We start from the raw sequence: 144,179 nt of genomic DNA on the forward strand, positions 1-144,179 counted from the left end.
CCACCAGACCTCTGTGGGTCCATCCTAAGGATGAATGGGTCATTTTATGAAGTAATTTCATATACATAATCTGTCTTGATATGCTTGTCATTGAATTGCTGTGTAAACAAGATGTGATGTGGGGAAAATGGAAGGATATGTATGATGGATTGATTAATAACTGCAGAAAGAGAAAATGAGAACTAAGAGTATGTTGCATGGTGTACTGTATTTTAATATTATATGATAGATATTAAAACATTAAAACCTTTGCCTTTTGTTTTGCTCATTAGGGGCTTTAAAGATGAGGTGTGTAATTTCTTCACCACTAGTGTCACCAAAGGAAATTCTAAACCTAATAACCGATTTGCTTTCATCTACTATTGGTCAAAAAACAAATAGTCCCGCCCCAAACCCATGCCACTGGTTGAGTCAATATTATGCCGGGATGCTCTAACAAACAGACCAAAGTTTTGATTGCACCAAAAAGCCACTCTGTTTAAACTTTTCAATCTAATGAATGTATTCATGGCTTAATTAGTTGTCTCTGCATGTCAAGCTGATATACAAGATAGTACTTTAACATCAGAAAATGTACACACATCACCAATAAGTCACTATTTTTGGAAAAGCTTCTTTGAAACAACATGTATTATGAAAAGCACTATACAAATAAAACTGACTTGACTTATGATAGGATAGAATGACTCATGGAGCACAACAAGAGGAATAGATAGAAAGATGGAGCCAGCAATTCTAGAGACTTACTTTGGGTTCATGGTATGTTTGTGTGTGTGTGACTGGCAAACTATTCCTGCATGCATGGCTGCTTGGACACCCTGTTTGCCATCCAGATTTATCAATATAAGCGCTCTAATTGCTCAGAAAATTACATCCAGTGCTGATTGCGCCTGACATGGCCTGGCAGTACAGTGACATTGTGATGCCTTATATCTTCTCTCCCTCACTTGCTCCTCTCCTTCTCACCCCCTGCTCCACCCTCCTTCTCCAGGCCCTCCCCTATACTGTGTCATCCCCTGGTGACCGCAGCGATGCCCCTGGTGACCGCCTGCTGCCCTCTTCTTGTTGAAGCTGTCGAGTGCAGAGATGTCGCAAAGTTCAATCTTGTCATGCTCAGGCATCGCTTTCTGCCACCCCATATCCATCAACCGAACTGTTTGTGAACCATAATGATACTTGTGCATGTGTGTGTGTATCTGCGTACGCTCCTTTATCCCAGCTGTTTCTCGCACCTGCCTATTGCAAAACAGACCAGTGTTTTTTGCCTGCATTTGAATGAATTTTCGACCGTGTCGTGTCATGATACTTGTCAGTTTAAAGGTGCAATGTGAAATTGCACTACTAGTGTCACCAAATGGAATTGCAAAAATAATGAGGGGGGAATTCACTAAGAATGAATGAGCCCGTAAAGGCGCAATTTATTTGCACACACTGTCCGTGTTGGTTTTGCACCCGTTTCAGTAAAGGAATTATGCGGGCGCAAACACACCTACAAAATCAGTGCCGAACCCAATTTTGCATGGCACAACTCCAAACTTGCGGGCTGGTTCTGAGTGCTGTATATTGGAGAATGCATCAAAATCACCACGATTTGGCACACTCTACCAAGAATGTACAGCATCACTCCACTACCGTGATTCAAACACCTGAATCATCTTTTTAACATGGAACAATGAAAGTAATGATATAGGAAAAAACAGAGTAAATACTCTAGACACAGTGCTATTTCATGCTTAAACTAGATTGTGGTGGTTAGTGTATAAGACTAGTGATAAAGGTTTTTGCACTAAAATATCACATGCAAAAGTGGCACAGCTCTTTAGTGAATTCATCCCTGACTGTTTTTAAACAGGTTTCCCAACCTTTCCCAGTCTTTATTTCAGCTACAGTAGGCTATACCCCTATATAGTTCAATTAGGTGCTGTTTCAAATATTTATTGAGGATATTTTAAATATGTTTACATTTCTTCAATTTTATTCAGGAAAATCCAGTTCAGTTCAAATTCAAATGTAAGAAATGTGAGAATAAATTGGAACAGTATCGCAGTGCTGCATTTCCTCAACCGACTGAAATGAACTAAAACTGACCCTCCCAACCCCGGAGGGCATATAGGATATTTGTGTGCATTTGTACGTATGTGCATGTGAATTGTGTGTATGCATACACACATGAGTGTGTTGGTATGTGTTGTGTGTCTCGTGTGTGTATGTGTCTGCACCAGCCCCTGCAGGCCGGGACGTGTCACCCTTTCGTCTCGTCACTATTAATGCAAACTTGAGCAGCCAAGCGTGGAGCTGTGACAGACTGGTAGACCACCCAGCCCCCCACACTTCTGCTCCCAGCATAACTCCGTTTCTGCTACCACTGGGCTCGCTTAATCCTAAATTAATTTTAGGTCAAAAACCAACCAATCCCTGGCACCAGGCTATGATACCTCATCAATCGCACACATGCCCACTGGGCAGCACTGAAGATCACTATAAGGAAGATGTGATGTCAGATTAACAAGATAGCACATTGTAGACAAGCGTGGGGATTTTTTACAGCCACAAGCCATGTTATCACCACTTCTGTCTCTATTTTTCGATCTTTTAAAGAGTCTCTTTGTTCCACGACATGATTAATAAACAAACCTGTGAACTGTGTGTTTGACTTTGTCAACAAATACAAAATATTTGTGGCCTTTAAAAGTGACTCCCAATGTGTTGGGTCAGCTTGTGTTGGAAGAAGATGTCATTTGACGTTTTTTCACTCTTGACCTTTCTGCTAATGTTGCATGAGTTCTGTGAGTGTTTTTTTTTTTTTGTGAGGATCAGGCCTCAGCATGCTGAGATCAAGGTTAGTGACCTCACTGGCAGGTACTTAACATTTTCACACCACCATCTCAAACATGATGAACTCTGATTAAGACTACACAGACCTTTAAAGCTGTATGCAGTGTATGCCATCCACTTTATGATTATTATTTATAGTAATTTATCAGTAATGTTTTGTTGAATTATTTACAATTCAAATATACATTAATCCAAGTACTCAAACCAAAGTTGTCAAATACTACTAATAACCTAATGTATTCATATACATGTAATTTAGTTTATTTTAATAGGATAGTTCACTGCAAAATTATATTTGAAAATCAAAATGACATTCTGTCATCATTACTTATCCTCATGTTGTTCCAAACTGGTATGGCTTTATTCTTGCATGGAACGTAAAGTTTTCTACTGTAGCTGAATTTTCATGCTTCTCCTTTTCATACAATGTAAGTGAATGGTGACCACAGTTTGCCTTATTCCAATCCACTTGCATAGTACAGAATGTAAAATAACATTTTTGACATTATATTAACTGTCTTTTTTTTGTTCCACAGAAGAAAGAAAAAGTCACGTGCTTCCAATTCCTTTAACCATCTTTTCTTCTTCTCAGTTTTGTCATTGACAAAACTAAGCCTACACTGAAAAAATGTTAACCTAAGGAATTGGCTTTATGTGGTAACATTTAAATTAACTGATTTTAATTTAAGACAAATTATAATTTAATAATTCATTAACCGGAATTCATTAGGTTACACCAACCAAACAAATGTTAAGGGTTAGATCAGGTAGAAATAGCTCCTTATGGTAACAACTGCAGATTACCACTTTTACAGACATTAAATAAAATGTTTATCAAGTGTTGGTTCAAGCCACTAATATAATTTTGTTAATTGACGGTACACCTAAAAGTCCTGGGGCCCTATTTTAAGAGCGCTAGTGCTAAGTGCCTAAGGGTGGGGGGGTTCAAAATCAAAAGTAACAGTCAGAATCTGGTGTGGCCACCAGCTACATTAAGTACTGCAGTGCATCTCCTCCTCATGGACTGCACCAGATTTGCCAGTTCTTGCTGTGAGATGTTACCCCACTCTTCCACCAAGGCACTTGCAAGTTCCTGGACATTTCTGGGGGGAATGGCCCTAGCCCTCACCCTCCGATCCAACAGGTCCCAGACGTGCTCAATGGGATTGAGATCCGGGCTCTTCGCTGGCCGTGGCAGAACACTGACATTCCTGTCTTGCAGGAAATCACGCACAGAATGAGCAGTATGGCTGGTGGCATTGTCATGCTGGAGGATCATTTCAGGATGAGCCTGCAGGAAGGGTACCATATAAGGGAGGAGGATGTCTTCCCTGTAATGCACAGCGTTGAGATTGCCTGCAATGACAACAAGCTCAGTCCGATGATGCTGTGACACACCGCCCCAGACCATGACAGACTCTGCACCTCCAAATCGATCCCACTCCAGAGTACAGGCCTCGGTGTAATGCTCATTCCTTTGATGATAAGCGTGAGTCCAACCATCACCCCTGGTGAGACAAAACCACGACTCATCAGTGAAGAGCACTTTTTGCCAGTCCTGCCTGGTCCAGTGAAGGTGGGTTTGTGCCCATAGGCGACGTTGTTGCTGGTGATGTCTGGTAAGGACCTGCCTTACAACAGGCCTACAAGCCCTCAGTCCAGCCTCTCTCATCCTATTGCAGACAGTCTGAGCACTGATGGAGGGATTGTGCATTCCTGGTGTAAGTCAGGCAGTTGTTGTTGCCATCCTGTACCTGTCCCACAGGTGTGATATTCGGATGTACCGATCCTGTGCAGGTGTTTTTACACATGGTCTGCCACTGCGAGGACGATCAGCTGTCCTTCCTGTCTCCCTGTAGCGCTGTCTTAGGTGTCTCACAGTACGGACATTGCAATTTATTGCCCTGGCCACATCTGCAGTCCTCATGCCTCCATGCAGCATGCCTAAGGCACGTTCACACAGATGAACAGGGACCCTGGGCATCTTTCTTTTGGTGTTTTTCTACTGGTGAGTCAGTAGAAAGGTCTCTTTAATGTCCTAAGTTTTTATAACTGACGTTAATTGCCTACCGTCTGTAAGCTGTTAGTGTCTTAACGACCGTTCCACAGGTGCATGTTCATTAATTGTTTATGGTTCATTGAACAAGCATGGAAAACATTGTTTAAGCCCTTTACAATAAAGATCTGTAAAGTTAATTGGATTTTTACAAAATTATCTTCAAAATACAGTGTCCTGAAAAAGGGATGTTTCTTTTTTGCTGAGTTTAGGTCTGGCTATACGAGACTGTAGTTTGAAGTAATCACTTTTCTTTGCATGATAAACTGACTGCATTTATACGATAGCCTATGTCGGCGTTAGCTAGCTAGCCATTTTGTTAGCTAAATTTGGTGGATGATGACAGTAGCTGTTTATAAAATAGACTGTACATTATAAATATGCTGACACAGTTCAGTATTGATGTGATTCCATCACAACTGTCATTTATATATTTCGATGCACTACTGTTATATAATAATAGAATGAATATATTTTCTGTATAACCAAGTTACGTTACACTAATGAATGGGTCTTTTTGCATTATCTTGAACATTGTCTAGCATTCATGTTATTGTAGTTTATCTTGCTGAATAATTACAGATTAACATTTTTATGACAGTTACTGTGCATGCAAGATCAAGTGAGCTAAAATTACACAGATCAATCCTTATGGCGCTATATTTCACATGCTTTGCAGGTATGTAAGCTTACCTGCCCAATAGGAAGAATGCAAATTCAAGGTTGGGTTTGATCCCCAAAACCAAACGAAGGTCCCTCCAGGAATCAAATGCCCTGCCGATGTTCACTCTAGTTTTCGCTAAACCACGATCACGTTCCCGCTTAGACAGACGGAATTCAGTAGATTCATTTTTTTTTTCTTTTTTTTTTCCGGCTTACTCTGAGTTTGTGTAGGAGTCGGTGTTGTACTGGGAACTGGACATTTGCTAGTGTTGCAGACTGTCTGTTGATGTGGAAAAGAAGCTATTACTGAGGCAAGGTTCTCGGGAGCACGCATAAACGTCACATCCTTTGGATTTTCCCGGCAAAGGCAACCCGCTCCCTTCGCATGAAAATCAGTCTACAGGCTTTAAAAGGCAACGTAGGAAGTCCGGGAAGGGCTCATATTTTAAGTTGCATTACAAGCTTACAAGTTACAAGTTACAAGTTGCGTTGCATTACATGAAAATTGTTACATATTGCACCTTTAAACAAATAAATTCATTAACTGAAACACGAAAAAAATAAATAAAGCAAAAATAGTTCTAAATTGAAGTTACATTTTGAAACAAAACAAAAATATAATCAAAATAATGAAATGGTCAAAAAAAATAATTTACCAAATCCAAACATTTTATCCTCTCCAACTTCTTTCACCGGCACCTTTTACAGTGACTTAAAAATCACAATTTGACAACAGGTGGAAAAATCCCAATACAAATCAGTTCATAAATACAATCGTATATATCAACATAATAATAACAATCGAAAAATAAACCATGACCTATAGATAGTTTAACACAAATCTCATAATTTTTTGTTTCAGAAGACGTCTACAGCTATGATTGTCGGGGACATAATTTGATGTTCCACTATATTTTCAGAGTTTGGACATTAACTTTATAACCGCCTGCTCGTGGAATCTCCACACAGCAAATGTCGGAACTGATTGTAGACTTTGCGCTGAAACAGACCTGCTTTTGAAACGTCTTAGCGCAATGAGCTATTTCTCAGGAAAATAGCAAATTGGGAAAATTTTGCACGCATACACCAACAGTTAGCGCAAACACTCCCACCCGAGCCCATTTGTGCTGGCACGAAAATTGCACTTAGAATTAGAACTCTCACGGAAATTGGATAAGATGTTGTACACGATCATAGCGTTGCACTTTGCGCACTCATGAAAATAATGAAAATCTCATGAACTCATGAAAGTTTTTACATATGAGAACATTTTTAGCATTTATATTCATATCTCTGTATATTGCCATACAGAAATTAATCATGTTTTGATTTGTGTGTGTGTGTGTGTGTGTGTGTGTGTGTGTATCCCTGCCTGACTGGGCAGTTGATGTCGAGATGATGCAGAGTGACAGTGGGCGCCCTGTCTGGCAGGCCCAGAGTGCAGGCCACCATATTGCCTTACTCCCCGGGGAGGACAGATCAGCATGCCAGCCTTGCCAGAAAGTGCTAATAGGCGCAACACGTCTTACTTTCACACATTAAGGCGAGCAAAGGGTGACAGATCGGAGCTGTGATACTGCCGCATGGAAAAAAATGGCTGCACCACCCTTTCGCCATGCGACAACAGCTAATGATGAGCGCTGCTAAATTGCGCTACATGTCCGCCAAACGCAGAGCTGAAATGCAACCTGACAGATGAACATTGCTGTAGTACCAGTCACAAGAGCAAATTAATTTGAACTTGAAATTAAATGAAAAAGTTTTTAAAAAGAGAGAAAAAGAAGATGAAAATGTTTATTTATTCATTCGCTGTTTAGAATATTTACAAATATTGATCATGATGCTGTTTTTAACACTCATGACTGGGGAGTGTGAGTCACTCTTCCTGTTAAACTAATCTCCTCTCTTAAGAATACTATGTGTGTGCCACTAACAAGGAAAAGGGGTTTGTGTTAAACCACAAAACTTGCTATGTGCTACCACAAAGCTTAATGAAAAGGTGTTGTTTCGACAGACATTGATTTTATCTATGGACCCAACTTTTGACATAAACAGCAGTAACAATGAGTGGTGGTGGTGTAGTGGGCTAAAGCACATAACTGGTTATCAGAAGGTTGGTGGTTCAATCTCCACACTCATCACCATTGTGTCCTTGAGCAAGGCACTTAACTCTAGATTGCTCTAGGGGGATTATGCCTGTAATAAGTGCACTGCAAGTTGCTTTGGATGAAAGCATCTACCAAATGCATAAATATGAACAATGTGTTTTTCCAATATTGTTACAAATCAGAGAAACATGCACTGAAATGTAAACCCTCAAATCTCTTTGATGAGGTCATATTCATGAAATTGGGTCAGCTGGGCAAAGGTTTGAGCATGAAGAGGTTTCACACCAGGCTTTGCAACAGCATAATTTCAAGTTGGTATGCAGTGCAATAACTGCAGTATGTAATATTTACAATATAAAATGGATAGATTCAGTCTTGAATGCTGATTGGTCAATACAGTGCTCCAGCAGTGCTAAAATCAACAATATAGTAACAGCATTACACAAGAGACATGTTCACCATATCATTGCATGGCAACCCCCACCCCAGTATAGCTGTTTGTTATTTTTGTTTCATTGCAACATTATCTTATATCAGATAAAAGGCAATATCTTCAACCTGGTCCCATAGAAACACATTATTATACCTACATTAATTTGTGTCCTTTAAATTATTCATACACTTGAAGTCAGAAGTTTACATACACTTAGGTATAAGTCATTAAAACTCATTTTTTAACCACTCCACAGATTTCATTTTATCAAACTATAGTTTTGGCAAGTTGTCTACTTTGTGTATGACACGAGTAATTTTTCCAACAATTGTTTACAGACAGATTGTTTCACTTTAAATTGACTATATCACAATTCCAGTTGGTCAGAAGTTTACATTCACTAAGTAAACTGTGCCTTTAAGCAGCTTGGAAAATTCCAGAAAATGATGTCAAGCCTTTAGGCAATTAGCCAATTAGCTTCTGACAGGCTAATTGGCTAATTGGAGTCAATTGGAGGTGTACCTGTGGATGTATTTTAAGGCCTACCTTCAAACTCAGTGCCTCTTTGCTTGACATTATGGGAAAATCAAAAGAAATCAGCCAAGACCTCAGAAAAAAAATTGTGGACCTCCACAAGTCTGGTTCATCCTTGGGAGCAATTTCCAAATGCCTTAAGGTACCACGTTCATCTGTACAAACAATAGTATGCTAGTATAAACCACGCAGCCATCATACCGCTCAGGAAGGGGACGCATTCTGTCTCCTAGAGATAAACGTAGTTTGGTGCAAAAAGTGCAAATCAATCTCAGAACAAGAGCAAAGGACCTTGTGAAGATGTTGGAGGAAACAGGTAGACATGTATCTATATCCACAGTAAAACGAGTCCTATATCGACATAATCTTCTCAGCAAGGAAGCAGCCAATGCTCCAAAACCACCATAAAAAAGCCAGACTACAATTTGCAAGTGCACATGGGGACAAAGATCTTATTTTCTGGAGGAATTTCCTCTGGTCTGATGAAACAAAAATTTAACGTTTTGGCCATAATGACCATCATTATGTTTGGAGGAAAAAGGGTGAGGCTTGCAAGCCGAAGAACAAATCCCAACCATGAAGCATGGGGGTGGCAGCATCATGTTGTGGGGATGCTTTGCTGCAGGAGGGAATGGTGAACTTCACAAAATAGATGGCATCATGAGGAAGGAAAATGATGTGGATATATTGAAGCAAACTCTCAAGATATCAGCCAGGAAGTTAAAGCTAGGTCGCAATTGGGTCTTCCAAATTGACAATGACCCCAAGAATACCTCCAAAGTTGTGGAAAAATGGCTTAAGGACAACAACGTCAAGGTATTGGAATGGCCATCACAAAGCCCTGACCTCAATCCAATTGAAAATTTGTGGGCAGAACTGAAAAAGCATGTGCGAACAAGGAGGCCTACAAACCTGACTCCGTTACACCAGTTCTGTCTGGAGGAATGGACCAGAATTCCAGCAACTTCTTGTGAGAAGCTTGTGGAAGGCTACCCAAAAAGTTTGGCCCAAGTTAAACAATTTAAAGGCAATGCTACCAAATACTAACAAAGTGTATGTAAACTTCTTACCCACTGGGTATGTGATGAAAGAAATAAAAGCTGAAATAAATCATTCTCTCTACTATTATCCTGATATTTCACATTCTTAAAGTAGTGATCCTAACTGACCTAAGACAGGCAATGTTTTTTACGATTAAATGTCAGGAATTGTGAAAAACTGAGTTTAAATGTATTTGGCTAAGGTGTATGTAAACTTCTGACTTCAACTGTATGTAGTAACTGCTTTATCAATGCAAAAAGGCTGTGCTGTATTGTGAAAATAAACCATATTCACAATATACCACAGCCTCTTGTACCATATTAATGAAATAAATGAAAATACAGTAATACATGGGTTTTAAAAGAAGGTGTACACTGTGGATAAAGTGTTATTTTTGCTAACACCAGGAGAGCAAACCAGGAACGGGCCAACAACAAATTAATCTTTAAACGCCACTCTTATTTTGCTACTGAATGTTGTGTTTAGTTGTGTAACTGAGGTCAAGGGAACATCAGTCATGGATGAATAAGTGATCCTGAAAATAACTGACACACAGCACGCTGAGTTGATTATCAATAACATACTACTGGATGTCATAAACTCTACACACTACTGTCTGTTCCTTGATACTTTTGCTGATATTTTGTCCTCATGGGTCTGTTCTTGGTTTTTCTGTTGGGGCCAGCGATGCAGGGAAAAGGCACAACAGGGCATCAGTTTATACTCTGAGCACAGCCTAATGTTTCCTTTCCTTTGTTCCCTATTGTTTGGTGCTGTAGCTCAACTGGTAGAGTACAGCACTAACAACACCAAGGTCAGGGGTTTGAATCCCATGGAACATAAACTGTATAAAATACCTTAAATACACTTACAAACTCACTTTGGATAAAAAGTGTAGTGTCCCTAAAATGCATAAATGTAATACTTATTCCATTGTAAAGTCCCACTAAATTAACTGTCCCAACTCTACACACTTAACTCCCTTTGATTGCTCTCTCCATTTCCCCTACTCAGTCGCTCTTCCCCAGGGCCATGTTGTGCTTGTTGAAGCGTTATGTTGTGAGTATGGTAGTGCATGTCCTGTTATCAATAGGGGTGAGTTTCACAGGTCAGTGGTTCAAATACAGGTCATAGCTTCATGCTCCATGTCGATGCCTCACCCTGCCCTGATTGGCTCACTGTGACGACTTGCCCGTTTACAGAGCAGATTCACTCATGTGCTGTACTGTTTGATTCCTGCCCTGTGTAATCCTCTTGTGTACTATCAGCCTCATTCTGTTTTACATGCAAGAGATAACGGTATTAACAGGGCAGATCTGATGCTCTGTCACTAAAGGCAGACACTTTTTGGTGGGCCACATTTGATTGTTATGGTAGCGATATAACCAGCAGATGCACAGTTAAAAATTCCCCCCACCCACTTTTGCTGCTGAATGTTCTGTGTATGGAACACAATGGCCAGTGAAAGAGCTCGTTCTTGTGATCTTCCTGGCCATCTAGTGGAATATGTAGGATACACAGGGATACTGACTTAGGCAAGAGAGATTAAATGTAAGATACAGTATGATGTTGCTAACTTACTGTAACATTCAGGGCTAATGCTAATTATGCTGAACCAAAATGTGACTGCACTGGTATATAACATCAAATCTTCAGATATTATCTTCAAGTCTTTGTGGTACAGTCTCAAGGAAACTGATAGTTGTTGGTTTGCAAAAACAAAAATATAAGGGCAGATAGCTTTTAGAGCAAAACATGCTCATTGTTTTAGCATAATTTAAGTATCATAATGTTACCCTCAATATTTCTTGGAAAAAGCTTCCAACATTTGTAAGATATTTTGTTTTTGTAGTATTAAATAACCCTGTTGTAATAATTCTGTCTTTACTCTAAGACAATCTTTGAGGTTCTGATAGTAGAATTAGCTTATCAAACAAGTAAATCAAGGTCAAGCTAAGTCTAAAACTTCAAGGATTTAATTCAAGGAAGCAATAATGGCTTCATTTTCTGATGTGACATTTACACTTATTTTTTGTCTCTCCAATTCAAGAATTACCCAGTTGGGATAAAATGCTATGAAAGAGTAACAAAGGCCCTTTATTCAGACATTAAGATATTATTAAGAGCCTCATTAAAGACATTTCTTACCGAATTTAGTCCTTTATGACTGAACTTAAATCATAAGCAAACTAACCATTGTAAGGCATTAATAGATTGGGTAATTAGCCAAAATCCACCATTGTGCATGACCCTTTGAACCTAAGGACATCGGTACTGAGAATAATGAGGCAAACACATATTATAACAAACACAAATAGTTCACTCAATAATGGGTCATCATTTACTCATCCTCATGCCATTCCAGATGTGTATGACTTTCATTCTCCTGCAGAACACAAACAACGATTTTTATAAGAATATGTCAGCTCTGTAGGTCAGTGCAAGTGAATGTTGACCAAAATTTTGAAGCTCCAAAAATCACATAAAAGCCACATAACAGTAATCCATAAGACTCTAGTGGTTTAATCCATGTCTTCTTAAGCGATCCATTTGGTTTTGGGTGAGAAGTTAACAGACCAAAATTGATGACTGTGTCATGAATTCTGATCAGACACATTTTGGAATGCAGCTACTCACGAAATTGAGCTTGTGTAGCTAGAAGCGTCTGCATTCCCATACTTGCATATAGTGTATTTCGGTCTTCTTTTCCATGTGTTTTTCATTAAGGCTTTTGCCTTATATGTTGATCAAGATGAAGGTGACGTAAAGTCAGGCATGCTTGCTTTCGTTACCACACCTGCTAGCCATGTGCTTGTGTTCGGTACAGGGCAACACTAATGCATGCTCTTACAGATCGGCCCTCATTATACAGTTCTGGATGAATCAATTTGTCCTCCATGCATTTATGAGACTTGTAGTCATTTTGACTAAGGCCTTAACTAAAGTGTGAAGATGGCATCTGCAAAACTTCAGGGAAGAGAAAATGGTGTCAACCGCTAACACCTTGCTCTTATTATGCTCTATCAAGTTGTTTCAATTGTATTTTCTCATGAATGTCAGACAAAGAAAAAATGTCATAGCTACAGACTTCGGAAAGCCACTTCTTTGGAAGGTCTTAACCCATATATTTCTTCCACTGTTTCTAACATATCTCTGATTAAATATTTTGTCACAGTTCAGGTCATAAATCCATGAAATTTTTAAAGTGAAAATAATATAAGGGGTATCATTATGAACTTACCACAAAGCACTCGAAGAATTACAAGATATTTTTACTTTGATATCTTTATATGTATATACTATATGCACATGTAGGAAATCAGATATGCTATGTAAAAATATATAATTTATATGATATAAAATATTATATTTGTAAATTTTTATTTAAATATTAAGTTTGCTGTTTGTTCGGTCATTTGTTGGTCTGATGCTGATGCATCAATGTTCAGTGTTGTCTTAGTTTAGCAAACAATAAAAGGACGAAACAGTTTCATTTGACTTGGTACACTGTAATCTGTAACTTAACGTATTCAGGTCGATTTATTCATGTTAGATAATATTTTTCACTTAGACCAGTTAATTTAGATGTTACTATACTAAAGCTTGGCTGACATTTTTTTTTTACAGTGTATACCAAAAAAGCTTTGACATTCAATTAATACAAAGCAAAGTCCAAAGTGTCTGCAAAAAATAAAATAAAAAACCCCAGCCTCATTAATCTTAAATTAAGTGAATGTCAGTTTGTGCAAATAAGTTAACAAACGCATGCTGAAATAAGGACTTTGTTTTGTTAACTTGGCTTTGATTTTTACTATAGCGATTTAGCTTTAAATGATTTCACTAAAACTTGTTTACTACATATTGAAATGTTTAAGCATGTGTATGTTTTTTTGTTTGCATATGTGTTTGTGTGATGGTGTAAAGAAAGAAAAGGATAAAGAGAAGACAGATAAAACAGAGAAAGAGATAAAGAGATAGAGAGAATATGAGAAAGAAGAGAAAGAAAGAAAGAAAGAAAGAAAGAGAGAGAAGTGTTAAGCTCTTGATGGAGAGCATGTGGTTTTGAACGGATGGGCGGGTCATCCTGTGAGCTTAAGAGAAAAGCATCTCTCACTGAGTGTATGTATGCATGCATGCATGTGGCAGAGAAATGACAAAGGGTCGGAAGTGGGGTGGGGGAATTAAAGGAAAACATATAAGATGTATTTTAAACAGTACTCGAACAAAACATTCTCTATGATTACCAATTCAATGAATGAATACAGCATGATGGATTTTTAAGAAAAAAAAAATGTCTGACATTTTTCTCATGTCTTTGACATTGCAGACACTAAAACATAATTTTGGTCATTAATTGACCTCAGAAAAAGCATCCTGTTTTCATATAATCTTGCATTTGGATAATTTAATACATTTAAATGCAGGGATTTGGATTTTAAATATGACATTTCACTTTTACTGCCATCTTGTTTAGCAATGCAATATCAACCATGTAAGTAGTAATAGGAATACCAGTAGTAGTACAATACTTCAGTTATGTAATAATTGTGATAATTCTTAAAAAGAACAAACAGGTAGACATGAAGAATAAAGGAAATCATTTGACACTAAATCAGTGCATGTTCCAGTTTATTTCACATAGTATTTACAGATGAAAAATTTTGACACAATATGCATTCATTTTCAATTTTCAATGTTCATTCTTCCCATTTCCTTTTAAGTACCTTGTTGCTATCACAAAATATTTCAGCCCCTCATGAGTGTCCTCTTACCTCTTTAATAGATTTGGCAAGTTATCACTTTGTCCCCATGGAGGTCAGTCGTGTATGGTCAAGAAGCCATATTCACAAAGTTTTATCCCCTGAGTTATTTAAGAATATCACAAAAAAGTCACACACCAAACAACAGGGCAAGAGAGAGACCATATATTTTGAGCATCAGAAAAGCATTCAGTTTGCTATTTTGACTTTGTATGAGAAAAACATTGTCTTGAGGAACAAGAAAACAGCAGTAGCTCTTTAAATAACTCCTGAGTGAATGCTTTGTGAATAGTGGCTAAAGTTTTTCTTCACTTCTACTCTGCAAGTTTGTGAACAAGGGTGCTAGACAAGTTAGATATGGAAAGATGTTGTGCTCACTGTTGTGACATTTTGCAGAAATGGATTGACTTTACACTTCCGCAACAACTTTCCACGTCGACACTCTACGGCCAAAGGTTTTGCAAGTTTTCCAATTGCACCATATTTCAATATAATATGCTTATGTGGTGCTTGGTCATCATCTGAAAGATATAAATAAAACAAGCAAGCTGTCTTTGGTTGATTTGATGGTATTTCATTTTATCCACATATCCACAATTGTTTTTAGTCTTTCATAGATGATTCATATTTACAACAACTGGCCGGTCTATTTATCGACTCCAGTATTTTCCATTAGAATATTAGCAGTTACCACATATTATTAGACAACCAATTGGATGAAAGCTCTTCCTAGTTATTTGATAGACAGCATAGCTTCTCATTTTGCGCTTTGCCATTTATGGCATTGTAGTTTCGCACATGTGGACCAGTGGTGACTTTTTCGTGCTACTTTCCCGTTTTAGTTCCTCTGTATTTGGGTTAGTAGCATACCCAGTGCCCTCGCTGTCATAAAGTCTGCAGAATCAGGGAATGTTGCAAATAAGAAGACTTTTTAACACATAGGGTACACCTAAAAGGGAATAGAAGGATTTTCAATTAAACACCCAACTGTTTTTTGTTGGATGGCTTTCTCGTTTGGATCACAGCAATGGAAAATAATTTTAATAAATGGTTTTCTTTTGATCTTCAGCAATTCATTTGCTCTTATCCGAGCTCGCAAAATGCTTATTTATATTTTATATTATATATACAGGTTAATACATATAATTGACATTAAATACAGGTATACATTTACAATAAATACATTAAAAAAGTTTTAACTGATAAAATTGATTGAGCTCCGTGACGTAATTAAAAGAACAAATATATTAGTTTGTCAAAAATTTTTTTCCAGATATAGGCTAAGTACATAAACTGTCTGATCAAACACGGAATTTAACCTGATAATTGGAAATGGTGTACCGATTACAAACCTCATACTGAGAGCACTGCGCATAGAAAGCATGAAGTTCTATGCTCAGTAAACAGACTGTCCAAGTTTACTACTATCACAGTTGTACTGTCTTGATACAACAGAGTAACTGGTGTTCTGTCAATGGTTGGCTAAAATCATCTGCACAGAGCTGCAATCAAATGTACATTAAGACAGGAAATGCTTTAAGAATATTTAAGAAAAATCTTCCCTTTTTGTACAGCCAAACATCCCAGAAAACAAACAAAATAGAAGTGAGCATGAATTTACACTTAATAATAAATAATCGTTTTTTTTTTTTTTTTTTAAGGGAAGTCCTACCAAACTAAAATACAGTATATTTAAGGGCAAGACCATGGAGTATTAAAAAATAAATTATATTTTTAAGGTTTTTCTTTTTTGCGTCAGTGTTAGTAATATTGGTAAAGGTAAACTGGATATTAAGCTTATATAAAGTGCTGAAATTCAAATGAAATGTACCTAAATATGCAATCATTGGCCATGTGTCTCATTATTTCACTCATATCTCATCCTGCATAGCATCCTCATAAATACTGTCAGCTAGAACAGTTGCTCATTTCTACTAATGGTTACAAAGCACACTGTGTGGTGGTGCCATAGTGTAAATAAAGCAAAGGATCACGGGAACTGTAGCTAAAAGTACAAATGAGAACCTTAATATTGCAATATGCATTGCCCTTTGCCTCACTTAGAGAGTCAGTTTGGTTTAGTGTGAGTAATTGCCAAAATATATATGTAAGTACATTTACTTAAAGGAAACCTAATGGAGATATTTAATGGATGCCATATGCCTATTTCATGGCCTCTCTTTGGGATTCATGACATGTCTGTTTTTTTAGTTGTGTATATTATCATTGATTTCCGTTTCACTTTTATTGACTCGGCCACAGGTGGATCACCTACATTCTCTCTAAAGGCACCCAGCTATAAATAGCAGGAGCTGTGAACGAATGTTACTGCGGAACAACAGAAGGTCATGGCGTTGCTGTGGGTGTCAGATCTTGCTGTTCTCCAGGTGCGAGTCAATATGCTTTATCAAGGCATCGTCCGGGTAACCAACAGGGAAGATTAGCTGGCACAGTGGGCAGCTCCTGACGTCACCCTCCTCTTCTGTCTCCATCCACAGCTGCAAAGGGCACACGGTTACTCCTGACAGCCATTACATTTAAAATCCACAGCTAAACTGATCTTTACAGTCAATGTGAGTCCTCATTCACAACCTCATTTTACTCATATAAAGTGACGTATTTTTGTAGCGAAACAGGGTGTGACAAAAAGCTACTTCTGTTTTTTTATATTTATGTGTTAGTGGGAATTTCATAAACTTATACTCACTGCAGTTTGGCCTCTGAGTGAAACAAATTTACTCATTGCATTCTACTAATTGAGACCTTTCCAACAATATATGGCTATCTCATTTTTTAAATGGTTTTACCAAACAAAGATGTGAACGAAACAGTTCTTATTTGTCAGCAAATTAAAAAGCATTATTTAATAATTGGTAGGACAGGTACTCTATATGCATTGTAAAGTTCAGATTCTAAGCTATAAAATGACACCTATTTTGTTCAGATCAAACAAGTGGTTATTCATTTATTATGTAATTATTATTATTATTATTATTATTATTATTATTATTTTTATTTTTGTTCCACAGGGAGCGCCCCCCACTGGCCTGGTATAAGCACAGTTCAATTAATCCTATCAATAAAAATAAAACAAGGAATAAAAAAACCTGTCATAATTACTAAAACAGAAGTTGATAAAAAGACCTAATGCAATATCTTGTGATAATATATGCAAAATGAGATATTTATAAACAATCTTAGTGGGCCGGTCATTTTTGACCAGGAACACAAAATGTGTTGGCACAAAATGAACACAGCACAACGGTTAAGTGAGAGAAAATGTAGGGAGGCACTTGATTTTATCCTTTGGGAATGGATTAGATTGTGAAATTGGGTGTTCCAGACCAGAAGGGAGCCAGACCTGAATGAGAGTTTGCTAAAACAATGCCTAAATAGCTGTCCGGCTATTATTCAATAGCCTACATGGCCTACGTGACATCAATGGAAAGGAACAATATTTCAGTGGAAGAATAAGTTATTTAATTTTGATTAAAGATTACAAAGACAATTTTTATTTTTATATGAAATAACATGTACTGATGAATGATTCACAATGGGACAAGGAACATTCATTAAGAAAGTCCAAAAAATTACATTACTTTAACAATGCCTAAACACTTATTCAATCACTTAAAAATCACTGTACAAGGCATAGTTCATCCAAAAATGTAAATTGTCATGTTGTTTCAAATCCGTATGACTTTCTTTCTTCCATGAAAAACAAAAAGAGATGTTAGACAGAATGTTTGTCTCAGGGTCTGTTCCAAAACTTAGTGAACTGCCTCCGGAGGCAGCACTTTAAGACATCATAGGTGCACTCCCGCCGCGAAGGCTGTTCCAAAATGTAGGCATCTTAATTGCTGCCTCCTAAGATATCTAGTTTTGGCCAAACTCTAAGGTATAATTGTATGTATCCTTCCCCAGGTAGGTGATCCCAGAATGCAAAGTGATGAGCTTGTTGGAAAAAATAAATCCAAGATGGCAGACGAAGCAAGAATGAGTTTACCCAAAATGTGTGTGAGTTCTGCATATTTATGCTCATTAGAGAATTGCATCGTTCCTCTCATGTCACCTGTATTGAAGGTTTACATTTTTAGAAATATTGGCTGCACAGATCCATAAATTCTTTGTATTTTTGGATATGTTTATTTAAAATGTTGTTTTATCCTTGTGCCTCTTGGATAATCAGTCATACGAATATTTTTTATATGATTCGGATGAATCCATTATTCATTCTGAAGTCATTATTTGTACTATTCCGAATAAGGTATTCGGCTTCGGGCGCATCCCTAGTAAACAATGACAGAATTATATTTTTGGGTGAACTGTCCCTTTAATAAATATCTAAATGTGATTTGCTACTCACATTGATTGATGGCCAAGACTGGGCATGCTCTGCGTGCAGGTATCCAGGTGACTGGCAGCTTAGGGTGTTGGGGCGGGACGGAATGGGGAAGGCAGAACAAGATGCGGGGCCTCTGCTGCTTGATGAGGGGCTCGATGCCCCCAGTGTTCGCGGAGGACTGATGGGATGAGGGCAGGACCACTCCTCTTCATCCTCTGAGGACTGTGGAGGCTGAGGGGATGGATGCAGTGGTGCTGGGCTGGGCTGAGGCTCAAAATGCAGGTGGGATATATCAGAGTGGTGGAACGACAGCTCCCTGGTCAGCCGTGGAGATTCAGCCAAACCCCCGTCTCCTCCCACCCCTTGCATCCCTGCCTGAGAGCCCTGTCTTTGAACTATCATGTGCTGGCTGCCCCCGTGCTGCTGTTGTTGCTGCTGCTGCTGTTGTTGCTGTTGTTTGTGGTAGCTGTCCACATATGGACGAGGTTTTGGCAGGGTGGACACGGGGTCTAGTGTGAACCGAGGTGGACGCTGGTAAGCTGACGGATCAGCTACTTCTGAGTAACTACGCCTGCCCTGGAAACTGGCCCTCAGGTGGTGGGATGTGGGCCTGCAGGAATAGGATGCGGGGCCATCGCTTAGCTCAGGCAAAGGTGAGCGCCGGTGCATGTCAGGGGAGAGACGCTGCAGTACAGGGGAACGGCGCTGGGGCACAGGGGAGTGACGCTGTTGTATTGGTGAATGACGCTGTTGGATTGGGGAGTGGCGCTGGGGAACAGGAGAATGCCTCTGGTGAGGGATAGGAGAGTGACGCTGAACTACAAGATGGACACAAGAAATAGAAGAAAAGTCAAAGATTGACAGTGAAATATGTGGCATAAACATTTGTGTAAATAGCTAAATATAAAGTCATTATTTCTACTTGTATTTTATTCTATAATTATGCACATATTTATTTATCTTAATATGTTGCTATTTTAATATGTACATATTTTTATTTAATTTAATGATTTCCATTTTTATTTTATTATTATTTATATACTGTACTTATTTATGTGATGGTTTATTTTATTATTATTTATTTTAATATTCTATATTTCTAAATAATGTATTATTTTAAATTGCATGTATGTATTCTATATTATATATAGAATAAAAAAATATTATAAAATATGTCAATGTTTTCAGGTTTCACCAAAGTCGTCAATTTTAAGGATCAGATCAGGTAGTGGAGGACTGGGTAGCTCAGTGGTAAAATACGCTGGCTACCATCCCAGGGTGTGCTGACTCCAGCTAGGTCTCCTAAGCAACCAAATTGACCCAGCTGCTAGGGAGGGTAGAGTCACATGGGGTAAACTCCTCGTGGTCGCTATAATGTGGGGCATTCTCGGTGGGGCACGTGGTGAGTTGAGTGTGGTTGCCGCAGTGGATGCCGTGAAGCCTCCACACGCGCTATGTCTCCTTGGCAACGCGCTCAACAAGCCATGTGATAAGATGCGCGGGTTGACGGTCTCAGACGTGGAGGCAACCGGGATTCGTCCTCCACCACCCGGACTGAGGCGAATCACTACACGACCACGAGGACTTAAAAGCACATTGGGAATTGGGCATTCCAAATTGAAAAAAAAAAAAAAAAAAAAAGGATCAGACCAGGTAGAAATTGTTACTTGAAGCAAAGCTGCACATTTTTCATTTTTAGTGTATATGTTTTTAAATTTGTGTCTACGCATACAGTATACCGTATAATGTTACCAATGATTTAATATAATGCTTTTTTCACCGTGCCAATAAAGCTAATTTAGCCTGAAATCTGAATCTAAAAGAAGCTCAATATAATAAGTATTAACACTAAGCCTGTTTTAAGTGATATTTTTAAATATATAGATGTATAGATAGCTTTGTGAAAAATGGTATAGTTTTTTTTTTTACTAATGGAAAAATCTCTCGAAAGGCAGGGTAAATAAAAATAACCAAGCAATAAATAAAACCCATTGTTACTTGTATTTACAATGACAGTCCCTAATGAACAGATAGATGTCTGTAATGACTTCCCCTTTCTCCCCATGTTTCCTCTTTAAGATATTTTTATTCATTGATTTCTTGTGCATTCAACCCCACCACCTGTGGCACTGCTACTAAAACTATGCCCCCCCCCCACAAAAGACCTTGTACAGAAAATACATCTGCCTCTCTCTAACAAGACTATCGTGCATATACTGAACTTCCTGCAATCATGAGATTGCAATCAGCTATTTAGAGAAATCAGTCCCTCTATGAATCAGTTAGGTTTTTTTTCTCCATCTCCGCTTCTGCTTTTGGTCTAGTTTCCTATATATAATGGCTTGTGTGGTTGAGTGCAGAGGTGCAATAAGATAAGCAGAGAGTTGTTTATGTTTTTAAACTCTGAAGAAGAGACTTTCCACGTGAGAGGCGATCAGAACATGTCAGCAAAAATAATCCTTGTAGAATTTAACAAGAGCAAACGAAGCACGTTTACACAGCCACTGTGCTGAATGTTGATGAATCTGACAAAGTGCTTCTATTATAAAAGAGGTTCATTACAGTGTAAAAAATATGATAAATTCATTATTACCTACTATATATTATAATGCTCACAAGGCAAGAACTGTATTGATATTCCTCTTAATTATTTTTCTTCTCCACAAATTTCTGTTTAATGTGTAGACTGCTAACGTATAGACTTCTTAACATAGCGCATGAACATATAAACGTTATTTTGTAGATAATTTCAGCTTTAGGTGTCTATATCTATTTTATCTATTTGTATTTATTTTGAACTTAGCACTTTGGAATACTATTGTGTACATTAGATTAGTATTTAAAAATCTTCCTTTGACTTACATTAATTAAATGTTCAGCATTCATAATGTAACCAACAACAATGTCACTGTAATGTGTGCATAATAATTCTGATTATTGTTCTTTCTTACATCTATCTGCATACTGAACTGTTTCAATAATGTATAATAGGCCTTTACATACAGATGACTGGTGAAACTTGTCCTTGTACCTGGACTTGCAGGCTCCTCTGAGGCTTTTCGCAATATCTCGGTCTGTTTGGAGGTCAGAGCATGCAACTTGCCCAACTCCTCTGTTAGTTCAGTATAGGCCAAAGCCAAATTTACTCTGAGGTAGAGAGAGCAAGAGAAAAAGGGAGGGAGAGAGCAAGAGAAAAAGGGAGGGAGAGAGAGAATAACTGTTGGCAGTCAAAGATGGAACTGCACTGCATGTACACTCTAGTAACATTTAGCATGTCAACACTATGACTCACAATGACAAAAAAATAAATAAAAATATAAATAAATATCAGCATCATATCCTCTATTCGCTTCAGCTCGTAGCTGTATGACAAACAAAAGCAAAAGAAGAAAAAGGGTGACACTCTTATGCATGTAAAAATGTTTTTGTGACGGTTAGTAACACTATTTCAGCGATATGTGCCACTCCACCAGCATGAAGCTGATGCATGATAGGTCCAGAGAACACAATGCCGTAGTTTCAAATCATACGACTCAGCAGTCACTTACCAAAGCAACCAAGCAGTTGGAAAAAAAAACCCAGACATTTTCACATTTTTAAAAGCCTCAGTCATCAAAAACATTGGTAACCAATTTTCCACAGAGCTTTGGTAGTTTCATGTCTTTCATTTCAATTGGTGATCACATTCTTCTCACATAATAAAATAAATTCAGTTCAAATCAATATTTTTATGTTCATTTATTTACTCATTTGGGTAAGTAGAAGTAATAGGCTACACGTGATAATGTACAATCCTTGAAAATTTTTATAAATATCTAAATATAACAGTACAAACACACCAGCTTACACTGATGGAATCAAACAGAAACTCTGTAATCAGATGCACTTTATCTGATTATACACACACCAAATTCGCAAAAACCTCCAGTGCTTTATTATAAAAAGACTCATAGCTCTGAAGATGGTGTCAGATATGTCAGGACAGACATTTCAGTTTTACTTGGAATGTGGGCATGTGTGACCACTCACCTTTATTTTAACTTGCGTACGTTGTCATGAGTTTCAGAACCACAGTGGGGCCACCCGTTAATATACATTAAGCAGTGTTACTGTCAATCTGTCTCTTAAATTAATTTGTACTTGTCAAGTAAATGCCAAGAACACCATATTCTAATGATATAAAATAAAGTAAAAAATGTAAAATGATAGCTTTGCTGCAGAACGTACTTTAAGGTGTCTGTGGAACTATCATTTTTTATGCATTATAAATTCTGATTCATTCATTCAAGACAATAAATACTGAATATGAGTAAGAAGAGGGACATGAAAACATGAAAAGGGGACAAAACTACCCATAAAGTTCACTGCGTTTAAATAAGTATTATATGAGTCAGGCACCACCAAAAAGGTCTGGTACAAGATAACATCACATCAGCTTTCTCCTTTCTCAGTGCCAAACACGCATTAAAATTAACACATGGCCCTACAAATTGGCATACAAGACAGTTCAGCTGAATAAGAGAAAACAGCAGCACAGTTGCATAATCATACCTGGTATCTGTTTTTATTGAGACACAAATTGACCTCAATCTAGGCAATGTACCGGCCTTGATTTTAGCCTTGATTTGTATTCATAGTCCTTGACTATAGGTCAAACGAAACTACTGTCCAATCAGTTTTAACCTCTGTTGCTGGCCACCCTGCTTAAAATAATAATAATAATTAAAAAAAGCCAAAGCTGGTTTGCAGGTCAAAGCTGGTCACCCTGCCTGGTCAGACTGGTCTGTTGGCTGGTTTCTAGAGGTGTTTAGGGAATTTTTCAGATGGTCAGGCAGTAAGGCCAGCCAATCCAGCTGAAGACCAGCTTGGTCATGATGGGAAACCATCTTAAACCAGCTTGTTTCAACCGACCAATGAGCCATAGCATCAGGTATTCTTACCGTTCTGCTCATTGTGTCCCTCGTTTGGCCCTCTGGGCTTGTGAGCCTCCACAGACATGCTTAAGCAGCCGTGGCACTCAGCAAGAATCAGCGATAATGAGCTGCCTTTCTCCTCCATCATTACTGATGCCTGAGCAATAACTCAGCTGTCCAACTCTCACCCCTCATTTGATTGATACTCTCTATCAAACAGTATTTACAGCAGATTTGGATGATGTGTGACACTTTTTTTTCTCACCTCCACAGATTTACACACATACACACTAAACACACACACACACACACACACACACACACACACACACACACACACACACACACACACACACACACACACACACACACAATCTATGAACTTGTAAAGCACCACCATGCATCACCTTTTGTGCTGAGCAGAGATGTTCTCTGAAGTGTGAACACCTTCCGATAAATATGTATCAAACAGGTTAGCTGTCAACTAGAGTGTAAGACTGGCAAAAAGTGGGTGTCTATTTGTGATTTGACATTTTTGGTGTGTCGTTTCCTTAAATGTATTTCATTTTTTATATAAAGGAAAAATACAAAGCCCCTGAAGTATGAGCAAGTGCTTTTGTCAAGCATGCACAGTTAAGTAGAAAAAGAACAAAAGTATGAGTGGGAGGATGTGTGTATTTGTGTGCTTTTATATGAATATTGATGATCAAGTAGTGTGTGTGTGTGTAAGTGTGGGTGGATAGGTATGTGGGTTGGTTTAGCGATGTCTGACCTTTGCTCTGAAACGATAATGTATTTTTGTCTTCTTCATGCTAACAAATGTTGGCTATAAGGCTCTGTGGATTTATTCTTGATTTTTAATCAAAACTGAAATAAAACCCTCAAACAACTTAATCAGCACAGGCCATACTGCACACTAGAAATTCAGCATAATCAGAAACAAATAAGTACTACACCACAGGGAGCATTATTACAAAATAATGCGAAACATCTTTCTCATCCCTTTGAATCAATAGGCTTGAGAAATAATGTAATTTAAAAGTGAAGTGTGTAATTTCTGGAGCACTAGCTTCACCAAACAGACTTGCAAAAAGTCTGATTTTTTTCAAATTGCCAAAATTGAGTCAAATTGCAGGTTTGATTAGTTTCTATTTTATTTTATTTTAATTTTTTTGTCTGAAAATGAAAATGAAAACAAAAACAAATAGATTTATTTTTCTAATAAACCCCTCATAATAATAATTAAAAAAAAAAGACATCTGAGTAAATGCATGTAAGTTTTGGGCCGTTTTCTGTTAAATCACGACTTTTACAAGAATCAGCCATTCAAAGAGAGAGGGGGAGTAGAGTGTGAAACCTGACGTGCAAAGAGATGTAGGCATTACTGTGACCTTCCTTTCCAAGACTCCTCATTTCACTTAAACAAAGGCAACTTTCAGTTCACCTGTATTCTCTTCATCCTTAGTTACATCTCAGACCACTTCTGTGAGATTGTGGAAATAGTTTGGAGGCTTGCCAATAGTTATACTGCCCTCTACTGGCTACCATTATGCCCTTATCAGTGACCAAGGGAAATTAACAAAGCTCTTGCTGTGAACATGCATATATCCAGGGTTGGGAGGGTTACTTTTGAAATGTATTCCACTACATATTACAGAATACATGCTGTAAAATGTAATTTGTAATGTATTCGTTAGATTACTCTAGGTCAGTAACATATTCTAAATACTTTGGATTACTTCTTCAGCACTGGTAGATTTTGTCACTTGTTTTGACTATAAAAACTCACGTTACACAATACACGTTAAAAATACATTCTCTGATAAACCTAAATATCTTATGCAGTGTTGTTTCTAAAACAAGATAAATCAAATTGATCTTGTTTTAAGGATTTTTATATATTTTTACAGGAAAACAATACAAAAATTATTATCAAGAATATGATTTTTGCCCTAATATCAAAGGTCTTACTAGAAAAAAGAAATTATGATCTAACATGAATTTTCTTGATAAGAAAAAATATGATCGTGCCTGGTAACATGTGCATGTAAAATGGCTAGAAATAGCATTTTAGCTTAGCGTAAAGCTGACAATTTACACAAGGTTTATTTCTATTTCTTCTGCTCCAAACTTACTTCAAACTTACTTCTCTGTCTGCTCGTATGAATGTAACACATCATAAGAAAGTGTTTCACCGCTGTTCAAATGCACTTTGGATCGCATCATTTATATGTATAAATGTTTTCCATCTGAAAGGACTAAATATTAAATGAAACAAATGACAATGAAATGCAAAGTAATCTCTTCAGTAATCAAAGTACTTTTTGAATGTAACTTTATTCTAATTACCAATTATTTAAATTGTAACTGTAATGGAATACAGTTACTTATATTTTGTATTTTAAATACGTTATCCCGTTACATGTATTCCGTTACTCCCCAACCCTGCAAATATCAAATAATATTTCAAATGATGGTCAGAATGAAAAAATCTAATCTAATCTAATCTAATCTAGCAGTCTAGTCTAATGCAGTCTAGTCTAATATAATCTGGAAATATTATGATCAGTATTTACAAAGGCATTACCTTAATGGCGGGCATACACGGTGCGATTTTCGGCTGTCGTGCGAGCTCCCGACCAATTTTTTCCAGTCGGGAGAGATCAAGTGGAAATCGTTGGTGCTCATGTGGTCGTGGTTCACATTGAGTGAGAGGAATTATAAGCTGAGCCGAGTGGCTTACGAGAAGCTCACGACCTCCCGATAATTTTTAAAACTGTCTAAAATATTTGGGCGTGGTTGGCTTGAATTCGTGAGGTGTGTGCAGTTCAACCAATCAGGAGAAGGTATTACAACTCAACGGTCAACGTAAACTGAGTGTTCATGAAGCTTTTACACATTTGGAGAAAATGGCTGTTAAAACTGTGTTTTTCACATATTATTCACGACCACATCACTGAAGGATTCTAAAGAAATGCCATGCTGTTCTCTGCTTTTCAAACAAATCATTTGCCATACAGGTTGCGCTAGAAAATAATCTTTACTCTGACAGAAAAAGTTGTAAAATTTCCGTCATGGTCTATTTTTATTCGTCATGCATGCATTCGATTCAGTTCAAGGGGGGACATTTAGGGGGTTATAGCGCCTGTTATAATTGTATACACACGTTAGTGGTTATGTGAGATATACTTTTTCCTCCAGCATCTTCGCAAGGCCCTTTGATGTTGTTCTGGGATTGATTTGCACTTTTTGCATCAAACTACATTCATCTCTAGGAGACAGAAAGCGTCTCCTTCCTGAGAGGTATGATAGCTGCGTGGTCCCATGGTGTTTAAACTTGCGTACTATTGTTTGTACCAATGAACGTGTTACCTTCAGGCATTTGTAAATTGTTCCCAAGGATGAACCAGACTTGTGGAGGTCCACAATTTTTTTTCTGAGGTCTTAGCTGATTTTCTAATGATCAAGCAAAGAGGCACTGAGTTTGAAGGTAGGCCTTAAAATACATCCACAGGTACACCTCCAATTCAGTACACCTCCTATCAGAAGCTAATTGGCTAATTGCCTAAAGGCTTGACATCATTTTCTGGAATTTTCCAAGCTGCTAAAAAGTACAGTTAAATTAGTGTATGTAAACTTCTGACCCACTGGAATTGTGATATAGTCAATTAAAAGTGAAACAATCTGTCTGTAAACAATCTACTTTGTCATGCACAAAGTAGATGTCCTAAACGACTTGCTAAAACTATAGTTTGCTAATATGAAATCTGTGGAGTGGTTAAAAAATGAGTTCGAATGACTGTAAACTTCTGACTTCAACTGTGTATTTATATATATATATATAAATAAAAAATTTAATCAGCAGATGAGTTTTTAGATAATGTAGCCCCTGGCCATGCCAGTCTTCTTTTTTATTTATAAATCGCAAGCTACAAGGAATGAAAGCAATGTCCTCCTCTGGCTTTATGTCTTATAATGATAAATAGCGCAAACATTTGTGCGATTGCTTCGGAATTTGCCAGTTCGTTAAGTCGTGTCATGTACCACTGTATCTGTATGATTATCAGATAAACGGACTCATAATGTGTGCTGGGGCTCACGACCTCCTGAGTGTCAGAACTAGCACCGTGTACGCTCAGCTTTTTAAAGAGTCTGCACAGCTACTGTTGTGAAGTTGTGGTCTTTGAACTACGGATGTAGACACTTACTGTTCATCTCCAACTTTCTTTATCCACTCCACATCACACTGTCCACACGTGGAACTCACCTCCTGTGCAAAAGAGAAACATGTCAAGCTTTTAACCTGCTGTATATTATCCAGGCCCATAACAACAATACATTAATAGACATTAAAGGGGAAGGATATGCAACCCCCCCACCCAAATACACACACACACACACGCACACATATTCAGATTACTGGTCAACCAGTTTTTCAAATGGCAGATCCTTATACTTTTACATTTGATCACTCTGAGCCACATGCAGTTTGAATAGTGGAGAAAAGAACCAGTATTTGGCTGCTGCCATTACAAATACTTAATCATTGGTTGGTCGCATGGATGTGAGAATGAAGTCAGATTTTGTGAAAGCATGGAAGCTCTGATCTACGATCTTAGGGACATTCTCTGGAAAATGTTTCTAACTGAAACATGTAAATGTGGTATGCATGTGTGTGTCACTGACCCGTTTTCTATGGTTGCTTTGCAGCTCTCTGAGCTCTACCCGTAACCTCTCGCATTCAGCCTTTAGATCCTCCTCTCTCTGGCATGCCCCCTGAGCCTCGTGCCGTGCCCCCTCTAGCTCTGCCTCTAGACGCTGCAATTTGAGGTCAGACAGGGTGTCCAGACTTCGGGAGCTCTGTAGGGTCATGGGGCAGTCTAGCACCAGAGATGGACAGATGAAGTTACTATTATTAGACTAGCAAAACAGACACAGAAGAGTGCGTGTCATCAAAGAAATATTTTCAGCAATATATATATATATATATATATATATATATATATATATATATATATATATATATATATATATATATATATTTATTTATTTATTTATTTATTTTTTAACAATATGGTCTAAACAGTCTATGCAATATACTGTAATATCTGTTTAGGAGGTTTGAATTTCCCAAAGGCAGCAAAACAATTGTGTTAAAGTTTCAGGTAAGGTAAGGTTATAGACTTTGTTTCTGTGTAAATTAAATTAAATTAAATTAAATTAAATTAAATGTTGTTGCTGTGTAAAGGCAGCTATAGAAACTTAAAAAGATGAAAGAAACAAAGAACCAATCACAATTCAGTATACAAATAATGCAAGAACGCAAGGATAAATCAGAATGCAGTATGCACAAAATACAAGAAAAAGATTATAATAATGTAATCTAAAAATGTCTTTAGTATAAATTTGATAAAAACTAAAAATAGATAACAGTAGCACACCAAAGGTTGACATGAACTTTTTGATCTTACTTATTTAGTGGTTTGAACTAAATACATTAAAGAAGGAAAATACTTATAAATACTTATACTACTGTAATATCAATACAGTGCATTGCAAGCAGAGAAAAAAAATAATAATACAAAAAACATTGATATAGAGCTTTAGGCCTAGAGCTGTCAGAAAGAAGACATCTTAATTTCAGCCTACAGCACTTGCACCTGGCAGACAGCTGCCCTTTTTCACTCTTTCAACATAAAAATACACAGGTGTTTCTCAAAAGGGCCACTGCATGTCATCTCAAAATGTCCGTCTGATCTGAGACCGAGGACAAATTGTCCAGCAACATGTCTTTGAAATAACAGACTTTGATCTTCCTCTGACCTCATCAGCCACTCAAAACAGGCTTTAGCTTGCCAATAAGAAAAACAAACAAACACCTATTTTTTTTTTCTTTCTGTGCAATGTACTCCATCAGTCAATACCTTAGTCAATGTATTTTCAATGTTGCGATTGACACCAAGGTATATGATAGGGATAGGTTATGATGGTCGACTATACCAACAACTGGCTAGCTGATCAGTGAGGTAATGATGTTTACATCTTTTACCTATACTTTTGAAACAATGTGTATTTGAAAGTTTATGGACTGGCCCTATTCAAGCCCATTGTGAGTGGCTTACTATAACCAGAATTGTTTTATTTATTTATATATATTTTTTAAATAAATGAGCTTAACTTTTATTGAACTCTGAACATTCCTTTAAATATGCCGCCTTCCCTGACTGTTCATGGACCTAAACAAATGCCAAGTTAGAGGTCTGGGTGAGAGTAGAGGCTCCAGGGCCAACAGGTTTAAGATCCAGCTGAAGTCCCCCTACACGCCTCCATTATTCGATGCACATCTGAAACCATGAAAATGGAGAATGCATGACTATTTCCTGTCAGAGCATCCTACTCTTCACCCCCAGTGTGGGCACTATGATTCAGCAGCTCATAGAAAAGCAGTCCTTGAGCCAGCAGCTATTGTGGCGGTTAAGCAATAAGCAAGCAGAATGTAACACACACCCCTGTATGCCTACATCTCACACCAAGCCACAGTGAAATGGATTTGTACACTCTTTCCTACATTTGCATGTAATATGTGTATTTATGAGCTTGCAGACAAATCTGACATCATTCCTGTATTAGTATTTTACAGAGTAACAGATCATCTTGTGTATAATTTACATAAATACATAATTTGCTTAAATTTTCAGCAATTATCAGATTTCGTTGCATGCCTTGGACCAAAACATCTCAGCATGACTTAGGTTTGACTGAACTGTTTTGGATCCCAGAAGTGGTCACAGGTGAAAATTACAACCTTGTCACAAACATACTTTCCACTCAGTTTGTTTCTTTGAGGTGAGCCTCACCTCATACATAGAAAGTTGGTAGGAGGAAAGAAAGTGAAGCGAGTGAAGGGAAAAAGAAGCTGAAACAATGCTCAACGTGAGTCTGCTGTTAAAGCCACAGCTGCGCATCTCGATATAAAACATTTGCTTACCTGAGGGAGAAATGGCTATCTCTGCATGTGAAATTAAGTTCCCTATCTGTCACTCACTCGACGTTGTGTCGATGTAGTGACACTAGGAGTCACTCTTGGGAGCATGAAACACCTCTGGTCTTTGAAAAAAGGCCAATGGGAATTGGCGAGTGGTATTTGCATACCACTCCCCTGAACACACGGGTATAAAAGGAGCTGGTATGCAACCACTCATTCAGATTTTCTCTTCGGAGCCGAACGGTTGATGCTCACTGAGCTGAATTCCCACAGCTGTCCATTCACCTCTGCTGGATCTGACGGCGCATTTCAGGCCTCTGCGCTGGTGCACTGCAGAGAACGCCCCTGGGCGCTTCAGCAGAAATAAAAGAGTATATTCTAAAAAAGAGTATATTTCTCTAAAAGAGCGGCACACACGGAATGTCTTTTTAAAGATGCTCTCCCGTTTGTGTGTTATTCCTGGTTGCGGTCGTTATCTCTCGCCTTCTGACGGTCACGATCACTGTCTTTCATGTCTGGGCGCTACCCACGTGGAGACATCGTTCGTGGATGGGTCATGTCCTCATTGCGAGAACATGACCATGGCAATGTTGCAGTTGCGGCTTGCCTTCGTAAGAAAGCAAGCCACCCCAGCGGCTCCCCGCCTCGGTCCTTCTACCTACGGGTATGACACCAGTGCGGCTAGCACTGGGGGCGATTTGGGGACCTCAATGAGACCACCTCCGCCGGGTATCCCCCCACGGACCTCCCATTCCCCAGCATGCTCGTCTGCCCCGATCGGGCTTCCGGATGAGTCCGCCGGCTCGTCTCAGGGCAAGTTCGACCTCTTGTTCGAAGCCCGCAAAGGTGATGAGCTCTCGAGCGCAGCATCGGAGAGCGGGCTCATCCAGTCGGACGCGGAAGCCTCAGCTGGGCTTCCCCCCTCGGGTACGGTCGCCCAGTCACAGGCTGACGCGGAGATGACGGACATGCTTTCCCGGGTAGCAGCGAGCGTCGGGCTAGAGTGGAACCCTCCGCTCTCCCCTGAACCCTCACGGCTTGATGATTAGTTCCTGGGCCCGCGGCGCCGCTCACAGCCATGCCCCGCCCCAGTTTCTTTCTTCCCGGAAGTGCACGGGGAGCTGACAAGATCATGGGATGCACCTTTTACTGCCCGGCCCCGATCTTTCAGCTACCCTGCCTTCACTACCCTCGATGGTGGGGCGGCCAAGGGGTATTCGGTGATCCCCCAGTGGATAAGGTGCTTGCAGTGCACCTATGACCGCAGAGTGCCGCCACCTGGCACGGGCGCCCGAAGCTCCCGTCCAGGGCCTGTAGGTTTACATCGTCCCTTAACGGCCAAGGCCTACGGTGCCTCTGGACAAGCCACCTCCGCCCTGCACGCCATGGCTCTCCTACAAGTCCACCAAGCCAGGGTGCTAAAGGAACTGCACGAAGGTAGTTCCGCCCCGGGATTGATGCAGGAACTGCGCTCGGCAACCGTCCTCGCCCTCCGTCTCTCCACCTTGGTGATCCAGGAGCGCCACCTTTGGCTCAACCTGGTCGAGATGTGAGAGGCCGACAAGGCACGGTTCCTTGACGCCCCATTTCCCAGGTTGGCCTGTTCGGCGACACCGCCGAGGACTTTGCCCAGCAGTTCTCGGTGGTAAAGCAGCAGAAGGAAGCTATCCAACGCATCCTGCCCCAGTGCGGCTCAAGTTCCCGCACCCCGTCTGCTTGTCGCCAAGGGCGTCCTCCTATAGTGACTGCAACGGCTCCGCCGCAGCCTGCCCCCGTGGCCCGGCCCCGGCGTGGAGCCCACCGCAGGAAGCAGACGTCACCTGTCTCATGGCCGGCCGCCAAGAAACCAAGAAAGGCTTCGAAGCGCCCCTGAGACAGGCGACCCAAGGGCGAGGAAACCCGCTGCTCTGGAGCTTGTAAGCAGACCACTCCATCCCCTGGTGGAGGGCCGGGAGGAGAATCTTTTGTTACCTTTTCATTTAATTTCGCCACATGCCCAAGTGGCTGCGGTACCCAAAAGTTCAGCAAAAGAGAGGTTTACTTGTTCCCTGGGTCAAATACCCGGTGTGCACGGCCGTCATCACGACCACCGTCCACCATTCCATTTTGGCAGGTTTGGCGCTCAAGCGGCGGCCTCCCCGCCCCTGCGCACCCAGCTGTGGCACAAATCCGCCCCCGATGTGACGTCTCCACGGGTCACGAGGACAAACCTCTTCCTCCCCCATCTCAGGCTGTTCCAGGGGTGGTCACAAGGAGCCAGGTAAGTGCTCCGATGTCCCTGAACTCAGCACGGCCACGGCACAACGTGGAACCACAAGCTCCGCCCCGCCACGAGGCCCCAACCGCCGGTATGTCCGACGAGATTGTCCCCTTGGTCCCCCTCGCCCAGAGCTCGGAACAGCCTGGGACTTGCGCTTTCCAATCCGTCGCGATGGCTGCTCCGGACCGTCCGACTCGGCTACGCAATTCAGTTCCTATGGAAGGATGTGATAGAGCCTGTCCCTCCGGCCGAGATGAAGAAGGGGTTTTACAGCCCCTACTTCATTGTACCGAAGAAAGGCAGTGGGTTGCGGCCAATCTTGGACCTGCGAGTACTGAACCGGGCTTTACACAGACTCCCATTCAAGATGCTGATGCAAAAATGCATCGTAGCGAGCGTCCAGTATCAAGATTGGTTCGCGTACTTCCCCGTCTCGATTCTACCTTGACACAGACCCTTCCTGCGGTTTGCATTCGAGGGTCAGGCGGATCAGTACAAGGTCCTCCCTTTCGGCCTGTCCTTGTCCCCTCACGTCTTCACGAAGGTCGCAGAGGCAGCCCTTGCCCCGTTAAGGGAAGTGGGCATTCGCATCCTCAACTATCTCGACGACTGGCTAATCCTAGCTCACTCTCGGGATGTGTTGTGTACACACAGGGACCTGGTGCTCTCGCACCTCAGCCGCCAGGGCTTCAGGTCAACTGGGAAAAGAGCAAGCTCCTCCCGGTTCAGAGCATCTTTTCTCTTGGCTTGGAGCTGGACTCAGTCTCGATGAAGGCGCGCCTCACGAACGAGCGCGCACAGTCGGTGCTGACTTGTTTGAAGGCATTCAGACAGAAGACAGCGGTTCCACTGAAACTGTTTCAGAGGCTCCTGGGGCATATGGCATCCTCAGCGGTGGCCACACCTCTCGGGTTGATGCATATGAGACCGCTTCAGCACTGGCTCCAGACTTGAGTCCCAAAATGGGCATGGCACCGTGGGACACATCGCGTGGCCATCACGCCGGTCTGTCGCCGCCTCTTCAGCCCTTGGACCGACCTCACATTTCTATGGGTAGGCGTTCCCCTAGAGCAGGTCTCCAGGCCTCCAAAATGGGCTGGGGCACTGTATGCAACGGGCACGCAGCCGCCGGCTCCTGGACGGGCCCGCAGCTACGTTGGCACATCAACTGCCTCGAGTTGTTGGCAATTCTGCTCACCCTGCGGAGGTTTCAGCCGTTGATCCAGGGCAAGCATGTGTTAGTTCGGACAGACAACACGGCAACGGTGGCATACATCAACCGTCAAGGTGGTTTACGCTCCCATTGTATGTCACAACTCGTCCGCCGTCTCCTGCTCTAGGGGAACACCTACCTTCCTCTGGAGTCAGCTGCACCTCAAGTCGCTGCGAGCCACTCACATCCCGGGTGACCTCAACACTGCAGCGGACGCGCTGTCACGACAGGTTACCCTCAGGGGAGGGTGGAGACTCCACCCTCAGGTGGTCCAGCTGATTTGGAGTCGATTCGAGCAGGCACAGGTAGACCTGTTCGCTTCCCGAGAATCCTCCCGCTGCCCGCTCTGGTACGCCCTGACCGAGGCACCTCTCGGTATAGATGCGCTGGAACACAGATGGCCCCCTGGACTACGCAAATATGCATTTCCCCCAGTAAGCCTACTTGCACAGACCCTGTGCAAGGTCAGGGAGGACGAGGAGCCCAGACGTGGTTCTCGGACCTCACGCTCCTCGTGACAGCCCCCCCCCGGCGAATTCCCCTGAGGAAGGACCTTCTTTCTCAGGGACAGGGCACCATCTGGCACCTGTCGACCAGACCTCTGGAATCTCCATGTCTGGCCCCTGGATGGGACGTGGAAGACTTAAGTGGCCTACCTCCCGCAGTGGTAGACACGATCACTCAGGCTAGGGCTCCCTCTACGAGGTGTCTGTTTGCCTTGATGTGGCATCTGTTCGCTAAGTGGTGTTCTTCCCGATGCGAAGACCCCCAGAGATGTGCAGTCGGATCAGTGCTTTCCTTCCTGCAGGAGAGGTTGGAGGGGCAGCTGTCCCCCTCCACCTTGAAGGTGTATGTAGCCGCTATAGCAACACACCACGACACAGTGGACGGTAAGTCCTTAGGGAAGCATGACCTGATCATCAGGTTCCTGAGAGGCACCAGGAGGTTGAATCCCTCCAGACCGCGCCTCATTCCCTCATTGGACCTCTCTGTAGTTCTTCAGGGTCTACAGGGAGCCCCCTTTGAGCCCCTGGAGTCAGCTGAGCTTAAGGCACTCTCTTTAAAGACTGCCCTCCTGACTGCGCTCACTTCCATCAAGAGGGTAGGAGACCTGCAAGCGTTGTCAGTGAAACGTGCCTGGAGTTCGATCCGGGCTACTCTCACATGATCCTGAGACCCCAACCGGACTATGTGCCCAAGGTTCCCACGACCCCATTTAGGGATCAGGTGGTGAACCTGCAAGCGCTGCCCCAGGAGGAGGCAGACCCAGCCCTGATGTTGCTGTGTCCGGTGCGCACTTTACGCATCTATTTGGATCGCACACAGAGCTTTAGAGTCTCTGAGCAGCTCTTTGTCTGCTTTGGTGGACAGCGGAAAGGAAGCGCCATCTCCAAGCAGAGGATCGCCCACTGGGTCATTGACGCCATAGCAATGGCATATCACGCTCAGGACATCCCGCCCCCTGCAGGGCTACGAGCCCATTCTACCAGGAATGTGGCGGCCTCCTGGGCCTTGACCAGTGGTGCCTCTCTAACAGACATTTGCAGAGCAGCGGGCTGGGCAACACCCAACACCTTTGCTAGGTTCTACAATATCCGGGTGGAGCCGGTTTCGTCCCATGTCTTACTAGGTACGAACAGGTAAGTCCGGGACAGCTGGCTGGGTGTATCACTTGCGCATAGCGCCTTTCACCTCCCCTGAGCTGAAGATGTGCGCTGTTGACTCCCAGTAGTGTTCACAAAGCGTGTTCCCTGGATGACTTCCTCCGAGCCCTGTGGCAGACGAGTTTGCGCAGAAACTCGCTGCCGGCTCAGTACATGTGCTAACTAAGCCCTGTACTGGGGTAGGTGCCCCGCATGTGTTGGTTCCCCATAGGTGACCCCATGCGACATATATCTTCCGCTAAATCGTTTCCCTGTTGGTAAACTGTGTCTTCCTTGGGCAGAGGCCCCTCTGCCCCAGTCACCATGTTTGTAGAAACTCCTCCCCCTTTGGGTAGGACCTACCATGGGACTTCTCCACATGACATACTTCCGACAAGGCTCGGCAAGACCATGAGATGTATTTCCACTCAAAATACCTCTCTCTGGGTGGGGTGTGGTCTCTGCGGTATCTTCCCCCTGGGAGTGACACCCCCCCGACGTAGACACTGGTGGCCCCAGTCGGTTAACAAATTTCACTCTTTTTTGGGAGAGAAAAAAAGAGGGTAAGAGGCCACAACTGGGCTAGCCTGTCCCTATCTTTTGGGCAGTTGACTTGTCCCCGAAGGGCTGCTCATAACAACATTGGGGGAGGTTACATGTCGGTCTGGTGCGCTGGCTACGAGGAACACAGTGGTCTGCCCGTCTCGCACTTCCAGTTCAGCTAGTTCATGTAACACAGTTCAGCTAGTTGTGGCATTTCGTATAGGGACCCCTAGTGTCACTACATCGACACAATGTTGAGTGAGTGACAGACAGGGAATGTCCTGGTTACTTTCGTAACCTCCGTTCCCTGATGGACACAACGCTGGACTACCTGCTGAAATGGCCGGGACCTTGTCTCGGCTCCTCAGCACAAAACCTGAATGAGTGGTTGCATACCAGCTCCTTTTATACCCGTATGTTCAGGGGAGTGGAATGCAAATATTTCCCATTGGCCTTTTTTCAAAGACCAGAGGTGTTTCGGGCTCCCAAGAGTGACCCCTAGTGTCACTACATCAACACAACATCTCATTCCCCCCATCAGCGAACGGAGGTTACGAAAGTATCCAGGACGTTTTTACTCATTAATCCCAGGGCATGCTGAGTGACTCCAGCCAGGTCTCCTAAGCAACCAAATTGGCCCGGTTGCTGGGGAGGGTAGAGTCACATGGGGTAACCTCCTCATGGTCGCTATAATGTGGTTCGTTCTCAGTGGGGCACGTGGTGAGTTGAGCGTGGTTGCCGCGGTGGACGGCGTGAAGCCTCCACACGCGCTATGTCTCCGTGGCAACGCACTCAACAAGCCACGTGATAAGATGCGCGGGTTGACGGTCTCAGACATGGAGGCAACTGGGATTTGTCCTCCGCCACCCAGACTGAGACGAATCACTACGTGACCACGAGGACTTAAAAGCACATTGGGAATTGAGTATTCCAAATTGGGAGGAAAAGGGGAAAAATGCACAAAATATTTTTACTCATTAAGGAAATTAATGTCAATACTTGAACAACAAACAAATAAAATAGTTTATCCACATATATAACTTTTCCTCAATAAACAAGACTGGTCGGCAGACATTGTTTCTGAAAAGATAAATATTTTGTATCCATGGCCTATTTTCTCATATTTGAGTTCTAAAATAAAATGGTCAGATCATGTTGAACTACTTAAAGAAAAAAGTAGGTCTTGCATTTAAAAAAAAAGTTGGCAACATCTGGAGAAGCCAATCTCTATCAGCCTATACATCTTTTTATATTATAGATCTGCTTTGGGTGTTTGTTGGCTTTAGATATTATTTGAATAATTGTTTTGTTGTTGTTATTCAATCATACAATACATAAAAACTTTGCTAATGAATGCATCTTAGCCAAACGTGACTTCACCTCGACAACTTTGTGCAATCTGAGTTATTAAATAATTTTTCTGATCACTCGATTAATCGTCAGAAAAATTGTTAGATTACTTGATTTCCAAAAGAATCGATAGGTGACAGCCCTAGAAGAGATATCTTTTTATTACTTGTGGCTGGTTAGGACACATGTTAGGGGCCTTTCAGACCGAACACATTCTTGTGCTACAAAAAGGTAGAGCGCAGAGAATAGAACAGAATGCATAAATCTTGACATGTGTTTTTAAAAGTTGAAGTTCTTGACTCAGCGCCTAATAAATGTGGTGCTTCTGTGAGAGATGTGGCACAACAGTCAAAGACGTTTGTCTAGTTCAAGTATAGCATGTTCACATACTATTGTACTATAGAAAAACAATTGAAAAAACGCTTTCGGTGTGAACGGCCCCTTAGCCTGATGAACTTCCCTAACTAGAGTCAAAAGTGTTATCCTCAATAAATGTATATAATATCATGAAATTTCTGATATTATTAACATAATTTATAGACTACAACAGAAAGAACACCTGCATGCACACACACACAACACAAGACTTACTATGTGATTCAGGACTGTGTAGTTGCAAATACTGCATGTCTTTGTTGTGTAGCTGTGTGTTGAGTTTGTGTAGAGAGCTCTCCCTCTGTCTCAGAGCTGACTCTAAACTATGGATCCGCTCAACATGTTTCTCCACCAAAGACGTCTGATAGAGAGAAAGAGTGAAGAAAAGAGAAAAGAAGAGAAGGAAAAGAACACAGAGTGAGAAAGGCACAAAGAGAAAGAGATTATAAAAGGTTAAAAATGAAACACCACGAGAGAACTGTACAGAGTTAGATAGACTGATCAAAAGATAGGCAAGGGCAGAGAGACCTTTACTTTCACCATGCAGATTCCTCTGACATTCATATCCACAAGATTTTTTTTTTTTTTTTTTACAGCAATAAAAGATGAGAATGTGTAGATGTAACAGCTGATAGCAGGCTGAGTATTTCAGAGAGGCAGAAGGCACAGATGCTCAAATTCTTGCATCATGAAATTTTCATAACCATTTGAGACCTGCTAAAAGCTGATGTGTGTAAATTTTTCAATGTTACTTTCTCACTTCCCAACTTAATATGCAGAGACAAGGAGAGGTAACAATTCGTAGGTTAATTTCCCCAAAAAGTGTAAACTCTCAGAACTTTATTCTGTTTGTTTGTGTATCAAGACCAGTTGACTCAATCAATGGCATGAGTTTGGGGCATGACTATCAGTGTGTTTGGCCAATGGCAGATGGGAAAGTATTCAGGAAAGCTATTTGATAACGATGCTTATTTATGCTATTCCAAAACTGGTGATGCAGAAATTACACACTTCAGTCATAAAACTGAGGATACCAAATGTTGTTTTGTATATCAAGTAGGGTTGCGCAGTATACTGGTAAAAATGATATATTGCGATACCAAAAAAATTTAAACGGTACGATATCTTGTTGTTAATTTCAGTACCATATTAAAGTATGCTGCCATTAGCAAAATGTAATGTAATGTGAGTTTTGAATTAAATCAAAGACCATTTTAAAATAATAATAAAAAAGCCTCTATATGGCCAAGTGTGATCATTAAACAGCAGAAGGAGGTCATTTAATGAAATAATATAGTCAAATGCGCTTCACGCCACAGTATGAATAAGAGGCGCCTCTCTGCCCTGTCATCTCCTTAATACACACACAGGCACGCACATGAACACACACAGTCACACATACGAACACACAAACAAACGCAACACACACTACTAATGCTTGATTTTCATACAGTGTGTCCACTAGTATCCATCTGCAGAGCCACAGATCAGTGTTTTGAGTGTATTAATGGCTGTGAACTCTATAATGAACTCTTTCTCCATTGCAGCTCAGAGATTTCAGCTTGTGAATCACGGGAAGCTTGATATAACGAACGCTTCACAAACAAGAACTTCAAAGATCTTTCAAAATAAAAGTCCAGCTGAAATGAGAGCTCTATTCAAAATTGAAGACATTACGACAAAATTGAATATTACTACTGTATAAAAGTGTAATATTCAAAGCAGTCGCAATAATACTCATTGTAACAATAATATAATATTAAATGGTTATATCATTAGTATTATTATCTGTAAGCAGTATCACATAAGCAAGTGTACTGAATATCAGCATGTTGTGATTCAGCCATGGCAGCCTTTTGCCTCAGGTAATCAGATTGTTTTCATTTAATGTTTTCATTAATACTGTTAAGCTCTGTTGTGCATCTTTTTTTTTTTTGTTCTTTACCAAAATAATATATATATTAGTTGAAGTCAGTTTATATACACTTAAGTTGTATGTCATTAAAGTCATTAAAACTCTTTTTTTTTTTAACCACTCCACAGATTTCATATTAGCAAACTATAGTTTTAGCAACTCGTTTAGGACATCTACTTTGTGCATGACATGAGTAATTTTTCCAACAATTGTTTACAGACAAACTGTTTCACTTTTAATTGATTATACCACAATTCCAGTGGGTCAGAAGTTTACATAAACTAAGTTAACTGAGCCTTTAAGCAGCTTGGAATATTCCAGAAAATGATGTAAAGCCTTTAGACAATTAGCCAATTAGGTTCTGATAGGAGGTGTACTGAACTGGAGGTGTACCTGTGGATGTATTTTAAGGCCTACCTTCAAACTCAGTGCCTCTTTGCTTGACATCATGGGAAAATCACAAGAAATCAGCCAAGACCTCAGAAAAACATTGTGGACCTCCACAAGTATGGTTAATTCTTGGGAGCAATTTCCAAACGCCTGAAGGTAACACGTTCATCTGTACAAACAATAGTACGCAAGTATTTACACCATGGGACCATGCGGCCATCATACAGCTCAGGAAGAAGACGTATTCTGTTTCCTAGAGATGAATGTAGTTTGGTGCGAAAAGTGCAAATCAATCCCAGAACAACATCAAAAGGACCTTGTGAAGATGCTGGAGGAAACAGGTAGACAAGTATCTATATCAACAGTAAAACAAGTCCTATATTGACATAACCTGGAAGGCTGCTCAGCAAGGAAGAAGCCACTACTCCAAAACCGCCATAAAAAAGCAAGACTACAGTTTGCAAGTGCACATGGGGACAAAGATCTTACTTTTTGGAGAAATGTCCTCTGGTCTAATGAAGCAAAAATGTTACTGTTTTACCATCATTATGTTTGGAGGAAAAAGGGTGAGGCTTGCAAGCCAAAGAACACCATCCCAACCGTGAAGCATGGGGGTGGCAGTGTCATGTTGTGGGGGTGCTTTGCTGTAGGAGGGACTGGTGCACTTCACAAAATAGATGGCATCATGAGGAGGGAAAATTATGTAGGTATATTGAAGCAAAATCTCAAGACATCAGCCAGGAAGTTAAAGCTCTGTTGCAAATGGGTCTTCCAAATGGACCATGACCCCAAGCATACCTCCATAGTTGTTGCAAAATGGCTTAAGGACAACAAAGTCAAGGTATTGGAGTGGCCATCACAAAGCCCTGACCTCAATCCGATAGAAAATTTGTGGGCAGAACTGAAAAAGCATGTGCGAGCAAGGAGGCCTACAAACCTGACTCAGTTACACCAGTTCTGACAGGAGGAATGGGCCAAACTTCCAGCAACTTATTGTGAGAAGCTTGTGGAAGGCTACCCAAAATGTTTGATCCAAGTTAAACAATTTAAAGGCAATACTACCAAATACTAACAAAGTGTATGTAAACTTCTAACCCACTGGGAATGTGATGAAAGATATAAAAGCTGAAATAAATCATTCTCTTTATTATTCTAATTATTCTGACATTTCATATTCTTTTTTTTTTTTTCTCCCCTTTTCTCTCCAATTTGGAATGCCCAATTCCCAGTGTGCTCTAAGTCTTCGTGGTGGCATAGTGACTCACCTCAATCCGGGTGGCGGAGGACGAATCTCAGTTGCCTCCGCATTTGAGACAGTTAATCCGTGCATCTTATCACATGGCTTGTTGAGTGCATTACCAAGGAGACCTAGCGCATGTGGAGACTCGTGCTATTCACCGCGGTATCCATGCACAACATATATATATATATATATGCACACATATACACACCAATCAGCCACAACATTAAAACCACCTGCCTAATATTGTGTAGGTCACCCTCGTGCCACCAAATCAGTGCCAACCCGCATCTCAGAATAGCATTCTGAGATGCTATTCTTCTCACCACAATTGGACAGAGCGGTTAGCAGAGTTACTGTAGACTTTGTCACTTCGAACCATTCTGCCCATTCTCGGTTGTCCTCTCTCATCAACAAGGCATTTCCGTCCACAAAACTGCCGCTCACTGGATGTTTTTTGTTTTTGGCACCATTCTAAGTCAATTCTAGAGACTGTTTTGCGTGAAAATCCCAGGAGATCAGCAGTTACAAAAATACTCAAACCAGCTCATCTGGCACCAACAATCATCCATGTGATTATCTAATCAGCCAACTGTGTGGCAGCAATGCAGTGCATAAAATCATGCAGGTACGGGTCAGGAGCTTCAGTTAATGATCACATCAACCATCAGAATGGGAAAAAAAATGTGATCTCAGTGATTTGGACCGTGGCATGATTGTTGGTGCCAGATAGGCTGGTTTGAGTATTTCTGTAACTGCTGATCTCCTGGGATTTTCACACACAACAGTCTCTAGAATTTATTCTGAATGGTGCCAAAAACAAAAAACGTCCAGTGAGTGGCAGTTCTGCAGATGGAAACGCCTTGTTGATGAGAGAGGTCAGCAGAGGATGGCCAGACTGGTTCTAACTGACAAAGTCTACGGTAACTCAGATAACCAGTCTGCACAATTGAGGTGAGAAAAATAGCATCTTAGAATGCTATTCTGAGATGTGGGTTGGCACAGTTTTGGCGGCACGAGGGGGACCACAATATTAGGCAGGTGGTTTTAATGTTGTGGCTGACCGGTGTATATAAAATCTGAGTTTTTTTTATTTGTTGCCTAAGTATCGAGTTAGTATCGATACCGAGGTACCAGGGCTGGTATCGCACCAAAGCCCAAATTTTGGTATCGGAACAACCCTAATATCAAGCATCATCCACTAATATGAGGGTCTGGCTGGGTAACATTAGAGCCAAATTAAATTAACACAGCCTTGCAGCCAGTTAGGCTGTATGCATAGTACAAGATTAATCAAGTGGACACCTGGTTGGATTAAAGCCTGTAGCACATGGGGAGGCTAATTATCACAACTGCCCATCCGCCTGTACCCAAACTTAGCACAGATGACAGAGGTGGGTCTGAAGCATGGAATGAATGTTTTAGGAGGCTGTTTTGGAAAACGTCTCACCATCTTGTCCAGGTCTCGCTGAAGGCTGGTCTTCTCCATGTGGATCTTCTCATAAGCCTGAATTACATCTTCCAGCTGTTCCTCACGTTCTTTGCTCTTCTGAAGCTGGAGAACACACATATATGCACACACAAACAGACATTGTAAATACACTGCTGTCTCGCCACACATTGGTGTTCCACCAATCTGATGGGTTGAGGCCCCACCCACACTTAATGATCATGTATTAAAGTTTGTAATGACAGTGAAATAGTGGCACTAATGGAAATGGGGATGTAGTTTTGCCCATCCTTCTATAGCATTCGCGCTATGGCCATTCCTGAGTTCGCCGAGTTGTTTATTTATCTTTTTGGATTTCTGTCATTTAGAAAGTTTAATTATGGTAGCAGGTCTGCAGAATGCTAGCCTTATACAAATCTATAAGTAAATATTTGACAGTGACATAAATGACAGGGAAGCGACAGTCAAGCAGTTGACCTAGCAAAGGCTATTCCTAGGTGCTCTTAGATAGGCTATTGTAACCAGAATTGAGCCAGATCTCATTAGAATTACCGGAATGTGGTGATATTTTTGCAAAATGATAGTGTGTTATTTCTTAAACGTATTGTGTTAGTTTAGAGTTGCAGTGTCACCTGAGTGGCGCTAAAAGAGAGTTAAATTTTTTCCTAAACAGATGAGGTTTTTAAGGTTAAAGCTCTATTGAGTTTTAAATGAACAATACCTACCTCCCTACCCTAAACATTAATCCTAACTGATAGTGTCATAAAAAGAAAATGGGACAAGAAAAATGCAATAGGTGACATGACCACATCATTTTGTGGAGCTTCTATAAAACTTTTGGCTGTGTACCGAAAGTGCAACGCTCTATCAGTTGAGCTACCATGCAATTTGGACGCACTTGAACAAGCTTGCAAATGTAGTTGATTATGTGATGCAGACGTTAAAATGTATTGCATGACAAGTCATGTACTATAGTCAAAGAGTTTAGATGTCATGTGATAGCATTGTGAGAAACAGTGAGGAACAAAAAGTTTGTGTTTATGAACTGATAATCTGCAGTTTTACTCGTTGTTGTAGTTGCTCTAGTGTTAATTTCACATGGAAAGTGTTGTGATAAGTAGAACAAGTAAAAATCATCCTGCACAAATGTAGGTATAATAACGTGATTCTAAGAGACTGAGAATTTCATTGTGCCAGTGCTACAGGATCACTCACAGACTTTTTTAATCTAAAATTGAAACTGGCTACAAAAGTAGCAGAATGTATTAGAGAAACTGTAAACAAGCGTACACACTGATGCTTTTTATCATATTGCTGCTGCTGCCTTTTTTTAAGAGCACTATGCTACCTGAGATTTCACAGTGATTTTGTCTCGCATTTGATAGGGCTTTACAGTGATTTCACCACTGTTAAAGTGTCATGCCTAAAAACACCCCTTACCCATGTTAAAATAATTGTAACGCACAGCCTCTCATGGCTTATTGCTTTAACAGACCCAAACGTTGTTCTGCCTGATTAAACCCATTAAAATGAAACAAACACTCTCATGTTGTTGCCTTTACTTTAATTTTAAAACAGACATATAAGCATCTACTCCAATTATTCCATAACACACCTCTTTGAATGGATGCTTTGGCTTTATGGAGAATATAGCTTATTTTTTAAAAGAAAATTAACCGAACATGGTATTTATTTTCAATTGCGCTGCATCAGATCTCAGCAACAGCTCATGACTGCAAAGCTCTGGGTGTTAAAATGGAGGAAAAAATGTATGGAAGAAATGAAAGTAAGGAATGAAACAGAACAAGACAAAAATCAAGGAGGAAGGACACAGTTGCTCAGGCAAACAAGTAGGGCAGGGAAGAGTAAGGAATGCACACACAAAGTACCAAACGTCAGCGAAAGCGAGGGAGGTGTGGGAGAGAGAAGAACAGATGACAAAGAGAAATCTGGTTCTTCATGCAACGGAGGGAAGGCTGCTGGGTGGCTATGGAAACACATAGCAAGCATTATTAATTAATGAGACGCTTCGCTGGGCGATGAGCCGAGAGATGCAGAGAGACAGTATGATCAGCCCATTTACACTCCACATCACAGCCAGTCAGGAGAGACGGGTAAGAGCGGGGTTTAGGCACACAGAACTGAACACTTTATGGTCTACATTATGTAAGATGTTCTGTTATGAATGACTGGGCATCCGAAGTAGTCCAGTTCCAACATTATTACCCTACTAATCTTGTTACCTTATCTAATATTTCCATTCTGATACTGTATGTGTAATCCAGTTATACAATGTAATGCAAAATTCTGAATTGAAGAATTTGCGCATGTCCAATTTATAAATTGGAACTTGAATTGAACTGGCTACTCCATTTGGATGTTGAATTTTAATTGAAATGGCAGGAATATACTGAATTGCAAGTCCAAGAAATGCAACACAGTCACATTTAACATCAGAAGACTTTTAATAGTCCAATAAAACAAAACATAAAAATGGGAAACAACAGAAAACTTCTTATGTGTTTTAACGTTTCCATTTTATAATCCTGATGGATGTTGTTTGGTTTCATATGGAAGACTCTGGGATGTGTTCTTCCACTATGGTCCATAAAATGAGCTAATTAAATAGAATACAAATTCTTTATATATAATATACTGTATACCCTTACAAAAATCGAGAGTTCATGGCAAATTTGCTGCAAACTTGTCACAAATTGTACATTGTTCCCAAAGGTTTGCCAGAGGTTCACTACTACAGGTGAAGAGCTGCAAATATTTGCGGCCAATCACAAGCTCATTTGCATGTGAAAATAACAAGCTGCAAATTTGCGGCAAGTTTGCGGCTAGTTTAGATTATATATATATATATATATATATATATATATATATATATATATATATATATATATATATATTTATATAATAAAGGAATATTCCGAGTTCAGTACAAATTAAGCCCAATCGACAGCATTTGTGGCATTATATTGATTACCACAAAAATTTATTTTGAATTGCCCCTACTTTTCTTTAAAAAAGCAAAAATCTAGGTTACAGTGAAGCACTTACAAATGGAAGTGAATGAGGCCCAATTATTTAACTTTAAAATAATTTTTCAAAAGCATCGCCATAAGACAAACAATATGCATGTAAACATGATTTTAGTGTGATACAATTGCTTACTAACCTTTTCTGTGTAAAGTTATAAACAATTTTACAACTTACAATTAATGTAAGTGCTTTTAAATTATAATTCTAAGCTTCACATTTCTGCCTTTAAACCGTAACCTGTAACCTCGATTATTGCTTTTTTAAAAGAAAATGAGGAATGAGTCTAAATGAATTTTTGTGGTAATCAACATTATGCCACAAATGCTGTTGATTAAGATTAACTTGTATTGAACCCGGAGTAGTCCTTTAATATACAGTATTAGTAAATACTCCATATGTTGTATGTACTGTATAATAACATATTTATGGATAATTCCTAATAAAACATTTTCATGTATTACTAAACACTTACTGCAGCTATATGAATGACTTGAATTTCATTCCATTCCAATTCACTTTCTTAAATCCAATACAAATTACAATTCTGCTTTCCCTTTTTCTACCTCAATGTAAAATCAATTCAAATTCAGGAATGGAATTGAGAAATGTAATACTTAAATCAGTTTGGACTGGTGCAAAACCCTGGTATTAAGGCAAGACAGAGGAGAATGTGTGTTTGTGTAAAGATGAGTGTGTGCTTGAGTTTCTTACCTCGAGGGTAAGCATGTTGACTCTCTGTTGCAGGCTGCCATTCTCTGACTGCAGCAGGGCAGTGTCTTTGGGCTCAAAGGAGCAGTAGGAGTTTCTCTCCTCGCCAAACTCGCTTATCATGGGGAACTGAACACACACAAACACAGTTTTTTTTTCTGCTTTTTTGTTGTTGTTGTTAATTAACATTTCATCAATTAGCTTTGAAGTCATCTATATGCTAGTGTACTCCTAAAAGTTGACAAAATGTATTTATAGCACAGACTGTATGTGCATTTAAATTGACAGACTTTCTCTTGCGGGAAACAGACAAAAAGTATTGATGACTCATCTTGCACTGCATATATTATTGTCCAATCAAATGCTCTCTAGAATGAGAATGTTCATCCCCCTGCAACCAACTATCAAGTAGTAAAACATTCATCGTTCATGGCTGTAACCAGTAGTGTAGTAGTAGTTTCCATTTAAAAAGGTTGGCTCTTGTAGGCTACAGGTTCAGCTCTTACATCATCTTCTACCATACTACTGGCATCAGCAGATGCTACTGTATGTGCATCGACGTGCTGCATCTTATACATTTTTTACTCCTACATAGCATTTGGAGCTTTGAAATGAGTGCAGCATGAATTTGTTCCCCACATTTAGCCCATTACTAGGCAGTGAGCCATACTGAATGCAGAACCCTGGAGGCATTCTCTCTCGCCTTCTGCAAAAACAGCTGCTCTTTAGAGGATAGCCACCAGTGGTGCATATACTGTATGTGCATATGTTTGGGCAGGGATAAACCAAAGAGCTTTAAAGATGCCCAATCTGGAGCATCTTCTACCTGCAGCTCTCCCCAGAGGCCCGACAGCTGCCCAACCTGCCTAGTCATACCCAAAGATCACAACAAATGAACCAGCTGCACACTCTGTTGAGTAGGATACAGCACAGCATAAATAATGAACTCCTGTTGTGTATTAGAAAGGAAAATAAATACTTTCTAATAAAAAAGAAAGACATAGTTCACCCAAAAATTTAAATTTAGTCATAATTTACTCACCTTGATGATGCTCCAAACCCGTATGACTTTCTTTCTCATGTGGAAAACAAATGGAGATATTTTAATAATTATCACGGGCCGCTGTTTCAATGGAATGAAAATAGGTAGTGCCTCACTTTACAGCTTATATAGTTTAAAGCTTACAAAGTTTATATTTTAAAGCTTATCAAGCAGTCCAAGTCTCCTGAAGGCATACGAAATGACCAAGAAACAAATCAGTAAAATTTTTTGATGTTGCACATTCATGAACGCTATAGAGACAAACTTGTTCAAAATGTTTCATACACTATATTGCCAAAAGTATTCGCTCACCCATCCAAATAATTGAATTCAGGTGTTCCAATCACTTCCATGGCCACAGGTGTATTAAATGAAGCACCTAGGCATGCAGACTGCTTCTACAAACATTTGTGAAAGAATGGGCCGCTCTTAGGAGCTCAGTGAATTCCAGCGTGGTACTGTGATAGGATAACACCTGTGCAACAAGTCCAGTCGTGAAATTTCCTCGCTACTAAATATTCCACAGTCAACTGTCAGTGGTATTATAACAAAGTGGAAGCGATTGGGAATGACAGCAACTCAGCCATGAAGTGGTAGGCCACGTAAAATGACAGAGCGGGGTCAGCGGATGCTGAGGCGCAGAGTGCGCAGAGGTCGCCAACTTTCTGCAGTCAATCGCTACAGACCTCCAAGGTTCATGTGGCCTTCAGATTAGCTCAAGAACAGTGCGTAGAGAGCTTCATGGAATGGGTTTCCATGGCCGAGCAGCTGCATCCAAGCCATACATCACCAAGTGCAATGCAAAGCATCGGATGCAGTGGTGTAAAGCACGCCGCCACTGGACTCTAGAGCAGTGGAGACGCGTTCTCTGGAGTGACGAATCACGCTTCTCCATCTGGCAATCTGATGGATGAGTCTGGGTTTGGCGGTTGCCAGGAGAACGGTACTTGTCTGACTGCATTGTGCCAACTGTGAAGTTTAGTGGAGGGGGGATTATGGTGTGGGGCTGTTTTTCAGGAGCTGGGCTTGGCCCCTTAGTTCCAGTGAAAGGAACTCTGAATGCTTCAGCATACCAAGAAATTTTGGATAATTCCATGCTCCCAACTTTGTGGGAACAGTTTGGGGATGGCCCCTTCCTGTTCCAACATGACTGCGCACCAGTGCACAAAGCAAGGTCCATAAAGACATGGATGAGCAAGTTTGGTGTGGAAGAACTTGACTGGCCTGCATAGAGTCCTGACCTCAACCCGATAGAGCTCCTTTGGGATGAATTAGAGTGAAGACTGCGAGCCAGGCCTTCTCGTCCAACATCAGTGTCTGACCTCACAAATGTGCTTCTGGAAGAATGGTCAAAAATTAACCATTGGCCATAAACACACTCCTATACCTTGTGGAAAGCCTTCCCAGAAGAGTTGAAGCTGTTATAGCTGCAAAGGGTGGGCCGACGTCATATTAAACCCTATGGATTAAGAATGGGATGTCACTTAAGTTCATATGCGTCTAAAGGCAGATGAGCGAATACTTTTGGCAATATAGTGTATGTTCACGCAAGAACTGAGTGTTTTTAGCGCTAAACTATTTTCTCGGGTTGAGTAAATTATGGCCGAATTTTCATTTTTGGGTGAACTATTCCTTTAATGCAATGAATTGAGTGCTGCCTGTGCTATTTTTAAAATTGTTGGTCCACACATATATATATGTATCAGATGAACGTCATTTGCATCTTGCACAAAAACACAATTTTTATGATTATGGAGGGCTGTTAACAATGTTACAGTAAATAGACATTTTTTTATTTTTTTCCCTGTATGGAATTCTAATATGTAGTGATCAGTCACAAGGCATTTTCGACTCAGGTGACTGGCTCGAAAAAAAAATAAATAAATAAATAAATAAAAGCCCATGAAGCAAAGATGGTAGCTTTCAAGTTTCAGCTTTAGCGTTAGTCAGCTAGAATTAGTCAGCTAGCATTAACATTGCTCTTCTTCGTGTACTTTAAGTAGTTACAACAGTGGTTTTAGACGCTGTACTGCCATCTTTCGACGTGGATCAGCATGATCGTCTCTGTTGCCCCGGTCAGCTTTGTATTAACAAAAGCCTTCATCAGACAGCTAACAAAGGACAATGAATCTATATTCTGCAATTAATCCAGGATGAATTTAAAAGACATTAGTCATTAATCTTACATTTCTTACAAAATCTTTACTTTAACACTGGCCCTAACACTTACTTAGTTTAATAATTTTAAACAATGACTTGCACTATACATAACTAATATTGGCATTATATTCATGCTGTTAGCCAGAGGGGAACTAGCCCCCACAGTGAGCCTGGTTTCTCCCAAGGTTATTTTTCTCCATTAACCAACATTTTATGGAGTTTTGTGTTCCTTGCCACAGTCGCCTTCAGCTTGCTCACTGGGTTTCTAAATACAATTATTATTTAATTACTTATTTTTATACACACTTCATAATTGTATTTAATCAAACTACACAATGATGACTCTAAGACTTTATAGATTTTACAGTTTCATTTTCTGTTAATGCAGGATTTTCTGTAAAGCTGCTTTGAAACGATGTGTGTTGTGAAAGGCGCTATACAAATAAAAATGACTTGACTTGACTTTGGAATATCATTTGCATCTGGAAAATGTCTGAGATTGAGGTAATTTCTAAAGTTATGTATTACTACTATAATATATTTGCTTTGCCTAAAAACAAATGTCAGAACTCATGCAAACAGACTTCTATAGTTAAGGACAGATTATTATTGTCCCTCGTATTAACAATCTTTGGAGACTGTCTATGTTTCACGTTATTACTAAAGACAGTTATTACCTTTATTAGAGAACTGCTTAGTGTGAAATAAATCTCAGTTATCTAGCGATATAGAATGTCAAGGTAAAGGAAAGATTAGCATTTTTTTTTTTTTTTTTTTTTTGATGATCAAATTTAGCATATCCTTGAATACTTTATTTGAAGAACTTGTTTTGTTTCCAAGCAAACCAACGTCATGGTTTACTCAAAATCCACAACAATCGCTGGGCCAAGCTAATAAACAAATGAAGACGTATGACATTTCATAGAGGTGGAGGTAGATGGGCCCCCCTTACTATAGCTGTGATAACAAAGAAAATAAAATTACACGTTGCTTTCCGGTTGCGTTGGTAAACACCGCTGAAGACTTTCCATTACTAACATACGTTGACTACACACGTAATTTAAAAAAGTTTAATGGAAACTTGTATGAGTTTTCTGTAAATTCCACTGATACTATTTTAGAGATTGGTCTAAACAATAACGTCTTAACTGTGCAACAAAAAAGAAGCAACATCGGCATCACTACTCATGTTTTTCTCAGTCATCAAATCTTTCCACCTTGTGTATGCCGTACCGATGTTTACTCTAGTTTTTTCCTTTGCAGGCCTTTCTGTCTTCTTGCTTCTGACCTTTTTCGCTTCAGCAGTACAGCTACTGAATCTCCTGTTGTCTCTGCTTCTAAAGCACAATAATAAATATGTTCCATTGTGTTCTTTTCACTCTTCGCATCACCAAACAACACTGCGTTAAGCATAGCCAAGCGTATCTACGTAGGCTGCAACCAATGAACGCGAAGATTTTCTTATTTGACATTTAGTGAAGCACAGCGCACCATGTATAATAAAAACACTTTTTATAGAAAACTATTATGTGTACAGTCTTCTTCTCATGTGAGTGTACACCATTCAGATCACTCTTCACAAAAACACAATTTATTTGTTAATGTGTAAAAAAAATTAATTAGCCCCAAATTACTGAATGCTCCTTTAAGTAAAACTCCTACTGTATGTGAATGATCCTCAAAAATGTTCAGTGTTTATATTTAAAAATGCATGAAGGCATAATCTACTTTCGTAACAACTGCGTATTCAAAACAGAATCCTGTATTGTGTGTTTAAGGAGTTGGTGTTTTATGCACAAGTCTACATGTCCCCTGCCTGACTTCCTACTTACGTAGAGGATGCACTTGTTTACGTACAGCTCGGCTCATGTGCCAGCCAGGTTATAAATAAACCTCTTTTATACAAGAAGGCCCAGGCACAGCTCTTTCTGAGGGCTGTCACACTGCAGTCATTAATCAACTCAATCTTACATGCTTAAGCATAAACTCTGCCAGCGGTATATATTATTCAACTACTGAATACTCATAGATCACCATTAGCATCACATGGGAACCACTCACAGTAAAGCAACTCTATAACAGTTATAATGTTTGGACTCTACCAGCATCAGTGGCATAACTAGGATCGTATGGGCCCGGGGCAAAAACACTTGATGGGCCCCCTGCAACCTCCATCCTCCCACAGACTAGAAGTATTAACTTAAAATACATGAAAATATAACACTTTAATTTTTCAATATTGCCACTAGTCTATTTGTCTCAACCAAGTTGACGCTCTCAAGGCATCTTTTCACAAGGTGTGCAAAGTTCAATGTCTCGGTTGTCTCTCCTTATCTTATGTAGACCCTAAAGAAATTTAATAAAATACTAGAGTTCAATTCAGTTTGTTTATTCTGATGAAGATAAACAGATGAATCATAAATCGGCAGTGACAGGTAACTCTTTTAATACTTTACTACTGTTAACGGCAGCACAGCTGTTAATGACTTAACGGTAGCACAGCAATAACGATTACATAATTTTGTGGATAAACCACCACGTTTTTGGTATACAAAGGCACACTGACAGTCACAGGAACAGTATTAATATTATTTATATTTGGTGAATAAAAATATGTAAGATCCGTAAAAGTTGTTTATTTAAAAAGTGATACAAAGTCCAAGATGCTGCAGAATACAGTATATTATATTTGAGATAAATAAAGGCAAAGAAAGGTTTTGGTTACTGCAGTGGCTCCTGACACGTGATCCAAAGTTCATATTTATTGGTAAGTGCATTTCATTGCAGGCTGAAGAAATGTTTTTTTTTTTTAGAATGTTTGCTCTAGGTGTGAATAGCTTCATTGGAATCCATTGTTTCTAAATGTTAATTGCAGCGATCTTTGTGTTTGGTGCGTTTGGTGTGCAAAGGCCTTTACTAGCTACTTTGGCGGATGACATTTTCAGAGTTTTTCCTGCATTGAAAATATTGTAAATGTCGGGCGACCCGGGCCGCTGCTAATTTCATTGTATTCATGCCGTGTTCAGCGCTTTAGAAGCATTAAATAGCCCTCATCTATGTTACACATGCATCTGTGCGAATGAAGCCTGGTTTCACGCGACGACCGCAGCACATAAGCCAGCGTGCTCCATAGATACAGTTGAAGTCAGAAGTTTACGTACACTTTAGACAAATACATTTTAACTCAGTTTTTCACAATTCCTGACATTTAATTGTAGAAAACATTCTCTGTCTTATTTCAGTTAGGATCACTACTTTATTTTAAGAATGTGAAATGTCAGAATAATAGTAGAGAGAATGATTTATTTCAGCTTTTATTTTTTTCATCATATTGCTAGTGGGTTAGAAGTTTACATACACTTTGTTAGTATTTGGTAGCATTGCCTTTAAATTGTTTAACTTGGGTCAAACATTTTGGGTAGCCTTCCGTAAGCTTCTCACAGTGAGTTGCTGGAATTTTGGCCCATTCCTCCAGTCAGAACTGGTGTAACTGCATCAGGTTTGTAGGCCTCCTTGCTCGCACAAGCTTTTTCAGTTCTGCCCACAAATTTTCTATCGGATTGAGGTCAGGGCTTTGTGATGGCCACTCCAATACCTTGACTTTGTTGTCCTTAAGCCATTTTGCCACAACTTTGGAGGTATGCTTGGGGTCATTGTCCATTTGTAAGACCCATTTGCGACTGAGCTTTAACTTCCTGGCTGATGTCTTGAGATGTTGCTTCAATATATCCACATAATTTTCCTTCCTCATGATGCCATCTATTTTGTGAAGTGCACCAGTCCCTCCTGCAGCAAAGCACCCCCACAACGTGATGCTGCCACCCCCATGCTTCACGGTTGGGATGGTGTTCTTCGGCTTGCAAACCTCACCCTTTTTCCTCCAAATATAATGATGGTCATTATGGTCAAACAGTTCAATTTATGTTTCATTAGACCAGATGACATTTCTCCATTAAGTTAGATCTTTGTCCCCATGTGCACTTGCAATCTGTAGTCTGGCTTTTTATGGTGGTTTTGGAGCAGTGGCTTCTTCCTTGCTGAGCAGCCTTTCAGGTTATGTCGATATAGGATTCGTTTTAATGTGGATATAGATACTTGTCTACCTGTTTCCTCCGGCATCTTCACAAGGTCCTTTGCTGTTGTTCTGGGATTGATTTGCACTTTTCGCACCAAACTACGTTCATCTCTAAGAGACAGAATGTGTCTCCTTCCTGAGCAGTATGATGGCTGCGTGGTCCCATGGTGTTTATACTTGCGTACTATTGTTTGTACAGATGAACGTGGTACCTTCAGCCATTTGGAAATTGCTCCCAAGGATGAACCAGACTTGGAGGTCCATAATTTTGTTTTTTGTTTTTTGAGGTCTTGGCTGATTTCTTTTGATTTTCCCATGATGTCAAATAAAGAGGCACTGAGTTTGAAGGTAGGCCTTAAAATACATCCACAGGTACACCTCCAATTCAGTACACCTACTATCAGAAGCTAATTGGCTAATTGTCTAAAGGCTTGACATCATTTTCTGGAATTTTCCAAGCTGCTTAAAGGCACAATTAACTTAGTGTATGTAAACTTCTGACCCACTGGAATTGTGATATAGTCAATTAAAAGTGAAATGCGAGTATATGCTATACTCATATAATTCTCATTAAAATAATATGTCCAAACAAATGCATGCAGTTACAGTCTCCAGTCACCTTTATCACTTTTTGTGGGGTAGGCAATTTTGGCTAGTGACTTTGGAACACCACTAGCCAGAGTGGCCGGTAAGCCAAAAAATTTATGTCAAGTCCTGTCAATATGTATTTCACTCTGTCACTGTGTCGGCAGCTCCCTTTTCACATTAATGCGAGGGAGAGGTGATGGGGGCGTGGTGAGAGAGAGAAGGGTTTAGGGCTAACAAGGATGTCTACACCTCTGTTGGGACTGAATAATTACATCATATGTATGACACTGAATTTGTAAGATTTTGCAGGAATCCCTATAATGTGATGTAGTGCATTTTGATATTTTAAAGTAGTTTTCAATACACTTTATATCAGTAATGTGACATATTTTTTCACAAGAAAAATGTAGGGTGGGACTAAGAATTTATGCATTGGGAATTGACTGGATTGTAAAAAGTGGGGGTTACATACAATGATGGAGTCAGACCTGAATGGGAGATTGCTAAAACAAAGCATTAACAGCTATTTGGCTATTAAAAATATTGAAGATTCTGCACATTTCTGTCACTAATCAAATATAATCTGTGACATATAATCTAGATATAATTTGTGCCATTAACCATGCTAACTCCTTTGTACAAAAGGACAGATTTTCATTGCTTCCATTGAACCACACAAGATGCTATTTGGAAGATTCACAAATCATGCTGGAACAGCATGGATCAACGGGTTTTGCACGAACTTGTTCTTGCCAGCTTGAGTGCTTGTTATCATTAATACAAAACTGTGCTTTAAAACTGCCCCACCTGGACTGATGGTAGTCACTGACCAGCATCTAAGACTTCCGCTGATATTGGTTATCTGAGGCTAAAGGATCTTTCGGGTGTTTTGTACCTTTATTTCGTAAATCTTGAGTTTTCTTTTGATGTCTGCATTTTCTCTCTCAAGGCCAGCCAGTCGGGTCTTAATGTCCTGGTAGGCACTGATGAGGGCGAAGTGGGAGGTGGAGTACATGTCCTCTGATAAGGGGGAGCTTGACCAGCCCACTCCACAGCCATCTTCTTTTAGCCCCTCGTTACCCCCCAGCAAGCCCAACTGTCCCCCAAAGAGAGACTCCATTGCTCCTCCTCAACCTGCGAGACAGAGAAAGAGAGGAAGGGAGACAGAATGGCCAAGTTGTTTATGTAAATCAAAAGAGGTGAGCTAATCAGCCTTGGAAGGCAAGTTCTTTCATCTTTAACAGCATTTTCAGCGCTTTGGTTGAGGTGCACGTCCTTCCCTCTATGCGGTCCACTTCACCCCTGCAGGGGGTAATTATTTTCTTTCTCAGCTGTGCTTCTCATTAGTATTGACATCTACACCATTGTCCATGCAAAGGATGCACAACACATATTGGCACCATATCAGCCGATATTGGTGATTTTAAAAAAAAATCATCGTTATGAGTTGATATTGGATATTAAAATGTGCATTCTCGTTACTGCCTATTTTTAGATTTAGATTACATTTGCCGCCAACTTAAAGGGATAGGGATCATTTACGGCACAACCTTTTAGGGTGGTATTTTTTTAGGGCCATTTCCCTTTATTCATATTCAATTATCCATCACTTTACATCCCAATGTGCATTTAAAACTATTGATTTTATAATACATTTTCAGACAAAATAGTATACCTTTTTAATATCTGCTATTCATTGGTTATCTGTGATAACATTAAAATAATTATCATCTTATCCATATTGCCAGAGTTTAAATATCGGTGCATCCCTAATCCAAACGGTATAAAATAAAAACATTTTTACCACAGGGCAGCGAGCTTTCCTGTTCCACAAACACTTGCCCCTGACCCTCTCTGGACATGTTTGGACTTTTGTGGGACAATGTAGACTGCTCTCTGTCAATGAGATAACTTCATAAATTATTCAGGAAGACAAAGGCCAGAGACACTTAAAAGAGCTAAGCTGCGTGACCTAACTCCAGTGCATGCTGGGCTGCAAAGAGGATGACATCATCACCTAGCAACAGTCAATATTGCTGAGATCACCTGCATAGTTGCTATTTAAAAGCACTTAGAGGGTCAGCACATTTCAGTGTGGTGATGACATTTAACCTTACTGGAGAAAATATGCATTTAAAAGCCTATTATAATTTATCATTTACATTTTTATTGATTGGATACACTTAAGCTACAGTATGTTACAAAACAGCAATTTCAAAAACAGAAAAAAAGAAAAAAAAAAAAAAAACTACTTTCAAACTGGTTTACCAGACACTCTCTAATTTGTTATTGGTCAACAAACAGATAGTCCCACCCCAAACTCACATCATTGGTTGAGCCAATGTTGCTGTGTCGGGTTGGTCGGGAGGCTTAAAAAAACAGAGCGCTGTTTTGAAAGCACCCCAGAGCCACAGTTTTACACTTTGGGGGGAGATTAACCTGTTTTTACTGTTCTTAAATACTTGTGCTTTGACTTGAATGAATGTTATGAGATGTCATTGTGCTGTGGGCAGTGTAATACAGCAGAATCAGACAGCCGTGTCTGTAGATGTTTGACTCTGTTAGTCCCCTGCATGTTGCCTTCATGCCCTTCAGTCCCCAGGGCCCACTCTCCGCAGCACGATGAATCACCCTCACCCTTGATATTATCAACACTCATTCACTGAAAACAGCACTGCATCAATGTGGCAGGAGACACACACACACACCCATGTGCAGTCAGAGCAGATCACTCGGAGAAGCAACCTATTTTGCCAAAAATCTTAAATAAGTGTCCTAACTTTAGTACAACCCCACTGTCGTCCTAACTGAAAACGTATTTGAAAGCCACCGGTTACAGTCACATTACAATACTATGAAACATAACTATAGCACTATCTGAGAATAGCGCTACATTTATTAGCGATATAAAATGCAGAAAAGTGATGTTTGATGGTGGAAACACTTTTGGAAGACCTAGATGATGTGCTGCACTTTGATGACAAAACACTCAAAATAATTACAGACTCCCACGAAATATGATAATGCAGTTTTTAGGGCTGTCACGATTATGAAATTTGGCTGATGATTAATTGTCAAACAAACAATTACGATTATGGCGATTAATTGTCTTTTTTTAGGGCTATGATGATTAATTGTCTCTTTAAGGGCTTTCACGATTAATTGTCATATAAATTGTCATATTTCTTAAGGTGTGTTTTTTTCTGCATGTGTGCTTCATACACCTTAAGAAGTAATTTTTTCACATTTAACTTGAAATACATAAATCAAATAATAAAATACGGATATGTACGACAGCGGAATGGTGCCATGTGGGGAAAAATAATCTAAGATTTTGAGAATAAAGTCATAATATTTTGTGAATAAAGTCGAAATATTTCGAGAATAAAGTCATAATGACCAGAAACAGCTCGTCATTATCACAACGATAGCCAGAAGCTTCATCAATGCAAGAAATGGATGTGGATGATTTAGTTAAATCATATTTAATTTAGGATTTAGCAACAAAGAAATCCTTTGTCATCTTTTGGCACATCAGCACAAAGTTATTATTGGGATATGAACACTGCAGCGGTTGTGTAGGAATTGAATTTATTCAGGAGAAAGAACCAGACAGATGTTCGCACAGTCTTGCTTGGCATGGGTAATGCTTGGGCTGGGTTTCCCGAAGCTCTAAGTTGAACGTTAGTAGCACTTAAATTGTACTTACAGCAGCACGTTTCCCAAAAGCATCATTATCTAGCATTGTTTTTTTGTTTTTTTTATCCCCTTTTTCTCCCAATTTGGAATGCCAAGTTCCCACTACTTAGTAGGTCCTCGTGGTGGCGCGGTTACTCACCTCAATCCGGGTGGCGCAGTACAAGTCTCAGTTGCCTCCACTTCTGAGAAAGTAAATCCGCACATCTTATCACGTGGCTTGTTGTGCATGACACTGCGGAGACTCCCAGCATGTGGAGGCTCACACTACTCTTCGTGATCCACGCACAACTTACCACGCGCCCCATTGAGAGCAAGAACCACTAATCGCGACCACGAGGAGGTTCCCCCATGTGACTCTACCCTCCCTAGCAACAGGGCCAATTTGGTTGCTTAGGAGAGTCACTCAGCACGCCCTGGATTCGAACTCGCTACTCCAGGGGTGGTAGTCAGCATCAATACTCACTGAGCTACCCAGGCCCCCATTATCTAGCATTGTTAAGTAGCAATTACAAATGCTTGTAAATTAACTAGAGCTATGAACCGCTCTTAAGTCCATAAATTACTACACTTATTGTTCTCGCATCTTTCTCAGTTTATCAGATACAAAGGGACATTTAATAAATGATATTAACATATTTTGATCATTGGAAAGACGTACACGGTTTCACAGGATAGAAAAGTGCTGATAAAATCGCACTGAAATCAATAGGCAGTCTCAGTCTGTGCATGCAACGTGATAGGTGTAAATTAGGTCTAAAGATAGATCTAAATTTACATGACACATAATACAGTACAATGTTTTATTGGGCCCTTTTGATAAGTTTAATTTTAATGGCAACAGAAAAATATGTTCTTATTGAACAGATTTGCTTAGAAGACCCATGTGAGTAATGTGACCCTGCAGTTAAAAACTTAAATAGGCCAAAATAATAATTAAAATATGGTTAACAAAGGAGATTAGGGTGAGATTGTGCAATGAGCGATTCTTTCTCTTCCTCCTCCCCTTCTTCCTCCCTCCAATGGATGATTCAAACAGTCCTAGTCTGTTTACATGGCATTCAAAAATTGCATTCTGCGTAATGGCAGTAAGGCTACAAGTGTACAATAGGGCTGAGAGATATGAAAGAAATATATTCATGATATTTTTCGAAACAAATATTGCCATATCCTATTATATCGTCAACCTGTCGTAAGACTGCAAAAATGCTACAGTAAAAAAACGTTAATTGGTAAACAGGCAATTAACTTAAAATATATACGGTAAAAAATGATAATATATTTAAGACAATACATGTTTTTTACAGTACAATGTTGTAAAAATTTAATTTTTTACAAGTAAAAAGTATGATTTTACCGTATAATTAAAGGTAAAAATTCATATTATGTTTAACAAGAGAGTACATGTACTTTTTATGGTAAATTATTGTTAAAATTACGGTTTAAAAAAACAGAATTCAGTTCCCAGAATTCCCTGTGTTACCCATCACATTTCATTATATTTTATGGGAACAGCTGTTTATTTTTATTTTTAATATCACTTATCTACATTGGGGTGTTCTGTGTTATATTTGATGTAGTTTAGTTAATGTTTAGTGCATTATTTAAATTTCACATGTGTTACCCTGATGGTGTTAAATGTTTGTGTGAGTGACACTGAGTACAGTCTCTATATGTTTATTGGTCATTGCTTTTGGAAAGGCCACTACTGATTAACTTCATGTCATCATGTGCCTTTCTGTAAACACTACGGTGAGTAACAATACATTATAAAGTGAAAAGCAGATTTTTACAGTTTCAGAAGATTAAAGTATTAAGTTCATTTAATTTAATAATATAAACGGTAATGCACTGTAAAATATACAGGCATCACAATTACATCCCGTAAAGCCTGAAGCGTGGTTACCGTATTTTTTACAGTGAATTTCTGGCAACCACAGCTGCCAGTTTTTTACCGTAAATTTAACAGGATTTTTTTACAGTGTAGTTTAAAGCTGTTTAAAGCTATTTCCTAGCTTTAGTAGTGTAGAAGTAATACAAGCGACCACGGAGTGTTGTTGAACGTAAACACTGAGTGACCCTGACTTCATGTCACCAACTAGCTCATATTACACACAAAAAGGGTCTTTTGCTTCCATCTACTGGCTAAAGTACAGTATGTAATGTCACAAAATTATATGTAAAGAGACAGATAGCTCTTAACACATCTGCACTGCTCTTACACTTTAGTTTAGAACGGCACGAAGACAAGAGGAGCAATATATACAGTGAAGCATCTGAGTGATGATGGTGTGAGATCATTAGCACTCATGGAACATCTCTTGTCCAATTAGATTCAAGGATTATATATATATATATATTTTATCAATCATTTCTTGATAAAAAAAAAAGTAAAATATAGTGAGCTAAATTTATAATGATTTGTAATGAATTGCTGCTTTTTACCCCACTAATTCATCTTAATGCACCAGTGCTTTTCTTCTCTATATTTCTGAGGTGACATTTTGAATTCAGAAAACTGTACACAGGAAATTATAATAAGATGTATTATAAAAATAAATGGGTTATCACCTGTAGGTAATGCATTCATCTTATTAATGACTGTTATTGAGGACATCAGTACTGTTTGTGGTCAGATGAGGACACTATGCGCCTGTGATCTGTTCTCTAAATGCAGCAGAGTTTGGATGGGTTTCATGATATTAAATAAATAATTATATTAAATAAATAAATGAATAAAATACACTTGTTCATGTGTGGTTTTTCCTGTTGTTAATTTGTTATTATTTTTAATCATTATGAACATACTAAACATGACAAATAGAATGAAGATTTATTGTATTACTGTAATATACCATGAATGAAACCACAACATGCTGTATGTATAGATACAAAATAAAGCTTTTATTATTATTATCATCATCATCATAATCATCGTTTTCCAAAGTAAGCTACAGTGTATGTAAGATGAAAATACACATGGAAAAGTATGCGTGCCATCTCCGATGCACAGAGTACATTACATAAGTGTTGCACACCCTTTTTCGATCTCTCATTTCTAATATTGTGCACTTACATCTGCTATTTTAGTGAATGAGCGGATATGGGTTGATTTCGGACACAGCAAAGGTCTATTTGTAGTAAATTGCTATTGTTATTTTCACTGTATGAAAGAGTAAAAATTTTTAACAAAGCGTTATCACGTTGGGATATTACCATTGTGATAACTTACCACATATGAAGATATATTTTTCTATCAAAAGAATATGTTTAGTCATGTTTTATTTTTTTTATTGAATATGGTTGAATGTCTATTGAAGCTGGTTTGCACCACAGCTGATTAAAAAAGTGATTTTGTATTTCATAATAATGAGAAAGTATCTCATTACAATGAGAAACAAAGTCATTATTATGAAACCGTTTCTTAATTGTTTTGAGATACGGTACTAACTTTATCTACAAAATGGATTTTTTTATCAACTTTATCAACAAGTTAGTCTCCATGTCTGACTTATGGAAGTCATTTGTCTTTTTACCCTTTAATAAGTTCAGAGTCTTGTAGCTCAAATTAATAATGTGCTGAAGTGTTTTGCTGATCATATTATTTATGGCCGAGTTCGAATCTCCTGCCTCGTGAGTTTTTTTATTTTTAATCTTGCATACTTCTGCCGTTTGATCAAATAATACCACTTATTTTAATCTGTACAATGATGCCAGCATCATTTATTAAGTTTACATTTAACGGAGAGCAAAATATTGAGTCAGAAGCATGATTTTCGGAATCAACTAATCTTCCGCCGGTCGTTCACATATGGTGTCAAATGGATGAAGGTCTCCAGTTAACATGAAAACCAGTTGAGCCGTACACCGGCAGCAACGGAAAATGAAGTTTCTTCTGGCCATCTTGATTTGTTTGACTTGAATGAGCAATTGGCAGAAATAACCTGCAGCAGTGAATTGGTCTGGCCTGACTCAGTTCATCACTGATTGGGTGAGAACACCTCAAACTTTAATGGCTGTGAAAACCAGCAGGCTCATTACACTACATAGAAAACGGCATAAAAAGCGCTGCTTTTGTGCGTTTTTTTACGGCATCATATGCCAAGCCAAACAGTGTAAAAAGAGGTGCTTTTCACATACACCAAACACCATCCAATACAGCATTTTAAACTAGTTTCACAATTTTTTTTTACGCCGTTTGAAATTACCACAGTGTCATTTACGGCTTTATGGTTGTTTAGAACGCCACAAAATACGCCGTTTTAGATGTACATGCGTTAAAACTATCGTGTTATTCTGAGACTTGTGGCTTGCCATAAACCTTTGCCATTACATGATCGTTTAAAGTGAAACCGGAGCGCTTTGCGTTCACGGTCACAGTTTATCCACCTTATTCCAGTGGGTTTTACTGGGGAAACAGATGTGTGATGAACTTCCGCCAGAAGACGTTCATTAGCATTCGCTACGGCAGCGGTCATTCAGACCCTATTTACAGCTGGTATTAGGATGTGATTCAGATGATCTGATGACAAGTGATCAGCACTATATACAGGTGTAAATGGGGTGCAAAACCTTTTGTGATTGAATCACAAAAAACACATACGAAGGTAGTCACAAACGCATTTGAAACGTTGTAAACACCGTCCGGAAAGCAGCAAAGTGCCACTCCTTATCTGTCAATCAACCGCTGTGCTAAATCAAGAGTTTAAACTGTTCATGACTTTGGCGACACATGGCTTTAAAAGGAAATAAATGTCCGATCGTAAAAATTTAAAAATAGCTTACATATACGAGATCTTTACGGATCTTCTTCAGTGTCTTCGTGTGCACTTACAGTAGATTAAATTTGAGCTGTACCTGGTGCACCATTTTTCCATGCTGCTTTGTCTTTTGTGACATTTTTCTGGTTTATTAATGTATGATGTAGTGATGCTATATGTCACAAGTGCTCACAGGAGATACATTTGTGCGACCAACAGCGATGTGTCTCATCTGACCATGTGATCGGATCACCCTTACTACTGTGATGATGTGCATTAATTATAATACATGTTGTTCTTCAAGAATCCAGAAGATGGCACTATGTTACAGCAAATGTTACAAATGGTTTGAGAAACAGACGTACAAGACCAACATGTAATGTGCCATCAGTCAATAAACAGAGACATGTTGAGAAGCGAGTCAAAAAGTAAGTCATTTTATTTTGAATCATTGAACAAAACAAATGCCAGCTAAACAAGGTCCTAGTGAGTATTGTATTATGTTTTGCTCAAATCATTTCGACTAGAACATGTTACAATGTCCTTACTTGATTTAGGATTCTTATCTTATCTTACAAAATTGTATCTTATCTTTAGTTAGGAAATCCTAAACCTCTCCATCGAGTTTGATAATCAACTCTCATGTCTGTTACCAAGCAACCAACGACACGCAAACGGCTGCTGTGAATTAAAAATTAGATGAAAATGGAGAAACAAAATTGACGTGCTTTTAATTTCATGGCTGCAGAAATAAAAATGTCTGATAACTGCTAGGCCTGATGTGATTATTAAATAACCGTCTGATCGCGGTTATTTGATCTAATCGGGTTATTTGAGAAAAACAATATTATTGGGCATTCTAATTCCAATCACATTTTAATGCCCAAACAAGGGAATTTTAAGAGAATATACTGTATAAATGCCATGAACGGCGCGTTTGTGTGTCATTCAGTTGAACTCCAAGTCCGAGGTTCACTGAGCCGCACTGCGGACGTCAACCAGCTCCTGTCCAGAAGAGCGCGTGGAAAGCCTCAAGCGCTCTGATGCGCACGATGTCAGCAGAGGCTCACGGCAATATCCCGCGAAAATATAAACGAACAAGTATCCAACTTATTCCTATGCCCCGTGATGCTTTGCGTGAAATGTGGGAGGTACTTCCGCTAAGAAGTAAACACAGTTGTAGTTGCATCGTACGTTCATAATTTTTTTTCGTTGCGGTGTTGATCATTAATTCATACTTCTGTGTGTGAGCACAGCCTAACGGAGCTTTATCAGGACAATACACGGATAGCCGTTACATCTTTAATAGAGGTTTGGGAGGATGATTTAAAGAAGTGGCCCCAGGATGTATGTAGAGCTACGAACCGCACGTTAACCCTGAGCTCTGATAGGAAGTTTTCTGTAATATATGCTCCCAGATCCTGCCCGCCTAAGAAGGCGCTTCTCTCTCCTGCTCACTGTATTACATTCGCTTACATGGATTCACTTTCAGTTCTCGCAGATTCAGCTAGTAATCACATTTTAGAGCTCCTTGTGTGCATTGAAGGAATTTACATGTGTATGCTCGCATTACGTAGGCGTAGGGTATTGCACATATTTGATTCAGATGCTTGTAAATTAAAAAATACAAAAACAAACAAAAGCGGTCCAATCTCCATGATACGTATTGTCCCATTTTTGAACCGCGGTGTATAGTGCCACGATTCGACCGCCACGACCACTACACCCCTACTACAGACAAACTCTATTCCTAACCCAGAAAGAAAATCTTTAGAATAATAAAAAAAAAAAAAAACATTTTCAATTTATTTATGGATCATTTTTCTGAATGAGGACATCCCAAACTAAGGTTTTGTCAGATTTAGCTTATTTCTGGGGACAAATGTGTCCCCAAACAATAGCTAAGTATGTACATACACAAACAGATGTAATGCAGTAACCAGACAAAATGTAAAATTTTTACTGTATGCTATGTAAGATGATATGGAGATGCATGTAGCATCAGGTTGTCCATCTGATACATTTCAGAGGTGTGAGGAGCTTTTACCACACACAAAATTAGTCACATGCTCCTTGCTTAGTGAGCTATTTTTGACCACTTATATGCATACCAATGTTCATAAACGTACAAAGAAACCTTGGACCTCTTCCTGGGTTTTCTCTCTATCCTGCTCACGCTCTCTTTCGCTCTCTTTCTCTTCATCCTTATGGGTAATCCAGAAAAACACCCACCCACACTGATACATTTGCTTGGGCATTGCTCAACAGCATGGAGGGGGATTGCTGTTCTAATGAAGGTGTGAATGTGTGTAGGTGGAAGAATATCACTTTAGAGACTTTCCGACCCACTACATTAATACAAGTGTGTTCTCACACAGGGCTTCTCTATGTGAAGATAGCTGCAGCAAAATACACTAGTGTCATGTGATTTCTATGTTAGAGCAAACATCTTTGCAATGCTCACACATCAGTTTATGGGATTACAACTGCATTTACTAACAGGTGTGACTCTCGAATTGTCCTTTTCATATAGATTACTAGAGAGTTTTGAATACTGTCTGGATGAATGAATAAGCAAAGTCAAGCCCCATTTCTATTCTTGCAATAACTTTGGATAACACCTCTAATCATAGTGACAGTGACTAAAGTAAATGTCAAAGATGGTAACTTCAATAAAAAAGTCTTATCACAATGACACATGTTATTTAAAATACGAGTCCAATCAAGCAGCAAGTTCAACTGGAATTTTTTTTTTTTTTTTTTTTTTTACTGGGTGTAGAGTACAGCACTTTGTTTGCATTCAAGACCACAAAACTGATGGAAGCTTTTCTGGTGGAAAGACACTTTGTTTATAGAATGCGGTTGTCACTCCTGGTTTTAACAGAACAGCGTGTGAACAGAACCATATTTAGCACTCTAAAACATGACTGACAACCATATTCAGCTGCTGTTTAAATGTAGCTCTTGACTTCCTATGCAGTTCTTTTCTCAGACAAACATCCAGCCATCCCAGTCTCAGTGAAAACAAGGATTTAAGTACAGGGATTATAACACAGATATGACAATTTGTCAGGGCTCAAAACCCTGGCAAGATGTGAGAGAAAACAGCAGAATGGGACACTCTTCCCATGGCTAGCTCACCAGGCATCCGTCTCCCATCTTTCTGTGCTCCATTTCCTCTCCTATTGTCTTTCTCTCCTTTGCACCTAATTTTGAGAACACTTATACTCTGTGCACACCTATTATGAATTCCACAGCTCTCCTCTGCTTCATTAGGGCAATTATAACAGGAAGTCATTTGTTCCCTGAGGCAAAGATCTCTCTCTCTCTCTCTCTCTCTCTCTCTCTCTCTCTCTCTTTCTGATATTTCAGCAACTTAGCTAGTTGTTATAAATGGCAACAAATTGGCTGCAAAAAAAGAAAAAAAAAAGCTTTTATTTTTTTTTAGATTTAAATTTGTTTTAAATGTTATGTTACACTACACCGTATGAATATCTGTGAAACATGTTATAATGTATGATTTGTAGGGCTAAGATAAATAAGTAAAATAAAATGTGCCATGTGTGTAACCAGACTTGTCTTATTATGGAATGGATGAGCATTTCTTTGTCAAACTTAAAATACACATCTTAGCAGATGTTCTGAATTTTGCAACATAAGACATCCAAATGTGCTCATTGAAATGTCACACAAACCATCATGATGTTCAGATGAAGAAGACTATTTGCATTAATGATGTGGTGGGCATCATATTTTGTTGAAATTATGCTAGTGTTCAAACCAGTCCAAGAGATATTGGCACATCTAGCCTCTGAATTATTTAATAATCTGCCAAACCATCCCAAATTTAGGAATGCCAGCATCCAACTGTCCCTGCTGATCACCACTCTATTGCAGACAGTGCTATTGCATAATTTCCTACAGTCACACTTGCTCATGAAATTGGCTCTCATCCTAAACATTTACCAATGAGCCACATGCAATTACAGACAGCAGGACACAGTCGTATCGGACTCAAGCCCATTTTGTCATAGGGATCTGGCAGCTGTAATGTAGATATCATAGCACATACACAAACAGACAAGCACACACCTGTTATTTTAGTGGGGGGGGGGGGGGTACTGTGTGCATGTTGGTGTGTGTTTGTGTATCCCTGACATGGTTTGTGGCCTCTCACTTGGCAGGCTGTTAACAGGACAGCAGGGGAGGTGTGACTTTACTGCTTGTGATTAAAATGACCACTGCAGTTCCACAGGTGTGCAACATTCTTGCTACCTTGCATTCACACACGCACACACACACACACACACACACGCACACACACGCACACGCACACACTTTATTTGTAGAAGCATCTATCTTTAGGTCTTAGAAGCATGATAAATTATATAGGATGCAAGAGGTGAGACGACAATAATACAGCATATGACGGGAATTGAACCAAATGCGCGTGCAGTATTTATGACCAAAATTGTATGCAAAACAAGGCATCCTTTAATGTTTAGCATATATATGTGTATATATATATATATATATATATATATATATATATATATATATATATAATTTTTTTACAATAAAACACAACTATCAAAAAGATTGGATTTGCCTATTGACTATAGAAGATCAACTAAAGATGAAATAAGACAAGCCATTAAACAACTAAAAAATGGAAAGGCAGCAGGGCCTGACAACATCCCTGCAGAGTCACTAAAGACACACATCAAAACATCAGTAAACATGCTTAACCCTATGTTTGGAAACATCTGGAAAGAGGAACAAGTACCATCAGAATGGAAAGAGGGAAACCTCATCAAGATTCTGAAGAAAGGTGACCTGAACAGAATATCATCTTGAACAGAATAAAGGAGAAAGTGGACATTTAGTTACAAGACAAGCAAGCTGGCTTCCGCAAGAGTAGATCCTGCATAGACCAGTTTGCAAAATTGTGCATAATTTTTTGAGCAGCCGATGGAATGGAACTCTCCCCATCTACGTCAACTTTATTGACTAAAAGAAGGCATTCAACAGCGTGGACAGAGAGACCCTTTGGAAACTGCTCCGCCAGTACGGGGTGCCAGATAAACTTATGAGAATCATCAGGAAATCATACGAGGGAATGCCCTGCAAGATAGAACACGGAGGGCCACTCAATGAAGCCTTCGAAGTGAGGAGTCAGTCAAGATTGTTTGCTTTCTCCATTTCTCTTTTTGCTGATTATATTAAGCTACATAGACTGGATTATGAAGACATCTGCAGCACAGAAAATAAATGGAATCCAGCGGACACCTTGAATACAGCTCTATCATCTGGACTTTGCAGACAATCTGGCCCTACTATGCACCAGCAGATGCAAGAGAAGACTAACAACATGGCAGCCACATCAGCACGACTCGGGCTCAGCATCCACACAGAAAAAACAAAATTCCTGAGAATTAACACCACCAGCACAGTCCCAGTCAATCTGGCAGGCAATGCTTTGGAAGAGGTGGAGGCCTTCACCTACCTGGGCAGTGTCATCGACAAGCAGGGTGGTACAGATGCCGATGTCAAGGCTAAAATTGGCAAAGCAAGTGCTGCTTTGAATGAACTAAAGAAGACATGGAACTCCAAGGATTTAACACAACAAACCAAGATCAGACTTTTTCAACACCAACGCGAAGTAGGTCCTGCTGTATGGAGCAGAGACTTGGAGGACAACATTGATCGCAACCAACAAAGTCCAAACTTTTATCAATGGATGTCTAAGAAGAATCCTCCAAATCCACTGGCCAAACACCATCAGTAAAATGACCTATGGCAGAAGACATCCCAGCTCCCAGCCCAAAATGATGAAGTAACACTGGGACTGCATCAGTCACACCCTTCGCTAGCCTGCATCAAACAATCACCAAACTCAACAAGTTGAGCATGGCACGAGCAACTCCAAGGTTATGGGTTTTATTCCCAGGGAACCAATATATCGATAAAATTTGATTCTTGAATTCACAGTAAATTTCTTTGGATAAAGACATCTGACAAATGCTGACTTGTTAAGAATTACTCCTTATAGGCTGGGCTACTGTGTAGACAGTGGTGATAGCGTAAAGTAACTGTTCCGTTTGGAGAGAGATGGGTTTGACACGAGTTGACATGACCAGCGACATAACTGAGTGGGTGTTGCAGAGGTACTGTGGTTGAGCCTGGTAGGCAAATCAGAGCGTGTACATGTGTATTTTTACCATGGAGTAGGAGTAGGAGTGCATCCAGGCAGATATTGATTCTACAGCAGTCAAAAATGCAAACTGGAGGGTGATGTGCTCATTTTGGATAAATCCATAGTATTATGATGTTCCCTAATGGATAAGCAGCATAATGTGCTAAATGGATTTGTGAAAATCAACGTATTGGTATATGTGTGAGGCGTGTACACTGCACTATTGCCAAAAGTGAACCCCTTCTATTAATTATGTTTTGAGATTAATTGGAACACTGACTGTTAGCTAGACCCCATCACTCAACATTAGTGCCCGACCTCACGGAGGCTTGTGTCTAAATGGCAGCAAATCCCCATAGCCATGTTCCAACATCTTGTGGAAAGTCTTCCTAGAAGAGTACCAACTACCTATTCAGGAAATTAAATGCTCATTAAGCACATATATGTGGTGTTTGTGTGTCCACATACTTTTAGCCATATAGTGTATGTAAACAGCAAGGCAGGTTGATTTATAAAAGAAACATGGATAGGTGTGTATGATGTGTTCAGGGCAGAAGGATGTATAAGGAAGGTGAGCAGAGTGAGGGCAATCAGAGCAGGTGTGGGTGCTGCATCTGTAGGTGGAACTAGAGATGGATGGGGGAATAAAATATTAAGCAAAATTGCACAGCTTAGTATTACTCATCTATCTATCGATCTATTCATCCATCCCTGTCTGTCTGTCTGTCTTTCACATCCAGAGGGAGATTAAGGCAAGAGAGACTAATGGCAGACAGTGAAACATTTTAAGACAGGCACATATGCAGCCTATGAGTGCATTATTCAAAATTAATGTAATGTTCAATACTGTAGACACACATAAATAAAACGAGTGCCCCCTCTCCACACCTGGCAGCGACTCAGATCTGCAGTGATTCAAATTCGATAGTAGAAGGCAGCACCCTGGGTGCTGTTCACTAGGTGTTCTAGTTCAGTGTTCTGTCACATAGCAACTTCAGCAAAGAGGAGGAGTGCATGGAGGATTGAATTATCAAAAAAACTTGGCTTGCTCTTCTGGAATTCACTCTCTTCATATATGTGTGTCAGTGTTTCCAATGTGTGTGTTGCTATATTACTGCATTACCAAAATGAAAGCCCTGAAATGTCCTTCGCAAGGACATTTAGCATGCATTCCACTTTAGTTATTTACTTCCAGTGAATTCCTACAAAACTTTCAAACTAGAAATCAGGTTTAGGGGGTTTACAGACTTTTGCTCTGTTCCAAAACTTAGCGAGCTGCATATGGAGGCAGCATTTTAAGGCATCAAAGACGCACTCCCAGTGTGAAGACTGTTCCAAAATGTAGGAATCTTAATTATGCTGGCTTCTAAGATCACCAATAAATTTCCTAACGTAATAATTTTTCAAAGTTTCCGGTGTACAAAAATGCCATTCTAGAGTGTTTGAAAAAGAGGCATAAATGTAGCAAAATCAATGCATTTTAAAACAAAAACATGTTAGCGTAGACATGGCCAAATTCACCTTGTTTTGACCAGATTCTGAAGCAGCAATGCATTTTTCTTTAGCGGAGAAGGCAATTCAAGTATGCACTGTAACAAGTTGAGTGAAAAAACAAATCCAAGATGGCAGACAAGGTGAGAGAAATTATGATTATAAATGTAAATTATTTTAAAAGATTTAATATTTTACCCAATATTTGTGTGCACTATGCATTATTTTTAGAGTTGTCAGATTAACGTGTTAACACGTGCAATTAAGTTTAAATGTTTAACATGTTTATTTATGTTTAATTGTTTATGTATACATGTTTATAAATGTGACTGATGCATTTAACAACTTGACATTAGATTCTGACATAATATTCAGCTTCATGTGAGTTCTGAACACTGGTTGGAGTAGGTTGGAACTCTGCATCCTTTGTAAGGTGGGATTTAATTACCACAGCAGCACATCAAGTCTTAACTATCACCTAAAATTCAAACACACTACACATGGCACTCATGAGGGAGTGTTTCAGTAGGCTATCTTGTTGGAGTTCTCCCATGGAAGGTCTGTCAACTATCACATGCGCAGCAAACTAAAACCACATTCATAAAAGCTTGCTGGAGTACAACACCAGTGCTTCCTCTGCGCCGCATTGCACTTCTGTTTTATGGACAATTCAGATGAAGTATAATTGCATGGGCAGTGCCAGCACTAAAAGCAAAACAAGACATTTTCTGCAGCACTTTTCATGTGGAGTTCAAAATGGCGTAAATCATATGAATGCGGATTCACGATCGCTGTAGTAAAGTGGATAGCCACAGCCTGCTGGCTGATTAATATTGTGGAGGATGGGGATTTTAGAAATGTAATGGCCATTGCAATGAATACTCAACCAATGGAGACTATTTATTTTAATTAGTCAACCTCTCACTTAGACTTTGGGATGTTTAATGTTACTAAAATTGGTGCTATTTTTGTGAATTTCTATCTTTATACTGTGGAATGCTTCGTTTGTAAAATGTTAATAAAACACTATTGGTACACATTGTTTTGTTTGGCAAGGAACTAAACACATTTTGACAGGAAAATCAGTATATATAGAGTCAAATTTCAGCACCTACAAAATGTGCAATAAATCAAATAATACAGTAAAGAGAAATGCATATTTTATAACCTAAACCTCCCAACCCCAAACCTAAACCTGATCACGAGTGGCATAAAAATGTAATGTAAGACGGAAAAAAAAACCTCAGAAACATGCTCTTACTGATTATGCTAAATGATTACTTCTTGGTTTTCCCATGGGATCCGAACCTGGGTCTCCCACATTGTTCATGCAGCACACTTCCGGTTGTGCCACAGGGGAAAATAAACATTCTTGAACCGATGCAAATGTCTCATGGGAGGTGCTGCTTGTCAGAAAGTCAGAATACTGTGTCCTATTCCAGTGTACTGGAACTTTCGGAGACAACATGCTGACTTTCCATGTGATCATGTTGGAATAGCATTCTAAATCACTAACTCATGCATGAGGTTCCATGACATTTAGGATGCTGTCTAAGAGGACAGCTCTGCCCTACAAACACTGAAATTAAGAAATATGGCTTCGGAAAACCTTAGCTTAGTGTGGACTCAGTTTATAGTTAGCAATTTTTGCACTCTATTTTCTCTGAATCTAGGCATAGTGAGTCAAGCCAGTCTATCACAGGAAAGATCATAGTCTAAGAGACCCGATTTCAGTAATTACATTTTGTTTATAACTCAAAATTATAACTTTTTGAATAATTGTGCAGTTACTGCATTTTGCTTTGCATGGCAGTGCTGCCTATGTAGATAGAAAAGTAGCTCACTAGGTTTTGGAATAAAGATTCTGTCAATACAGTGAGACAGAGATACAGACAGAAAGAAAGAGAATTGAAAGAAACTGAAACAGCAAGAGACATGAAAGAGAGAGTGCAGTGAGGTAAGAAATAAACACTTGGCTCTGATTAAACAGCCATAAATGGGGTGTTACAAAAAGGCAGTTTTAGTCTCACACCCACGGCAGTGAACCCTACAGAGATGAACACATAGCAATGAATGCCTTGGAGACAATCAGAGACACGCAGGCGGGCTCTGACGTCACACGCACGCATGTGGAATGACAGGGTGATCAGCATCTGCTCTGTTGTTCTTTCTCGACAAGAAAGGAAGAATCTGAAATAGAGACTCAAGGGACAGTTGATCATGCAACTCTCCAAGAAAGACGAAGAAAAGAGAACTGAGAGTGGCAGTATCATGATGCTAGCATGCTGATATCACACATATTTGATAAAAACAAGCGTGACACAAGCGTTTCACAATATCCAACAAACAAACAAACACCCACACATAATGCACATACACGCAAACATACAGTATATGAAGTAATGTGCACATGTTGTGCACACACATATGATAGCGTGCCTCTTGCCAAATACCAATGGCAGAATAACGTTGGCAAATCAAACAAGTTTTTCTACACTAAACTATTTATGTTATTATCATGCAATTTTCATTATGCGGGTAGTTGTCATGAAATACTTTTATTATACATGCAGCTCAATGACCTCATACACACTTCAAACTACAAAGAATATCTGTGAAAAAAATCTATGGACACTTTATGCATCAACTATTGAAGAATAAACTGACTGGTATCCCATATTTTTGGAACAGCACAATACAGACTTAAAGCATACAAAACAAAACTGTCTGAAAGCTGTCACGTGCAACCTACAACACATTTCTTCTTGTAACAATTCAGTTCCAAATTGACTGTGTGGCAGAGCTTCAATCTCTCTTAACAGAGTTCAGTTTTGCATGCTTTTTTTTATATATACTTAGAAAGCTGTTTCTCAGTAATACATTTTTCTGCACTTGTCTACAGAATCTGTTTTTTCTCTTTTATGCACTTGCTCCAATACCACGGTGATGATTGCTACTCAGAAAACATCCTTTTTTTAACACTCAAGCAGTTTCTTTCTCTGCTGCATCCATTACAGCAAATCTGAAAGGCACTGCTGCTTGATGCTAAAGTCGCCAGACACACACTATCCTTTTCATCATATTATGGGGCAATTGCTAATTGATAATGGTACTTTCTATGAATGGGAAAATAATCTACAATATAGATAATCTTTGAATCTAGAAAATAAGGCCTGAAACTCTTGATTTCTTTTTCTTTTCTTTTTTTCTTCTTCAACAAATAGTTAGTGAAAGGAGGTGTTTAACCCTCAGAAAATGTTGATCCTAAACCTTAGGAGGTGAAAATTCATATTATTTGAGCTGTTTTATTTTCTATGGATATTATATTTGATATTTTCAATTGTTTTTGCTATTTGCTTTTTCAAATAAACATCAAAATTACATAAATATAATATAATATCATATAATGTATTATTATACAATAACAACAAAAATAACAACAGCAATAATAAAAGCAATACAAAAATTGTATAGCCTAAATTCAGCTGTCACTCACTAAGGGCTATCTAGTTTGGGACCAAATGCTAGTTTGTAGATATTGATATACTTATGTTTTCCATGAATTGAAGAAAAACATTTGATGTTTAAATCTAGATACTTTTTATGCTAGGTTAATTTTAAGTGAGATAATTTATCTAACATATCTAATAATTCTAATCACAAAAACATGTGATTTGCACCTCTACAGTTTTTTAAATTTTTTTTTTTAAACAGGCTTGAAACACCGAAGTGTAATGTATTCTTGGAAGGTGCCTAATAACTCTAGTTTATTAGTGACAATGCTACACTTGTGTTTACAATATCCTTCATTCCCTTCATCCTTCATAACCTTCATAGCATCTTTGTCAACAATGTGCACTGCCAGAGGGAGGAAAGACAGGATGAGTGAGAAAGAAAGTGCACTATAGGAAGAGCGGACTGTTATTTTTAGGGCCACCTGGGGGAATCTTAGCAGTCCAGCACTGAGTGCAATGCAAGTGGGTAACCTGGTTTTCCATGAGAGAGAAACGCAATGAAAATGAAAATATTTCCATTGAGGGGTAAAGAGCCATGTCTAGCAAACACACTCTGTCTGTGTTCTCCTCTTTCCATTGTCATCTGTTTCTCCTCCTCTGTTTTTCACCTCATTCTACATCTGTCAATTTTCTCTCTCCTCTCGTCTTGTTACGTCTTCGCTAGATTCATTTTTCACCCTAATGTCTCATAAACCCGCCCTCCCCCTCTCTCTCCCACACCTCCCCTTTCTCCATTTTTCACGCGTTCTCATTTATACATACACAGATAAATTACATTACGCCTCCATGGTAAGGCCTTGTACTTTATGTGGGCCACAGAAGCCATCATTTTACAGAACAATTACATTACTTTCAAACAGTCGACCAATTAGCAAGGCGTTATTCACTGATAATTGGAAAATTAGAAAGCTCGGATTTGTACGACATATTGCAAGTGCTACATTATTGAGGGCAACGATTCTAAGCAACTCGGTAACACTTACTGTAGCAACTGCTTCCAAAGAGACAGCTGTACCATAAAAGCATTGGGTAAAAACATGTCTGCAAACAATGTAAAGATCATGCAAGCAAAACCACAATATATCCTGCGATGCAGCACAAAAGCACACATAAAGGCCTGTGGTGTGTCATTCATAACTGTCCCAAGCCAGATTCAAATGAAAAATCAAATAGGAGACTCAGGAGCCCATGTGGCTTGTTTATGGCCAGCCATCCCCAGAGAGTGACTGCACTGCATAGAGGAGTGTGAAGGTCATCACCTCTGATTCCAGTTATATAAGATAAATTGTGATACATAGTGGGGACTTGGAGGGAAAAACAACAAAGAACAAGTAGTCTCAGCCTTAGATGACATGCACACTGACTTATCAAAATCAATGACTTGCATTACATTTTATAATTATTTATTGTAAATGTATTAAATTATGCTTTGTGTGCTAGATTACCTAAAATTACTCAAATTACCTTAGAGTACCTCTATCGTCCAAACCACATCCAGAGGTCATTCTAAAGGAAGCTTAGTCTGTGAATCTGCTTTGACTGTGCCTGCATGATAAATTGCTACCTATGAAATGACAAGATGCTGAAGCATTTGGTTGGGCTTCAATCAGATGACCGTAACCTTGCTATTGACCCGTATTCAGCGAGTGTGGACACAGCAGTATGGTGACACGGCGATGAATGCAAACTGCAGGAACATCATAAGGACGGGGGCAGGATGGAGATGTCATCTATGAATAATCACTCCATATGCTTGACTCTGATATGTTGAAGTACTCAGAAATGAGAAAAAACTGCTTTCTGCCAAACAGCCGGTACTCTGACAATCCGGCAATCAATCAGCTTTGTCAAAACGGCTTCAAACTGCAGTCTCAAAGTTCATATGCTGCGTGTCTCTCTGGTTTGCTGGGAATATCTGTACAAGCTGTATTTTTGGTTATGCAACAGATTTCATTTTCTGATTTTAATGAAACGTTTGTGGGGTTTTTTATTTTTATCTTTTTATTTTTAGTCACTAACAACCTGTTCATGAGTCTTGCCATGGTTTAGATGCTTTCACAGTGCCAGACCACCACAGCATGGTGGATGGGTCTGGGTCTGCTCCAAAAAATAGTGAGCTGACTCACTGCCTACTGTATATATAAGCAGCTACCTTCTAAAGGTAACATCCTAACAGAGATGGAACCTCATAAGTGACTGATTTGGAACCCTCTACATAAACAGCAACTCCTGTTAAGCAACTCACACAAATAGTGCTCTGCACGGAGACTCATCTAACAATTGGTTCCAACAGAGTTTGACGTCAACATGCTGCTAAGAAAACATTCAACATGTCAAGCATAAAATGGGGCAACTTCCTGGAATTTTTCAGTATTGTATTAATAATAAGTAAATTTTTAATGGACAGTTCTCTCGCTTCGTCTGTCATCTTGGATCTATTTTTTTCATTGAGCTCATTGCTATGCATTCTGGAATTGCTTGCTCCATGCTGCCTTAGAATTAGTCCAAAAAGAAAAGAAGGCATCTAAGAGGCAGCATAATTAAGATGGCTATGTGGCAAGCACATAGAGAGGAGCCAGGGCACAAGTTCGAGAGAGAGAGAAGCAGGAAGCTGTGTGTGTCGAAATGGTAGTGTGTGTGCTGGTACTGCTGAAAAGCAGAGTGATTGTGTGATCAGTGAGCTGAAAAGTCACTAAGGTGTGTGACACTGAAAAGCGGAACAATAAATGTCTAATGTGTGGATGTTAACCCAGCTCCCGCTTCCTCCTTTCCACATTAAGTACGTGATTTATTACAGGCAAGTTTCTGGAAAGCATTCCTATCTGGAGCGCACCTGTGATGCTTTGAAATGCTGCCTTTGTAGATTTTGGAACAGAGCTGATAGTTAGAGAAGCCCCAATAACTATAAAAAGCATTTGTCTACTTATTGCTAAGTCATGCTCTGCGCTTATAAACAGACTGTTTCTTCAAACAACCAGGACTGTGTTTCCCAAAAGCACTGCAAGCTTAAGCTGATCACAGAGACCATTGGTGCCAATGGCATCTACAATTTAATTAGTCTTATGATGGTTTTGGGAAATGCAAACCTGAGCATTTTTGTGATCCATGCAACAGACTGAAAACCTTTGGAACCTGAAAAGAAGATCAAAAGAACATTTTTCTTTCTATTCTCTATTGAGGGACCTCAGGCTGATTTTTTAAAAAGGGAACATGGACAAAAGACAGGAAAAAGAGGCTGAATTTTCTGACAGCTTTGCAGGTCTGTCGAAAGTCGGAAGGAGCAAAAGCAACATATCACCTTGGGCTTAACCACTCATTCTATTTCAAAGCTAACCTTTCTGTACCTCTCCAGCTCTTGGTCTTCATGACCTGCACGGACATTCATGAATATTCCATCCTGTTGGAGAGCTCATTGTGAGCTGCTGAGTTGCTATGGCCTACAAGCAAACATTGATCAGGCTGCAAGTACTTTACATAAACCAACGTCTCCCTAAATTATGCATGGGAGGTATGACAGAACTGGAGAAAGTGTAATGAAATCATACTAGTTTGGCCATGAATCATAATTATCAGTTCATGGGGTGCTGAAGTACTTTGTAAGTGTATTACAAGTGTGCATGCAGAAGTGCTTAGCTCTGTATTGTTCATAGCTCACTGCACTGAATCCCACCTGGAAAGATCTTAACAGTAAAATGTTCCACTTTAATTAAATACATTTTAATTTGCTACAGCTTTAGGAACAACTCAACGCCACCATTGAGCATAAAACATAATTAATTTGATCACATTAATCAAAATACATATGTAAGAAAATGGTAGAATCAAATGCATATATAAGAGAGACAACAGCTTGTTTTAGACAAATGGTCTAGTTATGAATGTTAATCTCAAAAATGTATACATTCAAAAACACATAAAAATAAAGGGAATTAAGCTGTTTTATTATCAAAGGAGAATGAGAAGAAAAAAACAAAACAATCAAGGCCGGATGAGGACTAAGGTCTATGATTATACTCAACCACTGTGTCACACCAATAATCCATTTCACTTCTTCTGCTGCAAGAGTAGGCATTTTAATTAAAAATTAATTCAAGGTGAAAGTCAGAAATGTCCTAGCTTATCTAAAATTTGCCTAATCTGTTTAGCTCAATACTAAATTGTGCCGTCAGATTGAATGAGTGTGCAGCGGTCATAACCTCCCAACCTCAGCTGTGAAAGGGCTACAAGTGTCCTTCTAGAGAAGACACAGGTGGCAATTTCTTCTGAAATGCAGCCTACTGATCTGTTTCTCTAGTGCATTAATAAACTGGTCCTTAACTTCCAAATTTACTGACTTAAGAATGGCTTACTATTTTCTTAAAGGTGGATAGCAAAACAAAGAGAATACTGAACATACAAGAAAAATTATCATATTTGTAAGAGGCTGGACTTAATACATTTTTACAGGTTTGATTAAGAAATATATTTTGTCATAAAAGGCAAAAAAACATAAATCATGATGTTGCAACAAAGAGCAACATGAGAGGGGTTATTTGACTTGGAATAGTCGAGAAGCTAAAGTGATTCACCTCACAATGTCAGACCCTTAAATTAGCTCCTGCAGACAGTCTTCCACCAGGAAAAAAGAGGCAGTGTTGCTAATTAAGAGCACAATAATCAAGCCAAGAGTCCAAACAAAGATAAGAAGAATGAAAAGACAGGGCAGTTGCCATAAAACTACAAAGTCAGCCAATATTTCCCTTTAAGGAATTTTTAAAGCATGATAAGAGTTTGCCGTCCCACATCACTTTTCAATAAGTTATGCACATTGCCTGTCTGTAGCATAAATCAAGTAGTTCTCCAAAAAAAAAGCTTGTCAAAAAGCATTGTTTTGTGACTTATTTAAAACTGGGTATGCGGTTGTGTTTTGTTAAATTGCAAATAGCAGTTTTGAACTGAGACCTATGCCGAGTTCACGGAAAATTGATGAGGACAATGCATCAGGCAGCATCTACTGACTAAAACCAAAATCCATACTAAAACATTGTCTTACTCAAACGCTGGTACAGTACTCTATTTCTATTCTGATACAAAAATTAATTGGTGAGGGTTTTCAAATAAATAAAGCTCTGCCAGTTCTGGGCATGTCATTCATTTTCATCAAAGTTCATTCTTTATAAATTTATAAGCCAGGTATTAGATACCGCGCGCAGTGTTCAGCACCTGGAGCTGTCCAGTCTATCATTACAAATGACTGCCTGATTAAACCATCGCAATGACCTGGGCAAAATTTTGCACTTGAACCCTGTTTTTAAAGAGGCCCTATTATGCTTTTTGGGATTTTACCTTTCCTTTAGTGTGTAATATTGCCGTTTGTGAATGTGAAAGCAAAGTTACAAAGCACAAAGTCCATACCAAAGGGAGTTACTCTCTCCCACAGAAAACACTGCTCCTGAACTGCCTGAAAGGCCTGGTTTGCAGTCTAGCCATTACATCCGTGACACACTATGTAACACATTTGCATAATGCCTGGGGGGAGTGACTGTCAATTTGCTCACAGCTGATTGGTCCAGAATCTGGATGAGCTCTCTGACCGATTAGCGTGTGTTACTATGGCGAGGAACCCCGATGAAAGCCTATCCACTTTACTAGAACAGCATATTCAGAGTTGGCTTAAACTAAGTTTAAACTTATCTAGCTAGCTGCTTAATCTTGCTTTGTGACATAGGCCACTGTTCACTTTAACACGGCTGTGCAGGTACTGTTTATGTGCCATTCACCCCCAAATTCTTTATACTGTAACCCCCCCCCCCCCCCCCCAAGTGTTCAAGTCAAATCTACCCCCTTGGTCTCATTACACAACAGAGCAAACCTGCTGATGTTGTCAATGATATATTCTTTACAGTTCACCAGTACAGTTCAGCTGTTTTACCACATTTTCCAACATATACATTTTAAGGTCAAAAGGTAAACACAGTTCCTCCTCCCTCTGATAAATGGCAAAAGTGAGCGATGAAATGCTATCTTTAACAATATCCTTCATCTCTACAGTAAAGAAAAGTTATTTATGTTGCACGGGACAAACCATCCACTGCGTTAGTCTTCGTCAGGGACTGGTTATTAATTTCAATTCAGTCAGATATTTACGGCTTGAAATAATAATAATGATGATGATAAAATAAATAAAAAATAAAATAAAAAATAGGCTATTGCATGGTTTTATAATCTGGGTCCGTTGTGATTTCATATAATTTCCATTCGATGAAGTGTAGTTTTAATTAGCCTATTCCATTTGACGATCTACTTACAGCGGCTGAGCAAACCACACGCATCTGCTGTAAAACTGCTCATTGCATTCACACAAACGAAGAGCGGCTTAAGGCAGATATCTGAAAATGTGTAAATATGCTGTCAAGGCATATTTTAGCTTTAACGCTTCTCGTGTCGCCTTGCATTTACACGTACATTTGTAGAGCACTCTGTAAAACATGGCTGTGCGCTGTTTGCCACTGTATAGCCCTCAATGATGTAGATGTAACCCGCACTGCAATACTCTAACCATGTACCTCAAATATGAATAAATATAGGAAAGAACACTCACGGTCTTTCGTCGATTGGTCCTTTGCTGTCATGTCTTGAGTTAAGGGCCAGGCACAGCTGAAGTGTTCGTTAATTGTAAATGCCTGATCCCCGCTATTCTCCGCTGCTGCTGTTGTTGGTTCTGTTCCTCTCAACTGCACTCAGTGAGAGAGATCAGAGAGAGCTTGCGCGCCACTGCTGTAGATTCGTCTCTCGCTGCTACAAGCATCATTGTTAGGAGGTCAACATGAAACATTACCAACAAAGACTGTGCTAGAATACCTAGCCCTCATGTTCTGCTGAGTCTGACGTGACTTCCTGGTTCTTTGTGGTCCCAGATACTCTTATGGTGTATATACAGAGATTAAAAATAGTCATTAAGAGATTAACCTTTTGTTTTCCCTTCAAAAACTGTAAATCATGTCATCTGACCTTATTAAAAGCCAGACAGCTTTAACCCTTTTACCAAAAAGTAGGCTAAAGCACCTATCGGAAAGGTAATTGTTATGCATGTTGGGGTCAGCTGGACAATAGATGGATAGAAAAGACAGACAGATAAATAGAAACAATGCTACATTGTGTGCACTCATCACAGAATTTCAGCATATAAACATTCATTGCATTTAGAGAGTTTTTGTTTTATCACTGGGGTCTGGGAGACCCTGAGCAGGAATATTGTAACTTCATGAAAAACTTTTAAATCATGTTGTAAATCATATTTAGAAATAAGTTCTAAAAATCAAAGCTATTAAGAAGTATTTAAGGTCTTTTAGACCTCACACAGAACACAAGGGTCAGTCAAATCAAGTCATATTCATTTGTATAGCACCTTTCAAAGCAGCTGTACAGGAAATTATGCTATAACAGAAAATAAAGCTGTAATGTCTAAGTCATCATTGTGTGGTTTGAAAACATTTGCAAAAAAGGGGAACACGATTCTTCTCCAAGAGTCATCTGCTTTATCTAAATCTTCTGTAACATAAAATGGAACTGAAATGTATAACTTAAAATGTTTATTAGATGTTGATTTTATAGAGTGAATGATTTTGGAATACTAATCTGAATTTAAAAGTAAATTGGCAATGGCAATACATTGCAAATTCTGTTTTCAGATAATACTTAGTAGCTGAGGAGGAATGGCCTGAGAGTGAACATGGCATTTTGCCTTTGTATTGAGTAGAATCGATCTGTAGGCCTATGAGTAAGCTGCTCCATTAGGAAAGAGTGCAAAAAGGACACCAATTGCCAGTGTCAGGCCATAAAATACATTTTTACTGGGCATGTTTTCTCCTCCCCATGCCTCTAGGTCTTAATGGCTTTACAATCACTACTGTTCAGCACAGACAGAATGCATTTGGGTTGACATACTATAATAGAGTTTATGGCAGTAGGCTTTAACCATGAGTTTTTAATATATACAGTATAGAGCAAAAAGTGTTTAGACCCCCCTAACTTTTTACTTTAACAGTTGTGAATTTATTATAACCAGAGGTGGGTAGTAACACGCTACATTTACTCCGTTACATTTACTTGAGTAACATTTTGGAAAAAATTTACGTTTATGAGTATGTTTTATGGTGAGTACTTTTCACTCTTACTCAAATAAATTTCTGATGACATTTTTTGTACTTTTACTTTGTTACAATGGGTAGCGTTCCTGTCCCATTACTGGTTTTAATTTAATAAGTGTTAATAAATGTGTAAAAAAAGAACAAGCTTCCTAACACAAAGAAAAGGTGCAATTTATCCTTAGTGTACAGAACTAATTATCTAAATTCTTTCAGCACTGACAATGCTGGACCGTCACTGAACTAAATTCACGCAGGATGTAAAAAGCTGTGAAATAACGACAGAAGGCATGAATAAAGAATGATCTTGCTTCAGTGTATAATTAAACATTATATGTAACTTGGGACTGAGTGACATTGTTCACGTTTTTCACCATAATAATTACTAGAAAAAGGTTTCCAAACTTCTCTTCTAATTTACTGATTCGTCCAAATCTGAGAAGCATCCTTAAAGTGATAGTTCGGCATTTAATTAATATTATATCATCATTTCCCCGCCCTCATGTTCTTCCAACCCTGTGAAACGTTCTGTATTCTGTGGAACCCAAAAGATGTTAGACAGAATGTTAGGGGGGAAAAAAACATTCAGTGAAAGTAAATGATGATTATGGTTAGCATTCTGTCTAACATCTCCTTATAGGAATAATTTTTCCAAAATTGAAAATTCTGCCCAGATGTTTTCTTCTTCTTCTTCTTCTTCTTCTTCTTCTTCTGCTGAACACAAAGATTTTTAGAAGAATATCTCAGCCCTGTTAGTTTATACTAGAATGCAAGTGAATGGGTACCAAAACTTTGAAGCTCAGAAAGCACATAAAGGCAGCATTAAAGGAATTCAAATGACACTAGTTCAATCTATGTCTTCAGAAGAGATATGATAAGTGTGGGTGAGAAACAGATCAATATTTAAATCCTTTTTTACTAATAAATCTCCACTTTCACATTCGTCGTCTTGTGTTTTTGGTGATTCAATTCTTTGTGCATATCACCACCTACTAGGCAGGGAGGAGAATTTATAGCAAAAAAGGTCCTTATATTATAAAGTTATAGATATTTATCTGTTTCTCACCCACACCTATCATAATGTTTCTGAAAATAACTAGAGTTGTATGAATTACTTTTATGCTGCCTTTATTTGCATTTTGAAGCTTCAAAGTTCTGGTCACCATTCACTTGCATTGTATGGACCAGCAGAGCTGAGATATTCTTCTAAAAAAAGAAAGAAAGTCATCCACATCTGGGACGGTATGAGGGTGAGAAAATGAGAGCATTTAAATTTTTTGGTGAACTGTCCCTTTAATTTGATGCATGGAAGAAAGAAGTTATATGGGTTTGGAACAACATGGTAGTGAATGATGACAATTTCCGGTATTTACAATATTATTATTATTATTATTATTATTATTATTAATAATAATAATCATTCTGTAATGCATGTTAAATGTGTATCATGTACTGGAATATAGGAGAGTAAACAGTAGCTAGTTACTCACTACTTGAATATTCTTTCTTACTCTTACTCAGGGAATTTTTAACATTATTACTTTTACTTCTACTTGAGTAATTATTTTTTTAAGTAATTGTACTTTTAGTTGAGTAAAGGTTTTGGCTACTCTACACCTCTGCTTATAACATTAAAAAACATACATTATGTAGTATAAGTAGGCTATAAGCACTGATGCCAAATAATGTGTAGCCTTCAATTGTGGTGAAAGATTAGAAAAAAAATATTCCTACACTGACCACAAAGTGGTGTAGTTGAGCTTACACAGTTGAGATATATTTTGAACATATGGGAAACGTTCTTTGCAATGATTTAATCATGGAATGGGCCACTACATGTTGATTTATCTAGGCCTCCATTGTAAAAAAAAAAAAAAAAAATTGATAAGATTAAACCAAACAGCCTAATTACATTGAATGCATCTGGCAATCTGCTATGTAATTTCCATTGGTTTATTCATTTTTAAAGACAGTAATTTTTCATACATCTACGCTCAAAAATTTGCCCATAAATATGGATATATCTCTGACTTTCTTGGCTAACTGCTGGCTGGAAGGAGAGAGTGAAATATGCATGATTGACTTGCTTTTTTTTTTTTTTTTTTTTTTTTGAGACTGTCCTGGTTATGCAAGAATGGATTTGGCCTGTTAGTGTTGGATGAGACATAATGCCCTCAACCATGCATATACCATTCAAAACAGAAAAACTTGGCATGGAAAATGATGCATGTGCACATTATAAATTTTCCCCACTTGTCCTGAAAAATATTGGGGCAATATAAATTTAAAATGAGGCTTAACTGAATTCCTGTCAACCCACACAGAAATGCAATATGTGGCCATATACAGTATACAGCAATGTTCAGATATTTAGGCATATATGACCATATTTAAATTCCACTATGATTTTGGAAAAATATATGTTACATATTAGAACATTTTCATTTTTGTAGAATTTTGGAAATATTTTGCATACACCACTTGTACAAATAGGCCCTGTGACTTTATATATATATATATATATATATATATATATATATATATATATATATATATATATATATATATAAATGAAACCATACATGCACATATAGAGGCTATAAGTGTTTTACATTTATTGTCATGATAGGCCTATATAGACATTGAAAAAAGTGCCATGCTAAATAAATGGAAATCAAATAAAGACTTGTTATAATGACAGTGTCAAATTTAATATAGCCTTTATGCACGGTACCATGTCTTCCATTTTTATCTTTCTTTTTCTTTAATGACTTCAATAATAGTCATTGTTCACAGTCACAGTTTGTGATGTAAAGAACATATGCATTCTTGTTGACGCAACCCACACAGTATTCAAGGGGTTATACACGTGTTTATGTCCCTAAATAAATAATTATATAGGCTCCAGAACAGTAAATTGCTCCGCCTCCACATGTTATTGGACGAATCTGGATTAGTAATAGGAATCTCGCGCTCTGATTGGTTGTTGCGTGTTCTCGGGAACAGATGGTTCCCACACCATCATATACATCGCAGTACATGAATTATAAACAGCATAGCTTAGCTAGCCTATTGATAAATTGGATCTTTGCCTCTGAAGTTTTGCTATATCTGTTATCTCTCAGTTTCAGCCCAGTCACCGAAATGAAGTTCGTCAGGTTTATTATGAAGAATGCTGCTTTGGCCAATGTGCCTCAACATATTGAACACTTTTCCAAATTTTCTCCTTCTCCACTATCTATGAAACAATTTCTCGATTTTGGTGAGTGCTCATCCTCTTATGTTATTTGTTCCTATATATATATTGTATGTGTTACATGTATAGCCTGTGCGTAAATTCTGTCAATAGTCAAGAATCGTGTGCAATTAGTTGAGATGGAGAACAGACACATTTTATTATTAGGCTCTCCAGTCCATATTATTATTATGCAATCTATTATGTGACTGTTTGTATACATGGATACAGAGTTGCATGTGCTCTTTGGGTCAGTCTGCCTGTGTTCAAACATTCTACTGGTGCTGCTGTTCAGCTCATACTGGCTGAGTGTTGCATCATGTAGTTGCAGGCGTCTTTGTTATGGGACACTGTGGTGATGTCCATATATCTGTATGGACTATTTAATTGCATTAAGCATTAAGACTGTGCATGCATTTCAGCAGTGAGCCTATCGTTCCTTTATATTTTAACACGTGTGTTGTGTTGGCAGCATGGCATACATATGTTCTTTCTTTTTAAATATAATTATTTTAATGCCATCTGCGTCCAGGTTCTACCAACGCATGTGAGAAAACTTCATTTGTTTTCCTGAGACAAGAGTTACCAGTACGTCTGTCAAACATCATGAAAGAAATCAATTTGCTCCCCAAAAGACTACTCACCACTCCATCTGTTCAAATGGTTCAAAGCTGGTGAGTTATACAACATCATCAGGCTATTGCATGTATAAACTAATCTATCTTGGCTAGCATTGTTGTAGCAACAAGACAATTTTGTGTTAAAAGGTGATTACATGGCGTGTTGATGACAAGCTGGATATTTGTTGTGTACTCTGTAAACACTCTGGTCTACTTGAGAGGACCCCTCTGTCAAGCTCCTGAAGTTTGCAGATGACACCACTGTCATCGGCCTCATCCGAGATGAGGCCGCATACAGAAGGGAGGTTAAACAGCCGGCTGTCTGGTGCAGTCAAAACAACCTTGAGCTGAACACGCTCAAAACAGTGGAGATGATTGTGGACTTTAGGAGGAACACCCCAACACTGACCCCCCTCACCATTCTAAACAGCACTGTGGCAGCAGTGGAGTCATTCAGGTTCCTGGGCACTAGCATCTCACAGGACCTGAAGTGGGAGACCCACATTGTGAAAAAGGCCCAGCAGAGGTTGTACTTCCTTTGCCAGCTGAGGAAATACAACCTGCCACAGGCACTGCTGATACAGTTGTACTCAGCGGTCATTGAGTCTGTCCTCTGCACTTCAATAACTGTCTGGTTTGGTTCAGCTATGAAATCAGACATCAGAAGACTACAAAGGATAGTTCGGACTGCTGAGAGGATTATTGGTTGCCCCCTGTCCCCCCTTCAAGAACTATACACTTCCAGAGTGAGGAAAAAGGCTGGAAAAATCACTCTGGACCCCACTCACCCTGCCCACTACCTTTTTGAACTGTTGCCTTCTGGCCGACGCTTCAGAGCTCTGAGCACCAGAACCGTCAGGCACAGGAACAGTTTTTTCCCTCAGTCTATCCATCTCATGAACAGTTAAATTGCCCCATTGAGCAATAACTATGTGCAATACACAGTTTAGTCTTTCTTATATTTATCCAACACATCCAACCTCTTCTGCCATTTCATTCCTCTGAGAAAAAAAAAAAAAGAAAAAAAAAACATTTGCACTGTACATAACAGATTTGTATTTACACTGTACATAACAGATTGTATTAGATTTACACTACCCATGTGTATGTGTGTATGTATGTATGTGTGTGTCTGTATGTATGTGTATAATTATTTTTATTTTTTTATTATTATCTATGTCTTGCTGCTGTTTTTGTATTGTTTTTGTATTGTTGTACACTGGAAGCTCCTGTCACCAAGACAAATTCCTTGTATGTGTAAGCATACTTGGCAATAAAGCTCATTCTGATTCTGATTCTGAGTCTGTGCCAAACTTTAAATTTTGATGACGCAGAGCGTGTGAACTTTTCCCAGCATTCAGTCTGCGTCAGGGTGGGCGCTATACTGTATACTTCCAGGCTGCAGTGGCGGATTTAGGCATGGGCGACATGGGCAGTTGCCCAGAGTGGCATCTTGTGGGGGGGCAGCACCCGCCCGGTCAACAACTTTGGGGGCGTGTTGAAGCGGGTTTCGCCCAGGGCGCCATACAAGCTAGAACTGCTACTGCTTCCAGGAGGGTCTCTGATGAACTACGTACTACTTTCACTACCTCGTGCCTTGACGCATCACATTTCCCATTGTTTGTGTGCCTTTTAGGAAGAGTGGAAACTTAGGCAACAAAACTTGCTTTGACTATGCAGAGTAGCCTATGCAGGGTGGTATATCGTTTTTACTGTTGTTTTTTGTGGATTCAGGTCGATGTTACAAGCATCCCTTTACTAGTTTAATATATGCAGTATACAGTGTGTGTGTGTGTACTGTATAGATAGATAGTAAAATAGATATTTCCCGATATAGATATACAGGTGCTGGTCATATAATTAGAATATCATCAAAAAGTTGATTTATTTCACTAATTCCATTCAAAAAGTGAAACTTGTATATTATATTCATTCATTACACACAGACTGATATATTTCAGATGTTTATTTCTTTTAATTTTGATGATTATAACTGACAACCAAGGAAAATCCCAAATTCAGTATCTCAGAAAATTAGAATATTACTTAAGACCAATACAAAGAAAGGATTTTTAGAAATCTTGGCCAACTGAGAAGTATGAACATGAAAAGTATGAGCATGTACAGCACTCAATACTTAGTTGGGGCTCCTTTTGCCTGAATTACTGCAGCAATGCGGTGTGGCATGGAGTCGATCAGTCTGTGGCACTGCTCAGGTGTTATGAGAGCCCAGGTTGCTCTGATAGTGGCCTTCAGCTCTTCTGCATTGTTGGGTCTGGCATATCGCATCTTCCTCTTCACAATACCCCATAGATTTTCTATGGGGTTAAGGTCAGGCGAGTTTGGTGGCCAATTAAGAACAGGGATACCATGGTCCTTAAACCAGATACTGGTTGCTTTGGCACTGTGTGCAGGTGCCAAGTCCTGTTGGAAAATGAAATCTGCATCTCCATAAAAGTTGGTCAGCAGCAGGAAGCATGAAGTGCTCTAAAACTTCCTGGTATACGGCTGCGTTGACCTTGGACCTCAGAAAACACAGTGGACCAACACCAGCAGATGACATGGCACCCCAAACCATCACTGACTGGAAACTTTACACTGGACCTCAAGCAACGTGGATTGTGTGCCTCTCCTCTCTTCCTCCAGACTCTGGGACCCTGATTTCCAAAGGAAATGCAAAATTTACTTTCATCAGAGAACATAACTTTGGACCACTCAGCAGCAGTCCAGTCCTTTTTGTCTTTAGCCCAGGTGAGACGCTTCAGACGCTGTCTGTTGTTCAAGAGTGGCTTGACACAAGGAATGCGACAGCTGAAACCCATGTCTTGCATACGTCTGTGCGTAGTGGTTCTCCCCCACATTTTTGAATGGGTTTTGTTTCACAGTCCTCTCCAGGGTGCGGTTATCCCTATTGCTTGTACACTTTTTTTCTACCACATCTTTTCCTTCCCTTTGCCTCTCTATTAATGTGCTTGGACACAGAGCTTTGTGAACAGCCAGCCTCTTTTGCAATGACATTTTGTGTCTTGCCCTCCTTATGCAACGTGTCAATGGTCGTCTTTGGACAACTGTCAAGTCAGCAGTCTTCCCCATGATTGTGTAGCATACAGAACTAGACTGAGAGACCATTTAAAGGCCTTTGCAGGTGTTTTGAGTTAATTATCTGATTAGAGTGTGGCACCAGGTGTCTTCAATATTGAACCTTTTCACAATATTCTAATTTTCTGAGATACTGAATTTGGGATTTTCCTTAGTTGTCAGTTATAAACATCAAAATTAAAAGAAATATACATTTGAAATATATCAGTCTGTGTGTAATGAATGAATATAATATACAAGTTTCACTTTTTGAATGGAATTAGTGAAATAAATCAACTTTTTGATGATATTCTAATTATATGACCAGCACCTGTATATTTCGCAACATAACTTATATCTCGTTATTATATAATTTATCGAAAGGATATATTTTGAGCTGTTCAAAACACATTTGCTTACATGACATTATACTACAAAGTGTTGTCAATAAAAGCGTCTGTTTAAAAACTAAAGACAAACTTGCTTCCCTGATGAATACAGTGCTCACACACCATTTTATTACTTCTTATGAAATTCTAGATACAAATTCAAACCCTCCTGTTTTTGTTTGTGCACTTAGGTATATTCAGAGTTTGATGGAGATCTTGGAATTCTTGGAGAAAAGTCCAGATGACCACAGAGTATTAGAAGAGTAAGTTAGAAGAGTATTAATTAAAGGAATAGTTCTCTCATCATTTACTCACCCTCATGCCATCCCATTAGTGTTTGACTTTTCAAACACTAATTTCAGCTCTGTAGGTCCATACAATGCAAGTGAATGGTGACCAAAATGTAACTCCTTTTTCAGCCATTGCAGTCTCTAGGCACCATCATGATTTCAAGCTCGATTACACTTCCTAGTGCTTGACGCATGCGTAGAGCGTGTAATCAAGCTTGAAATTATGATTTGGAGACTGCTGATGTCAAGATTTATAGTTGAAAAGGAGTTATATTTTGGTCTGTTCTCACCCAAAAACCAATTAGATCACTTTAGAAGACATGGATTAAACCACTGGAGTCGTGTGGATTACTTTTGTGCTGCCTTTATATGCTTTTTGGAGCTTCAAAGATTTGGTCACCATTTACTTGCATTGTATGGACCTACAGAGCTGAGATATTCTTCTAAAAATCTTTTGTGTTTTGGAAATAAAGAGTCTTACATGAGTATGTTTTGTCATTGCTTAGTCTAACCTTCTTGACTTTCTACTTAGGTTTGTGGATACTCTGGTCAACATCCGAAACAGACACAATGATGTCGTACCCACTATGGCCCAAGGTGTGATTGAATATAAAGAAGTTTTTGGTCAAGATCCAGTCACAAATCAGAATATTCAGTATTTTCTGGACCGGTTCTACATAAGCCGGATATCCATCAGAATGCTTATCAACCAGCACAGTAAGCACAATATTCAACACAAATAATACCTCTGAGTATTGTACTTTTAAATTGTTTTGCTGACCTTGTTTTCACTGATTTTAGCTCTTGTCTTTGATGGTGCCACAAATCCAGTCCACCCCAATACCATTGGCAGTATAGACCCTCATTGTCAGGTGGCAGAAGTTGTTAAAGGTATAGTATGCAAAAATATGTACTTTCGGTGAAACCTCAAACCAATTTAGCTTTAGAGTGGGTGTTTGTATAGCAAACATTTACCTCAAAATCAGTGACCCATTTGCTTTGTCAGTACATTGTACTCTTTTATGTTTCGCATGTATCTAATTTTTCATGTAGATGCATATGAAAGTGCCAAGATGCTGTGTGATCAGTACTACCTCAGCTCTCCTGATCTGGTACTTCAGGAACTCAACAGTAAGAACAATGTTCATATTAAATAGCTGATTGCAAAATCACAAGATAAAGGCTGAGTGAGTATGATACTGAGATTGAGTTCATTTCATTTGTTCATTTCATTTTGGTTCTGTTTGCATAATTGTTCAGAGCTCACCGCTTGATAATAGATGTTTAGCAGCTGTAGACTTTCTTAAAGGAGAAGTGTGTTATTTCTGCACCACCAATGTCAGAACTGCAAAAATAGATATTGTTTTCAAATAGTTTTCCCTGTCTTCTATTGGTCTACTTTCTGCATTTCTGTACTCTATATTGCTTTACAGCTAACAACAGGAACCAGCCTATTAACATAGTGTATGTGCCTTCTCATCTCTACCATATGCTGTTCGAACTGTTCAAGGTGAGCTGGAGCCCATCTCATGTTCTGAAACAATGCTGTTTGCATAAGGAAAGCTGAATGTTGTCATGACAATTTGCCTCCTTCCTCAGAATGCTATGAGAGCAACCATTGAAAACCATAAAGAAGACAGCAATCTTCCTCTTATCCAAGTTATGGTGGCCATAGGAGGAGAGGACCTTACTATCAAGGTGATTTGAACTTGAGCAATTGCATTGTAAACACATTTATTTTATGTTATTCCTCTCCTTTTACAATTTCTAGATCAGATTGTTAAACCCAGTAAAGGCTAATGTGGTTTGTATACCTTTACTGCCTTTATTGATTGTATAACCCTGTTTTGACGTAACTGGAGCCTTGAGGGCATTTTCCCACCACTGAAACAGTACAGATCAGCACACCTGCTGTTGCATAACACAATAGATTAGTGCTGACTGGACTTGTTGTTTGGTCACCTTGACGATATGCTGATTTGAGCCCTGTACTTATGCCAACCTATCATGATCAGAGGTCAAAGTCATGGTCAGTGCCTGCCTGGCATCATGCCCTCTCAGTGTTAGCCCAGTAACAGTTTTTTTGTTTTTCCTACCCCTTGTGCCCTAATCCAGTGTTTTCTGTTTTTTTACACACTTGGTCACACCTTGTGTCTTAATCAATCGGATTGTTTTCCGATTAGGTACAGTTTGCACAATCCATTTACACTGGCGTTTTCTTTGCCCCGTTTTTGAGTGTTTGAGTTTCGTGGTTGCTCCAACCATGTGGGCTCCCAAACTTCCATATGCTGACATAGTTCCATTTGGAAGGAGTAACATTGATTTGTGTGGCCTGAACAACCAGATGCATTTATACTTGGCCAAGTTGTGTCTTTAATCAAACCACCTCCTGTGACTCCAGCCAGGTCTCCTAAGCAAACAAATTGGCCTGGTTGCTAGGGAGGGTAGAGTCACATGGGATAACCTCCTCGTGGTTACTATAATGTGGTTCTTGCTCTCGGTGGGGTGCGTGGTAAGTTGTGCGTGAATGCCATGGAGAATAGTGTGAAGCCTCCACACACGCTAGGTCTCCGCAGTAACGCGCTCAACAAGCCACGTGATAAGATGCGCGGTTGACGGTCTCAGACGTGGAGGCAACTGAGATTCGTCCTCCGCCACCCGGATTGAGGCGAGTCACTATGCCACCATGAGGACTTAGAGCGCATTTGGAATTGGGCATTCCAAATTGGGGAGAAAAAAAAAAAAAATCAAACCACCTCCTGAGGTTACTATCAATCTCGAATGCGTGTTGGAGGGCATTTACACTTGGTCTTTTTATGATCAGATAGCTATATGATAAGTAAAATGCATTAAGTTACTAAGTGTAAATACATCCTTTCTCCTGTCCAGCAGTTTTTAACAATGTCTTCTTTGTCTATGGAGATGAGTGACAGAGGTGGAGGAGTCCCTTTCAGGAAGATAGAGAATCTTTTCAGTTACATGTACTCTACAGCACCAACTCCCCAGATGGACGAGAAGCAAAGGGCTCCATTGGTGAAACATACTTTCATCTTTAAATACTTAATGATTTGTTAAGTAGACAAACTGCAAATAAAAACAAATAGGATCACCAGGCTGATAGTTCCCCTTTATAATATTAGCCACTTATTGTCTCTGCAGGCTGGGTTTGGTTATGGGTTACCCATATCCCGGCTCTATGCCAAGTACTTCCAGGGTGATCTCCAACTCTACTCTATGGAGGGCCATGGCACTGATGCAGTCATTCATCTGAAGGTAAATGAAGTTGGGGAAATTGGGAAATGTGGGAGCCCTGTAACGCCAACATTCTGGTAGAGGTCTCTTTTAAACCCCTAACCATATGTATTTTTCCTCTGCAATTAATTCAGCCAGAACTGCATAATGTACAGACTCCATACAAACTCTGATGCAATATTTAATTAATACAAACCTAAGCCTACCTATAATGCCATAGACTGTCCCCCTTTAACACTGTCATTTTGCTGCCTTACAATTGCTGCCGTTTCCTTCTGGAAATCTTTGAAAGCATTTTTCTTTGTACCCTGAATGATTACATCGTGTGTTTTTTTTTTTTTTTTTTTCCTCTTTCCTCAGGCATTATCCACTGACTCAGTGGAGAGGCTTCCAGTATTTAATAAGACTGCTCGGCGGAACTATAAAGTCAGCCAGGGGGCAGATGATTGGTGTGTCCCAAGCAGAGAGCCGCTGGACCTGGCTGTCTTCCGGCTGGCAAAGTGAAAAGGAACGCACCAGTGTGAAGCCTCCAGGAGGGATACTGGACACTTCCATGACCACATTAGTGAAGGAGGATCGACATGGTGGGACAGAATGGTGTCCTTATTGCCTGGACCCAACTCTGCACTCACTGTGAAGCAGCGTAGTCTCTCTGCAATACTGTAGTTGGCGCATGCAATTGTTTTCCTCTGCACCATGACTATATAATCTGCTTTTTTCGTTTGAGAAAGTAGGCGTTTTCACAGTGTTACCTGGAGACCATACCAACCCATGTAGATTGTGATGGCTATTAAATTGCCAAATGAATCTGCATTGAACCACTCTCCTTCTTTGAAAAACTGTGATGAGGAAGCTCCAGATGTGGAGTAGTGGGCCAGGGGGACAGTCTATGGCATTTCTGCACACTGTTTTGGAGGAAAGGGGCATGACCTTCTTGGCTAGATATAGGAACCAGCATGTAACAACAGGAACTTAAGAGTTCTTCTAGATCAGAGATTAAGGTAGATAAACGTCAATATGCAACCCGTGATGGATCATAATGTGTATTAGAAGACCTTGATGTTTAAACAGCATTAACACATATCAGGATCAATCCAAATTAATTTACTACCTACCTACTTTATTACCTACTTTGATTGGTACTGTAAAAGTATTCTTTCTCAGAATAGCCAAAAGCTGAGAAAAAGGCCATAATTGTGATGCCATTGTACTTGGTATGTCAGTGAGTTGCCAAACAAGTCAATGTCATCCCTGGTTTTGTACTTACACTTTACTTTTAATGTGCAAGGTGTTAGCAAGGGATCACGGATTTAAAGGTTTATAACCAGTAAGAATGTATTGCACCATTAATGGTTTTATTTTAATCTTGACTTATAACTCTTATGTGCCGAGCGTTTCAAACTCGGTGTTTTGTGCATGTTTATTGCTAAACATGCTAAAGCATGTTAGATACCTCACTGAGTGAAGTTTACTCTAAGACCTTTGCTCAGCAGTTGCCTTTCAGTTTTGTGGGCTTTGGTCCACTATGTGGTAGTTCTTGCTCTCTGCAAATATTAAACAAAGTGTAGGCACAATGAATTAGAGTTTTTGAAATAGTTTGCCTTCTTTTTTGGGAGCATGCCTGATGTATTAAAGGAAAAGCCCACTCAAAAATGAAAATTCTTTCATCATTTACTCAGCCTCATGCCATCCCAGATGTGTATGACTTTCTTTTGCTGAACACAAAGATTTTTAGAAGCTCTGTAGGTCCAAACAATGCATTTCAATAGGATACAAAACTTTGATGCTCCAAAAAGCCCATAAAGGCAGCTTAAAAGTAATCCATACGACTGCAGTGGTCGAGTACATGTCTTCAGAAGCAATATGATAGGTGTGAGTGAGAAACAGATCAATATTTAGGTCCTTTTTTTTACTGTAAATCTCCATCTTTTAATCAGCCATCTTAAGCACTGTTCTCTCCTAATTCTCCTAGTTCTTCTTCTTTTGTTTTTGCCGATTCACATTCTTCATGCTAATCGCCACCTACTGGACAGGGAGCAGAATTTGTAGTAAAAAATGACTTTAAATATTGATCTGTTTCTCACCCACACCTATCATATCACTTTGAAGACATGGATTTAACCACTTGAGTAGTATGGATTACTTTTATGCTGCATTTATGTACTTTTTTGAGCTTCAAAGTTTTGGTCACCATTTACTTGCATAGTGTGGACCTACAGGGATGAGATATTCTTCTAAAAATGTTCAGAAGAAGAAAGAATGTCATACACATCTGGGATGGGATAAGGGTGAGTAAATAATGAGAGAATTTTCATTCTTGGGTGAACTGTCCCTTTAAATCAACTATCTGCTTTGAAATTGCACCATTCAACTTTATATGTAAGGACCATCTTTTATGTATTTATTGTCTGTTTGCTTTTGTATGAAACATGCTAGCCCTGAAAATCTAAAATTATATTTTTTTGTAAGTTTTCCATCTAAAGCAAATTATGTATATAGAATTGAAATAAACGAAAATTTTGGTGCGATTTTTACACTGGAGTGTGGTCAATTATGAGATAAGTTTTCTAAACTGAACCTAAACCTTTATGTTTGTCTAATGGTGGTTATTTATCAGAAGGCTGTATTGTTGAGATTTAAGTTGAAGAAGATTGACAGGTGTGGATTGAGTTACTACATGCTGATCCTTTGCCCAGTAAGTTAAAGGTTACATTTCATGGTAAACAACATCCTGTTAAAGGTTACAGGAGACATGGAAATTGACATATCATTGGGCAACAATGAGAGGCATGAATGAAAAAAAAAAAACAAGCCTGGGTAGAAGAAAAAATGGAACAATTACTGTATATACTCATAGCAAATATGACTTTATATTGAACCATAAACCTATCAATCTGTCCTGCAGTACCTGGAGTTTGATGGAACAATTTTTGTTTCTTTTTTGCTGCAGCAAATTTGAGGAAAAAATCAGTATCACCCTCATCTCTAGAGACTGTTATTTTTCTGCTGGATCAACTTTGAAAAGGGCTTCTCAAGTACTGCTTAAAAAACAAGTGCTTGTTATGGAAAAACAGATCCCCTTACAATATATCACATATGAAACACATGCTGCTTGGTACTCCATATAAGGTTAGATGTTTTGCTTGTTTATGTCCAGAGTCTCCAGTGTTTTCTGGCTTTTGAAGTATACATGTGATGCTCAAATCAATGTGATTTTCATTATCTAATTACTTTTTGCTTCTAAACAATCATGTACAATTCTTACCCTTATTCAATAATATGTGGACAATGTTGTTTTTGTCAAATATTTTGTACATCTCAATTTTAACTATATAAAAAAAATATGAATATAAATGCATCAGATGTAAAATATCAAACTATGTGGCATCTGAAAACAAATGATGCTCGAGATTTCTCAGAACTAACTTCATCTTTCTGAGTCATTTCTGAAAAAACATGGTCCCTAGCTAATATTTGAATGAATAAATTCATTCATATATTATGCTTGATGTATATGTTTTTATCATTTCAAACCAAGCACATAACTTACTTAATGTTTCACTTAAAATATGTGCTTGTGCTTCTATTCTTTAAAACAAATAGCACTTAGCTTTATATTTTAAACAATGACATTTATACATTTTTAAGTGTCTCTGAAGTGTCCAAACATTTTTGGGGCCACTGTGTTTCAGCCCACTGATACTTTACATGTGTATGTTGAAGACTGAATATTAAAAAAAGACTCAAGCATGGCTTCCTTCTGTCAGAGTGCTATGCTACGCAGCTGTTAAAGGCCTCTGTGTGCAGAGCCTCTCATGTCTTAGAATCTACAGTGATGTGTGAGTATAGCAATGACAAACCATATGGGGCCAGTTCCAGGAAGCATGATAATAAAAGTACAGTCCTCGTAAGGTCATAAATGATGGCGTGTACGTGTTTGTCTGCAGGGGGGTGGAGATGAGGGGGGTCTTTGTGTATGGTTGAGCACGGGGTTTGTAATGTATGCAAACATCTCACAACCAGTGCTCGAATTGATTCCAGTCTTATGGGGCCCCTATAAGGTAGTGGATTGATCAGTACACTATATTTGTTATAGTGATTTTAGTTGCTGCATGTAGTTGAACCAAAGATCAAGAATAAAAAAATATCTATTTTCAGTCCGGGCAATGTTGTATAAGAGATATATTTGTCATTATTATAGTTTCTAAATTACCCCAAGTCTATTTTTTACTATTACATTTACAATGTAGATTTACACATCGGAGAGATTATATTAATATAATTTCGGATATATGTGGTAGCTAACATGGCCAAGCTAGTAGATAAGTGTAACTTGGTAACTTACAGTAGATAACCAAATACCTGCCAAGAGAACAAAATACTAATATAGACCAAACTAAAAGAGCTAGATAGATAGCTAGTAAGCCTATTGGCAGTGTACTGACTAAAAAATATATTTTATTAAGGTTAAATAAAAACAGTTAAGTCAACAAAAAAACTGCTTTCATGTGGTCATTGTATTACACATTTCCTCTCTTGAAAACAAACTATCCCCTTCTCCTCTTCCTCCTGTTTTGATTAGCAGTTTGATCTGTGATCTAGCCAGTCAACATTTACATTTTACATTTTACATTTACATTTATTCATTTGGCAGACGCTTTTATCCAAAGTGACTTACAAAAGAGGAAAACATAAGCAAATCATCTTAAGGAGACAGCGGTATGAAAAGTGCCATATTACAAAGTTTCACTAGCATCAGAATAGTATTCAAAACAGAATAAAGTGCTACAGGAATTTTTTATTTTTTTTTAAATGACTGGTTAAGTGCTCATGGAAAAGATGTGTTTTTAGTCGTTTTTTGAAGACAGAGAGTGAGTCAGCTTCACGGATGGAGTTGGGAAGGTCGTTCCACCAATGTGGTATGATGAAGCTGAAAGTCCGGGAAAGTGTTTTGGTGCCTCTTTGTGTTGGTACAACAAGCCGACGTTCCTTAGCCGACCGCAGGCTTCTAGTGGGCGCGTAGCTCTGCATCAATTATTTTAGGTATGCTGGAGCAGACCCAGTGACTGTTCTGTATGCCAGCATCAGAGCCTTGAATTTGATACGTGCATCAACCAGCAGCCAGTGGAGAGAGACAAGGAGTGGTGTAACATGTGCTCTCTTTGGTTGATTAAAGACCAGACGTGCTGCTGCATTCTGGATCATTTGCAGGGGTCTAACTGCACATGCAGGGAGGCCTGCAATAAGAATGTTACAGTAGTTCAGTCTAGTTATGACAAGTGACTGGACAACAGTTGTGTGGCATGTTCAGAGAGGAAGGGTCTTATCTTCCTGATATTGTAAAGTGTAAATCTACACGATCTTGCGGTCTTTAAGATGTGGTCTGTGAAATTTAGACTGTTGTCAATAGTTACCCCTAGATTTCTGACCAATTTGGAAGGCGTTACTGTAGTTGCACCCAGCTGCACGGTGATGATTTGTTCAACAGTAGGGTTGGCTGGAAAGACAAGGAGTTCAGTCTTGGCTGGGTTGAGTTGCAGGTGGTGTTCCTTCATCCAGGCCGAGATGTCTGCCAGGCAGGCAGAAATTCAAGCAGTCACTGTGGTGTCGTTGGGCTGGAAAGACAAGTAGAGTTGCGTGTCATCAGCATAGCAGTGATAAGAGAAACCATGTGCCTGAATGATGGTTCCCAGTGATGTTGTGTATATAGAGAAGAGAAGTGGCTCAAGCACTGATCCCTGAGGTACCCCAGTAAGTAGCTGACGTGGCTTGGATACCTCACCTCTCCAGGCTACCTTGAAGGACCTACCTGAGAGATAGAAGTTAAACTAGTCAAGCACAGTTCCTGTGATGCCCAGCGAGGAGAGGGTAGAGAGTAAGATCTGATGGCTGACTGTGTCAAAGGCTGCAGAAAGGTCCAGCAGAATCAGGACGAATGATCTGGATTCAGCTTTCGCCTGTCTCAGTGACTCTGACAGCAGGGCAGTCTTGGTGGAGTGTCCACTTTTGAAGCCTGACTGATTGTCATCCAGCAGCTTGTTCTGTGAGAGACAGGCAGAGATTTGATTGAAAACTGCCCTTTCAAGTGTTTTTGCCATGAATGGGATGAGAGAGACTTGTCTGTAGTGTTCTATTTGTGTGGGGTTAAGTGCGGGTTTCTTCAGCAGCGGGGTTACTCGAGCCTGCTTAAATGTAGTGGGAAAAGTGCCTGTAAGTAGAGATGTGTTAATTATGTGTGTGAGTGCAGGTAGGATGGACGGAGAAATGGCCTGGAGAAGGTGAGAAGGAATGGGGTCAAGGAAACAGGTGGTGGGATGGTTGGAGAGGAGGAGTTTAGAGACCTCAGTGTCAGTCAGAGGAGAGAACATAGAGACAGAAGAGTTGCATACAGGAGACAGGTGTTTGACAGGGTGTGGTGCTGAGAATGTTTTGCTGATGTAACCTTATTAGTAAAAAATGTGGCGAAGACATCTGCTGTCAGTGATGTGTCAGGTGGTGGAGGGGGAAGGCAGAGAAATGTGTTGAATGTTCTAAACAAGCTGCGAGTGTCTGCGGTGCTGTTGATCTTGTTCAATAGGAGGTAATAGGAGGTTTTTGCAGATTTAACGTTATCTGAAAAAGTTGCAAGCAGAGACTGATATTTACCTAGATCTGCTGGATCTTTAGATTTCTGCCATCTCCTCTCAGCTGCCCTGAGGTCAGTCCGATGTTCACGAAGGACGTCAGACAGCCAGGGGCTGGGTGGTGTAGCACATGCTGGCCTAGAGGAAATAGGACAGATGTTGTCTAGACAGGTTGTTAAAGTAGCTTAGTGTGTCTGTGGCAGTGTACCACCTCATCTCTGATTGGCTGAAATTCTGGCACATTATAATGCTGTAAGCTTGTTGAGCAAGCAAGCGGTCAAAACTATGAGTGCACGCAGAATGGGTAGTAGGACAGAGAGCGAGTGAGATCTTGCACACGCAAAAAACAGTGGAGTTACATACATTTCATAAATCTGTGCAAATTCGCATTCAAAGAAACTTTATTCAAGCACAAAATTGATTTTTGTTTGCTCAAAATTAATTCATCTTTGCAAGAAGATACATTGCTTTACAAAACTGAGTTCACATGCATACAAAATACCTTTTAATGCACTCAAAATATCATCTTGCGCATGCAGAACATATTTGTGTGCTTAAAATAAAATCTTGCACACCCAAAATATAATTTTGTGTGCGCAAATTTGTGGCACATATATAACTCCATAAGTTTCCCAATAACGATTAATCTTAGCAGTTAAGAGCGTTTTCTACGAGCAATTTTACGAATGGTTGTTATTTTTTACGTTTCACAAAACTGCACTTAAAAAAGTGCTACTTAAGAAAGTCGATGTCAAATGTGAAGTGCTGAAATGTGAATGTTGTGTCGCTTGTCATTGAAACTTCATTATATTTGTACATAACTGTGGCATGGGGGGGCGTGGTCATGTGTCGGTCTTCGGGAGAGCAGTAAGGATCGTCACCTGGGTTATGATTCTTACTGCTCTCCCTCTCCCGCAGACCGACACATGACCACGCCCCCCCATGCCACAATAACTTTATAAATACTTATTATTTACCATGCAGGGAAATGTTTAGGCTATATTTGTTTTCTTGAATACTCAATCTAGTTAACTACAAAATTAAAATGTGTTTTTTTTTGATAATTTTGTGCAAAATTAACAATCTATTACCTTTAGACAATCACTGCTTAGTTCATCAGATGTGCATTTGCAATGTTTCGTTTTCACAAATTCTGTGGGTTGAGGTACAATTGCTTCCAGGGTCAGTGAAGACATATGTTATGGAATGCGGTTAGTCATGAGTCCTAATGAATGAGTCCTTAAGTGTCTGAGAGGAAGATGAGGAGGTTGTAAAAGATAAAGAAGATGGGAAGAAGGCAGATGCAAACGACACGTTCAGTGAGACACAAACGACACATTCAGTGAGACGTAAACAACACGTTCAGTAAGACATTCAGTGAGACGTTCAGTGAGACGCAAATGACACGTTCAGTGAGACGTAAACGATACGTTCAGTAAGACGCAAATGACACGTTCAGTGAGACGTAAACGATACGTTCAGTAAGACGCAAATGACACGTTGAGTGAGATGTTCAGTGAGACACAAACGACACATTCAGTGAGACGTAAACGACACGTTCAGTAAGACATTCAGTGAGACGTTCAGTGAGACGCAAATGATACGTTCAGTAAGACGCAAATGACACGTTCAGTGAGACGCAAACGATACGTTAAGTGAGACATTCAGTGAGACGCAAACGACACGTTCAGTGAGACATTCAGTGAGACGCAAACGACACGTTCAGTAAGACATTCAGTGAGACGTTCAGTGAGACGTAAACGATACGTTCAGTGAGACGCAAACGACATGTTGAGTGAGACGTTCAGTGAGATGCAAACGACACATTCAGTGAGACGCAAACGAGACGTTCAGTGAGACATTCAGTGAGACGTTCAGTGAGACTCAAACGACACGTTCAGTGAGACGTTCAGTGAGACGCAAACGACACGTTCAGTGAGACGTAAACGATACGTTCAGTAAGACGCAAATGACACGTTCAGTGAGACGTACAGTGAGATGCAAACGATGCGTTCAGTGAGACATACGGTGAGATGCAAACGACACGTTCAGTGAGACGCAAACGACACGTTCAGTGAGACGCAAACGACACGTTCAGTGAGACGCAAACGACACGTTCAGTGAGACATTCAGTGAGACGTTCAGTGAGACGTAAACGATACGTTCAGTAAGACGCAAATGACACGTTCAGTGAGATGCAAACGACACGTTCAGTGAGGCATTCAGTGAGACGCAAACGACACGTTCAGTGAGACGCAAACGACACGTTCAGTGAGGCATTCAGTGAGACGCAAACGACACGTTCAGTGAGACGTACGGTGAGACCCAAAGACGTTTGTGTTAGTTTGCATAAAGTCAGACATGATAGGCTATTATCCTTTTCATTTTGGCTCAATAATTAATGCAACAACTATTTTCTTTTCTAGTATTATTATTATGAACCAAACCTCCTCCCTGTAGTCCATAAATACAAAGAATGTTCGGAAAATATTTTTAATCTTCTTACAGTTGTGCATTCTTCTGTTCAACACAGTGCACTGTGCATTTATTTCTTATTCAGAATTAAATTTTTGAACCAGTGAATGTAACCTTAACCCAGGTTTGTTAATTGTTTTTTTATTTTTCAATAGTGCAAATTATTCCACTAGTTATTTCTGTCTTTATCATATTTTGGAAAATAATTATGAATAGAGAATAATCGAATATTAAGCATAATATGTCCATTAATTAACAGGGTTACCTGCTCTATTGATAAGTGTCATTAATTTGTTTAGTTAAAGGTGCTATATGTAAGATTGACAAAAAGCATTTGAAATGGGTACTGCAGTCCAAATTCAAAATACTGGAGAGTTGTCTGCCCCGCCCCAGACTCGAAGCTCATGCGGGTTGCCAGAATGTTGACACGCAAACTAGCCAACTCAGCATCCGTTTTAAAGGATTTCTGGGCTTTAAGCTGTCTCCATCTTCCAAAGGCATCTCCAATATTTATCCTTGTTTTCAACGCCTCTGGTCATGGTGGTTTTTAGAGGGATGGTGAGGCTTTTTATGTCAGATGGAATCTGTTATCTCTGAACCAGTTCGTTTGCTGTCTTCCATGAGTGCAGCACACAGAGTTGTTTGCCTGCAGACTTTTCAAATCTGGCAACCCGGCGGTGTCTAAATACTATTGGTGAGTGGGCAGTGGGCGGGATCACACAGGCCAAAACATAAACAGAAATTCCGGCCCGGAATGGAAATTTCAAAGTAGAATATACTGGCTGTAGCATTGTTATCAGAGAAGCCAGTATTTCAACTTAGCATGTTTCCTAATTCTCTGACATATTATGGTAATTTTATGATTTAGTACAGTCAAAATATTACATATAGCACCTTTAAACTATACTGTAGGCTCATTAACTTTTAGGTGTGTGTTGATAGCTCTCTCCTCTTCCGTTCTCTCTCCCCTTCAAAATAAATTCCCGATTGACGAAATAACTCAAAATTAACAAAACACATATCTTGTGGCTCTTAATGCTATATTAATATAATAATAATAATAAAAAATCTAAAACTATTTAAATAACTGAGGGTTATTTACAAGGACCCAGGGATGCAGAGGAACACTAACACAGTTTATTGATGAGGTTGTAGTAGAGATGATAAAGGGTTAAACACAGATGCAGCTGACAGGGGAAAACTATAGTAACAACAATGGTGCAGGTAATGATAGCGATGACAGCAGCGAAGATGGAGCAGCGTGGGACACCCAGGCGGCATGTAGGAATATAGGCTGCACAGTAAGTAAATCCAGGTAAGTAATCCAATAAAGAGTACAGTGGAGATGAAAACTCAAACGGGAGACAACTGGAACCAACAACAATAAAAACTATACAGGGAGAAAACAAGAGAAATTGGACTGGAGCGGTGAATCTGCACACAAACACGAAGGAACAATCTGGCGACGAGAGAAAGAAATGAGCGGATATTAGTAGGCTGAGAAAATGAGCAACGTGCGGGTAATTAGCTCATGAAATTTAAAATGTATTCCTATGGGAACGCTCATTCGCACCGTCCATGTGGAGGAGAAAAACACATGAGGGAACAAACAACACAGGAGAAACACAACAGACCCACCATAACCATGACAGTTTTGTATCCGGAATCACCCACATGCAAAGCAACATCTGCATAGATCAAAAGACCACTCGACCAACACACTGTAAAAGGTTTCACTGTTATTTGTAGAGTATATTTATGTGTGTACTCCAATAAATGTTGACTCAGCATTTATTTTTATTTTGTGTGTGTTTTTTTCTTTTCTTTTGGCAAATATACAGTGGGATTCACTAGTGAAAATGCTTCTTCACGCCCCAGTGAAGAATTGTAAACTTTTTATAATTTAATGCAAATGTTTTCATTACAAATTATATGATCAGAATAACAATTTGAGTAAATGGTAGTTGTGTAGAAGGTGTTTGTTTCCCCCGTTATGAAAAATGTGCATTTACGCATGTTCTATAAGATGACCCCCAATCTAGGGCAAGAAGAGGGTAACTTGTCCCAGCTGTCATTTGATTTTTATAAAATGTATTAAATAAACTTGATATCATTCCTAATTCCTAATTTTTTTTGTCATCTAATGTAAAACACTAAACCAAATATTCCATTTTATTATGTATTTCCACAATTAAGTTGATTGATTACAGTAAATAATGACAGATAAATCAGTAACCCAGTAAAACTGATTAATCTGAAAGAACTTATTCTATGAATTACATACAGGCATATTAATAAATCCATATTTAGACACCCATGTATTTTATAAAAAGTAAATAAAATACATGGGCGGGTGGCATGATTGCGACATCACCCAATTTTTAGGGTTCCCCCACCTCCAAAATCCCAATTTAACCCCTGCTGACCAGTAGGTGGCGATATGCACGAAGAGTGCAAATCTCCAAAAAACAGAAGAAGAACTCTCGTGACTATGTATTGGAAGGCTGTGATATGTGTGTGTGTGTGTGTGTGTGTGTACATATATACACACACTGGCAGCCAAAAGTTTGGAATAATGTACAGATTTTGCGGTTTTTGTGCAGATTTCGGAATGAAATTGGTGCTTTAACTCAGTGGCATTCAACTGATCACAAAGTATAGTCAGGACATTACTGATGTAAAAAAACGGCACCATCACTATTTGAATATTTATTTTTATTTTTTATCAAATCTAGACAGGCCCTATTTCCAGCAGCCATCACTCCAACACCTTATCCTTGAGTAATCATGCTAAAATGCTAATTTGGTACTAGAAAATCACTTGCCATTATATCAAACACAGTTGAAAGCTATTTGGTTCGTTAAATGAAGCTTAACATTGTCTTTGTGTTTGTTTTTGAGTTGCCACAGTATACAATAGACTGGCATGTCTTAAGGTCAATATTAGGTAAAAAATGGCAAAAAAAGAAACAGCTTTCTCTAGAAACTCATCAGTCAATCATTGTTTTGAGGAATGAAGGCTATACAATGCTTGAAATTGCCAAAAAACTGAAGATTTCATACAAAGGTGTACACTACAGTCTTCAAAGACAAAGGACAACTGACTCTAACAAGGACAGAAAGAGATGTGGAAGGCCAGATGTACAACTAAACAAGAGGATAAGTACATCAGAGTCTCTAGTTTGAGAAATAGATGCCTCACATGTCCTCAGCTGACAGCTTCATTGAATTCTACCCGCTCAACATCAGTTTCATGTTCAACAGTAAAGAGAAGACTCAGGGGTGCAGGCCTTATGGGAAGAATTGCAAAGAAAATGCCACTTTTGAAACAGAAAAACAAAAAGAAAAGGTTAGAGTGGGCAAAGAAACACAGACATTGGACAGCAGATAATTGGAAAAGAGTGTTAGGATCTTAACCCCATTGAGCTTTTGTGGGATCAGCTAGACTGTAAGGAGCATGAGAAGGGCCGACAAGACACATCTATGGCAAGTGCTACAGGAAGCGTGGGGTGAAATGTCACCTGAGTATCTGGACAAACTGACAGCTAGAATGCCAAGGATCTGCAAAGCTGTCATTGCTGCACGTGGAAGATTTTTTTGATGAGAACTCTTTGAAGTAGTTTAAGTTCTAAAAAAAAAAAGTCAAATTGTAATAGTAATTTTTCATGTTATTAATGTGCTGACTATACATTGTGATCAGTTGAAGGCCACTTTGGTGAATAAAAGTACCAATTTATTTCCATAAAAGCAAAATCTGTACATTATTCCAAACTTTTGGCCACCAGTATATATTCAAATCTTCATTTGTGTTCAGCAGAAGAAAGAAAGTAATACATCTGGGATGGCATGGGTGTGTAAATGATGAGAGAATTTTCATTTTTGGGTAAACTATCCCTTTAAACAAATACACAATGTCTTACTCTATTTCATTCTTTTACCAAGATCAGACAAAGGTTGATTAAATTTAAAGAGAGGGTTTAAGCTACCTAATAAGCTGTTGATGAAACGTATTACTCATACTCATTACACCGATTAATTAATAAACCTGTTTGATTCAACACATTTATAACCAGTGTTTCATCTGAATGTTTTTGAATAGTACATCAACGTGTATATTGGTATTATCTCTGCCATGTGTTGTTGTGTATGTTCTGTATTTTCTGTCTTATATTTGTCCTAGCCCAGTTTTGTGAAATGGGTTAGAGGTCACCACCTTGTGTTTGCGATTTGTTACTGCAGATACTTTTTTGAAGGCCATACCTTGTTTCAAGACATATTTGCACTGTGTATATTTTACATGAAACTATTTCTACAGACCATAAAGTATGCTTTATTATGACTCTTTAACTCTTCCTGAATATCCATATTTCTCTCACCAGGTAATTTTAAACCCATTTTTGCCTTGCAGGAACAGCTTGCTATTGTGTATAATGTACTATAAAATTAATATGCTCCAATAGTTTACACATCTAGATTTCTAAAAGTGGTGTGAGCATTCTGTTTCTTTCTCTGTGTGTTTAATAAGGAGATGGAAAACTTAAAACATGAACAACAATTAATGAAACAAAAGCAAGAAACCGTGAGCCTGGTAACATTAGAGCTCTCTAAAATTCTGTGTACAATAACTATTTATTCTAATCAGACCCACCTGGCCTTGTTGGATATATTACAGGGTTCAAGCATATGGTAAAACAGTGTGGCATACTGTTTTTTTTTATTGTTTTTTTTTTATATATTTTCATATGCTTGTTTTATCGTAGGCATTGCAGCACTGTTCACAGATGCCTGTTGATACAGATATGGAGATGAATTTGACATCACTAGAAAGTGGTCTTTTTTTTTTCTTTTTTTTCTTTTTTTTAATGATTTCTTTATGGTCTTGAAAAAATATAAACAGCCACGCCACCGACAGAAGAGGGAGAGAGAGAGTCAGAACACAAGCTTGGTGTGTGGCAGTGAGGCCTGAATGTTATTTTAGTTTGATTTTGCAGTGTGGCCGTGGGGCCCGTGTTTTTGTTTAAATAAACCAACCTGTTTTTGAAGACCTGTGTTCCGGGCCCTCCTTTCCATTGAAGTGTCCAACACTGGTGCCGAAACCCGGGAATCGAAGTACGCCCCATGGAGTCCTTCCAGGTGGCCGAGATCCTCCAATCCCTTGCCAGTCTGCATCAGTCCAACCAGCAATCCCTGCTTGAGCTACGCCAAGACCAGGAACGATGTTTCTTCGAGATCCTGCGAGCTCAAGCAGAGGACCGGCACGCGATCTGGAGCCTTCTCGGCCAGGAGAGGGAGAGAGAGAGCCGCGACCCTGGACCACTGCCTACTGCCTCCCCCCACACTCCTGAAGATGGGTGCGGAAGACGATGCCGAGGCCTTCCTCAATTTATTTGAGAGGACTGCGGAGATCTGGGGCTGGCCGCGTGACCAGTGGGCAGCCAGGCTCCTCCCACTACTGTCCGGGGAAGCCAAGCTTGCGGCCCTACAGTTGCCTGCAGCTAATCTCCTGGCCTATGACTACCTAAAAAAGTATATACTGCAGCGGGTGGGTCGTAGCCTGGAACAGTATCACCAACTGTTCCGGACCTTGAAGCTGGGGAAGACCGATCGCACGTTTGCCTTCTCCCAATGGCTCCGAGACGCGTGCCAGAAATGGCTGCTGACGAGGAATCGTTATGTCGGGGGAGTGATCGACCAGGTGGTACTGGAGCAGCTGATTCATCGAATGCCGCAGGGGACAGCGGAGTGTGTCCAGTGCCACTGCCAGGCATCGCTGAAGGAAGCCGTCCAGCTTGCGGAGGACCATTTGGTGGCGAACCCGAGGGCGGAATAGCCCTACTCTCTCTCTCTCCTTCTCTTCCCCCTCCCCCTGTGTGTCCCCCCATCCCTCTCACTCTGCTCTCTCCCCAGAGCCTGTTCCTGCCCAGCGGAGATGGGGAGCTCCGCCACCAAGGCCAGTTCCTCGCCTGAGGAGGTGGACACCGCCCCCTACCTCTACAGTGCCCCGTCGCTCTCCCCTCAGGTGGAAGTGCCCGCCGACGCAGGTGCGGGCATGACGTCTGGGCCGGTCTGCTGGGGTTGCAGGGATCTGGGGCACTTTCGGGATCAATGCCTGGTGATGGAGCTGGGGATGGTGGTCCAGATCCCCGACACCCCGCAGGCTGCCCCCGACCGAGCCGGAGCGTACCGGATACCGGTAAGAATCAAGGGGGGTACTCACCAAGCATTGGTGGACACAGGTTGTAATCAAACCACGGTCCACCAATGCTTGGTTCAACGTGAGGCATTGGGCACCACTAAAATGATGAGGGTGAGGTGTGTGCATGGGGATATTCACAAATACCCTATGGTGACCCTGGTGATTACATTTCGGGGAACAAAACATAGAGTGGAGGCCGCAGTTAGTTCCCGCCTCAACCATCCGCTGATTTTGGGGACTAATTGGCCTGAATTCGGAAACGTATTAAAGGGAATATGCACGGATGGGTCCTGCACGAAAGTGTGGAGATGTGAAGTGTGCGATGCTCTGGCGGGGGAGGTGGAGCCAGGGCTGTCTTCGACAGCTCCACGTCAAGATGATGTGAGGGGGGGAGAGGCTGCCGCCCCTCCCATCCTCAGGGGATTTCCCTCTGGAGCAGTCGCGAGACGAGACCCTCAAGCACGCCTTCGACCAAGTGAGAGTGATTGATGGTCAACCACTCCGGCCGAGTGTCACACTTTCATATCCCTATTTTATGATTATAAATGAGCGGTTGTATAGAGTGATGCAGGACACTCAAACAAAAGAAGATACAACCCAGCTCTTTATACCATGGAGCCGCCGGGAAATGCTGTTCCAGGCTGCTCACTGTAATCCGATGGCGGGACACCTAGGGGAAAGGAAGACACTGAACCCTGTTATAGCCCGTTTTTATTGGCCACTCAAATCGAGTGGGGGATCTCGATTATGAGGTAAAGCGAACCGATAGAGGGGGCGCACGTCAAATATATCACCTCAACCTCCTGAAATTGTGGAGGGAGGCGGTCTGTGACGTTGGCTACGGTAGTTCTGGAGAGGGCGGTGCTCGGGCCGGAGGTGAATATAAAACCTAATCTTAACACCCCAGTCACTTGCGGAGACCACCTCTCATCGTATCAGCTCGCTGGGGTTGCCAAGTTGCAACAAGAATTTGCCGCTGCCTATCTAGATGACATTATCATCTACAATAATGATTGGCAGCGGCACATGCAGCATCTGAGGGTTGTCCTGAGATCGCTGCGGCAGGCGAGGTTCACAGCAAACCCCAAGAAGTGCGTGATTGGGCGGGTGGAGTTACAGTATCTGGGGTTCCACTTGGGTCATGGGCAGGTGCGTCCCCAAATTGACAAGACTGCAACGATTGCGACCTGCCCACGACCCAAGATCAAAAAGGGGGTGAGACAGTTCCTGGGGCTGGCTGGCTATTACAGGAGGTTTGTGCCTAATTATTCGGACGTCACCAGCCCGCTGACTGATCTCACTAAAAAGGGGGTTCCAGACCCGGTCCAGTGGATGGAGCAGTGCCAACAGGCAAGTTAAAGCCACACTTTGCAGGGGGCCGCTTTTGCATGCACCTAATTTCTCTCTCCCTTTCCTATTACAGATGGACACTTCAGACAGAGGACTGAGGGCCGTGCTCTCGCAGGTGGTGGAGGGGGAGGAGCACCCGGTGCTGTACATCAGCCGCAAGCTCTCCTTGAGGGAGACCAGGTACAGCACTGTTGAAAAGGAGTGTCTGGCCATCAAGTGGGCGGTCCTCACCCTCTGGTACTACCTGCTGGGGCAGGTCTTCACCCTCTGCTTCGACCATGCCCCACTCCAATGGCTCCACCGCATGAAGAATACCAACGCGCAGATCACCCGGTGGTATCTGACTCTCCAGCCCTTTAAATTCAAAGTGGTCCACAGACCGGGGGCGCAGATGGCTTTCGCTGACTTCCTTTCCAGAAATGGGGGGGGGGGGGGGGGGGTGTTGGTAGACAGGCTGGATGGCTCCCCGGACTGAGTCGGAGGTGGGGATATGTGGCAGCGGGGGCATGGTCGAGCGCCCGTCCGGAGAGAGCGAAAGCGGTAAGGGTGCTTACACCTGAGCTAAATTATGTCTAACACCTGTCTCTAATTCCAGTGAGTGTGGGGAGAGCGGCATATAAACAGCCACGCCACCGCCAGAAGAGGGAGAGAGAGAGCCAGAACACAAGCTTGGTGTGTCTGCTGCCAAAAAAAGAAAGACTGACTCACTGTGTGGCCTTGAGGCCTGATTGTTATCTTAGTTTGATTTTGCAGTGTGGCCATGGGGATTGTGTTTTTGTTTAAATAAACCAACCTGTTTTTGAAGACCTGTGTTCCGGGCCCTCCTTTCCATTGAAGTGTCTCACAATATACACTTCAAAAGTTTTGAAACACTTACTCATTATTATAATTTTTTTTTTTTTTTTTTTTTTTTTTCACATTTTAGAATAATAGTAAAGTCATTAAAACTATGGAATAACATAAATGGAACTATGGGAATTATGTTGTGACTAAACAAAATCCAAAATAAATCAAAACTGTGTTATATTTTAGCATCTTCAAAGTACTCACCCTTTGCCTAGAATTTTCAGAAATGTACTCTTGACATTTTCTCAACCAACTTCTTGAGGTATCACCCTGGGATACTTTTTAAACAGTACTGAAGGAGTTCCCATCTATATGCTGGGCACTTATTGGCTGCTTTTCTTTATTATTTGGTCCAAGTCATCAATTTCAAAAACGTTTTTTTTATTTTTTTTAATTAAATTTTAGATTTATAATTAAATAAATAAATATGGTGGCACAATTATATTTTTGTCTACAAAACTAATTTCAAACATTTAAGCATACGCCTTCAGATCAAAAGATTTTTAAGATCATGAGAAACATTTTGGTCAAGTGTTTCAAAACTTTTGACCGGTAGTGTATATGTGTGTGTGTGTGTGTGTGTGTGTGTATATGTATATATATATATATATGAATCTACAGTGGCCACCAACATATTTGGACACTTAAGCCACACTTAAAAATGCATGAATGTCATTATATTAGAAAACAAAATATCAAACCAAATTGCATGCACTTTTTAAAAAACATTTCACAAAAATAAGTTTATGAATGCAAATTATAAAACAATAGATATGCCTACTGTTTTGAAATTAAGACACATTCATATTCTGGTTGTTAGACTTAGTGAAACATATCCACAGTAAATGGACTTCATCCATCCACTAAATTGATCTTTGGACCATCTGGCAAAAAGTAATACAAAATATGGCTAAGAATTTTAAGGTTGGTTGGAGCCCACATCTCAGGAAAATTGAATAAGATTGTGTACAGGAAAGTCTATGTGAATCAAGGCGGGGCTTTCAACAGTCACACTGGGATATTCAGAGCTCCAGTTTCAGGTGTCTACCAGTTGTTCTCCAAACAGACTGGAGGTAGTGGGGTGACGAACCTGTGGCTCGTTGTAAACGGTTACTGGGTAGCTGCGTCCCATAGCAATGTTCAGGGCCCAAACTCAGTCAGGAATCTATCAACATACATGATGACTTTGTGCAAGGGTGCTATGGTTTATGTGACCCATAACCGTGGTCGCTCTTGGGCTAGCGCTTCATCCAACACCATCATTTTTGGGGGATCATTACTTATGGTGAGACAAATCTAATAAAATGTTAATATAAAATTGAGCAGTGGTATGAACATATATAGTTGAGGTGGCCACTTTAGTAGTACAACTAGATGTAGCTCTGACTTCAAATGTTACAATTGCAGTAAATCATGTTCTACTAATTCTAATTCTGCTATTCTAATTTATCACTAACCTATATGCAGATTTATACACTACATACTGTATATATACTATATATCTTAGTTAAAAACTAGGGCTGTTAATAGAATAAAATAATCATGATTAATCTCATGATTTCCAACCAGTCCTTAGAAAACAGATCGAAACACTAATAACCTTTTATTTTATTTTTTTTTTTAATGTTTTTGCACTTATATTTTTTATTTTTTTATTTTCTGCAGACACCCTAGAACCCCTTTGCAGCCCCCTGGGTGTCCCCAGACCTGCTCTGTGCTACTAAACTGCAACTTATATATATTATTGTAATTTTTTAAAATATTAATTCTATTAAATTATTATTATTGTTATTATTATTTTATCAAAAGTAAATAGTATATAATAATATATAAATATTAATTAGTAATATAAATATTAAATAGTAAAGAGAACTGTAATGCTAAATTAAAAAGCTTTGGTACAGGTGTCATATTTTCATCTGCAATTGTTTTAGTATTTTATTATTGTCATGTTTATATATTTAAAAAAATATAATATTCTTTCAAATAATAATAATAATAATAATTATTATTATCATATAAAGTATTAAATAATAAAGAGAACTATTATAGTAAATTAAATGGCTTGAAATCAGAATAGTCATATACTCATATTGTCATAGTCTTCTGGAGACACAGGTGGGGGCAGCAGAGTCATCTCATTGTGTTTAATCAGGGAGGGGTGGCACCATAGCCAAAGACAGCTGCACGGAGCAACCTGAAGCCACATCTACAGTCCTCATTAAACTTAAACGCGTCAGTGTGTCTTGGGGTTACTACAGAAACGTTGACTGTACATGCCCGTGCACAATGCACGTGCTTTACAAGAAAATTTGTTTCATTCGTGTTTCAACAGACAAGAAAAGGGTTCAACCATCAACGTGCTCACCTGTGAAAACTGTTTATCTTGGGCTAATGTTAATACTGTTGTCAGATTTGCTGAAAGTTTCCTGAAGTGTCCTGCAAAGGTAGTTCACCCAAATGTAGATTTTATCCATCGCCTTATATGGCCAAAGAACAGACGGACATTCCAAGGATATTTCTGCACTGATCATGATGATGATTATGACAAATTTTAGTGTTTGTAGATCATTTTAACAACTCAGATGTGACTTTCCCACTCAAAGTACTGCTAATTTAGACGTCGACGTCAAATGTGCCTACTTGTGTAACTTTGTCATTCATTTTTAGAGCTCAAGGGTAACCGCTCGTGCCGAACTGTTTGGCTCGCGCACCAAAGGAGGAGGGGCATCCGCGAGACAGCCAGGATACCATTCGTCGTTAGTTACCGAAGCCGCCGTATGGTTGACGAGTGAAGCTCGCGGAAACAGGGATGAGAGGTGCGACTGTAGATGTAGCGGACTATCACTCCTCAAACACTATCACTCCTGGGGCCTCTTAAAGTTGCGAGTAGTTGCGTTTCAAAGCGAAAGAGGAGCGTGTAGCTGGGAGACTTTTAACAGTTAATGTGAAGGAAACAACTTGTACTCAACAGGCAGTGCGTGTTTATATTTTCTTTTATTAGTAACATGAAAAGAACACGACGAATTGTGGTCTAGGCAAATAGTAAACAAATTTAGGACGATGATGCATTATCGTGTTTGTTTGGCGCTCTCGATTTGACCATTTGTGGAATATTCAACAGTTAACTTTACGCAATTGTCACCCAATTAGGCTATTTGTTTATATATATTGCTAACGCGTTATAATGGCAGAACATGAAAGTTTGGAATACGGAAAGGCGGACTTTGTGCTGCTGGACAATGTGTCTTTGGAGGAGTTTATGGCCAACCTCAAGCTCAGGTAAGAGAGTCCACCTATTGGGATCCCTTTTGTCATCTATAAGAGCCGCACAATGCGGTTTAGTACAGTACAGGAGGTACAGATAAACATACTTGTTATTTGTCAAAAGCTGTGGATTTGGATTTCAGATCCTGCCCTTAATGAAAGGGGGTTTTACACTTTAGGAGGTTAAACTTTTCTTTCTTTTCCCTTGCCTCTCATTTGTCTCAGTTTGTATAAAACGGTAGTATTTTTGAATGAATTAATAAGAAAATGAAAAAGCATGATGCTGATTCTAACATTGGGAGTTTATCATATTTTCTAGTTGTCAAATCAATGGGTGATATACAGTAGGCCTATACAGCTGCTGAATAGGATAATTCTATCAGTGCAAGTTATTGAAAAATGAAAATGTACACCTTCCAAACAGTTTTTGGTTTTCTTTGTTGAATGTGGCCAATAAGAGAGAAAAAGATACTGAACAGGTCACTAATAGTAGAATAAATCTAAATCACTGTCATCGCATAGCGTTCATCAACTTTTTTTCCTCTTTACACTTTTGCTTTATTATCAAAAGACATGTCATAAATTCATTGATTCCTGTTTCAGATACTCGATATATGCATTTGGAACAAACTAACTTATTCATAAGACATTTTTAAAGGTAAAGCTAACTGTGATGCTTTACACACCTAACATCTACATCAGCAGAATGCATGGCATTGTTGTGTTTGTTGAATTTATTGGCCTCATACAGTTCCCTGCACCTGCTGAGCTGCAGTGCTGCATGACAGCCTCAGGTATTTTGGCCCAAGTAACACCCTCCTCTGATTAGACTTATTGTTCAAGCAAGTTTGTAGTGGAAATCCTGTCATTGTGTTTTTGATAGGGAGATCATATTTCCTCAACACACTGTCAATAAATTACTTGATGGCTTTGATAAGATGGAGCATTTGGTTGAGGAGTGTAACTTTTTTTGGTTAATGTTTAATATAACAATGCCTTTTTTTTTTTTTTTTGGCCTTCGTTTGATGCCACTACTACTAACTAGTAACCTACATATAGAAATTTCTGCTAATTTTAAATCTGTGCTTTGCTCTAAAATGTTTGACATTCGTATTTATTATTTATTCATTTAAATGCTAGCATGGAAATTTTTTAAAATAATGTGCCTTTTTTTAATTTTGGTTATATACAGGTCGGGCTTCTTAGTGAATTGAGGGGTGTTTTAAAGTTTGGATCAAATAAACATGCACTTGCACTTCAAATGGCTTTGCTTCAGGGTGTAATATTTTGAAATCTTTGTTTTGTGTTCTTTTCACTCTTGTCTGTGGAGCAAAGTCCCTAAGTTTTTTGTGATTGTGATTCTTTGATCTTGTAGTAAGGGACTTCACTAAAGTGTTACTCAGTCCCTATTTAAACTATTCATCTGATTTATACTGTTGGTCATAATGAATTAATTTCTTCAATCACCATACACATAATTCAAAAGGATGCGAAAAAACAACTTTCATATTTATTAGCAGCAGAAGATGCTTTCCAGTGACTCACAGCACGAGATGTCTTGTTTTTTCCCCACCTCTCAACCATGGTCTGATTTTCTCGCTGGCTTGGAGATGGTGTGTGCAGTTTGTTATTTGCAGAGGGTGTGATCAGACGAGCTTCCTGCTTCTTAAGGCTCGGCATCTGTGTCTGGGGCTTCAGCTGGAACAGCAGCAGCTATGTGATGCCAGATCACATCCTGAGCTCTGGAGTATTTTTTATGTGATGCTTTTTGAAGGCACTTTGATTTGAATTCAAAAAGACCATATACAGTATGATGACAAATTCTAACTGCTGAATTGATTGAACATTCTTGACTTAATAATGTAGATTTCTCTAAAATTTTGATTTTCATCCAGTGAAATCAGCTGTGTTTACACTGTGTTTGATCAATTAGTCTAGGACCACCAAAAAGGCTCTCAAATATTGCAAAGTTGGAATTTAGCCTTTTAAAGCAAAACTGTATGACAGAATGTTTTGCCTAGAGATTTAAAGTAAATTTGTAAACCTTCTGCTTGGCTGTAAGTGACCATTTAAGCTTCTTACAGTGGGGTGTCAAATTTAAACAAGTGTCAGAAGTGCTGATATATACTGTACATTGTAGCATAATCTGAGCTCTGCCCATGACTGTGTTTACACATCGCTCCCATTTCGAACAGGAGTTTGTGTATAGCCACTCAGAAAAATGTGCTTAATTGATGTTGGCTTATTGCATGACTTTATATGGCAGTGTTGTTTTGTCTGCCCATTTGATCATGGGGAATATTTTGACAGTCCTCTGCACATTTCCAAAAACAATTACAAGTGCTGCCTGAGACATTTTCCAAATTTTTCCTAATGCTGACTGCAGATGAAATAGTTGCTAACCACTATACCATGGAGCCTTTCAGTTGCTTGTATACTGCAACCAAACTCTGTTCTCTTAGTCTCAGTTACATCCTGAGTCATTCAGAAGAAATTCAAGCCTTAAACATCTCCAGCAACTCAATAATTTTCATAAAGTACAAAAGTTTGAGACATCTTGTGAAAGTGATTTTTTTTCAATGTAATAAACACAGTCTTATAGGACATAGTGCTTGTCTGTGAAGGCGATTGCACTCCGGACAAGAAGCACCACGCCGTGTTGCGACTAAGGACATGGCACATGTATGAAACACAGGGCACGTCGATGCGGTTCAGGTCTCAGACAGTACACACAAAAGTTACCAAGGTTTTACCCTTCTTCAAGAATGAACAGCGGAAGAGTAAATTATCTATGTCCTTCGATAATGATTTGGGTCGTATATAATGGAAAATGTGCGAGGCTTATATATTGATATGCAAGGCAAATATTGCGCTCCGTGGCGTGGCAGAAATTTGAGCAGCCTCCGATGTCGTAGCTAGGTTCCGCCGACAGACGGCGACTGGTGGCGGCGGTGTGCGTACCTTCATTGAAAACACTCGTTTCGAATTTTAGAATGCGCCATGTCGTCCGCCAGATGCATCCGGTGTGTGACCCTCTTGAGTTGGCATACTGTAATGTGGCTAAGGTTACCTGAACTCTTGGAAACAACATGCTGACTTCCTGTGGATCATGTTGAAATAGTTTACAATTTAGAATATTTCTTCATTTCATATCAACATTGATAAATTTATAAATTTGTCAATCTTAAAACTTGCTGCGTGGTCTGTATATGTATATGGTTGAAACTTTCCTTGATATGGGACATTTTCACTTTTCTAAAACAATGTATTTAACCTTTGAACTCCTGTAGTTGCACCGCAGGTCTGTTGGTTGGAAATAACAGGAAGAAAGGGGTTATGAAAAAAATAATTGCAACCTGTGAGGCCTTGATGGTCTTCCTATTGGCATTTTCCCACACTGAAGACGTCTCCTTTGACCCTCACCAGCAGTCCTTTAGCTTGCGTAATGAGCTTGATTATTTTTCCAATACTTCGTGTCAGTTGTTTTAAGAATTAAGCCTAAAAGCAGAAACTAAAATGAATTAACTTTGGTTTGATTGATTGTATTGTGCACACACTGTCACACTCTCATCTGAATTGTAACCACTGCGTACACTAAATTATTCAGCATCATTTCCCACAGATGAGAAATTTATTTGAATGTATCTTGTTAATCACCTTTTTCAGGTTTATAGTTACAGAAGTGCATCTTTTCCTTGTCCTAAGAACAGTTACTCTTTAGGTACACATTTTTATTGCTTAAAATGACATGCTGTGTTGTGTAATGGTGAAGGATACTTTTAAAAACAGATGATTGTAAATCTGTGCTGTTTCCTCACAGCTTTTTATCTGGGTCTGTGTTGAGCAAAATCAGCCATACGATAAAGAAAGTGGGGGTCTAAGGTTAGGATTAAAGAGCGCTACAGGAAACAGTGTAAACTTGGCCCATAACGTATGCCTATTATTTACTAGACAAATTAAAAACTGGAGACAAATGCAAACTTAAGCACATCAATTTATTTAGGTGTCTGTGTGTATTTGAATGAAAATAACATTTCATAAGTCCTCATGGGACAAATTGGAATTGTGTAGTATTTCAGATTGCAGGGCGAAGAAGCATGAAGCCCCTCCAAGGGTGTAAATGCTCACTTGTTGCCTTAACAACAGGGCAATGTGGAGTCCAGCTGTGACAATGGCAACCCGATTTCCATCCTGCAAAGCAAACAGAAGGATCAAAGTCTTCTCAGAGCTCAGGTGCACTGCGCAGAGCTAGACATGAGGTCAAAGGTTTTATTTCCCTATCCTGTAAAGATAGATGGAGCAACAGAGCTAAATCTTTTAGGCCTATAAGAACCAATTATGAATTTACAGAGACTTACTTTGATCAGTGCATTTAATATACAACCCTATCTCATGAAAATTCATTCCTATTTTACGAGTTGGCTGTTTCATATGATTTCATCACGTGCAAATGCCCGGATGTGTAATGTGGAAGTAAGCACAAATCCATGCACAAGGCTTTATCAATATTATGCCCTTACCCAAACCCCTTATCTAAACCTAACCAATCAGTAGAGTGTGTAAACCTGACAGGAAAGATGTTGTGTGTGTGACAGAAGCAAGTAATTCTCATGTATTAGATGAAAACGATGTCATTGGCTGTAGTGAAGGTCGTTTGAATTCATATAAGTGCAGTAATATGATATCATACGAATTAGCCAAATTTAGAAAAGTTGTACGAATCCTTACAATTTTGCTGTGAGAGTGTATTGTTAATATATTAAGATAAACTGACTGGCATTTATTATTATTATTAAAGGTCCTCATTGTTGAAATATTTTCTGGATAAATGTATTCCATAAAATGTAAGAAGCTCAGGATTTATTCTATGATGCTATATAAATAAAGATAAAATACCTCTTCTGCTTTGAGTTCCAATAAGGCCATTGAGCGCATAACATTGCCATGCTTGCTCACAGCTATGAATTCTTGTGTGGTCAAATCTTCCATAGTTCCTGTCTATTTTTCTGCTTAAAAATATACTGTGAGAACATAGACAGTGCTCCTCCCTAGACTAAGGTTATGGGATTTTACCTGCTTGCTTTAAAAGTCCCATTAAAGAAATGTGTAATTTATTCAATGTTAACTCGTATACCAGCTTATTATGCAGAGACAACAATAATTTAGCCATTTGTAGGGCTATCTCAGTCAGCCAGACACAACAATATTGGCTAAGATGATGCCTCTGTCAATAAGGTGATTGGATTTTTAACTGAAATGTGCAACTTCATTTCCACAGCCACCACATCCTAATTTTCTACAAGTCTCCTTCTCTGGCTCTGTTGCTTTTTTGTTCCTGTATGCTGTTGTCTGTTAAATGTCTCCATTCTTTAAAATACTCAATTGGTGAATGGTGGTAGAGACTGTTTTCATTAAATTCCATAACTTTCTGCCTTTCAGTGGCTATGAAATGAGCTCACAATGACTAAAAAATATCAGAATGAAAATACTGTGATTTTGCTTCAGATCTTTATCCCTGTTATTGTAAAGGACTATTTTTCCTGTTCTTTCAGAGCATCTTCGGAGATCTTATTCCATCTCTTCATTTAATTTCCCTCTTGCTTCTCAGTAACTTGCTCTGCATACTCCAGAAAAAGAAAGAAGAATCTCTAATGCTAAAGTATGTCTTCCCCTCAAAAGGCTGCAGTGTAGTTTGATTGCTTTTAAAAAAAAAAAAAAAAAAAAAAACAGCCTCTTTTTCTCTACTCTCCACCAAAGAAAAGGGCCTGTCTCTCCTCAAGAATTTCCATACATCCTCCTGTAATCTGAAACATATCACCGGCCTTACATAAACAACGCTGTGCTATTTTGGCCCTTTTCTCCCCCAGAATAAGCTGTGTGCCTTGGCAGGCGGGCACTGAGACCGCTAAGCATGTCAGTTTCCCTGTGTTTGTAGCCTGGATATACAGTATTTTACAGTCCTTGCTGACCTCACCCTCTTTGTAACCCTTTTCTCATGTTTATGGCAGTCTATAGTTCTGTCGAGCAAAGGCAACTTTTTTTTTTTTTTTTTTTTTTTTTGGTCAAAATGTTGAGTTAAGACAGATATCTGGTCTCTTATGATCTGTCCTGATACAGATGGGTTTGGCTCAACTATGCTCTGATTCAGTAAAAAAAAAAAAAAAAAAAGAGTATGAAAATGTGATAAACCACATTTGGCTGCATAATCAAAAGTCTTCAAAGCCATTTTTCTCAGTTTCGATGTAGTTACTGTGTTTTGCTTTTGTAGGGCTGAGTGATTTGCAGGTTGGTATTTGAAATGGAAATCCATAGCTCCAAATGTAATTTGTCTGTTTGTCTTTAGGTAGGTGAGACTCAAATAATTATCAAATTGAGTATTCACCACTGTTATCGCACTGGAAGCCCATTTCCTCTCCACCAGATGACATGGTTTGATTACATTACAGAGACAAATTAATGCTATTATATATCTCCTGTTCTAGCTAGGGATGCACCGATACCACTTTTTCTCTTCCAATCCGATTCCGATATCAGTAATCTCCGTATCAGACGATGCCGATACCAGTGTTGTTTTTTTGCATAATCAGTTTAGAATATCTTTACATTATTGTGTGGAACTAATTCGGAGCTCTCTTTAATATGTAAAGAAACACAAACCTTTAACTACACATTATTTCAATATAAATGTATAGCTTATTAAGAAACACTTTATTATTAACTAGTATACTGAATAATGTAGCAGCAAAATTAACAGCAATTCCAGTCTTCAAGTCTTCAGTAGAAAAGAAACCAGTGTTTTATTTTTGCCTTTTTTTTGTTTCAACTTGCATCTGGACTTTAAAGGATTCAGATCTCTTTTTTGTTCAATTTAGTTGTAAGACATCAGTCCACTTTTCACACAGTTATTTTTTGGAACCCATTCAACTTAAATATTGTTATAAATTGTAAACAAATACTAATGATGACAATAATAATAATAAATTGTTATTAATATTATTATTATTATTATTATTATTATTGACTTTTAAATACAACAGTACTATATTTAAATCGTGCACTTTTTAAACCCTCACGCTTTTATTTTGACATTCTAAACAATCCAGTATGTGTCTGTTTGTAGGCAAGTTCACAGTAGTTTAATTCGCTTCTTATTCAAATTCTTGTAAAACGCACCTCCGGTGCCATTCTAAATGCATATTATAAGTGAACCGAACTATTGAGCATCTACAACTGAGATGCTGTTCTTGAGTAGCATTCAAATATTGCGCATTACTGTGAAGGCTAAAAATAGCCGCGAGTGCGTCACCAGCCTGTGCGTGAGTTTGTGTCAACAGAGCAGCAGCATTCACTAATGCGCTGGCGCTGCGCATACTATATATTTATTTAAACACAGCCTTTTGTGATTCACAGAGCTATTGCACGTCTTCAAGTGGCTTTGAATAAAACGCACGAGTCATATGAACTGCTTTAATGGTGTTTTTATGGTTCTTTTATGTCATTTTTGTAGCGTGACAGTAACGAACATGACTAACACATATTATCGTATTTGGATCGGGCTCGTCGGACCGATACCCGATCTGTCTAAAAGCTTTAGTATCGGAGCCGATACCGATCCAGGTATCAGATCGGTGCATCCCTAGTTCTAGCTAATAAAACATTTGATAGGACATAATGATGGTTGTATATTTCAGTGCACTTCTGAAGTGTTTTTTTATTACCCATCTGGAAAGACCAGCACAGGCCAGCATGAATTTCCATTCTAGTTCTGGCTTGTTTATGCTGAATTGTGTTGCATGAAGTTGGTTTAGCTGGTGGACAAGCTTTGCCATGCTTTTCACAAGCAGAACATAACTGGTTAAGCTTTTTGACCAGCATGGACTAATGGGAATTGGATTGACAGAAGGCTTGCTTGTTTAGTAATTTGGTGGACACCAGGACACCAGCTTCCCATACTGGAGAGACCAGGATTCAAAACACAACATATGTAACCAGCAGTGCCTTTTCTGCAGAATAAGGAATGCATGATGCAGACAATCACATACTGTAGTAGTACGCTGTGTGTAAATGTATGAGTATGAGACTATTGTTTGTGTTGTGGCATGGAAGTGAACTCATTTTTGGGCAGGTCTTTGTCCATACATCTCTTGGCGTTGAGCCCTGCTGAAGCAGTTACAGCCAGGAGTCAGGGCATTCAAAAAGAGGAACTTTCATACTAATTTCCACTTTCTTTCTTTCAGCCAATTACCTCATTATGTGTTTCTCTTCTTCTCTTTTGCTTCCATCTGTTTTTGAGATTTTCTCTCCCTGCCCTCTTTTACCCTGATGATGATCGCTTCTTGAAATAGCTTGCTGAGTAATGTCTGACTCCATTTGGCTGGTCTTGTCTTTTTGTCTGTGTTTTCTTTCAAAAGTTGGCTGTCATCTCATCCGCTACTGCTTAGTGACATCATATTGGGATCAGAATCATGTGCTAAAAGCTGTGATGAGTTTGAGATGGGCTCAGGGCCATTTCCAGCTACCAGAACCCCCTTTCGTCACTTTACTATTGACCTCTGAAACTCAGTCATTGAAACAAGCCTTTTATTCCCCCTCATTCTCGTCCCCTCATCCTGACAGGAGAACAGAAGTGCCTCTGATCTCATGGAGACAATGAAGGGAGTGGGCTAAAATAACAAAAAACCTCAGCTTGCTGGCTTGCTCTGACATTTACACCTGGCTTTCATTTCCTGAGTAGTCTGTGCAAAGCTAATGAAAGTTAGTGTGAAAGCTGCGCATTTGAGACATGGTTTAAAATGCTGCCAAGTGGAACACACATTTTCTCCATTCAGGCTTCGTCTACACAGAAGTATGTTTGTAAAAAAAAAAAAATGTTAGCTTGCGGGGCAAGAATGAGTCAAATTGAGTCCAGTGGTCAGTAAAGACCATTTGACTCATTCTTGCCCCGCAAGATAACATTTTTTTTTTTTTAATCTTTCCTGTTGGACGATGAGTGTGTTAACCATAAACAAATGTAAAGCTGGTGTTTAACCATAAACAAATGTAAAAATTGCAGAGAAAATCCTTGGCAGGGACATGTACTGAATGAACTTTAAGATAATGAACTGCATAAAAAACATAAATCCTATCTTATATTATAATTATCATCAATTTGACAATTAATTGCAATGGATTTTTTTCACACACTATGTTATATTTGTTGCATTAATGCATCCAGGATCACCACTCCATTTTTGATGGTTAAGGATTGATGCAAAATCAGTATTAAATATGTGGAACCATTGGAAAGAAAAATCATAAGTGACATCTCTTTAATACCTTAGTTGTTTCTCTTAAGCCCCTTTCACACAAAGATCCCGGAAAAGTCATCCCGGGATCTGTTCTGGGACTGCGAGATTTTGCTCATTCACACTGCCCGACCTTTCCCGTTATCTGTGCTTGCATTCACACACATCCCAGAAAAAATCCCAAGACAAAAGTGATGTCTAATGTACAGCGTCTTAAGTTTACTGATAACCTGCTTATTTCTGTACCTTACCACAAAAAAACTAACAGTTATTTTCATCTTCTGTGCTGATGGTCCCATTGTGAGATTTGCATGATAGTCAATTTCATCGCTTTTATTCAGTTAAGACTTGTTTTTTAAATGGCTAATAAGATAATTTGTATATTGTTCTATGTAAAAAAAAATTTGGCATATAAAGATTGAAAGTGAAACCCGTCTATATATACATATATAATATACACACACACTACCGGTCAAAAGTTTTGAAACACTTACTCATTCTTTATTATAATTTTTTTTCACATTTTAGAATAATAGTGAAGTCATCAAAACTATGGAATAACATCAATGGAACTATGGGAATTATGTTGTGACTAAACAAAATCCAAAATAAATCAAAACTGTGTTATATTTTAGCATCTTCAAAGTAGTCACCCTTTGCCTAGAATTTGCAGACATGTACTCTTGACATTTTCTCAATCAACTTCTTGAGGTATCACCCTGGGATACTTTTTAAACAGTACTGAAGGAGTTCCCATCTACAGGTGCATCTCAATAAATTAGAATGTCGTGGAAAAGTTCATTTATTTCAGTAATTCAACTCAAATTGTGAAACTCGTGTATTAAATAAATTCAATGCACACAGACTGAAGTAGTTTAAGTCTTTGGTTCTTTTAATTGTGATGATTTTGGCTCACATTTAACAAAAACCCACCAATTCACTATCTCAAAAAATTAGAATATGGTGACATGCCAATCAGCTAATCAACTCAAAACACCTGCAAAGGTTTCCTGAGCCTTCAAAATGGTCTCTCAGTTTGGTTCACTAGGCTACACAATCATGGGGAAGACTGCTGATCTGACAGTTGTCCAGAAGACAATCATTGACACCCTTCACAAGGAGGGTAAGCCACAAACATTCATTGCCAAAGAAGCTGGCTGTTCACAGAGTGCTGTATCCAAGCATGTTAACAGAAAGTTGAGTGGAAGGAAAAAGTGTGGAAGAAAAAGATGCACAACCAACTGAGAGAACCGCAGCCTTATGATTGTCAAGCAAAATTGATTCAAGAATTTGGGTGAACTTCACAAGGAATGGACTGAGGCTGGGGTCAAGGCATCAAGAGCCACCACACACAGACGTGGCAAGGAATTTGGCTACAGTTGTCGTATTCCTCTTGTTAAGCCACTCCTGAACCACAGACAACGTCAGAGGCGTCTTACCTGGGCTAAGGAGAAGAACTGGACTGTTGCCCAGTGGTCCAAAGTCCTCTTTTCAGATGAGAGCAAGTTTTGTATTTCATTTGGAAACCAAGGTCCTAGAGTCTGGAGGAAGGGTGGAGAAGCTCATAGCCCAAGTTGCTTGAAGTCCAGTGTTAAGTTTCCACAGTCTGTGATGATCTGGGGTGCAATGTCATCTGCTGGTGTTGGTCCATTGTGTTTTTTGAAAACCAAAGTCACTGCACCCGTTTACCAAGAAATTTTGGAGCACTTCATGCTTCCTTCTGCTGACCAGCTTTTTAAAGATGCTGATTTCATTTTCCAGCAGGATTTGGCACCTGCCCACACTGCCAAAAGCACCAAAAGTTGGTTAAATGACCATGGTGTTGGTGTGCTTGACTGGCCAGCAAACTCACCAGACCTGAACCCCATAGAGAATCTATGGGGTATTGTCAAGAGGAAAATGAGAAACAAGAGACCAAAAAAATGCAGATGAGCTGAAGGCCACTGTCAAAGAAACCTGGGCTTCCATGCCACCTCAGCAGTGCCACAAACTGATCACCTCCATGCCACGTCGAATTGAGGCAGTAATTAAAGCAAAAGGAGCCCCTACCAAGTATTGAGTACATATACAGTAAATTTAACATACTTTCCAGAAGGCTAACAATTCACTAAAAATGTTTTTTTTTATGGTCTTATGATGTATTCTAATTTGTTGAGATAGTGAATTGGTGGGTTTTTGTTAAATGTGAGCCAAAATCATCACAATTAAAAGAACCAAAGACTTAAACTACTTCAGTCTGTGTGCACTGAATTTATTTAATACACGAGTTTCACAGTTTGAATTGATTTACTGAAATAAATGAACTTTTCCACAACATTCTAATTTATTGAGATGCACCTGTATGTTGGACACTTATTGGCTGCTTTTCTTTATTATTTGGTCCAAGTCATCAATTTCAAAAACTTATTTAGTTTAATAAAATGTTAGTTTTATAATGAAATAAATTAATATGTTGGCACAATTATATTTTTGTCTACAAAACTAATTTCAAACATTTAAGCATACGCCTTCGATTTTTAAGATCATGAGAAACATTTCAGTCAAGTGTTTCAAAACTTTTGACCGGTAGTGTGTGTGTGTGTGTGTGTGTGTGTGTGTGTGTGTGTGTGTGTGTGTGCGTACACACAGTATATAAGCGTGTCACATTGCATATTATTAATATTAAATAATAGAAAAAAATAACATACAAAAATGAATAATTTTCATACAACGCTGCAACAGTTAAGATGTGTATTTGATTCAGTAATTGCTTTTGTAATTTAGTTTAAAATCTTAACCGACCAACCATCCTAAAAATAAAGAAAACTAACTACACAGACAAGGTAAACTGCTTTTTTTCTTCAGATATTTCTTACAATCAAAACTGATTATTTAGTTGCCGTTTATTTGTTGGTGCTTATTCTGTTTTGGCACTAGCACTTTCAAATTTTTCTGTATGCCTAAAGCACTATTTAAAATATTTTTCAAAAAGTAGGCTGTTTTACTAATAAAACGTAGGCTAACTCTTCCGTTGCACTTGCATTTAGAAGCTTTGAGGCAAATGTCAAGGTATTGTTTTCATTATATGATTCTACAAGCTGAAAAGAAAAAAGAAGGTACACTGGTGGCCAAAAGTTTGGAATAATGTACAGATTTTGCTGATTTCGGAAGGAAGTTGGTACTTTAATTCACCAAAGTGGCATTCAGCTGATCACAAAGTATAGTCAGGTCATTACTGATGTAAAAAAACAGCTCCATCACTATTTGAAAAGTCATTTTTGATCAAATCTAGACAGGCCCCATTTCCAGCAGCTATAACTCCAACCTTATCCTTCAGTAATCATGCTAAATTGCTAATTTGGTACTAGAAAATCGCTTGCCATTATATCACACAGCTGAAAGCTATTTGATTCGTTAAATGAAGCTTAACATTGTCTTTGTTTTTAAGTTGCACAGTATGCAATAGACTGGCATGTCTTAAGGTCAATATTAGGTAAAAAATGTCAAAAAAGAAACAGCTTTCTCTAGAAACTCATCAGTCAATCATTGTTTTGAGGAATGAAGGCTATATAATGCTTGAAATTGCCAAAAAAACGTTAAAAGATTTCATACAAAGGTGTACACTACAGTCTTCAAAGACAAAGGACAGCTGGCTCTAACAAGGACAGAAAGAGATGTGGAAGGCCCAGATGTACAACTAAACAAGAGGATAAGTACATCAGAGTCTCTAGTTTGAGAAATAGACGCCTCATTTGTCCTCAGCTGACAGTTTCATTGAATTCTACCCGCTCAACACCAGTTTCATGTTCAACAGTAAAGAGAAGACTCAGGGGTGCAGGCCTTATGGGAAAAATCGCAAAGAAAAAGCCACTTTTGACTACTTCTACCAGTTGATTTTGAATTTGAATTTTGAAAGGATGAAAAAATTAAACCAAAAATATTTCTAAAGTCAAATTACACTTCAAACGAAATGAAAATATAATAAAAATAACGGAATTGTAAAAAAAAAAAATAAAATCATATCATATCCAAACATTTTATCCTCTCTAACTTCTTTCACGGCACCTTTTGCAATGACTTAAAAATCACTCTTTGACAACAGGTGGAAAAAAAACAATACAAATTAGATCACAAATGCAACTGTAAATATAAATAATAATAATAATGATAATAATAATAATAAAAATAATTGAAAAATAAATCATGACAAATCTCATACATTTTTGTTTAATAAAACCGCTATACAACTCTGATCATCAGGGACATGATTTGATGTTTCACTATATTTTGGACTAACTTTATTACCACCTGCTGGTGGAATCTCCAAACTGCAAATATAGGAATTGAGTTTGGACTTTGCGCTAAAAACAGAGGTGGTATTAAATAGTCTTAGCGCAGTTTTGCACCACTTCATTAACATACAATACACTCACAGTTTGTGCGCATGCATCCACAGATAGCGCTAACACTCCCAACCACGCCCACTTCTGCTGGCACGGAAATTACACTTAGAGTTAGGCCACTCTTAAAAATCGTATAAGACTTAGTTCACTATTCTTGCACGTAGCGCTGCGGTTTGCACACTCACGAAAATAGAGCCCATTCTACATGTTAACACGATTTTGGTAGTTTGTGATTTTAAATGGGGTCAGTGTGATAAAATAGCTTACTAACCTTATCTGTGTACTGTAAATATGGATCCAATATTACAGTTGTCATGACAACGTTAAACCTTGTATTTAGTAAAACCCTGTAACACTGGTAAATTCCTGATTTTATGACACTAAAATCATAACGCATACGTGTAATGTTTGAGCTAAAAAAAAAAAAAATAACCTTGGACATTAATTGAAGTATCCTATTTCTTAGATTTTTCTCTTGTGAAAAACACCATGGTAGTCTCACATATGTCTCCTCTAGAGTTTCAGAAATGATCAGGAAAACAATGTCACACTGTTCTCAGATTTGCCAAGATGCCAAAGTTCTGTATGAGCTCAAAAATTTCTCATCAAATTCTTTCAAGAGCTATGCTGCACTCATTAATTTTATATCTCATTTTGTAATAATTTTTTTCCTCCCAAGAAATAAAATTAGAAACATCTATGACAGTCAGTACTGAAATAACAGATGTCCAATAAACCTCTGTGAAACAGCAACCTCTTAGCCGTTACATTTTCTTGTAGGGGTGCAGTGATAAGTCTGACACACATCAGTTGATAAAACAAATCCAGAGGCTGATTCACTATCAGGTCATACCCAGCATGCTCCATGTTAATCTGTGGACTGAGTAACACTGATTGCTTGGTAAATTGTGTGCAGGGGATAAACATGGATCAGGGATAGATTATCCTCTCATTGCTGGAGTCGTGAATGCATAGGCTTTTGATGTGCTATTTAGGGGATGGACCATTCCATATTTGTACACTTTAATGTGCAGGCCTGGACTGCCTTAAATTTAAGGTGCTGTATCATTTACAGTGGGGACACTTTCTTTCATATATGGAACAAAAAGGGTGATGTTTTAAAAAAATATTATAGGCCGTCTCTTCAATACAGTGGCAGTGGATTGTGCATAACTTTAAAGCTTAAAAAAGGACCCAAAAGTGTCTTTGAAGTAGCATAGGGCCCTTGTGTCATATTTTAAGTCTTATCCAAGTATGCGATAAGTCTTGGTGAGAAACAACCTGAAATTGAAGTCATTTTTAATTCAATTCAATTAAAAATCTTGACGTCCGTGTGCATTTTTGAGCACTATGAGAGCAGCTTATTTACAGTGGCACGTACGCTGGATTTGAACCCTGAACTTACCTCTAGACCAAGCCATTATTTTGTAACACCCATTATTTCAATTGCAAGACTTTGTCATTTGTTAAAGACAAGTTGTGTTTGGGGCCTGGGTAGCTCAGCGAGTAAAGATGCTGACAACCACCCCTGGGGTTGCAAGTTTAAATCCAGGGTGTGCTGAGTGACTCCAGCCAGGTCTCCTAAGCAACCAAATTTGCCCGGTTGCTAGGGAGGGTAGAATCACATGGGATAACCTCCTCGTGGTCGCTATAATTTGGTTCGCTCTCGGTGGGGTGCGTGGATACCGCGGAGAATAGTGTGAAGCCTCCACACGCACTGTCTCTACTGTAACGTGCTCAACAAGCCACGTGATAAAATGCGTGGATTGACGGTCTCAGACGCGGAGGCAACTGAGATTCGTCCTCTGCCACCCAGATTGGGACGAGTCACTACGCCACCACGAGGACTTTGTACGCCAACATGAGGAAGTTGTGTTTTGCCTTTCTAATATTTTTCTTTGACTTTTCCTCTTTCTTTGTCTCTAATACTCCATTCTTTGCTTTCTCACCCTGTACTGTTGTCCAGTTCAGTTAATTTTCACTCCTCTCACTTTTTACTGTTTCTTGCAACTAGTGTGAAGGGAATGTTACAAGCTGCGCCCCACCCTGGTCAACCACAGACAAACAACCACAAGTGACCCACCCAAACAAGCCTGAAACCAGTAGTTATACTCGGCCTGGCTTATGATCCCATTCTAAAAATGAGGCATCAGGCTCTTACTGTCTCTGAGTCTGGGACTTCATGACCCAAGTGTTTTAAAAGAGAGTCATACATGGTCAAGGGTGTAGACTTAGCTCTTTCATCACTCTTTCACTTTTATTGCGTCTTTTTTCCATACAATAAAAAAATTATTGAAAAATTATTAACATTTTGCCTAACATCTCCTTTTGTGGTCAATGGAAGAATGGATGTCAGTAAACAATCACAGAATTTTCATTTATGAACTAACCTTTTAAAAAAATCCTTGTCCAATAATCATGAATGACTGAAAAGGTCATGGCAATTCATTCATCAAAAGGCATAGGAACCCTGTATAAAGAATAAAAATATATATTTATTTTTTGAGAGTCAATTTGTACAACGTCTAGAAAGACGCTAGTGTACACATAGTAAGAGTGCTGAGGCTTCAACCTGTGGAGCAGTTACAGCTGTTAGAGAAAGTAGCCTGTTGCTTCCCGACACATCCTTAATCTCTATGCAATCCCTCCCATGCCTATTGGGAAACAGTGTAACATTGTTCCTCAGAAACACTTTGATTCCCATTCACTAATAATAGCATAGAAGTGTTCACTTATGTGCACATAAAATCTTTGCGGATTTACAACAGCATAAAGACCCTTGTTTTAATGTTGATGAGTTATGTTAGCATACCTATAGTTAGTGATTAGCATAATACTTGCCCAAACCATCTTTATTTAAGGGATCTCTGCATAACCTCACTTGTACAGCCATTCCTCATTCTCAGTAAACGTATCCTTTTGCTCTCTAAAGAAGTGCTCTTACCTGAGACCATGCACAACAAAATCTTCCAGCCATGTGTGCTATCCTCAAAACCACGTGAAACATGATGAACACCTTTAGAAAACAGGCCTATATGTGATCGTGTTTTGGACCTCTCATTAGCCCTCTCTCCACAACCACACAGGATGCATTTTTTTGCAGAACCTATCTCAGAGAGCTATGACACACTAGTTCTAGTTACTCTGAGGGTCAATTAGCTATTCAGTTTCTAAGAATAATACAGTATGTTTAATAAAAATAACATTTTGGATTAACACATTCCATGTTTAATAGTTTGAGTTTGCATCCATGTGGTTTGAGTTGGTTCTAAATTTTATTTACAAACTTATTGGCCACATACACACTACAAAGATTTGGGAGTGACAACCGCATTTAAATGTGGGAGTGAATCCCCTACATTTTCATTCCATGTGTGTACGGAATATAGGACTGTTTCCTGCAATTGCGACGATTGACAAGTGATAACCATAGCAAGGCTTTAGCATCTCGCACCTGTAAACAAGAAATATGAATGCCACCCGCTTAACCCATTTTGTATTTGCTATTTTTTAGCAAAGAGATTATCCACCAGAGATGCATTATCATCCGACAATGTTTGGTTAGCTGCTGTCGACAGAATTGCCATGTTTAGTTTATGCACGTCTAAGCGGCTGTTATTAAACAGCATGCACACTCACTCTGGACTGTAATGTACGGGTTACCCTGAGACCGCAGGGCTGATGAGAGAAACTACAGAGGAGAGAAAGACTGGAGTATATGAATGAAGACACATACTCTGTTTGTGTTATTTGCACCAGGTGAAGATGGACACATCTCACTCACTTTTGATCACGTCATTAGTTGTTCAGTTCGGTTCCGTACACACTACATGGAATTTTTGAAAATGCGGTTGTCACTCTATTTTTTTGGGAATTAATTCGGTAGTAGAATGCGGTTTTCACTCCCATAAATTACCGAACTGTTTGTGTACAGAAATGGGATTAAGCACTAAAAGGTGAACTGACAACCGTATTTAGCTGTAGTGTGTACGTAGCCATTGATAAATCACGATTTGTGCGTGAAACAGTTGCACACAGGTTTTTAGGCACACACACTTGGGTACCCACAGTTTTAGTGTGACTCTATTTTCAGGAAACTGAATCAAAATTAATCACAGTTAAAGGGATAATTCACCCAAAAATGAAAATTCTCTCATCATTTACTCACCCTCATGCCATCCCAGATGTGTATGACTTTTTTCTGCAGAACACAAATTATGATTTTTAAAAGAATATCTCAGCTCTGTAGGGCCACACAATGCAAATGGGTGCCAAAATTTTGACGCTGCAAAAAGCACATAAAGGAATCGTAAAAGTAATCCATACAACTCCAGTGTTTTAATCCATATCTTCAGAAATGATATGATAGGTGTGGGTGAGAAACAGATCAATATTTAAGTCCTTTTTTGGTTCTGAAGACATTGATTTGAACACTGGAGTCTTATGGATTACTTATGCTGATTTATGTGCTTTTTGGAGCTTCAACATTTTGGCACCCATTGACTTGCATTGGATGGACCAAAGGAGCTGAGAAATTCTTCTAGAAATATTCATTTGAGTTCAGTTGATGAAAGAAAGTCATACACATCGGGGATGGCATAAGGGTGTGTAAATGATGGGAGAATTTTCATTTTTGGGTGAACTATCCTTTTAAACCACAACATGTGGACTGTCCTACTGCAATGCCTTATTAGTATTGATAATAATCAGATCACAGAGGCAGATGGAAGATGCTACTGCTGTGCTTTCGCACATGCACACCACTATATTCTGGGATTCTGTTTCATGCACAATCGATTTCTTTAGGCAGTTGTCCTCTGTGGACAGGAAGAACTTAAAGGGTTGGAAGTTTGTCATGTTTCTATTCATAAACCCTGAAGATAGTGAAACATGTGGAGTCAGGAGTACTGCCATGTTCTCAGCATCACAGTGGATTTACCACTGGCTGGGTTGTGATGAGACAACAGATGGTAGATTCAGTGGCTTGTGCATTTTTATCAGTGTGATGCATCAATCAATTTAAACCAGTATTCCATGACAGTTATTGCATTTGCAACTTATGTTTTGACTATGAGTGTGACAGAGGGCTTAATGAAGGGCCGTGTCAGCACTTGAAATGAATTTTTTTAGCTAATTACCAACTTCTATGCTGGAATGAATTACTATTGTGTGTGCACAAACTAGTGTTTGTCTGTGAGGATGGGACCAAAAGGCAAATAAAATCAAGAGATTTGAACTTGAGCCACCTCATGGTTGGATTATTCCCAGTTACATTACAGAGCTTCAAGAGTCACTGAGTTTAAGTTCAGTGTAGGGGGAAAGTGAAAAAACATGTAGAGTATGATGGGTTATTATGGCTACGTTCACACCGCAAGTCAAAATGTCATTCAGATTGTTTGCTTAAATGGACTTAGTTTTTGTCTCGTTTTTCCTAAAATTGAGAGAAGAAATTCAGTTTTGCAGCAGTTTCATACATGATGATGATGATGATAAAAATAAATGATAAAATACATTTTATTTGCACAGCACCTTTTTTTTTTTTGGCCAGAAACATATTTTACAGATGCGAGCACTTGGCCAATGTGTGGTCCAGTTGATCAAAAACATGCGTTACCGTGGCTGTAAAAAAACTCATTACTCAACGGAGCGATAGAGTTAAATTCTAAAGTTTGTGCAAAACAGGATTTGATATTATTTAGATAAGTTTCTATAAATATGTTGACTTGACTTTACTTGCTCAGCAATATTCTCTTTAAATGCTTGCTCCGCAATGACAGTAGTTGATTTGAAAGAGAAAACTCACCGTAGAAGTGGACAGTTCACACAAATGTCGACTATAGCAGCCCTTGCGGCAACATTGACAATGCAATGCTTACTTGTGTTGTCTTATGGATTGTGGCCAGACACAACATTTTGAAATGCAACTTTGCATGCAGTCAAGTTTTGTAGCTGGAAGCGTCTGCATTCACATACTTTTAGATGTTTCGGCCTGTAGACTCAAGGTCGCATTACCAAAAAAAATTAAAATAAAAAATAGAACAAATCAATTCAATTAAACAAAGAAAAATTACTACACTTGCCTTTGTGAAAACTGTAGTGTTTTTCTTTTCTGTTTTCAAATAGGTTTCAGGAACACTTCAATTCAATCTGTTTGTATAGTGCTTTTTGACCATTGATCTGACAAACAAGAAAGCCTGTCCCAAACATTAACTTATAGTTGACTCTGCATATTAAACTGGGATACAAGAAATTATTTTTACATTAGGACATAATATTTTATTTAAAAAAATAAGATAATACCATTATTTATTAAAACGATGATGATCCCTCTATCATTGTCATTAGCTGACGTTGTGCTCCCTGCAAGGCTGATGTGGGTGAGTAGAGCCAGGCTGCTGTGTTGTGGTGTCAAGGCCTGGCCTGTGCTCCTTACACACAGACTTCACATTGACAGAAGAACAATGGAGAGGGTATACCGCAGCATCGTACCCACAGGCTGCCACAAAAGAGCCTTTTCATCCACAATACTGCAGGGCTGGCCTGACAGGCTGCTGCCACCAAAGGCACAAGCACCACTGCCATGCCACCCTACTTGCCATTCAACCCTTGACATCCATGATATTGTACTGACACACTAACTAGTACAAATGCACACACAGTGCGCTGAATTTAACTGAGTTTACCTCAATCTATCTGAGCTAAAACTTTTCGTCATCATCTTTTACTTAAGTAAGTTTAAAGTAGTACACACTTGAACTGAAGCAGATTTAAATAAGCTCCGGGAAGTGTCCATGGTGATTTATTCTAGTTTGAAAGATCGCTGAGCATTTCACGATTCCGTGATGTATTTATGAGAAGACCTGAGGGAACGAAGTGCTGTTTCATGGACTTGTTTGTGTGAATGTTTGGTACATTTCAGTTTTGCGGGGTGTAAGTAAGGTAGACTACTCTCCAAAGACTTCATACCAGTTCTTCATATTGCTGATGCCAAATATTCAACATGTAACTTGAAGTTTAAACTACATTATTAATTAAGTTGAGTTTGAATTTTGCAATGAATAAAAAGGAGGAAAACCTTTCATAATTTAGCTCAGGAGACTTCGTGGAGTCCTTGGTTATGTTTCATTTAATTAATAACTTTGCCTCAGATTTTTAAAATAAAAAAAGAGACACAAACGACACAATTGTTGACATACAGTAAGAGTATACAGCTTTCAAATTAATTTAGATAGCAAAGCTCAGATATTTTGGCCTTTGAAGACTTTGATAAGAAATATTTGTTCCTATTGAAATCTATGACTTCTGATTGCAGATTTTGCACAGTTTGAGACATTGTTGAGATCTCTTCTGACATTTGAGATTACAGGAGATTACATTTGATCTCCACTGAATCTTTTCTTCCACATTGAGTTGAGATGTGTTCATCACATCTCATTGCTATCTCAGAGGAACAACTGAAATATTAAAGAAATCTCATTTGTGATTTTTCTTTGAAACAGAAATATCTACAGAGCTCAGCTTCAGTTCTGAATAGTAATGTAGTACCAGTGATTCAGTATAAATCTATGAGGTCATGCCTTAAACTTCTAAGTGCACTGACTGGGGCAGGATGTAGCTTAGGGAGGCTTGGCAAACCTGCAGGTTGAGAAGAAAGGATGCCTTATTCTAGGCATGACCCAGGTCTGCTGAGAAGGACAGGAAAGTGAGATCTAAGCTCCCCCGAGAATGGTGCTCATAACAGCTTGCTTTTGCAAGGCAGAGTGAACTTCATCTACTGGCTTTATGTGAGCCAGGAGTTTGCATTAAAGGGTGGACATGGAGATGCAATTCTTCTCTCTGGTTCTCTGTGGTATTGTTCTGTCACTTGAAAGTACTGGGACGTCCTCTTCCTATTAGTTGTATGTTTTGGAATGGTGTGCGTCTCAGAGCTGTTTTTAGATGTTCATTATGTCCTCTTATACTTGGGTGTCCGTGAAAAGTTAAAGAAGCTTTTATTATTGTGCAAACAGATTATGTAGCTCATAAAACAAGACCTTGACTATCCTGCTCTCTCACGTTTTATTTGCTTAAGCTTTCTGTAAGAGATAACTCATTAAGCTGCCCTTTCTTTGCGTAAGGCTCTGCAATATGATTATACAAACCGCACTGACCACAAAACAAACAGATCTATTAAAGAGTCACGGTTAAACAAATATGCATGAATGTGAAAACGGCAAATCAGTGATCTGTTGTCTCTTTCTGTTGCAGGTTTGAAAAGGGTCGTATCTACAGCTACATTGGAGAAGTGGTGGTGTCGGTTAACCCTTACCGCGCCATGAACATTTACGGGCGGGACACCATCGAGCAGTACAAAGGCCGAGAGTTGTATGAACGACCGCCACATCTATTTGCCATTGCTGATGCTGCATACAAAGCCATGAAGAGAAGGAACAAAGACACGTGCATTGTTATCTCAGGTAGACTATGCTGGAATATAATGTGAAAAAAAAAATAGGATATTTAGATAAATATTCATGCAGGTCTTTTCAGTTAAAAGAGTGACCATGGCTGTTAAGCTCTAAACATAAAAAAACCACCACAAAAGATGTATAAAATAAGACCATATGATTGTGCGCTAAGGTCATATAGTCATTTGGAAGCCATATAATTTTCTCCTGCAGTGAGCTGTTTCCCACTGCAACTGGGTCATTGTGTCAGTGAGCTTGTGTACCAGATCAGTCTGATTTATGAACGAATCATTTATTCTGTTTTGTGAACCAGCTCAACAAGTTCATTAAAAATAACTGGCTCAAAGAAAGATTAATTCAGAAGGGGGACATTAATGGTGAATAATGACTCAAATGTTGGTCTGTTCCTCACATAAAAGCTATTGTATATCTTCAGAAGACTTGGAATGTATTACAAGAGTTTTATGGACTATTTATATGATGCTTTATTGTTGTAATTTTTAAAGCTTAATATCCAAGGTCACTATGAACTAAAAAAACGTGCATTTTAGGATTCTTTAAAATCCTCCTTTTTTCTATTCCATGGAAAATAATAACAGCATAACAGGTTTGGAATGACATAAGGGTGAATAAATGATAATATAATTTTAATCTGAGCAACTGCCACTGAAGTTAGCTTTCAATATGAGCAAAAAAATCAATTACCTTTCCCCCAAAAAATAATAAAAAGAGCCTATTGTCTTTCTGTCCATTTCATTAAATAAACCGGCTTTACTGGAATACTGGCTTTTGTGTGTTCTTGAAGGGCTGCAGTATGACTGGGAATGATGTGATTAGATCTGTGGTCAGATGAGAATTGCTCGGCACTGATGTAGTCTGTGGTCTCCCAGTCACAGTGTTGAGCAGAGATTGTTCACAATAGAGTTTAGTGCATGAGCAAATTGCTTTCTCAAGATATGGTCTCCACAACCCCATTGTGTGAATAAGATTAACGAAAATATGGTTGTTTCACAATTTCAACCAAAAATGCCTTGTGATTATGTTTGTTTTCCATCTGGGACACTGTGAAAATAAGTTGATGTGGAACACATAGCTCAAGGGGAATAATGTGAGACAACTCAAGGTTGAAAAGAGAAGTAATGTTGATTCATCAAACACTGATTTTTATCCAGAGGGTGACCACAGGTTGTGACTACACTGCAAAAATATTTGGTATATGTAGTGCCATCTTGTGGCAAACAGTGGGACCTGCAATTTATTTAAGTATTATGTAGAATGAGTCAGCCTGCAATATGAGCATCTTATACAGTGTCATGTTTAAATGTGTTTTTGTTCATGTTTTCGGGTCTTTTATTTTGAAATTAGTTCACTTCCTTGTCTAGTCATGTGATTATCCTGTTTCCCTCTTGTTCATGTGTCTTGTTCTTATTGGTTTATTGTCTTGTTAACTTATGTTATTAGTTAAGTCTTGTTATTGGTTCATGTTTCATTGTCTTTCAAGGGTCTTATCAATGTGTCTTGGGAAATATAATATTCTCCAGGGTACCTATATTATTTCCTCTACACCTGGTATCTACCCTAAGAAAGTGTAATAATTTAGTATATAAACTCAGCAAAAAAAGAAACGTCCCTTTTTAAGGACACTGTATTTTAAAGATAATTTTGTAAAAATCCAAATAACTTTACAGATCTTTATAGTAAAGGGTTTAAACAATGTTTTCAATGCTTGTTCAATGAACCATAAACAATTAAAGAACATGCACCTGTGGAACGGTTAAGACACTAACAGCTTACAGATGGTAGGCAATTAAGGTCACTGTTATAAAAACTTAGGAAATTAAAGAGACCTTTCTACTGACTCTGAAAAACACCAAAAGAAAGATGCCCAGGGTCCTTGCTCATCTGTGTGAACGTGCCTTAGGCATGCTGCATGGAGGCATGAGGACTGAAGATGTGGCCAGGGCAATAAATTGCAATGTCCGTACTGTGAGATGCCTAAGACAGCGCTACAGGGAGACAGGAAGGACAGCTGATCGTCCTCGCAGTGGCAGACCACGTGTAACAACACCTGCACAGGATCAGAACATCCAAATATCACGCCTGCGGGACAGGTACAGGATGGCAACAACATCTGCCCGAGTTACACCAGGAACGCACAATCCCTCCATCAGTGCTCAGACTGTCCGCAATAGGCTGAGAGAGGCTGGACTGAGGGCTTGTAGGCCTGTTGTAAGGCAGGTCCTTACCAGACATCACCAGCAACAACATCTCCTATGGGCACAAACCCACCTTTGCTGGAACAGGCAGGACTGGCAAAAAGTGCTCTTCACTGACGAGTCGTGGTTTTGTCTCACCAGGAGTGATGGTCAGACTCACTTTTATCGTCGAAGGAATGAGTGTTACACCGAGGCCTGTACTCTGAATTGGGATCGATTTTCTAGGTGGAGGGTCCGTCATGGTCTGGGGCGGTGTGTCACAGCATCATCGGACTGAGCTTGTTGTCATTGCAGGTAATCTCAACGCTGTGCGTTACAGGGAAGACATCCTCCTCCCTCATGTGGTATCCTTCCTGCAGGCTCATCCTGACATGACCCTCCAGCATGACAATGCCACCAGCCATACTGCTCGTTCTTTGCGTGATTTCCTGCAAGACAGGAATGTCAGTGTTCTGCCATGGCCAGCGAAGAGTCCAGATCTCAATCCCATTGAGCACATCTGGGACCTGTTGGTTCGGAGTGTGAGGGCTAGGGCCATTCCCCCCAGAAATGTCTGGGAACTTACAGGTGCCTTGGAAGAGTGAGGTAACATCTCACAGCAAGAACTGGCAAATCTGGTGCAGTCCATGAGGAGGAGATGCACTGCAGTACTTAATGTAGCTGGTGGCCACACCAGATACTGACAGTTACTGACTGTCCCCCCCTTTTGTTCAGGGACACATTATTCCATTTCTGTTAGTCACATGTCTGTGAAACTTCAGTTTATGTCTTAGTTGTTGAATCTTTGTTCATACAAATATTTACACATGTTAAGTTTGCTGAAAATAAAAGCAGTTGAAAGAGAGAGGACCTTTTTTCTTTTTTTTTTTTTTTTTTGCTGAGTTTATAATGATTATTATACTTTTTTGCTTAACTTCAATTAATGGATTTTTTTTTTTTTTTTTTTTTTTTTTTTTTAAAGAGTGGGCTCAAAGTCAGACCACTTGTGAAAATTCTTCTACTTTGAATTTTTCAAATTTAATTACAGTTTTCTTACAAATTATATTATCAGCATGACAATTTGAGTGAAATTTTAGTTTAAAAAGAAAAAATAAATTTTAGAATTTAGTAATTTGTATGCTACTGTTAAAAGACAGCATGCTCTCAACCTGGCATGGACTCCAGAAGTTTGTGCCAAACATGATGATCCATGCTATTCTAGAATGATTTGAGAATGTTTCAAAGAGCATCTTGTGTGCGTCAATGAAAGCAAGGAAATCTGACCTTTTGCACAATAGTTGGTCACTGTCACAAATTTACTTATATTTGATTAGTGTCCTAGAAGTAGTGTAGAATCTTAAATAGTTCTTGTTCATTTCACATATTTCTTTGTTTACAGTTTTTAAAATGTTTATTTACAGGTATAAATTAGATTTACAATACCAGATTTTCAGTGTGGTCTCAGACTTTTGATCCCCACTGTATGTATATGATATTTTCATATCCATAAAGCATTTGCTGATGTTTGTTTACTTTGCAGGGGAGAGTGGAGCTGGAAAAACGGAGGCTAGTAAATACATTATGCAATATATCGCTGCTATCACCAATCCCAGCCAAAGAGCAGAGGTGGAGAGGTATGTACAACAAAAGCCTTTCTGTTCCTCTCTCCTCGCTGCAACAGTGATGAGTCATATTAGCACCATTCTGTTTAGAATTTCATGTTTGCCTCCACTTGCACATGTACATATGCCATTCTGTTATAGGTCCTATTATTTGTATGTCTATTTATACTCTTACCTTGTTTTGTATTCTGTCTCACTGTAATGTTCTGTGTGCACTTGTTTCTCCTATCACCCAAAAAAATTCTTTGTTTACGTGAGAACACTTGGCAATAAAGCTGATTCTGATTCTGAAATGTTATAATGAACAACTGCTGAGCAATCCAGAATCATACGTTATGGGTACATATGCTATGTCCTTAGTTAGGACTAAGAGAATTGTAAAAGTGAAGTTTCACATAGTAGGGTGTGCATAAATAATATATTGGTGTTGGCCTCAAAGGGAAAGATGGTGATATAACTGAAATGTGGGGCAGAGATTAAAATAGTGCTGGGTAGGGGTGGGAGCATTTAAACCTTTATGGAGCATTTTAACTTTTTTCGGAATAAAGTCTTAACCAGATAATTACTTTAATGGCTGATGGTGGATATAAATGTGGTCAACTTTAAGAGACTGATAGACGAACTCCGATGTGAAATCATTACTTCAGGTCAGGAATTTAACATCACGCTCAGGTTTAGGCTGATACATGTGTGATACATTAACATAGATATTTAAAGAAGTGGAAAGTTTATATGATGTCGTATTTTAATGTTACACTTGATAAGCTCCAGACTCGTGCAATTAACAGAGACCAGAAACAGTCAAGACCGCGCCCATCCGATCTGAAATCACAACGTGCGCATTTTCATTCATAAGGTTTACACTTATATTTACACATATATTGGCTGCACAGATTCATAAATTATTTGTAATTTCGTATGTTTATTTAAAATGTCTCTATCCTTGTGCCTCTTGGATAATCAGTCATACAAATATTTTTTTTATATTATTCAGATGAATCCATTATTCGTTTTGAAGTCATTATTTGTGCCTTTCCAAATAAGGTATTCGGCTTCGGGCACATTCCTAGTGCTGGGTCAAACTTATCAAAAATATGTTGGGTCAGGACCAAGTCAGGTTTTAATGAATAAATGATAGGGAACTTATCTCAGCTTTATCTGTGAAGCTTGAGAAATATAACATCTGAGATAGGAATATGTAGGTTATGTGATGTTTACTTACTCATAAAACTCTTTATATTGCTCTTGTGCAACATAACACATAGATCTACCTTCTTTTGTTTCAAGCATGACTGCAGCAATTGGATTGGAAAACAACAGGATTTTAAGGAGCAACTGCAATGTTTATATATATATATATATATATATATATTTCTGTTATCAGTCTAGCTCGTGCTGTTCCCCCCCATAGATATGGTTTATTTTTTCTGTCTGCTATGGCTCTGTGGAATCTGGGCATTGATCAAAGTGTTTTCAAGGAAGTACATCCATAGTCAGACCAAAAAGAAGGATATCCCTAATTTATTTAAATATAGCTTTTGTAAACGATGGGTCTAATGCAAAAGGCAGCCTTCGTTGCATAGCCAGCATTGCTGTGAATTCTGGTCCACAGCATGGGATGCTGGTATTCTGGTGCCTCTACCAAGCTTCTTAACTAGCTTAACCAGCAAGCATCCCTTAGTTACCTGGTTAATCAGAAAGACAGTGCTAGTTGACCATCATTTTTGAACCAGCTTGGATCAGAATGTATATTTAAGCCAGGATAAGCTGGTATTTTCTGCAGGTAAAGTGGACTTTTAAAGGATGTTGCAGATGTTTGGATCATAAATGGTTCTCTGTCGATGGAGAACAAGTGCTGAGAATTCTGTGGTCTTACCCATTCAGCAGGCCCAATAAATCTTCCACTGCAACACTTCCAACCACTGTGCTGGTATACCACATTTTGATACTGTATTCTGCATACTACATGTATACAGACTCGTAAAGGCTTCATACAGACAGATTTGTGTATTTACTTTTATGCCAAGTGTTGCCAGCAATCAGATAATTCAGCCTCACATTAAAATAGACATTGGTTCAGCTGCATTAGTGAGCCGATGCACAAGTGGCTAATAGAAGTTGTAGAAATGAAAAGAGTGTATGTTTATACAGGGTGAAAAACATGCTGCTGAAATCCAACTGTGTCCTGGAGGCTTTCGGGAATGCCAAGACCAACCGCAATGATAACTCCAGCCGGTTTGGCAAGTACATGGATATCAACTTTGATTTTAAGGGAGACCCCATTGGCGGCCATATCAGCAACTACCTGCTTGAGAAGGTAGGGGGCACCAAAGAGGAGACAAAGACTAAGCTTAATTAAAACGTTTCTCTCAATCTCACAGTTGTAGCATTTCTGAATGTTTATTAGTGGAGTTTGCTAAGGCAAGCATTAATTATTAACTAATTATTAAACTATGGCATGCCATTTGAACTATGAACATGAATAATGCAACAAATCATGCTTTTTGTTAAATAGAGGTGTGATATTAATTTTCTCAAAGAGATCAAAAGTACGATTTTCACCTTGGGAAGGAGGAGGGACCCAAGCCATATCTAGGAATGAGAATATCATAGAATTGCACTTGGAGGGTGGGCTCTTTTGACTGGTAATGGTAAGCGACCATATAGCAAAACCCTAGAAACCAACCAGAACACCCTAGCAACCGCATTGGAAGGCCTGGCAACCACCCACAAAACCCTAGCATCATGACAGCAAGTTTTGCCCTGGCAAGCACCAATCACTTACATTTTCTTTAGAAAATGTAAAAATGTTTTGATTATTCTGTTTGAATTTGCTTGACTATTTTATGTGTGCTGCAAAAGTTTTGAAAATGTTGCATTTATTCTAAAAGAACTATGCACACTTGTTACTATGTTGTTTTAAATTTAAACTATCATTTATCTTTAGCTGTCCTTTTTCATTTCTTCCTTAGTCTCGAGTCATCTTTCAGCAGGAAGGAGAGAGAAGTTTCCACTCTTTCTACCAGGTGATTGAAGGGTTTGTGTCCAAATTGAAGATGCTGTTTTTGTCTTGTTTTGCCAGCATTTCTGTTTCTATGCTAAAGCCTAATGACTCGTACCAGATAAATGTGGTTATAACTTCAGTGTCAGAGCGTTCTTGTTCAGCACTTTTATTGCCCTCAAAAAATAATGTCCATGTTGAACAATTTTGTCTGCTTGCAAACTGTTATTCTCAAGTCTAAAATTTACGTTCTCCTCCATGTCTGCAGAAAAAATAAGGGGAATGGGGAATATTTAACAAGTGAAATTTATTTTTCAATGTATTTTTCAGCTGGTCAAGGGAGCACCGGATGCTCAGCTGCGGTCCCTTCATATTCAGAGAGATCCCACAGCATACAACTACATTAAAGTTGGAGGCCAGATTAAGGTATTGCTTTTAAGTACAAATTAAAAGAATCTATTATGGGTTGTAATGTTGTATGGAAAATATTTTCAGGTATTTATAGATGTCATAAACAATCTCAAGGCCTCCATTGGGATCTCAGGACAATAAAAAACATTGCAAATGCAATCACACATGGAAGCATCGGCCACTTGTGCAGGGAATTTGATTATAGTTGTCCCAGGCACAAATGTGTGTTTTAACTATACAGTAGGTACAGTAGTCATTACTGCATATTGAAAATCTGTGTCTCGGGGTGTAATTATCTCATATCGTTAGCCTGTTGAGTCAGGAGGCAAAATCAGAGTGTTGTTCCTTTGCCTCTGCAGGGAGTTTAATGAGAGGGAGCAAAAACAATTTTATAGCAACAAACAAGGTGTCGTCATGGAACAGACTGGATTGTTGAGCTCACAAAGCTTTGAAGCAAACAGCCTGGAGTGGTTCAAACATTTAATGCCAGTTCCCCAGTCTTTTATTGGTGTACATGCTGGCAAAACTTCACACTTCATCCTGCAGCACCGTGGTTGCAAAATGTGCCTATTGTATGAAATCCGTGTTACTCTGCAGGAATTTAGCCACCTGCATGCCAGAATAATTAGCAACTTGAGTGCTGCTCTCATAGTTTTAGGAAGTCAGGGTATTTAGCTGCTGCATCAGCAATTTTCAGGTTTTAATTGCTTAGCTATAAATTTGATGTGAAAGTAATTGTAGGTTTAATGACCTCACAAG

At 39.2% G+C, this 144,179-nt stretch overlaps 3 protein-coding genes, 1 long non-coding RNA gene and 1 pseudogene across 5 annotated transcripts in view; 3 read left to right on the forward strand and 2 right to left on the reverse strand.

Moving 5' to 3' along the window:
* Positions 1–14,291: 14,291 nt before the first annotated feature.
* Positions 14,292–81,172, reverse strand: LOC127427363 (TANK-binding kinase 1-binding protein 1-like). The gene is made up of 10 exons (XM_051674928.1): positions 80,912–81,172; positions 55,569–55,807; positions 46,812–46,937; positions 43,053–43,157; positions 38,274–38,418; positions 28,375–28,568; positions 27,897–27,958; positions 21,807–21,922; positions 18,797–19,593; positions 14,292–16,928 (listed from the first exon to the last, which is right to left on the reverse strand). The coding sequence occupies exons 2-10, from the start codon at positions 55,791–55,793 to the stop codon at positions 16,797–16,799; spliced, it is 1,902 nt and encodes a 633-aa protein (XP_051530888.1). The 5' UTR covers positions 55,794–55,807; positions 80,912–81,172; the 3' UTR covers positions 14,292–16,796.
* LOC127426815 (uncharacterized) lies at positions 67,506–68,969 on the forward strand (annotated as a pseudogene).
* A 4,304-nt stretch (positions 81,173–85,476) lies between the features above and the next one.
* Positions 85,477–95,843, forward strand: LOC127427438 (pyruvate dehydrogenase (acetyl-transferring) kinase isozyme 2, mitochondrial-like). Of its 2 annotated transcripts, XM_051675043.1 has the most exons (11): positions 85,477–85,719; positions 86,225–86,366; positions 89,971–90,042; positions 90,602–90,786; positions 90,871–90,960; positions 91,123–91,200; positions 91,503–91,579; positions 91,669–91,767; positions 92,992–93,102; positions 93,229–93,342; positions 93,682–95,843. In XM_051675043.1, exons 1-11 carry the CDS (start codon positions 85,497–85,499, stop codon positions 93,823–93,825), a joined length of 1,335 nt encoding a protein of 444 aa, XP_051531003.1. In that variant the 5' UTR covers positions 85,477–85,496; the 3' UTR covers positions 93,826–95,843. The 2 variants fall into 2 exon arrangements, with proteins under 2 accessions (XP_051531003.1, XP_051531004.1); XM_051675044.1 differs by lacking the exon at positions 91,123–91,200.
* A 2,015-nt stretch (positions 95,844–97,858) lies between these two features.
* On the reverse strand, positions 97,859–101,293 carry LOC127427254 (uncharacterized). Its single transcript, XR_007894917.1, has 5 exons — positions 101,036–101,293; positions 99,967–100,082; positions 99,131–99,362; positions 98,736–98,936; positions 97,859–98,558 (listed from the first exon to the last, which is right to left on the reverse strand). It is a non-coding gene; the product is annotated as an uncharacterized LOC127427254 (long non-coding RNA).
* A 12,289-nt stretch (positions 101,294–113,582) lies between these two features.
* The window catches only part of LOC127426984 (unconventional myosin-Id-like), a 100,173-nt gene continuing 69,576 nt past the window's right edge, over positions 113,583–144,179 (forward strand). The window contains exons 1-6 of the mRNA XM_051674243.1: positions 113,583–114,093; positions 135,992–136,200; positions 139,927–140,020; positions 142,160–142,325; positions 142,981–143,034; positions 143,340–143,435. Of these exons, the coding sequence (XP_051530203.1) occupies positions 113,999–114,093; positions 135,992–136,200; positions 139,927–140,020; positions 142,160–142,325; positions 142,981–143,034; positions 143,340–143,435 (714 nt within the window). The 5' untranslated portion in view covers positions 113,583–113,998. The remainder of the gene's footprint in view (positions 114,094–135,991; positions 136,201–139,926; positions 140,021–142,159; positions 142,326–142,980; positions 143,035–143,339; positions 143,436–144,179) is intronic.

Source organism: Myxocyprinus asiaticus, chromosome 36, assembly GCF_019703515.2.
Source record: "Myxocyprinus asiaticus isolate MX2 ecotype Aquarium Trade chromosome 36, UBuf_Myxa_2, whole genome shotgun sequence".
Lineage (NCBI taxonomy): Eukaryota > Metazoa > Chordata > Actinopteri > Cypriniformes > Catostomidae > Myxocyprinus > Myxocyprinus asiaticus.

Bases quoted from the DNA above. Each gene is read 5' to 3' on its own strand.
- LOC127427438 (XM_051675043.1), top strand. From the start codon at position 85,497: ATGAATTATAAACAGCATAGCTTAGCTAGCCTATTGATAAATTGGATC. The intron at 90,043-90,601 runs GTAAGTTAGAAG...CTTTCTACTTAG, and splicing joins GACCACAGAGTATTAGAAGA to GTTTGTGGATACTCTGGTCA. The intron at 93,343-93,681 runs GTAAATGAAGTT...CTCTTTCCTCAG, and splicing joins ATGCAGTCATTCATCTGAAG to GCATTATCCACTGACTCAGT.
- LOC127427363 (XM_051674928.1), bottom strand. From the start codon at position 55,793: ATGGAGTCTCTCTTTGGGGGACAGTTGGGCTTGCTGGGGGGTAACGAG. The intron at 19,594-21,806 runs GTACAAGGACAA...TCCATCTTGTAG, and splicing joins AGAGGAGCCTGCAAGTCCAG to TTCAGCGTCACTCTCCTATC. The intron at 16,929-18,796 runs GTGAGTAGCAAA...TGCCCTTTGCAG, and splicing joins AGTCTTGGCCATCAATCAAT to CTGTGGATGGAGACAGAAGA.